Genomic DNA, 110,825 nt, shown 5'->3' with positions numbered 1-110,825 from the left:
ATATACATATATATATATATACACACATATACATATATATATATATATATATATATATATAAACACACACACAAATATAAATCTATATGTGTGTGTGTGTATATATATATATTTATAAACACACACACAAATATCTACATATATATATATAAAATATTTTACGTGCTTTTACAGGCCGGGTTTAGCGGGCTTTTGGCGGGCCGGCCCATTACCCACAGAGGTGGGCTTTTGCAGGCTTTTTAATTGGCTGGGCCGGGCCTCCATCGACCCACTTGATCCGCGGGCTTTTTGATGAGGCCTAAGATCGACGACGGTGGTTTGGGTGAGGAGGCAGTTTTGAGAGAGAGAGAGAGAGATGAGTTTTAGGTGAATTGATAGGGCAAAATTGTCAATAGATGTTAGATTGGGTAAGTGAGGTTAAAAAACTCTTAGTGGAGTAAGTGAACAATTTTATTGTTGAAATTGGGTAAGTGGTCATGACCCCATATGTTCCACATCAGTGTTCATTGGTTCAATTATTGACGAATGGTTTCTTCAATTTTCATCTGGATGCATCGATCTAAGATTACAAATATTTTAAGTTTTTTTAAGCACACCCAATTATTGTTTGTTTTTATTAATATTGGATCAATACCATGTGACATATTGGAGGAAACTAATTGAGAAGAAAAATATTCATATGATAAGGATTTCATGGAGTGTTTTTGTTTCTAGATAGAGGATGGAGGTGGTGGCCGAGCATGGTGAGAAGCATTTGGTGTAATTTTGGGATTGTTTATTCTTTTCACTTGTTTTTCCTTACTAGTCTGTGGTTTGTTTATGATTACAAATCATGTTCTTTCTAGCTAAAACGACATTTTCATAACAAATCTCTTATTCTCTTTTTATTTTTTATTTTTTTGATTAATTAATGTGTATATCACAAAATTAGTTAATATATGTTAGAGATGACAAATATTTCATATATCTAAGAATGTATAAGTGTAGGCGTGTGCTTGGAGTATGAAGTATAAAGTCACAATATATCGATCAAACAAGTGCATAAATGTTCTTTCTTCTTCTTCTTTTTTTGGCAAAGAACAAGTGCATGTTTTTGATTTTGGTGGTTTTGATTCTAACTCCTGGTTTAGGTATATTATTGGATTTATATATAGGAGATTTATGAGTTCCGTTTTCACAACTTGGAAAGTCACACATGCATGAGTTACGAGCAGAGGTTTTCTTGTAATACAAATGCATTTTAGGGCCCAAATCTGACAAGTACTTGTTGCCAAAGTACTCGCAGAAAAAGCACATGCGCTAGTAAAGTATAACAGAGTAACAGACTCAACTGATGTGCATTGATGCTTTGTAGGTGCTTTTTGTATGCAACTTGTCATACTGTCCCAAGCTTCTATTTTTATTTTTCTGCATTCTATGAAGGTGGCTTCATCACCTTCATGCCTGTGTACTGTATTCAGTTACTGCATTTTATGGAACAGAAAAGCCTTTTGCATTTCAGTTTGGGAAAATGAATAAAGCGGAGTTTTTCCTTTTCTTCTTACTTTGAAATATTGATGAAGACCATTTAAAGTTTTAAACTAATTTCCAAAAAAAGTTTTAAACTAGGCAACCGCCATATGGTATTGTTCTTAGGTTTGGATTAATTCGACCCCCAAGGTATTTTTTCTTTTGGAGAGTTCGAATCATTTAAAGACCTACTAGGTAACTTTTTTTTTTAATTTATTTATTTTTAATGAGGGACTTACTAGATATCTAATCTCTAGAGTCGATTGCCTTATAAGTGGCTTTGATGCAAAATGGGATCCGAATTAACAGATATTAACAAGGAATGGAGGATTATTAACACTATTTTTTCTGTTGTCGGTACAAATGTAAATCGAATGTCTAATTTTTCTACAATATATCAATCATTATATTATAATATTATAAGAAAAACTTTAAACTCTCATGTACATTTTAGTTGAACGATAGATCATTATCTATTAATGGGTAGTGTATTAGATAGACAATTATGTTTTCCTATCATACTATGTATTTATAAACCTAGGAGAGAGTATTCTCAAAAAAAAAAAAAAAAAAAGCCCTAGAAGAGGGTTACAGCTAGTTCAACGGTATATGCAGTAGAAGTTAATGTGCTATGGTATATCACACAGTTCTTCTCAGTTTTGTAGTTCGAAATTAAATGGATTCATAAATACCAGCTCCCAACTCTAACTTATTGACCAACCAACTCTCTCTCTCTCTCTCCGCTTCTACATACTCTATTACCTGTAGAGTCCGCGCCATCGCCGGGCCTGCAAGTTATGTCCCAACTGGAATTGGTCATGTCAGATAGCGTGCAACATTTGCACTTCTCCCCTCGAACATAAATTCATAGAGACGGAGACTGTTGCAGACAAATATATGCAATGGTTATGGTCGAGACTGGTCCGTACTTTTACCCGCCCAGTGCATGCTTTGTTTTGCAAAGTAATCAAGTGTCATTGACTCGTCATTTTCTTCTAGCAGCTTGCTAGCTGCAAATGTTATCATTGATGCCGCTTCTATGCTTCTACCTATGTGAAAAGTGCTTTTTGGCAAGTACTTCACACCTAGCTAGGGTTCCATCACTTATAACGTGAAAACTGAAAAGTGCTTTCGACAGCGTACTGCTTCGTATAAATAGCTTCTTGCCTTCTGCATAGTATTCAACTATTCATTCACAAGGTTCAAAACGTATGAGATGAGGTTGGGGACTTGCTTATATAATAAATAATAAGACAATGGAATTCAAGTTCCCAGGCCAAGTGAAAAATAAGTAAGCTTTGATCTGTCTCTTACACTTTTACTTAGAACAGATGATCGATAGTTTACTGTTTGGACTATTTAGTGAGATGAAATCCCTTTGGGGGGAATGTTGTCAAATAATTTATTCTGTTAATTTTTGTGTACTATTCCTCAATTCCCTCTTTCCGTGTGTGTGAATCTCTTAAGTTATAATTAAGTGGTGCATGTGTTAGAAACTAAATTTCTGAATTTCTAATTATACAAGTAAATTATATTAAAATCATTGTTATCCTTAAATTTAGTTATTTAATAAACATATTACTTACGATACCATCCATTTAAGTGATTTAACGTACATGTAACAAAAAAAGGAGCCATGTTACAAATATTGACGGACCATGTTTTTGTTTATATTATGGTGCAGTGTTTACATAAACTAAATGACCGGCCGTAGATAATGAGGCCGAAAAATATGAGAATACAAGAGAGTAAAACTTTCCATTCAATTTGTATTACCGGAGCAAAAGAAACAATAAAACTTTCACCGTAGGCTGTAATCCTTACTCGACCTCAAGTAGTCTTGTCAATGGTAACTTCCGTCACCAATCTGATCACAAGAAACAAATGAAATAACGTCTTACTAATCAACCCTTCGTAAAAACATTATACATCGAGAAAATTTTTTTCCTTTGTTTCTTCATCATCACCGTCTTTTTGGTCGAGTAATGAACAATGTTCTGAATCAACACCAATTTCCACGTGATCCGGTAGTTTTGACGCCAATTTCCCTCCCACCAGACATACGTTACGGACACGCGTCTACCATTAGATACGATTCGGCAATTTTCCCGGGCCAACATTAACTGAAACCCGCCAGAGTAACAAAGTTACCAAACTACCCCTCAAGCTCGTTCTCCGAGACACACTCTCAGTCAGTCAGTCCTACTCTACTACCTGCTCAGAAACTCTGCAACTAGAACAAAACCATTTCTGACCCAAAACACATTCACCTCTGTTGCCCCTCCCCCTCTCTCCTCCCTCCACGTCAATCACAACCAATGGCATTGCCCTCTCTCCAACCACCCCTCGCATTCCCCCCATATTTACAACTCCGCCACTCCCCGCTTCTCTATCTGTCTATTACTCTTCTTCTCTGCGACCACGGAGCTCGACCACCGAGGTTCTAGGGTTGTTAGGGTTTTTTTTTTAATTCTAATCCGCTTTCTCCGCTACCCCCAGTTTCAAATTTCAAAGGTTTGGACTTTTTGGGGCTTTGTCGTTTCGACCTGTTTTGTTTGCGTTTTGGGTACTCTTTTTTTTATAACTTTTTGTGGTTTTGTGAATTCAAGATTCTGTCTTTGACTCTAAACAGTGTGGTGTCGAGGTGTGTGTGATGGAGTTTTTGGGAGTATTAATAGGACCTATGCTTTGCTTGGGTTGGTGGGTTTTGAAATTTTGATTTTTTTTTTTTTATTATTGGGAATGGCTTTCTGGGTTTACTTATCCAGAGGTGGGAAGAAAGGTGAGTTTTATGAATTCTATGGTGTTGTTCTGTAGCAAAAAGGTACTGCATTGTTGTTTGGTTTATGTAAATATTCAAAGTTTTGATTTTTATTTTGGCTGAAATGGTGAAGCAGTAATGGCTGTGATGAGAAGCCAGAGTGTTCCATGTTTGGGGTTTTAGTAAATCTTAGAGACTGAAGCTAGTTTTGAGTTTGTGACTGGATTTCTTGTTCAGTTTTTGAATTTTGTGATTTTGGGTTCTATAGAAAATGAATGCCGCTATGATTGATTCTTCATCAATTTTTGACAGAGATGTTTACTCTGTGTCTGTACTGCTTGACTCTTTCAGGTCGGGAATGCAAAGCTTTGGGTTGTGAAATTTGAACTTGAAGGCTAGGTTCTGGTATTTGGTTGGAGAACAATGATGGATGGGCGGCGTCATTCTGTTGATATACCTATCTCTAAAGCTCTGGTGGCTCTGCGGAGGGTGAGGTCTCTAAGGGATCCATCAACTAATTCTATGAGCAAATTCTCTTCTCCGGTTGAGAATGTTAACTGGGAAACGAATTCGGGTAATGATATCTCTATGCTATTCTTGAATACTTTCCAAGAAGGTGGTTCTGACAACCGTAGTTGTTTGAGGCCAAGGAATTCGGATTTGTACGGACAAAGAGAGGATTGCTTAGATGATTTTGAACTAAACTTGGGTTTAGAAAAGTCTAGATTGATCCTGCCTGAGAATTCAGAGTGGGTTGGAAGCACAGGGAGTCCTAGGAGCAATCAGGGTGATGAGTTTGATCTTTCAGGGTCAGATAAGGAAGAGGTTTTTAGAAATAAATCACTGAGTCAGAGATATAAGAGCAGTCATATGGATAAAGGATTGGCCATGACATGCGTCAAGCCTTTGGAGGATGTGGATTATGAAGAAGCCGTCAGATCATCATGTTTAGAAAGAGTAGATCAGATTGCATCAAAACGAAAATCACACTGTAAAAATCGTGTTGATTTGTCTGGGGCAATTGGTGATCGTAGGAGTCGAACTGGCAGTCCATGCCCTTCAGCAGGTGATGCTCTTTCAAGCCATGGTACACCCATTTTTGCAAACGAAGAGGTTGGTATTGGAGATCATGATCATCCTGGTGGTGGAATAAGCTGCTGCTGGTCAAGAACCCCTAGATTCAGAGAAGCTAACATTTCCTTTGATGCTGATGACCATCCTTTGTTATACAAGAATGTAGATGATATTTCACTTTATGACCACAGAAGCTTGAAACGCATAGGAAATGAAACCAATTCACAGTTAGAAAAGCCCAGGAGTCTGAGTCAGAAATTCAGGCCAGAGTCTTTCATCGACTTGGTGGGACAAAATGTTGTTGCAAGGTCTCTTTTGGGTGCTATCTCTAGAGGAAGAATAACCTCATTCTATCTTTTCCATGGTCCACAAGGTACAGGAAAGACATCAGCCTCAAGAATTTTTGCTGCAGCACTTAATTGTCTTTCATTGGAGGAGTATAGGCCGTGTGGTCTCTGCTGCGAGTGTAATGTGTACTTTTCTGGAAACAGCAGAGATATCAAGGAAATAGATTCTGTGAGAATCAACCGGAGAGACCGCGTTAGGTCTCTTATTAAGAATGCAGCTATGCCTCCAGTTTCTTCACGGTTTAAGGTTTTCATCATTGATGAGTGCCACTTGATGCGTGGGGAAACATGGGCGACTATTTTGAGTAGCATCGATAACCTTTCTCAACATGTTGTCTTTGTGATGATCACTCCTGATCTGGATAAGCTGCCGCGGAATGCAGTATCACGGTCCCAGAGATATCACTTTCCAAAGATTAAGGATGGTGATATTGCAAGCAAGTTGGGAAAAATCTGTGTTGTAGAGGGTCTTGAATTTGATCAGGTTGCTTTGAACTTCATTGCTGCCAAATCAAATGGTTCACTTAGGGATGCAGAGATGATGCTTGATCAGCTAAGTTTGCTTGGTAAAAGAATCACAATGGGCCTGGCATACGAGCTTGTGAGTGCTTGGCAGTTTATCATCGATTCTTTATTTTATTTTTTTTCATCTATAACCCACCTCTATTTGTCTCAGATTTTATAGAAATCTAATTGTTTATATTGTTTTGCAGATTGGAGCTGTTTCTGATGATGAATTGCTTGATTTGCTAGATCTGGCATTGTCATCCGACACTTCTAATACAGTTATAAGGGCCAGGGAGTTGATGAGATCAAGGATTGATCCCATGCAACTTATATCGCAGTTGGCAAATCTTATTATGGACATCCTTGCTGGTGAGGAAGGTGGTTCTGAAGTCCAGAAAAAGTTCTCTCGTAGGCATACCTGTAAGTAGTTCAAAATATCATATATAATATGGTTGCACCATAATATATTCCAGTAAATGTAAGTGCTTTAAGCATGCTGTCTTAGACCATAAATTTTGTTAGATGTCGGTCATAAGTTCATAACTTACTGTTGCTAAAATGACGTTAATGGAGAATTAGGTTTCAATGATTTGTCAAGTACTTGAACAATTATTTGATAAATCATAAACTATAAATTATCATTACGACTCCATCTTCTCTTTGCTTCAGTGTGCATATTTTCTTTCCTTTCTTCTTGGATGAACAAAATTCTACTTTAAACTTGTTATACTTGTCCTGTTATAGTTCTTCGCATATGCTTATTGTTTTTCTAATATATGCAGTTCCTTACTCTGTGTCATCTTCTCTTCCTTACTCTGTCTCATTTTCTCTTTACTACGGTGTTGTTTCAATTTTCCTTGTCACAGCTGAAATGGACTTCCAGAAACTGAGTCATGCATTGAAAGTATTCTCTGAAACTGAGAAGCAATTAAGGGTATCCAAGAATCAAACAACATGGCTTACTGCAGCTCTATTGCAGCTAAGCTCTGCAGAATCCTCCTCCTCATTGGATGCTAGTGATACAAAGAGTTTGAGAAATACACAAGAGAGAGGTGAGAATGTAATCCTATTATATGAAAATCATTTTTCTTTTCCTAAATTAGTTTTCTATGAATTGCACATTGAAGTTTGTTTCTATTTGCATTCATCTGACATATTTTCTTTTGTGTACATCATGTACAGGGCAGAGCTTCAAGAATCTTGACCCTACTTCATGCAGTGTCAACACATCAGACAAGTTGGGAATGCAGAAGGACATTGATGAACAGTTGGAATCCATATGGAAGAGAGCTATATATTTATGCCAATCCAGGTCATTCAAGAACTTTTTGAGGAAACAAGGAAGATTGTCGTCTCTATTTGTGAATCAAGGTACTTCCACCTAGTAGTTGCAATTTGGTGAAATCAAGGTCATGTATATCATCAATATGTTCTTTGTTTTACAATTGTTAGATGATTTTTCATGACATGCGGTCTGTTATCATCCATATAATCTTGAATATGTGTAACATTACAAGTGAGTTTTCTTTGACTCATGAGAGTATTACTGAGTGGCCGTTAATTTTAGGTCTCGCTATAGCTGAATTGGAATTCTGCCACCCTGATTATGTATCCAAGGCTGAGAAGTCATGGAAAATCATTGCAAGTGCACTTCAATCTCTATTCGGTTGTAATGTGGAGATCAGGATCAATCTTGTACGTGTTTCCGAGTCAAAGTATGCAAACGTGAAGAAGCCATCTTTCAGGTTGTTCAGCTGTTCCCGCAGAATGCAACAAAAGTCACCATCTTTCTGTGAGCGCGGAAGTGGTTCAGACTACTCTGAGTACACATTGGAAAAGCCTATATTAAGTGATAGACCTATTTTACCTTGTTCTTGTGATTGTGCTTCTCAACTGCCACATAACCGCTGTGACAAAATGGTGGTTGTAAGTACATTGAGAAATAGTGACGGAAACATACTGAGCACAAGAGCGGCATCATCCCGCCGATCATTTGAAGATGATACACCAAAGGCACCTGGATTAATGGTTGATTCTTCAAAGGAAGAGGGAAGCAACCAGGACTGCCAGGTTTTATCTTTTCATCAACCTGAACATCAACCAAGGTGTTTCCCGAGAACTCTGAGGATTCAAAAGAAGTTGTGTTCGGCAGATGCTACTCAGGTGACCTGTTGCACTAAAATACATAACAAGTTTGCAATCCCAAGTAGGACATCTTTTGAAGCTTGTCTTTTGGGAAGTGATTCATATGCTTTCTGCAGCGGCTCTGACAATGGCAACAACACTAACAACTATAAAGAAGAGTAAGTGTCACTCCCTGATCTTCTTTCTTGTGTTGGCGATCAATATATTTTGGTGCAAATATTTTAGGAATTTAAAATATTTTGTTTGCAGGTTGAAGGAAAATTCAGGTGTGCTTTGTTGGAAAACCCCCACACTTCCCTCAGGAAAGGTAGCTTTATGAATACATATGTATGTCCTTTTTAGTTATATACAGTACTGACTATTGAGAAGAGGAAAAAGTATGGAAAAAGTTAATAGAAGAAAATGAAAAGAGAGAAGAACCAAAAATTAAGTGGCCTCCCTAATCTCCTAGTTCTGTTATGTGATGCTCCTTGCAAGGGTTTGGGACATAAATTTCACTCTCATTTTTGAGCAATCTACTCTTCTTCCCTAACATATTAATTTAAAGGCATAAGATCTGGCTACTGTTTGAAATTACTTTTTTTTAAATGTTTATGTAAATGCTTGCAAGGAGATTGCTTTCGAATCCAACATCAATATAAAGCTCTGACCAAGTTGCGTGTTAATGCTGCAGGATTGGCAGCTGAGGCACCAACAGCAAAATTCGAAACTAGTTGGGTGGGTTCTTCCTTGTGCAACTGCTTAGGCTTTTATTAGTTATGCTGAAAAAAGTAGCTTATATGCTATAGGACCTTCAAAGGAATTCATACTCAGGAGCATTTGTCTACTGATATATTGCGCATTTGTCTACTGATATATTGCAACAGTCATTGATGTTATAGATATATATTTTGGGAACCCAGACTAAGGGTTAAATTAATATAAGTACTGTCTTCATGCGATCCACTACTGCATATCTCTTTTATTTTGTAAATCATGCATGATATTATAGGGAATTCAATTGTCAGTTAAAGGTTTGGGTCATGTTCAAGAACTTGCATGTTCCGCCATTTCATGCAGTTGAGGGTTATATAGATATCTTACATGTTCCTCCATTTCATGCAAAGCTCCTTGTGCGTTCCATTGGTATGTCTTCATGCGATCCACTACTGCATTAATTTTGTTTCATATTGATGTATAGAGAGAAGATTATATATAGGAACATCAGAACATCCATTACTACATTAACACTTTGAAATATGTACCACGTGTCAAACTTTTTTCTCTTTTGTATTTTTTCCACCTTGACTGGAGAGGTTATAACGTATCTAATATACGAAAGAACCTTTTCAATAATGAGTTCCAGTGAATAAACTCTAGTAGGAAGCTAGCTCCCCAAGCCAAACCAGGAAACAAAATGTTCGAAACTATTTTCATCATCAAACAAAGACTAGGTACGTAGCTAGCAAATTAAATGAACTGCTTACACATATAACGTGATTATTACAATATGATTGTTCCCTATATTGTATTGGAAAACAATAGTGGTTGTACATAGGATGATGGACTTGTACCTTGAACTTCATAAGATCTTGTATCCCAAGCTTCTGTTATTTCATGAGTTGGAACATAACCAACCTCTGCAAGTTCTTCTTGAACATGACCCAGACCTTTAACTGACAATTGAATTCCCTCCAGCTCCATGGCTACTTCTTTCATAGTAGGGCGTCTCCTTCCATTCAAATTTAAGCAACGTTTTGCAAGGTTGGCAACTGCCACAATCTCTTCTTTCCTACCATCTTTCACAACTTGAGCATCAAGAATATCAGAAAGATGACTGTGCTCCTTTGACTCAAGGAAATAAGTTGCAAGACTCGTGGGTTCTTGTGGCGTCCTCTGAAAAATTGGTTTTCGCCCGGTCAAGAGCTCAGCAAGAACCACTCCGAAACTATAAACGTCACTCTTATCTGTAAACTGGCTAGATTGGAAGTACTCTGGATCCAAATAACCAAATGTTCCTTGTACGTTTGTCATGGTACGATGTGTTTTGTCTATGGCTACTGATCTTGATGTTCCAAAGTCCGCAACTTTAGCTCTAAACTTACCATCCAAGAGTATGTTTGAAGACTTAATGTCTCGATGGTAAATGGGAGAGGAAGCTGATGAGTGCAAGTATGAAATAGCTCCTGCAACTTCGATGGCAACTCGTAAGCGTACTTCCCACGTAAGAGGAAACTCCTCATTTTGATGCTGAATATAGTGAGAAAGTGTTCCATTGGGTATGAACTCATAAACTAAGAGTGGAACTTTGGTTTCTAAACAGCAACCTAATAGCTTAACCACATTTCTGTGGCTAACTTGTGAAAGGATGACAATTTCATTAATGAATTGTCCAACTTCGCCTTCATTAACTATGTTAGACTTCTTCACAGCAACGATTCTTCCATCTGCTAACATTCCTTTGTACACGGTACCCTGACCTCCCTGACCGAGAATTCTATCCATACTGTAATTGTCTGTGGACTTCTCTAACTCCTTCGAGTCAAACACCTTGATTTTCTCAACATTAACATCACCAGACAACAATTGTTGTTCCAACAATAATCCCCCATGCCGTTCGAAATTCTTTCGCCTGTAGTTACGGTCACTCCATTTTTTCCACTTTCTGTACCCCAAAAATCCAACGAGAAGTAGCAACAATGTATCAAAACAAGCGGAAAGACCTGCATACACATCAATCGCATCAAGTTAAACTTGGTAAAAAGTAACAAGATTACTCTAGTGTACGTGTTATGGATCGATGGTCATACCTATTCGGACATATATTTTGACTTTGCTCACTTTTTTACAGCGGTATCTCCCTCCATGTTTGACACATTTTGAGCCGGCAGAACAATGGTTTTTAGCATGATCTGTGCATTCATCAATATCTGAAACATTCATGCAATTAAAAACAAGAAAACAGATTGTAGTTAAAGCTGATTAACGTTTAATGTGCATATATACTTTCAATACAGTGAAGGTTGCAGAGGGATTACATTGACAGAAATGGTTCCCAAGATAGGGATTTCCTTCGTAGCCTACCCTGCAGCTACAGATAAACGTGCTCTGTTTGTATGCCGAAACCTTCTGGCAAATAGATGAATTAGTAGAGGGATAATTAGATTCGTTAAACCGTATGAATGAATCATTTATGGCCCATTCTAGCACCAAAGGAACCTTTTCCAAATCCTTTTTGTCGATTCTTCCAGCCCATGAACTAGAAAAGTTCTGAAACCAAACTTGGTCAACCAGAAATGCATGTTTATGCCGCTGTGAACTGTAATTAACGGAGCAATCTACATCGTCTCCAGCTGTGGTTAGCAAGCCAAAATACAAAGTCTTCCGGTTTGGGGGAAGGTTAGTCTGGCAACAGTTGGTACTATTCTTACACTCCGAATAGTTTGTACTATTAGAATTAGTCTCATCACCACAAACAGAGCTGCACCCACCAAGGATGCCTGGGTTGTAAGATGAGTTGTACACCACGGCCAGGAGGTCGCAACTCGCCGAAACAAATGTATTGTGACTCTGAGAGTAAGTGAAAGGTGTCCCGGACAAATCTGGCGGTTGCGGACTAGTATAACCATCACCCTGGCAGTACTTAGCAGCAGAGTTGTTTACACGAATCGTGCGGTCTTCAATAGAAATTTTCAGCACCTGCACCTCTAGTTCCTTGAGCCTCAACACGGCAGTCTCATTCGGGTAGCAGTATATTGCAAACCCTTCGTCTAAGTAACAGCCAGCTCCTTTGGATTCAGATGATTCAACTCCAAAAGGGTATGGAATCCCCGCAATGGTCTGAGCAATCAGGATTTGCTATTTGTGGTGGGTTTGATCCTGATACGAGCTCAGTGATACAAGAACACAATAAGAACAGGATGGTCATGTGAACTAGCAATTGCATTGTCATTTCTCACCTGTGTTGGTGCTAACTTAAAACTAAGAATGATGGATTTCTTTCTCTTTTCTCTGATGAAATCATTGAAATGTAGGATGGACTTTGCGTCAATTATAACCTGATCGACTCACATATGAACATACATAGCAAGTAATTTAAATAACTAGCACGCCATACTTGACTGACGAAAAGTAGGAACGTACAAGTAGAAGTTTTATATCCATACTAGACTAAAACAGCAACATGCTATCCCATCGAAAGGCAAATATCCATAGCTTCTAAAACTAATAGCGCAATTTTAAATAGGAGGATTTTTTTAGCTCGACGGCTGTTTGTACGACTCACAAATCATAAACACTAAGCAATGGTTCAGCGGTTCCAGATGCATGAGTCGTCTTCCAAAACTCGATCCACTTGCGCATGTGCTGATGTGCACTTGAGCAAGTTGAGTACTGACGAAGAAATTTCATTATTTGATTCATGCATTTACCCATTTCAGTTCCATTCCAACGATACATATCCAGCAGCAATAGGTAAAACCGTAAAAGCTGGTACCATTCATATTTGGCCTTCGGTGTCTAATTATAGATTATTATAACTAAAAGTCCTTGGTAACACCATGGCGCCAAAAACTGATCGAATATAACTAAAAAGTATTTCGGTGTGTAATGTAGTTTCTACATCTATAAGTTGTAATTTTTCTAATTATTATCTTTAATAAAGTGGCCGACTATTACACTAAAAAAAATAAAATCGAAGAGAGAACACTTCTAATTAAAAGAATAGAAAATTACTCATAAGTGTCATTCTGAAACTTTAATATATCTATACTATTATTAAGAGAAGAGAGTTTGTTAGCCAAAACAAAATTTTTTTACCAAAATATCCCTTAAATATTAAAAAACATTTGAACTGAAATATTTGAGAAAGACAAAATGGTCAATTCGAAAATAAAATAAAAATAAATTTAACAAAAAATTTAAAAATCAAAAACAAAATATGTACAGTAATTTTCTTCACATTATGTGGAATAAGTTCTCACGTAATTATCCACACTCCACACCATAGGGTGTGTTTGGAGTCTAGTATATATATATATATATCAAAACAAAAATAGAAGAGATTTAGACATCAAGTTTCAGATAGATATTTAATTATTTATTTGTTATATTTTATGTTTCGATGGAAATTTATTTGTTATATTTGAAAAGTAAATGTTATAGTGTTAAGTAAATTAATGTAGCAAATCTGTGAACGTTTTAAATGAAGTAAAAGCTGACAATTCTCTCAGGACTATCGTCACTGTAGTGGTATTGTCATTTGTATTGAGAGCCCGTTTGCTCGAGCCGTCGTGGGAACACAATAGTAAATAATTCAGGAATGGAGGGAAAAAGTCAAATAACCCTTGGAGGCTTGTACTGGGAGAGTTCTATTCTTCGCTGTTTTCGTACTAGCCAGCAGCTTAGTCTCGGCCTGCAAAATCACAGAGATGAAATGTCCAATTTTTATTCACAAGCTAGCCAATAAATGGCTACATATATACAACCTAAAAGTCCATAGAAATAGACTGTAACTTTATAAATATAAATAAAAATAAAAATAAAATAAAAATAATAAAAAATAAAAAACTTATTCCAAAGGTAATTTGTGTGGCGAGACTATTGCAAATACATATTAGACTTGAGTTGCAGAATATTTCAAATGACTCATTGTTTACTGTTAGTTGAAATTAATTTCAAATATATGGCATCTACTCATGGCACAACCATTCTATCCAATTTTGAACTCAGAGGTCAGTGCCTCTGGCTTTGCAGGCTGATTTATGACTGCAAAACAATAAAACTACAAGATTTTCAGGAACACTATAACTGAACTCATACTAATTTGTTTCAGAAACAAAACAAACACTTGATTAAACTACATTTATTTACACTTGGTATTGTTGTTTGGCTATCTCAAATACTTGGAGGTAATAGTGTTCTTGGAGGTAAATAAATGTACTGTTAAGATAGCCAAACAACAATACCAATCTTTTAAGAATAATAAATGTACGTACTGTTAAGAAGCATAAACCCGGTACAAAATCTTTTAAGAACTTGAAAACAGAACACAAATCAGAGAATCAATGGGCTAAGATACTATTTTGTATTGAGAATTTCAGCTCTTCTTCATGCCAACCTTTGTTTTGCAATGATCGTTGCTTGGGTTATATTGGATTCAAATCATCATTTTACGTCCTGTGTTTTCTACATTATTGTTGGAGGTAACTGGTATACCCTAATTTATGCTTCTTCCGTCTTTCATTGCAGGATTTGAAATGTGGTGTGAGCGTTTCCTAGGAAATTTCATCCTTGCTTTTCACCTTTTATCCTCTCTTGTTTCTTGGAATATGATTAGTTTTTGCTATGATGCAGTTACAGAAAGCACTATAAAATCCTTGCATGTAAATCCACCACAAAATTGATGCGGTCATAGAAGTTCCCTTGGAATGAAAGGCCGTTCAATGTAGCAAGGAACTGTTGTCTTGCACTATATATAACAAGATTCTGCTATTGTTATTCATATCAACTTCGCATAATCCACATTACATGCCAAAAAGAAGGGAGCTAGATAGCTAATAAAAAAACGATAAGTTATTCTATGTGTACCTACTTTTGATGAAATTGCTAAATGCTGATACTCTCACACTTGGCTTCGCTTCAATAATCTACACACCAGCATAGCAGTTAATATACCACCCGCAGATGCTGTGAGCAGAATAGGCCAATGCAGATGCCGCCATGATGCTTCAATAGCCTGTTCCACAACTGACATCACCTGTTCCACAACCGGCATCTCCTGTTCAACAAGCAGCATCGCCTGTTCCACAACTGACATTGAGCATCGGCATATGGGACAGAACTGACTATTCGCAAGCCATTGGGCAATGCAATCTTCGTGATAAAGATGTGAGCAGGACAAGCGAATAATCATCAGCTGACCACGATCAATCCCTTCATCTAAACCCTCAAAGTGATCAAGGCTCTCCTTACAAATGACACATTGTTGCTGTCTAACAATATCTTCCAAACTATCAATTCTCACTTTCTCAAAACACTCTAATTGATAGGCCGTGCACCTATCACTGATCATTTGATGAAATAAGGTGACGTCCATTATGTGGCAAGCAATAATAGGCCAGTCGGGGTTGTCAGCCAGTTCAACCGCCGTAAATAGTTTATCAATGATAGGTGGTTGCTCAAATTCTGGGACTCTCATTTCAGTAAGAACTTTAGCCAGCTTCTCTGTATACTTTTGCCTTTCGGATAGGAATTCAGGGAGTCCGACAACAATTTCTTCGTCCCCTAGAGTACATATATCATGAATGCCAACGTCTGTAGTGGCATCACCCCAGTAGGTTCCCGTCATCATGGCGTGCGTTATTCTGATCACGCGCCAGTTGCTTTGGACTGCAGAGTCGAGGGATACATCTTTTCTTTGAAACACATTGCTACAAAAATACATCTCGGTGGACATGCTTGAAAAACTGGTATTAATGGGGAGCATCAGTAACTTGTAGTAGTTGCATGCATCAAAGGTGTTCATAAATCATAAATAAAGGACGGTTCTATTTTAGATATACCCAATATAATTCACATACTTATACATGATTACTGATTGTAGTCTTAGTTCTAAATCTATAAACAAGTGGCTGATAAGAATTTGATCAGTTTTGCACAGACACAGACAGGATACCGTTCTTGGTCATACTTTATCCCAGATGCATGATTTTACCCCTGCCTTTTGTACTTCGATCCTAGAGGATAGTTTTTCTAATTAATACTAGTGGTTTCAATCGAACAGAAAGAAAAAGTAGGCTCAGGAGACATACATGATACTTACTTGAAACTTTTGTTCGTCTAGGGTGGTAACACAAAAGATCGGAGAGAGCAGCCGGCGACATCTGCGGTTTGAGAATTAGGGGAACGTGATTTTTTCTTTTCTTTTTGGGGTCGATTAATGTGGAGGCAAAACTCTTTTAAACTAGAATGGGGTCGGGCACCCGAACATTTCTCAAATTACAATTCTGGGCCGGAGACAGGCCCGACAAGTGAATAAAAGATTATGTATAAAAGCCTTAAAAGAATTCAGATTTTGCTTCCAATTAGGAAAAGGATTGGATTAGTATAAAAGGGACTCAAACATTCAGAAAATATAACTAATTGTTACAGTTGAAAATAATCCTAAATACTACTCGTGCGCTATTATTGCTTCTCCTTTATCCTCGATCGTTAAGATGTCGCAGATTAACGACTCTGTAAGTATTGTTTGGCTCTTTTCTTTAGTACCATTACTTCCAATTCATCCATGTTTGTTGAAACTCTATTCTAAACTCCGAGGTTGAAAACCCAGAATCTGAGGCTGCTGCATGTTTTTTGCAAAGCCATAGAGTTTCTCTGCAAACTCTTTTAATTGATCTTGAGCCGCTTAATTTTTTTTTTGTTTTGTTATAGGAGGAAGTGAAGCATGATATTAGTTTGGCAAACGCTTACGATCCATGGTGTAATACTTGCTTCAGATATAAGGTTTATTTCATTGGCTCCTCCTCAGAATAAATGTTTATGCATAAAAATATTAAGAGACTCTATTCTATTTAGACCAAAAATATAAAAAAACTGAAGCTGGAAATTTTTCTTTGATTGCCTTTATATATGTATATAGGAAGCTGGAGAAACAGGATGTCTGAACCTTGGTGATGGCCGACAACTTTGCTCAGATTGTTCTTCTATAGCGGTCACGAATTTAGAGGAATGCAATTTCATAATCCAAAATGTGTTTGAATTCTACAGAATCTTAAATCTCAAAGTGGATGAAAAAATTCCCATCTTCTTCGTCGACAAGATTCAAATGAGCAGAATATCTCAAGGTGACGTGACTGAACTCTAGAATTATACATGATTCATCGCTTTACTCTACATGCACAAGAAAAGAGATCAATTTCTATGGTTCCTACAACTGCAAGATATCAATCAAATTCAAAATTGTTTAGCCATCTAAATTTTGCAAAAGATAGATAGTTTATCCTGTAAAAACGAGTTCATTAAGATGCATGATTTAGCTAATTATATTACTAAACAGTTGATGCATGATATTTGACTGATCTTTACCGGTGTCGTCCTTCAAGGAAGGCCAAAAGAATGGATGTTTCTCACTAGTGTTTAATAACACAAGTGCTTAATTACAAGCTTAATTTGTTTTAACCTTTTGGTTTTTGTTATTATAATGGTACAGATGGTACAGTTGCTATTTTCATTCCAAGAATATCGGCTTACTTTACACCGTCAACGGCTTGCATACCATTACGAGTTAAAATGATGCTTATTTTAGCTAGATTTATTATACGCAGTATTCAAACGGTAAGAGTTTCATCTCGATAAATATTGAATTTTTATAAGCCCTGTCTCCAATAGATTAGTTTCTTTTTTTCTTTTGTGGGGATTGCACAAGGGACACGTTACGGAATTCTATCTAGACGATCCAAAAGTTCTTCAATTTTTCTCGGTCTCCATTCATCATGAAGAAATAATTGCATTTCAAACGTTTAAGGTATCTAGTTGAAAACAAATTAACAGTCTAGAATGATGTGTCCAATACTATGCGTTCACCACTATGATGATACTGAAATTTTAAATGATTTCTCATTAGTTAATTTTATATATGATTTACTAGAGGGTGAAATATCAAACGGTTCCAGCCGTTAGGGTTTGGATTGCATATCGAGTCTCACATGCAATATGTTTAATCGAATGAAAAGGAAGATGACCCTACATATGTATATGTCATATTGAGTTATATATGTGGAGGAAAATGGTAATACAAATGTTTTTTTTTTCCTTCGTAACAGATAGAAAAATATTCGGGAAGTGGAGGTGGAATTAAAAAGGTTGTGAAGCTCCCACTAGGAGAGGCAATTGTACTTTTGTTTGGAACACCAGGGTATGTATATGTGTTCTTTGTCAAATACCTTGATATAGTTTACAAATTCTATAACAACATACTCCCCTTTATAAAATAGGTCAAGTATTTTTCTAAAATTTCTGTACAATTTTTTTTTCTTTGCAATTCACCTATTTCAAGTTATTTGTACTTGCATACAGTATAGAAATGGGAGCAACCTTGGCACATGAGATGATGCATGGATGGTTCCGCCTTCAAGGTTTGAATATGAAATTTTATATTTTCGGTTTATCAACTTATGTACTTAACTGATTGTATCTGTTAGTGATCATCCATAAACATGTGTTCCTATTTGTATTTAATTGATAGGTATGCCATTGGGATGTGAAAATAGGACTGAAGAAGGTATTTGCGAAGTAATGTCTTACAAATGGTTGCAGTGGTTTTCTTCCAGTGGTCTTGATACCTCGCACAAAACCATACAGCAAGTTCAATATACAAGAAAGCTGAAAGAGTTCTTAGTAGAAGAAATTCGGTGTCGAGAAGACGAAGTTTATGGCCAAGGATTCAGAGATGCTATGCATGCTGTTGAAACATTTGGCTTTAAAACCACACTAGACCATGCCGTTAAAAATGGAACTCTACCACTACCTATGATGGATAGTACACGCTCCACTGCCACAGCTGCCGCCGTCACCACTACCACCAAGAAGTTAATAAGAAAGAATACCAGTGCCACCCCAATAACTCGGTTATTATGGAAGGCGACCAGCAATACAACCAAATCATTATGGAAGGCCACAGCTGCCGCAATAACTGACTTATTATGGAAGGCGGCCACCACCTACGAAACGCCGCGGTTTATTATTATGGAAGGTCACTGCCACAACCAATATCATCAAGGGCAAAGCCATAAAAACTTACAAGAAGGCATGTCCTTGTCCCCTATGCTCCTTGTATTTATTGGTATACTAATTGAACACAGGTGACAATTATAAGCAAACTAGCTAACAAGTTCAATTTTTTAAAAGAAGATTTGTTTATTATCTTTTCTATAGTGAGGAAGATTTTATAGAAATCTTTTAAAGCAACCAGGACTGCCAGGTTTTATCTTTTCATCAACCTGAACATCAACCAAGGTGTTTCCCGAGAACTCTGAGGATTCAAAAGAAGTTGTGTTCGGCAGATGCTACTCAGGTGACCTGTTGCACTAAACTACAAAACAAGTTTGCAATCCCAAGTAGGACATCTTTTGAAGCTTGTCTTTTGGGAAGTGATTCATATGCTTTCTGCAGCGGCTTTGACAATGGAAACAACACTGACAACTATAAAGAAGAGTAAGTGTCACTCCCTGATCTTCTTTCTTGTGTTGGTGATCAATATATTTTGGTGTGTTGAAGGATGTCGACATAGTGTGCTTCTACAAACTAGGGTTTAGAGTTGTAATAGGAATGTGTTTTAGGTATCCAATTGTAATCGGATTCTATTACCTTTTGGGTACCTTGTAACTCCCTATTTAAAGGGCTCCTATTATCAATAATACACACAATTCTATTCTCCTACAACACGTTATCAGCACGAGTTCTAACGCTAGCTTCAGAAAAGAAAAAAACCCTAGAACTTCTTCTCTGCCGCCAACCCAAAACAAAAAAAAAAAAAAAAAAAAAAATCTCCATTCCAGCCTGCCTCAGCCTCAGCCTCACCTCATCTCACCTCACCGGCCGAACCTGCAAACCCAGCAGCCCGGCCCGGCCAGCCTCCTCCCCAGCGCCCCCGAGCCCAGACGCCGCCACCCGCTACTGCTTTTGCGCACCCGCCTGCGTACCAGCCCGCCTGCTCGCTCCCTGCAGCCGCCTGTACACCTGCCTACCATGCCACAGCCGCCGTAGCGTCCCTGCCCGAAGCTGTTGCCTATCTTGCAGTTTTTCTGCCCCGCCACCTGCAGATTAGGAGAGGAAGACCAGAAGAAAGGAAGACCATAAGAAAGAAAAGAGAGGAAGACCAGAAGAAAGAAAAGAGAAGAAGACCCGAAAAGAAAGAAAAAAAAGAGAAAAAAGAGGAGGGACCCGGCCCAAAAAAAGAAAAGAATAAAAAAAACAGAAAGAAAAGGGAGGGACCCGGCCCAGAAAAGGAAAAAGGAAGAAAGCCCAGAAAAATAAAGAAAAAAAACTGCTGCTGCCCTAACACGCCTGCTCCAACACGCGCGTGTCTTCAAACCAAGAACAATCACGTAAGTTTTTATAATTAAGGTTGCTGCTTTCTTGTATTTAAATTCCTTTTTATTTTCTGCAAATATTGGAATATATGTTGCCAAATGATTTTGATATTTAACAAAGCGGAATTGTGGGGATTCACGCTTAACGAACTAAGAGTGTTCATAATTAAACGAACTAAGAGTGTTCGTGTGAACTAAGAGCATTCACAATGCTTGGACTAAGAGCGTCCGTAAGCATCAAATTGTGACCATATTAAAACATTATTGTTTGGTCTAATCCAAAAGAGATTCTTGGAAATTGATTTCTTGGTAGCATAGCTCGGAAATCTTATTATTTTAGTTTTCGTGGAAGTTTAACTCCGAAACTAATATATTTTCTCTTCTTATTTTCAGGATGTCGAATGAACCTAGACTCGACTTTCTCATGCTTGACTCAACAGGCTCGGATTACCACAGTTGGGTAACCGATGTTGAGAATCTTCTCACTTCCAAGGGAATATTACCCATAATCCAGGCACTTAACCCGGATTTTGTGTTCAACCGAACATCTACAAAGCATGCTCAAGCAGTTATCTTGATGCGACGCCATATGGACCAGACACTCAGATTGGAGTATATGTCGATCAAGGATGCAAGAGAGCTATGGGTAGCGCTAGAAGAGCGCTTTGGCAATGTCCAAGATTCCCTCCTCCCTGACTTGAAGGTTCAATGGAACAATCTGCGCTTTGCTAACTTCAAGTCTGTTGCTGAATATAATTCAGAGGCTCTTCGCTTACAATCCATGTTGCGATTCTGTGGACAACCTGTCACAAATCAAGAGCTAATTGAGAAAACTCTCTCCACCTTACTGAAGTCAATGTTGGACGGATCACGAGGTTTCATCAGCTTATCAATATCATATCTGTAGCTGAGAAACATGATAACACCCTCTTGAGGAATTATAATTCAAGGCCCATTGGAACTAAGAGCGTTCATGAGGCGAATTATAATGCACCCAAAAAAAGGCGCAAGGAGCGGAACCCTAGGAATAAGGGACACGAGGGACGTATGGGTCCATATAACCGCCCTAATCAGGAAGGAAACCGCAAGTTTAGAGCAGATACACGTGGTGGCAATGCCACACGTGGGAGAGGGGGTCGTGGCAACCCTATCCATGGTAATGGAGCCATAGCTCGTGGTGGAGGCACAAATCCTCCTAGGGAATGCCCATAACGTGCACAACGTGCACCTCAATTGAAGGGAGGCAACCACAATGATATGTGTCATCGATGTGGATCTAGTGAGCATTGGTTCAAGCAATGCAAGGCAAGCGAGCAACTAGCTTCAAGATACAGGGCATACAGGGACCTGAGGGAGCAAGAAGTGTACCTTGCAGAAGAAGAAGAAGAAGAAAATGGTAGAGACGTTAATCTCACCATGGAGGACTTCAAAGCTGAAGATAAAGTGCACAAGGATGCTGCAGACTTTGATTAGAAATAGTCCTCTTTATTTTTCAAGAATCATGTAATTGTCAATAAATGACAATTGTATTAACTCTTTCTTATGTGGCATACCCAATAAAATATGATGTCTAGGAAAGTCATTGAGATAATTGGTACTTAAGCGAGCCTCGCTCCACCAACCTCTCTCTCTACTTTCCTGGTCATATTCGATTGAAGTTGCCAAACGAATAGAGTGACTACAATGTGTCTCAGTTTGATTTTCTTTATTTTGGATTAGACCTTTTTGGACCATTTGATGTAATCATTGGCTACATTTATTAATAAAGTATCGTATTATTCAATGTCATGGACATGTTTTTAATTTCGAACTTTATTATTTCTCAGTATGTTTCCTGGAGAGTTGGAGTGCCTTGTTGATAGTGGCACCACACATACTATATTGCGACATACGCAACTATTTCTATGCATGACGCTTAGTCGATCTTCTGTGACTACGATGGCTGGACCATCACAATTGATTCATGGTCGAGGACCAGCTCAATTTATGTTGCCAAATGGCACAAGTATTAATGTCACCGAAGCTTTATATGCTCCTAAGGCTGGAAGGACCCTATTGAGTTTTAAAGATATAAGAGCCAATGATTTTCATGTGGAAACACATTGTGAGAATGGACAAAAGTTCATTTGCATCACCTCTAATGACTACAGACATAAACGAGTATTAGAGAAACTTATGTGTCGCTCTAGTGGGTTGTATGCAACCACTATTCGAGTCATTGAATCCAACCATATCATGAGAGATGACTTATGGGATTCCGACACATATAGGCTTTGGCACGATCGTCTGGGACACCCAGGTCGTGATATGATAATCCGAATACTAAAGACTTCACACGGACATCCATTTTTCAAAACGAAAAGAAGTCAGAACAAAAATTCTGTCCAAGGTAGGGCCAGAGCCGCCTACCCCCTGCGGCCCAAAAGTGGTATTGACACCACTAATGCCTCATTGGTTCCTTTCTCTACTTCTAAAGTCAATTGTGACTTCGTGGCTCAACCGGATTCTTCCATGGTTGCTTCTAAAGCCCATCTTTCATTTTGCAAAGCCTGCTCTTTAGCAACATTAGGATCGAGACCATCCTATGCAAAAGACACTAAACAAAATATTCCATTCTTGCAACAAATCCAAGGTGATATTTGTGGACCTGTCCAACGAACTTTCGGACCATTTAGATATTTTATGGTGTTGGTTGATGCATCGACACGTTGGTCACATATCATGCTTTTGTCCACCAGAAATGCTGCATTTGCTAAACTCCTAGCACAAATCATTAAGTTAAGGGCTCACCACCCTGATCATCCCATTAAGTCAATTCGTCTTGACAATGCTGGAGAGTTTACGTCAAAAACTTTTGATGACTATTGCATGTCCATTGGGATTGAGGTTGAACACCCTGTTCCTCACATTCACACCCAAAATGGTCTCGCAGAAGCCACCATTAAAAGACTTCAAATGGTTGCTAGAGCATTGGTTATGCGCACCAATCTCCCTGTTTCTGCTTGGGGCTATGCAATATTGCATGCAGCTGTGCTTATTCATCTGAGGCCTACTGCCACTCAACCCTTTTCTGCATCCCAGATGGTTACTGGGTATGAGCCTAATGTCTCACACTTACGCATATTTGGGTGTGCATTTTATGTGCCAATTGCGCCGCCACAGCGCACCAAAATGGGTCCTCAAAGACGATTGGGCATTTATGTTGGATATGACTCTCCAACCATTATCCGCTATTTGGAACCCTTGACAGGAGATCAATTTACCGCAAGATTTGCGGATTGTCACTTTGATGAGACGGTCTTCCCGTCGTTAGGGGGAGATAAGAACAATAATGTTCAACAGGAACGACAGGAATTGTCGTGGTCTGTCCCCACTTTGTCTCATCTTGATCCCCGAACCGCACAGTCCGAAATTGAAGTGCGGAGAATTCTCGATCTTCAGAACGTAGCAGACTCTATGCCTGACGCGTTTTCTGATATCGCTAAAGTGACAAGATCACATATACCTGCTGCAAACGTGCCTACAAGGATTGATGTCCCTAAAAATAGTGGACATGGCGCCACCTCTAGGGGTATTGAGCATGGCGCCACCATTACTAATGGTGATGGCAATGTGGCTCAGGCCGGGCTCCCAGCAAGGAAACGTGGGAGGCCCAAAGGTTCGATGGATTCTCGCCCGAGAAAGAAAGTGAGTTTGGTACAAAAAGATCCATTAATCATCGACATAAATAACCCGTCTCATAAAGATATTCCAGATTATGGTTATGTCCAAGAGACATCATTGGGGGACGCTCCAATGACAGAACCAATTCCAGATAATAGAGAGATCTCCATGAATTACACTAGTGTACATGAGACGTTGAGTCGAGACTCTATTATCCTTGATGACGCGTTTGCATATTCTATCGCTCAAGGAATTATAGAACATGATGATATTGAACCTCGCTCCGTTGAAGAATGTCAACGAAGAGCAGACTAGCCTAAATGGAAAAAAGCGATCCATGTTGAATTGGATTCACTAACAAAGAGACAGGTATTTGGGCCTATAACACTGACACCCCCAAGTATAAAGCCTGTTGGCCATAAATGGGTCTTTGTTAGAAAGCGTAATGAGAAAAATGAGGTTGTTAGATACAAAGCCCGCCTTGTGGCGCAAGGTTTCTCACAACGCCCTAGAATCGACTACGAGGAGACATAATCTCCCGTAATGGACGTTATAAAGTTCCGCTACCTTATCAGTTTGGTAGTTTCCGAAAAACTTGACATGCAGCTTACGGATGTGGTTACAGCATATCTCTATGGGGATCTAGATTCAGAGATATATATGAAGGTTCCAGATGGACTTCACTTACCCAAGTCAAGTGGCTCTAAACCACGGAGCGCGTTTTCAATAAGATTGAGACGCTCACTATATGGATTGAAATAATCCGGACGGATGTGGTATAACCGTCTAAGTGTTTATAAAAAGGACAAGTTCCAGATTTGCAATTGTAGCAGTTTATGTCGATGACATGAACCTAATTGGAACTCTAGATGAGTTAAAGGAAACTGCTAAGTACTTGAAATCTGAATTTGAGATGAAAGATCTGGGGAAAACACGGTTTTGCATCGGATTAGAACTCGAGCACCGTAGTGATGGGATTATGATCCATCAGTCAGCATATACTCAAAAGTTATTAAGGCGCTTTAATGAAGATAAAGCAAAGCTTGTGAGTACTCCCATGATCGGTCGTAGTCTTGAGCCTGAAAAAGATCCGTTTCGTCCAAGGGATGAGGACAAAGACCTATTAGAGGCTGAAGTGCCCTATCTATGTGCAATTGGCGCATTATTGTACTTAGCTCAATGCACAAGACCGGATATCTCATTCGCAGTGAACTTGTTAGCTCGACATAGTCCTGCGCCAACACGCCGCCATTGGATTGGCATAAAGACAATCTTTCGATACCTGAGAGGTACGATTGATATGGGCTTGTTTTATCCCTACAGAGAGAAGAGAAACAACGGAAGTGTAGGATCGGACTCCACAAGGAAAAATGCCACCTTCCGTGCTCCTCCTCCCCTCCATCAAAATGACAATGATGTTTTGATGGGTTTTGCTGATGCAGGGTATCTCTCTGACCCTCACAAAGGTCGCTCCCAAAAGGGTTATGTCTTTACCATGGGAAGCACTGCGATATCTTGGAGGTCTACAAAGCAGACCCTTGTTGCCACTTCCTCAAATCATGCAGAGATTATTGCTCTACATGAAGCTGTGCGAGAATGCATATGGCTAAGGTCTGTAGTTAGACACATTCGAGAAACATGTGGTTTGAAGTCTACCACAGATGAACCTACATGCATTTATGAAGATAATGCAGCTTGTATTGAGCAAATGAAGTTAGGTTTCATCAAGGGTGACAACACCAAGCATATATCGCCAAAGTTCTTTTACAATCAGCAACAACAGGCACTTCTAAATATTGAAGTGAACCAAATCCGATCAGAGGATAATGTAGCAGACTTATTTACTAAGTCGTTACCAAAATCCACCTTCGAGAAACATGTGAAGAGCATCGGATTGAGAAAGTTATCCGAACTCCCATGATTGTAGCAATCAGGAGGAGATATTGACATCAGGGGGAGACATGATGTCTACATGTTCGATCTCGAAGACTGAAGGACGTGTTGTGCTCTTTTTGTCCTTCGACCATGGTTATTTTTGTCCCACAGGGTTTTTGTTACCTGGCAAGGTTTTTAACGAGGCAACAATCAAAGCGTCATCACCAAGTTTTAGCGGCACAAGGGGGAGTGTTGAAGGATGTCAATATAGTGTGCCTCTACAAACTAGGGTTTAGAGTTGTAATAGGAATGTGTTTTAGGTATTCAATTATAATTGGATTCTATTACCTTTTGGGTACCTTGTAACTCCCTATTTAAAGGGCTCCTATTATCAATAATACACACAATTCTATTCTCCTACAACATGGTGCAAATATTTTAGGAATTTAAAATATTTTGTTTGCAGGTTGAAGGAAAATTCAGGTGTGCTTTGTTGGAAAACCCCCGCACTTCCCTCAGGAAAGGTAGCTTTATGAATACATATGTATGTCCTTTTTAGTTTTATACAGTATTGAGTATTGACTATTGAGAAGGACATAACCTATTCCAAGAGTATTGACTATTAACAACTATCCAATTTCCTATTCCAAGAGATATAAGGACATAACCCACAAAAGCCGAGTATTGATGAACATGGAAGCAATTACATCAATCTTCCTTTCACCATTCATTCAACAGGTCAATAACTTACAAAGCAACTGATAAGAATTAAATTGTTTAAGCAAATGCTATATATACAGATACACTAATTAGACTTTTGGAAAGCTGAAACCTTTACACGTTCTTAACCAAAAAGATGAAAATCTACATGTTCTTTTCACTTTCTTATGTTAAATAAGTCTTTGTAAAACCTGCTTTTATATCTTTTGAACAAATCAAGTTTTATGGATCTGCAGATCTATGAAATTTTGCAACACATATCAGCTACAATATTGTCAAGACCCATAAGATAAAAAACAACTTAGTATCTAGACTGCAGAAAATGCTAATATAGGCATATAGCTACTCAGTGTCTTCGTTGTCATATACCTTTATTAACATCTGCCTGCACCACCGAGTATATCCAAACAACCGTCGGCGTCGGAGAATGATACAACAAATCCAGATACGCCACTCCACCGCTAACAGACCACCAAAGCCTCCTTGATCTCAACAGACCGCCAGTCTGATTCGAAAAAAAATATCTTCAAACCAAGAACAGGGAAATTAAGAGGAAAAGCATGAAGAGAGGGCTTGGTCATCGATGGATCCAGAACAAATGGTTTGAGGTTTCATAAGGCAGAGAGGGTGAAACCCCACTTTGAATCTTTGTTGAAAGGGGAAGAAGAGAGCATGAAGAGGAAGAGCATGAAGAGAAAAAATATCTTCAAACCAAGAACAGGGAAATCGAAGAGGAAGAGCATGAAGAGAAGGCTTGGTCATCGATGGATCCAGAACAAATGGTTTGAGGTTTCATAAGGCAGAGAGGGTGAAACCCCAGTTTGAATCTTTGTTGAAAGGGGAAGAAGAGAGCCTTGCCAAAAAAGAAAAAACGGAGAGGAGTGAGAGACGAATTGTGTGGTTGCTCTCATCCAAGAGGAAGCCTTTGGAAGCCTTATCTTCTTTCTCAAAAAAAAAAAAAAAAAAAAGGATAAGGCTGTGACACTTTGTGGCGTGCTGCCAGCCTTTGGAAGCCTTATCTTCTTGTCTTTGTTGGTTAAACAATTGATTCTCATCAGGGGCTCTTTCGGACATTTTTGTAGTAGTATTGCAAATCACACCATTAACAGTGACATATGGATTAAACAAGTAATTATTTGTATATACTGTACACAATTACACACTGATGATCAGTGAGAGGGAAAAAAAACTCACTGATGTTTTATATCAGTGTTATACTATTTATTTTGGGACTGATGACTTTTTGGTGGCTAAAAAAAGGTGCTAATGGGGAAATTTGTAGTAGTGAGAGCTCAGCAAGAACCACTCCGAAACTATAAACGTCACTCTTATCTGTAAACTGGCTAGATTTTTTTTTTTTTTTTGTTGAGGAAAATAGATAATTTCATTCATTTATCCATGGCCAGAATGCACGTACATCAAATGCTGTCTTACACCAGAGTCAAAAATGGTATAACCAATCAAGCAAAGGACAGGTGACCCTCACTGCTAACACATTCGCTCACTTATTGAGCCTAACAACAAGAAACAAAATCCTCCCTACCAACTTCCCATGAAGTAGTAACCTAGCCGCCTAGAGACCTCAATTGGTGTACAACTAGAGAAACTAAGATGAAAGTAGTAGAAGACTCAACTTCTAGTATTAGGCAAGGAAACCTGGAAAAGCCTGAATCTTTCCCTTGCCCTTGTCACTAGGGCTGGGATCAATACCAGTAATTGTAGGGTAAGAGTGTCGCAAAGTAGCGACATTCGACTTCTTGCTAGGGCGATGATTCTTGTTCCTACTCCCAAATAGCTTGCCCGATTTCTTCTTCAACATCACCAAAGTGACATCCATCCAGGTACGGAGGAATTGAGCCTTGAAGGCAGCAGGGTTGACCGGTGGGCGGGTCAGAGGCTTTCCAATCAGAAAAGATTTGAAAGACCGACGAACAAGGCCGCCACCAATTCTCCCTAGATCAGGAGCACTACCTCCATTTGAAAGCGCAACCAATTCTCCCTAGATCAGGAGCACTACCTCCATTTGAAAGCGCAAGGGAGACAACACAGCTAGCAGTGACAGCATCAATGGAGGCCATGTGGTTGAGTGAGGGTTAAGGGTGAGAGTCGTACAGAAGAAATCTAGGAGAAGAGGAGGCGAGGGCGCCGTAGAGAGCTAGGGTGAGACATGAGAGAGAAATCTCTCCTAGGTTTTTTTTTTTTGATGGGGGTTGATATATCAAATCATTAACTGTATGGAGGATTGATGGCAGCGCATACTTCTAATGATCCTTCTGTTTGGTTTTTCTCGTAAACTGGCTAGATTGGAAGTACTCTGGATCCAAATAACCAAATGTTCCTTGTACGTTTGTCATGGTACGATGTGTTTTATCTATGGCTACTGATCTTGATGTTCCAAAGTCCTTAACTTTAGCTCTAAACTTACCATCCAAGAGTATGTTTGAAGACTTAATGTCTCGATGGTAAATGGGAGAGGAAGCTGATGAGTGCAAGTATGAAATAGCTCCTGCAACTTCGATGGCAACTCGTAAGCGTACTTCCCACGTAAGAGGAAACTCCTCATTTTGATGCTGAATATAGTGAGAAAGTGTTCCATTGGGTATGAACTCATAAATCAAGAGTGGAACTTTGGTTTCCATACAGCAACCTAATAGCTTAACCAGATTTCTGTGGCTAACTTGTGAAAGGATGACAATTTCATTAATAAATTTTCCAACTTCGCCTTCATTAAATATGTTAGACTTCTTCACAGAAACGATTCTTCCAGCTGCTAACATTCCTTTGTACACGGTACCCTGACCTCCCTGACCGAGAATTCTATCCATATTGTAATTGTCTGTGGACTTCTCTAACTCCTTCGAGTCAAACACCTTGATTTTCTCAACATTAACATCACCAGACAATTAACAATTGTTGTTCCAACAATAATCCCCTATGCCGTTCAAAATTCTTTCGCCTGTGCTTACGGTCACTCCATTTTTTCCACTTTCTGGTCCCCAAAAATCCAACGAGAAGTAGCAACAATGTCGCAAAACAAGCGGCAAGACCTGCATACACATCAATCGCATCAAGTTAAGCTTAGTTGGTAAAAAGTGTTATTATACTTCTCTAGTGTACGTGTTATGGATCGATGGTCATACCTATTAGGACATATATTTTGACTTTGCTCTCCTTTTTACAGCGGTAGCTCCCTTCAAGGTTGACACATTTTTCGCCGGCAGAACAATAGTTTTTAGCCTGATCTGTGCATTCATCAATATCTGAATGACTGAAACATTCATGTAATTAAAAACAAGAAAACAGATTATAGTTGAAGCTGATGAACGTTTAATGTGCATATATACTTTCAATACAGTGAAGGTTTGCAGAGGGATTACCTAGACAGAATTGGCTCCCAAGATAGGGATTTCCTTCATAGCCTACCGAGCAGCTACAGATAAACGTGCTCTGTTTGTATGCCGAAACCTTCTGGCAAATAGATGAATCAGTAGAGGGATAATTAGATTCGTTAAACCGTATGAATGAATCATTTATGGCCCATTCTAGCACCAAAGGAACCTTCTCCAAATCCTTTTTGTCGACTCTTCCAGCCCATGAACTAGAAAAGTTCTGATAGGAGCATTTTAATGCGACGTTTTAACTGCATTTTCCTACATTTCTTACGTTATTTCCTTATTAAAATCCTGTTTAGGAAAGTTTCCATTCTTTGACTGGGAAAGTTCCTATTTGTAGAAAGTTTATATTTTTGTAGTTTCTATTTATCATTTTTAGTAAGTTGCCATTTTTCATTTTAGGAAAGTTTCTATTTTTCTTATTAGTTTCTATTTTTAGGACCTCCAAGCAAGTGGAAAATCTTGAGGAGGAAAATCAAAGTTGCAACCAAGTGGAAAATCTTGAGGAGGAAAATCAAAGTTGCAACCAAGTGGAAAATCTTGAGGAGGAAAATCAAAGTTGCAACCAAGTGGAAAATCTTGAGGAGGAAAATCAAAGTTGCAACTAAGTGGAAAATCTTGAGGAGGAAAATCAAAGTTGCAACCAAGTGGAAAATCTTGAGGAGGAAAATCAATTCAAGTTGAACAAGTGATAAACAAGTGGGAAGATATTTTTTACAAATTTGTCTAACATATCTAGCCCTTCATTTATGTTCATCTCCACCCTCCATTCATCATTTTTTGGGCTATAAATACACTTCTCCTCTCACTCTCAAAATACCAATTCCTTCATCCATCTCATCTTCTTTATCTCTCCATTTCCTTTCCATTTTCCTTTTCCATTCTCTAGTTGCAAAGTTCTGCATTTTCAAGCAAGGAGAGGAAGAAGAAGAAGGAGCCGTGAAGATCATATCCACCATCATCCACCTTGAAGGCTTGCTTCCAAGATTCAAGATCCAACCATCTAGCTCTCCATCTCCATCTCCACTCACGGTGTAATTCGTTCCTTTTCCTTGTAACCTTTTTGGTTTCCTTGTTTGATTTCGTATGAACTTGTTTCTTGTTAACCTAACGTTTAGGGCAAAGTTTAAGCCTAATTTCTATGTTTAAATAAAGTTTTCGAATTCTATAATTGTGATTCTAAGTTGCTTATGTGAGTTTGTTCGATTAAATTTGCTTTACAGAAAACTTTTATATGTTTATCTTATTTGGGTCGACACTTATAGGATTTGCATGTAATTGGTGCTAGGTTTAAGAACATGAAATCGACTTTTCGTTTTGTGTAACTTGAATCAAAAGTAGTAAAGGTTCTGGACAAGAATCGAATTTAATTGAAGAGGATTGCAATTAGGTGGACTTTTCCATAACTAAGTTGTACACTTGAGTTGATAGCCTTTCTCTATGTCTAATGCGTTGAACATGTCATGATTGACTAGCTTTCTAGGGCTTGATTGCATGTTTGATAGGATTAATCTAGGTGCTTTCGCTTAGGTTAATTAGCATTGAAAAGTAAAATATGGGAAATCATTTGCTTTCGAATGTTTCACATGATCAACTCCTCTCTCATGACTTGGAAGAACAATTATAGGGTTTGAATCGAATTTGATTACATGGAATTGATTTTGATCTTTGTTCCTTGCGATCCACCCATGTATATATGTTTTTACATTTCCTTTATTTTATTTATCTTAATTTTCAATTCTATAATTCTTAACCCCCCCCCCCTTTTTATTTTGTTACTTGTATATATTTCTATTCTTTATTTTATTTTTGTAAATAATACTTTATTATTTTAATTCTTTATTTGTTTATACAATTGTATATATTTATATTCTTTATTTTATTTTTGTAAATAATACTTTTCTTTATTTGTTTCACAATGACAGGTGTACCCTCAATCCCCGGAATAGAACGATCCCTATTTGCTTATACTACTAACGATATTTCAGGGTTAAATTGTGCGCTTGCTCCAAGCGACGTCAATTTTTGGCGCCGTTGCCGGGGATTGAAAAATCACTTGCTAAATTATATCATTTATTGTATATATTTGTTGTATATAAATTGTTTGAAACTTAGTTTAAATTAACTAGGATGTTATTTATATTATTGAACACGAATTTTAATTGTAGGTTGTAAATTGAGAGGAACAGGTGAAGTCTCTTTTGTTAATATTGGCCTAAACCCCTTACTGGTACCTAGCTCAGGTCCCTTAAGGTTGAGGGCGGCCTTTATTAACACTTGTTGAACTGTCTTCACACTTATGACATTTCTCATCTTAGTAAGAAAGCCTATGTGAAATGGTGTCTAGGAAGGGGACAACGTTCATGACGGGTTTTTGAATCCAGAAGTGCTTGCAAATGGGCATAAACCACAATGTGGGAGTAGCTCATGCCAAAATGGATTTTTCCTCTCGTGTTCGTCCTCCCCCACCTGGCCATTTCAGTAAGGTTGCCCAAACGATTTGAAAGGGAGTTTGTGTCTAGGCGACTATACTTGGGCCGCACGTCCACTTGATTTACCGCTTGGAATTTGATTCGATATCAATAATGTTTATAATAAAAGAAATACTTGTGAATACTCTATACGTGTAAATTATTTTGTTGTTTCACACTTTAAACTTGTAAAAATACTTTTCACGTTTTATATTCACTTGAGTACTTAACTTGTGTCTTATGTACAATATACTTGTTAATTATACTTGTAGTTTGTAATTAATAATTATACTTGTTTTTATTTTGTATTTCTTTGTTAAATATAGTTACTAACTTTATTTAATGTAGGTACCGTCTGGCTGCAAGACGTAAAATACAAGCGCTACTTGGGAGGCAACCCATGCAAATCAGATTTGCTTTCTTTATCCTTATCTTTTATTTTTCGTTTTTGCTTATTTGTTTTAGTAGTTATTTTCGTAAATTTCATCCATATATGCTTAAGTGTTTCATTGCATGCTTATTCTTGATTACATTGAGGACAATGCAATATTTAAGTGTGGGGGAAGGGATTTACACTTTTATCTTGAGTCATATATATTGAAAAAATACAAAAAAATTCAAAAAATGTCAAAAATTTAAAAAAAAAAAATTGTTACTTTTGTTTTTGTTTTTGAGTCTTAGAATGCCCTTTCAACTGTCTAGGATGATTCTATATCTCTGAAATCATGATTAAAAGAGGATCACAAAATTGAGATGATTTTTAAAATGGTATTCTTTGGTAAATTGAGATATATGAAAAATGCATGCATGTGTAGTGGATATGGATTTCGTAACCTTGGTACAGAATATGAGCATGTTAGGATGAGTTTTGATTCATAAAAGCCCCTGTGAGATATTTGAGCCATGTCCCTTTTTCTTGGAGTGATAATTGAAAAATATATTCTTAATTTCTTGGCGATGTTTTGATGATCTCATTATTCTTTCATTTGATTGATTGCTTGCCATAGATTAAGTTTGATGGACTAGAAAATGCTAGAATTCGCTCTTGTGCTTGTTGAGACGTTTGTCAATATATGGCCCTGATTCTGGAAAGGATAGAGGCAACCTAGGAATTACCACCATTACTAAATAAGCATGTGTCCCTATTTGTGCCCGTCGTGGGACTCCCTTAGATAAACCCCTTTGAGCTTACATTAAGCATTTTCTTTCATCACTCTTAAATCCTTAACCCAGAACCTTAGTATAGCTACACTCCTACCCTTTGTTCTAAAAACTTAGCGGAGCTATCTTTTGAGACATATATACTACGTGGGTTTGGTGCTAAAGATGAAAAATTGAGAAGAGGTGAAAGTTCAAGTGTGGGGGTAGACTTGTCCATAAAGAAAACAAATATGTGAAAGCCGTAAAAAATGAAAAGAAAAAAATTGTGTACGGCTAGAAAAGAAAAGAAAGAAAAATGTTTATGGATTTTAGTCCCCCATACTTAGTGATTTTGGAGTTTACTTTGAACTGAATGCCCACTACAGAAAAATTTGGCCTTTGTCCATTCCACTATAGTTCTAGGGAAGTTTACAATGAAGATTTGGCCCAACATGAAGACATTAGGCCCTTTTATGTTACCTCTAGGGAAAGTGACGTTTTTGCAATGCCTTGGTGGATTTCTTGAGGTCTCTACATCTACATGTGCTCTGCTAGGTTTTTAGGACACTTTGATAAATCCTTACCCTTCATTTCTTAAAACCGTGAGCCTTGGCCCCATTACAACCTTTGAGAAGACTTTCTTGATCCTTAAGATGGGACAGCCCTTGATGTGGAGATGAGTTACAAGAGTTGAACCTATGGCTTGGGTCCATCCGTGCAAGTAGTTGATATCCTTCATGAGATCTTTTCAAAAAAAATTATATTCACAAAGTGCTTTTCGTTTCTTATATATGTGAGCTATTTGATTGCCTCAAAATATTTTCTCTCACATATAATTGAGTGATTATAAGCTTTTAAGCATTGTCTTGAATTCTGAGAGAAGAAAGAGTGGATATACCTTGTGAGGATATGAATCATACTTGTTCGAAGCATGCTTAACAGAAACCATCACCATTGTCACAACCAAGTCCTACTTGTGTATGTGTGGATTATATGTTTTAATTAACTCTTGAATATCATTGATACTTGGTTGAGTGCTAATCTTGATGTTGTGAAAGTAGGAGATTTCTGAGACAAAAAGTTGAAGGGCAATAGAGTCATTGTTTTTGTAGAGTCTTTAATTTTCGTTGAGTCTTAGTGTGTGTCTTAGTGTGATTTTGCTAAGGGACTAGCAAATGCTAAGTGTGGGGGAATTTGATAGGAGCATTTTAATGCGACGTTTTAACTGCATTTTCCTACATTTCTTACGTTATTTCCTTATTAAAATCCTGTTTAGGAAAGTTTCCATTCTTTGACTGGGAAAGTTCCTATTTGTAGAAAGTTTATATTTTGTAGTTTCTATTTATCATTTTTAGTAAGTTGCCATTTTTCATTTTAGGAAAGTTTCTATTTTTCTTATTAGTTTCTATTTTTAGGACCTCCAAGCAAGTGGAAAATCTTGAGGAGGAAAATCAAAGTTGCAACCAAGTGGAAAATCTTGAGGAGGAAAATCAAAGTTGCAACCAAGTGGAAAATCTTGAGGAGGAAAATCAAAGTTGCAACTAAGTGGAAAATCTTGAGGAGGAAAATCAAAGTTGCAACCAAGTGGAAAATCTTGAGGAGGAAAATCAATTCAAGTTGAACAAGTGATAAACAAGTGGGAAGATATTTTTTACAAATTTGTCTAACATATCTAGCCCTTCATTTATGTTCATCTCCACCCTCCATTCATCATTTTTTGGGCTATAAATACACTTCTCCTCTCACTCTCAAAATACCAATTCCTTCATCCATCTCATCTTCTTTATCTCTCCATTTCCTTTCCATTTTCCTTTTCCATTCTCTAGTTGCAAAGTTCTGCATTTTCAAGCAAGGAGAGGAAGAAGAAGAAGGAGCCGTGAAGATCATATCCACCATCATCCACCTTGAAGGCTTGCTTCCAAGATTCAAGATCCAACCATCTAGCTCTCCATCTCCATCTCCACTCACGGTGTAATTCGTTCCTTTTCCTTGTAACCTTTTTGGTTTCCTTGTTTGATTTCGTATGAACTTGTTTCTTGTTAACCTAACGTTTAGGGCAAAGTTTAAGCCCAATTTCTATGTTTAAATAAAGTTTTCGAATTCTATAATTGTGATTCTAAGTTGCTTATGTGAGTTTGTTCGATTAAATTTGCTTTACAGAAAACTTTTATATGTTTATCTTATTTGGGTCGACACTTATAGGATTTGCATGTAATTGGTGCTAGGTTTAAGAACATGAAATCGACTTTTCGTTTTGTGTAACTTGAATCAAAAGTAGTAAAGGTTCTGGACAAGAATCGAATTTAATTGAAGAGGATTGCAATTAGGTGGACTTTTCCATAACTAAGTTGTACACTTGAGTTGATAGCCTTTCTCTATGTCTAATGCGTTGAACATGTCATGATTGACTAGCTTTCTAGGGCTTGATTGCATGTTTGATAGGATTAATCTAGGTGCTTTCGCTTAGGTTAATTAGCATTGAAAAGTAAAATATGGGAAATCATTTGCTTTCGAATGTTTCACATGATCAACTCCTCTCTCATGACTTGGAAGAACAATTATAGGGTTTGAATCGAATTTGATTACATGGAATTGATTTTGATCTTTGTTCCTTGCGATCCACCCATGTATATATGTTTTTACATTTCCTTTATTTTATTTATCTTAATTTTCAATTCTATAATTCTTAAACCCCCCCCTTTTTATTTTGTTACTTGTATATATTTCTATTCTTTATTTTATTTTTGTAAATAATACTTTATTATTTTAATTCTTTATTTGTTTATACAATTGTATATATTTATATTCTTTATTTTATTTTTGTAAATAATACTTTTCTTTATTTGTTTCACAATGACAGGTGTACCCTCAATCCCCGGAATAGAACGATCCCTATTTGCTTATACTACTAACGATATTTCAGGGTTAAATTGCGCGCTTGCTTTCAGGCGCATCAAGTTCTGAAACCAAACTTGGTCAACCAGAAACGCATGTTTATGCCTCTGTGAACTGTAATTAATGGAGCAATCTACACCCTCTCCAGCTGTGGTTAGCAAGCCAAAAAACAAAGTCATCCGGTTTGGGGGAAGGTTAGTCTGGCAACAGTTGGTACTATTCTTACACTCCGAATAGCTTGTACTATTAGAATTAGTCTCATCACCACAAACTGAGCTGCACCCACCAAGGATGCCTGGGTTGTAACTTGTAAGATGAGTTGTACACCACGGCCAGGAGGTCGTAACTCGCCGAAACAAATGTATTGTGACTCTGAGAGTAAGTGAAAGGTGTGCCGGACAAATCTGGCGGTTGCCTACTAGTATAACCATCACCCTGGCAGTACTTAGCAGCAGAGTTGTTTCACGAATCGTGCGGTCTTCAATAGAAATTTCCAGCACCTGCACCTCTAGTTCCTTGAGCCTCAACACGGCTGTCTCATTCGGGTAGCAATATATTGCAAACCCTTCGTCTAAGTAACAGCCAGCTCCTTTGGATTCAGATGATTCAACTACAAAAGGGTATGGAATACTAACATTTCCGCAATGGTCTGAGCAATCAGGTTTTGCTATTTGTGGTGGGTTTGATCCTGATGCGAGCTCAGTGATATACAAGAACACAATAAGAACAGGATGGTCATGTGAACTAGCAATTGCATTGTCATTTCTTACCTGTGTTGGTGCCAACTTAAAACTAAGAATGATGGATTTCTTTGTCATTTCTTACCTGTGTTGGTGCTAACTTTAAACTAAGAAAGATGGATTTCTTTCTCTTTTCTCTGATGAAATCATTAAAAGTTAGGATGGACTTTGCGTCAATATATAACCTGACTTACATATGAACATACATAGCAAGTAATTTAAATCAATGTTTTAAAAGGCTGAGGCGTAGTCGAGGCGCAGCCGGGAGAGCCTCAGCAAGGCGTTTGCCTTGAGGCGTAAGGCGTAAGCCTTACGTATAAATTTGCTGTATTTACGTATAGAACTAGTCCTATATATAGAACATGTATTGTAACCAAAAAAACATTATAAATTGTCATTCATTCATAATAAGCAAGTACTAAAACCATATGATTCAACAAAATCACCAAACCTATAATAAATCAAAAGATATAAAGTTGAAAAACCAAAGAACAAGAACAATAGTGAAACAGAGCACGGTGCTAGAAGTAAAGCCAGCAACTTTGGCCATAAGTGTTTCAATAGTCTATTGGTAAAATGAGGTAACTTAAATTAACAGACAGTGATTTCATTATGGTACTACAATGACAACCGAACCATCACAGATGCACGCTGATCAAATTAGTCTGCTTTTGTCACTACTAATACCCAGACGTTGACACTACAATCACCATACCACCATGGTACATAACCCCAAATGTCTGAGTTTCTCTTACACCTGACCAACCGAGAATATGCACTAATTCACCAAGTATTCCATCCTCTACATGACAGCAAATTAGATTCTGCAAAGCTCTTCGTTTTCTACGTCTGTGCAAGTGTGCATGATAGAATTATGATCAATCAATTTTTGAAGATGCATATAGGTGAAACACCACTCCTTCGTTCTGCTTTCCCTTGATGATTACCATAAACACAATTCCACAAAAACTATAAAACCACACTCGTCATCTGTAACTTGCTAACATTTATCCAATTAAATAGAGATGGGGAACAGCAGCAAACAATTACAAGGTATCCAAATTCCAATAACAACGAAACACAAAACCATCCAAAGAAAGCAAGGAAAGTTGAGAGAAAAGCAAGATCATACCTTAAACTCCTTTTCTTCAAAATTCAAATCGAACTACAAGTCTACAACTCTCCAACTCTCTTCAAATCGAACTTATTTCTTGCTCAAATTCTGCAAATAGCCTCCTTCAGCTCCAAATTCTTGAAAAAACTTATGGGCTCTTCATGATTTTATCAACTTTTCAAGTAAGGGATTGGGATTGGCTGCTCTTGAGAGTGAAGAGTTGGGGAGGAGGCTGTTTGAGTGATTTGGGGCTTGGGTCGGGTATAATACACGACCTAAATGAATTTTTGACACCAAAACGACGTCGTTTTGGTGTGTAAAAAAAAAAAAAAAAAATTCCTCAGGCGTACGCTCAGGACGCCTTAAGGTGCGTTTTCGCCACCTTCAACGCCTCCATCTCCGCCTCCTGCGCCTCTGCGCCTCATCTGCAAAACAGAGGCAATTTTCTTCACGCCTCACGCCTTTTACGCTTGAAGGCGCGCCTGACGCGCTCTTTTTAAAACATTGATTTAAATAACTAGCACGCCATACATGACTGACGAAAAGTAGGAACTGTAGGAATGATCAAACCAGTGTTGAAGTCAAAGTCCACGTGTAGGGCTAAGATTGTTTAGCAAGAAACAAATGTTAGAAAAGTTAGCTGAGCTTGATAGAAATTAGTTACAATTAGCTACAGTCCCTTCTATATAAATGTATGGATGTAATTAGCTGAGCATTATCTCAAGCCTTATCAAAGAAAGAATAGCATCGTCTTCATCTCTCTTCCTCTGCTACTTCTTCTTCTTCCTTCTCCTTTCTTTACAGCCCTAGATTTTCAGCATGGTATCAAGAGCCATGGAATTTCTCTTCTAGCATCTCTGCAATTACTCCAATCCTTTCTTCCTCAATCTTCTTCCTTGATCCCTCAGTCCTTTCTTCTTCGATCTCTCCTGTTTCTTCAAGATTCAAGTGTTCTTCCTCAAAATTCAAGAGCAATGGAATTTCTTTTCTGATTCTTCAAATCTTCTTCTTCGATCTCTCAGTCTTTTCTTCTTCGATCCTTCCAATTTCATCTTCAAGATTCAAGCTTTCTTTCTGCAACAATGGTGGCTACAGCGATTTCTCCTCTTGCTACTCTGTCTAGTATAATCTCTGTGAAGCTCGATGACAACAACTATCCTACATGGCACTTTCAGATGTACTCTCTGCTTCGTGGCCATGGTCTCCTCAAGTTTGTGGATGGCTCTCACTCTTTCCCATCTCAGTTCTCCATTTCTGATGATGGTCATCTCACACCAAATCCCTCTGAGGATCTTGTAGAATGGCTTGAACAAGATTGCAATCTCATCTCTCTGATTACTGCTACTCTCTCCCCTGAAGCACTCCCTCATGTTGTTGGCTGCAACTCGGCCTTGGAGGTATGGACCACTCTCAAAGATAGATATGCAACTGTGTCTAGATCTAATGTGCTCCAATTGAAATCCAATTTGCAATCTATTGAGAAAGGTTCAGATAGTGTTGACAAGTATCTACTTAGGGTCAAGAATGCTAGGGATCAGCTTTCAGCTATAGGTGTTAAGATTGCAGATGAAGATATTATGATACTCATACTTAAGGGATTACCATCTGAGTTTAGTACTGTGAGAATGATGATTAAGGCCAAGCATACTCCGATTTCTATGTCTGAGCTTAGATCTTTGCTTCTTGCTGCTGAATCTGAAATTGAATGTGAGTCAAAGTTACAGTCACTTTCTTTGGGTTCTATGAATGCTATGGTTGCCAAGAATCAATTTTCATCTGAGTCCTCCGAGTCTAAAGGTCTTTTGCCTACACCTGTTGGAACTGGATGTCAAAGTGGATATAATGGGTTTGCTGCTTTTAACAATGGCTATAATGGTGGCTACAATGGGTATAATGGTGGTTTTAGGCCTAGAATCATCTGTCAGATCTGTGACAAGCCAGGACATTCTGCTCAAACTTGTTGGCATCTTGGAAAGGTCCAAGGCTCTGGCTCTTCTTTTGTTCTTGAGTGCCAACTATGTGGTCTCACTGGTCATTCTGCAGCTGATTGCAACCAGAGACAGTCATTTGCTAGCCTTCAAGGTCAACAGACAGCCATGACAGCTTTTATCCAACACACTCCTACTACTCCCACACATGAAGTCTGGATCACTGATTCTGGAGCCTCTTCACACTTGACATCAGATATTTTTCAGCTCAACAATGTGACTACTTACTCTGATGGTAACCAAGTCAATATTGGCAATGCTGCACGACAAGGTGACTGGGAGGATGCTGTTCCTAGGTCTCAGTGATAACGGCCTTCATCCCATGCAACTTTCCTATCCACTTCCAAACATCTTTTCAATCTTTATACAGCTTCACCTACAGCTTTTCTTTGGTTCCAAGATATCTCCATCTCTGTGGCATAAACGACTAGGTCTCTTCAAGTGTAATCACTTCAACACCTTGCTGAAATTCTTACTAGAGGTCTGGATTCTCCTCAGTTCAGATATCTTTGTGGCAACCTCATGGTTGGTCCCAACCATTCGGTTGAGGGGGGATGTAGGAATGATCAAACCAGTGTTGAAGTCAAAGTCCACGTGTAGGGCTAAGATTGTTTAGCAAGAAACAAATGTTAGAAAAGTTAGCTGAGCTTGATAGAAATTAGTTACAATTAGCTACAGTCCCTTTTATATAAATGTATGGATGTAATTAGCTGAGCATTATCTCAAGCCTTATCAAAGAAAGAATAGCATCGTCTTCATCTCTCTTCCTCTGCTACTTCTTTTTCTTCCTTCTCCTTTCTTTACAGCCCTAGATTTTCAGCAGGAACAAGTAGAAGTTTTATATCCATACTAGACTAAAACAGCAACATGCTATCCTATCGAAAGGGAAATATCCATAGCTTAAAAAACTAATAGCGCAATTTTAAATAGGAGGATTTGTTTAGCTCGACGACTCTTTGTAGGACTCACAAGTCATAAACACTAATCAATGGTTCAGTGGTTCCATGATGCATGTGTCGTCTTCCAAAACTCCATCCACTTGCGCATGTGCACTTGAGCAAGTTGAGTACTGACGAAGAAATTTCATTATTTGATTCATGCATTTACCCATATCAGTTCCATTCAAACGATACATATCCAGCAGCAATAGGTAAAACCGTAAAAGCTGGTACCATTCATATTTGGCCTTCGGTGTCTAATTATAGATTATTATAACTAAAAGTCCTTGGTAACACCACGGCGCCAAAAATTGATCGAATATAACTAAACGAAATACTTGTGTCTAATATTGTAGTTTCTACATCTATAAGTTATAATTTTTTTAATTATTATCTTTAATAAAGTGGCAGACTATTACACTAAAAAAAATAAAATAGAAGAGCGAACACTTCTAATTAAAAGAATAGAAAATTACTCATAAGTGTCATTCTGAAACTTTAATATATCTATACTATTATTAAGAGAAGAGAGTTTGTCAGCCAAAACAGAAAAATTTTACCAAAATATCCCTTAAATATTAAAAAACATTTGAACTGAAATATTTGAGAAAGACAAAATGGTCAATTCACAAATAAAAGAAAAAGAAAAAGAAAATAAATTTAACAAATAAAAATCAGAAACAAAATATGTACATGTTTTAGGGAATCTGAAATTAAGAGAAATTCGCTGTGTATTCTCATTGATAATAGGGGTCTCTTTATATAGAGGATTACAATGCATAGAATCTCAATCATATAAGGAAAGTAATTCTACATTGATTATGATTCTAGATCCTTCTAATTAAATCCTATTACCACTAGGCCAAGTAACCTAAAGTTTGGGTTAAACACAAATTAGGTTTTCCTTGAACACTCCCCCTTGTGTTGCCCAAACGCGGTGCTTCTCTCGTTGCCTCATTAAAAACCTTGCCGAGTAACAAAAACCCAGTCGGACAAAAATAACCTCGGTCGAATGGGAAAAAGAGCACAACACACCCTTCACGTTTCGAGTAACAAAGACATCTCCCCTTGATGTCTGCGCCTCCCCCTGATGACTACGATCATGAGAGTTCAGATAATTTCCGCAAGCCAATTCTTGCCACATGTTTCTCGAACGTGGATTTGGGTAATGACTTAGTAAACAAGTCTGCCTCACTGTCCTCATATCGAACCTAATTCACTTTGATCTCGAGGAGTGTCTGTTGTTGCTGATTATACTTGGTGTTATCGCTTTTGATGTAGCCTTGCCTCATTTGTTCAAAACAAGCAGCATTATCATAAATGCTCGTAGGCTCATCTGTGGTAGACTTCAAACCACAATTATTCAAACATGCGTAATTATGAATCCAATCCATAATCATTCACGAACCACTTCATGAAGAGCAATGATCTTTGCATTGTTCGAAGATATAGCGACGGTCTATTCTGTAGACCTCCAAGATATCATGGTATTTTCCCATGGTGAACACTTAACCAGTTTAGGAGTGACCATTGTGTGGGTTAGAGAGATACCCAACATCAGCAAAACCTTCCAAAACACATGTCGTTTTGGGATGGGGATAATGGATGCAGGCCAGTGTTGGCGGCGTTCTTGGTGTGTGATGGGTCCGAATCCATCATCTCTTTGTAGGGATAGAAGAAGCCCATATCACTCATACATCTCAAGTATCGAAAGATATCTTTTACACCAATCCAATTGTGTCGCGTTGGCGCAGAGCTATATCTAGCTAACAAGTTCACAACATATGAGATGTCCGGTCTTGTGCATTGGGATAAGTACAATAATGCGTCTATTGTACTAAGTAAGGCACTTCTGCCTCTAGCATATCTTCGTCATCATCCTTTCGACGAATAGGATCATTTTCAGGATCAAGACTACGGACGATCATGGGGGTGCTTGAAGGCTTGACCTTGTCAAAAATGCCTAAGCATCTATCGACACGATACTCAAGTTCCAAACCGAGACATAATCGTGTTCTCCCAAAATCCTTCATCTCAAACTCGGATTTCAAGTGTTCAGCGGTTTCCCTTAACTCTTTAAGGGCTTCTAATGAAGATCATGTCCAACATGAACCGCGATAGAATCCGAAATTTGTTATAGAAACGCGTGGGCATATCCCTTCCCAATCAAGTAGTCACTTTAGTGAGCGTTTCAACCTTATTGTAAACGTGCTCCGTGGTCTAGAACCTCTTGACTTGGGTAAATGAAGTTCGCCATGAACCTTCATGTATATTCCGTATCTAGATCCCTATAGAGATACGTAGTGACCACATTTGTAAGCTGCATGTTCAGTTATTCGGAAACTACCAAACTGACAGGGTAGTGGAGTGCAATGACATCCATTACGAGAGAATATGTCTCATCGTAGTCGATTCCAGGACGTTTTGTGAGAAGCCTTGCTCCGTAAGGCGAGATTACCATCTCTTTTTCTCACTACGCTTTATAACGAAGACCCATTAGTGAACAAGTTTTATGTTAGGAGGTGTTGGCATCTCTAGCTCGAAAACCTTCCTCTTCGTTAGAGAATTCATCTTAACCTGGATCACATCTTTCCATTTATGCCAAAAACTCTCTACGTTGGCATTTATTCATCAACGGAGCGTGGTTCGGTATCATCGGACTCAACAAACTCATGCTCAACTATATCATAAATTATGATGGAGTTTCTATCTCACATCTCATGTACACTAGTGTAATTTTCATAGAGCTCTATATTCTCAGGAATAGGTTCTGACGTTGAGGCATCCCCCAACGATAACCATAACCCGGAAGATACTCATGAGACAGATTTTTGAGTGTCGATGATCGATGATTGGTTTGTGCCAATGTATCCTTCGAACCCACGGGCCTCCCACGCATCCTAGCTGGGGCCATGGCCTGTAATGCTAGAGTGCCACTCTCTTTGGCATTGGCGCCATGCCTACCTCCATGTAGGGTGGCACTACATCCTCTCGTAGGGATGTCCTTCCTTGCAGGCATGTTTGCAGCATATTTGTGTGATCTCGTCACTTTAATAGGGATCGAGATGAGACATAGTGGGGACAGACCACGACAATTCCTGTCGTTCCGGTTGAACATCTGTGTTCTTATCTCCCCTGAACGACGGGAAGACTGTCTCATCAAAGTGACAACCCGCAAATCTAGCGGTAAAGAGATCGCCTTGCAAGGGCATTATGTGGCGGACGATTGATGGAATCTCAAATCCAACGTAGTGGCTCATTCGTCTGTAAGGACCCATCATAGGGCGCTGTGGCGGCGCAATTGGCACATAAATGGCTCACTCAAATGTGCGTAAGTACAAAATATGTGTACCCAGTCACTAGCTGTAACGCAGAGGACATTGAGTGGCGGTAGGTCGTAGACGAATTAGCATAGCTGCATGCGATACTGCATCACCCCAAGCGGATGTAAGGAGATTGGTGCGCATTACCAATGTTCGGACGACCATCGTAGTCGTTTCCGCGAGACCATTTGGGTGTGTACGAGGGAATATGATGTCCAACATCAGTCCCATTGTAATATCCATCGAAAGTCTTTCGATGTAAACTCTCTAGCAATGTCAAATCCAATTGACTGAATAGGATGATTCTGGGGAGTGAGCCCGTTGTCATATGATATGTGCTAGGAGTGTAGCGTAAGAAGCATTTATAGGTGGACAATGGCACAACACGTGACCAGCGTGTTTGCGTGTCAACCAATATCATGAAATATTTAAGCGTCCGCAAGTTGGTTGAATCAATCCACAAAATCCCTACGGATTCTTTGTAAGAACAGAATGAGTAATGTCATATCCTTTGCATAGGACGGTCTCAGTCCTCATTTCCCTAAGGAACAGGCTTTGTAAAATGAGCGAGGGACCTTAGAAGCAACCATTGAGTATTTTGGTTAGGCATGGGTGTCTAAAACGCTATTTGAAGTAAGTTGGTGATTGCAGCATCACCTGGGGCGCCATCACCATGATGGACGCCATCCATGGCGTCATGGATAGGGATTGCGCCAACCCTAGGCTGGTGGTGGATGGAGGCAGTGCCCTAGGCAGCAGCGTCGGTCACACGTAGTCTAGGAATCAACTTTTGATTCATGCTTCATTTCGCTCGAGAGAAAGGATGTCCATATGAAGTTTTTTGTAGACGGACCATCATATCGTGACCAGGATGACCTATCTTGTCGTGACAAAGCCAATATGTGTCTAAATCCAAAAGATCTTCTCTCGTAACTTTATTGGATTAATAGCTCGAATAGTGACATAGAATCCACTAGAGAGACACATAAACTTCTCTAAGATGCTCTTTTGTTCGCAATCTTTAGAGGTAATGCAAAGGAACTCATTTCCGTTCTCTACATGTCTTTTCGTATGGAATTCCTTGACTATTCATAGGGTACGATTTGCCCTAAGAGCGTAGAGAGTTTATGTGACAGCTGTAATCAAGGTGCCATTTGGCAAGTGGAACTTGGGCTATTCCATGTCCTTGAATTAATACTAGTGGCCCAGCCATCATAGTCACCAAGTCATAAGTTCAGAATCAAAATTGAGTCATAATGAAAAGAACTCGAAATTTTATTCATAAGCCAACGGAGTACATCATTGTTTCCTTGATCAAAGAAAATCTAATCCAATAAAAAGTAATATGGCAATCTCCTACATCTCTTGGAAAATAAAGACTTAAACAGAATTGGCGATCTATTGATCCCAGCCAGATTTGTAGTCTTCAACCCTTCACTCTAGATCATCTTCATGGTCTTCTTGTTCCATATAGTGAGCTTCTCGTGCTTCACAATATGCTTTGTAGGCGGTGACAAGTTCTTCACGAGCTCTACAAATGTGTGGGCAATACTCAGACACTCCACATCAAGAACATACATCTCTTTGCTCGAACTCCATTGATTGAGGCGCCTTGAAAGCGTCATTTAGATGGCTCTTAATGTTGGTGGCGCCACCAACATGGCCAGAGGCGTTGCCTCCCTCTCTCTTTCCACGTTTACTTCTTCGGTTCCGTGTTCGCCTATTTTGGCGGTTACCTTCCCAAGTAGATCCATTATATGGATCAGAATGTCCAGAAGTATACCTAAGATTTGGGTTTCGCTTTTGGCGCCCTCTCTTAGAGGTGCGACTATAATTGGATTCCGGAATATGTTCTGTTTCCACGAATCTCGAATTATAGTTCTTCACAAGGATATTGTCATGCTTTTCAGCGACATTCATAGCTCCAATGAGCTCATGAAACCTTGTGATCCGTCTTGCATTAACATCGATTCAATAGTTCTTAGCAACCATCAATGCAGAGACAGGGAAGGTAGAGAGAGTCTTCTCAATCAACATCGCATCTGTGATCTCTTCACCACAGAATTCCATTAAGGATTTAATGCGAAGTGCTTCCGAGTTATAGTCAAGAACTGACTTGAAATCACAGAAGCGGAGGCTATGCCATCTCACTTCTAGGTCAGGAAGCAAGGAGTCACGGACGTTGCCAAATCTTTCTTCGAGTGAGACCCACAGCCTTCTGGGGTCTTCTTCATTCATATACTCGTACTGGAGCGAATCATCCATATGACGAGTCATTAGGATGATGGCTTTCGCCTTATTTGCCTCTAAGGCTGCTCTATTTGCTTCCAAAGCTTGAGCTTGCTCAACAGTTATCACGTCCTGTTTAGGCTCGAGAATCATATCCAAGATTCCTATAGCCTTGAGATGCTGGCGGATATCACGAACCCACCTGTGATATCCAGAGCCGGTTGTTCCCAATGGAGCAAAGTCCAATTTGTCCAGGTTACTCATCCTAAAAGAGAACAAGAAATTAGGGTTAGTTTCGGAGCGAAGTAGGCTACCACGAAAACATATGAAATTTCTAAGCGTAATCGCTTCCAAGAAATTAAGAATTTCCAAGCGCAGTCACTTCCAAGAAATTCGATTCCAAGAGATATTGGATTAGATCGAAACAATGATGTAAGTGGTCGATCATAAATTCTCTACAAACTCTAAGTTTGGAGATCTCAACAAACTCTAAGCTTGGAGTGAGCACGAACCCCCACAGTTCGGCTTAATTTGGTCTCCCCTATAATGAAGAAAGGGGGGTAGAAAAATGGAGGTTGCAAGTCCCCGAAAAAGAAGAGAAATTGAATTTTAAAACTCTAAAAACTGGAACGTTTAATAAAAAAATACCTCGAAATAGGTCGCCGGAAAATTTGTTCTGAAATTTGCCGAAAATGTGGCGTTGACCTGTGCTGACGTGGCAGGTGATGTGGCAGAGTTGCTGATATGGCAGTTCTGATGTCAGTGGGCTTTGACTCCTTCTGGGCCGTTGACCTTTGGGCTTTGATTTGATGTGTGTTCTTACTGGGACTCACATTTCAGTAAGAACTTTAGCCAGCTTCTCTGTATACTTTTGCCTTTCGGATAGGAATTCAGGGAGTCCGACAACAATTTCTTCGTCCCCTAGAGTACATATATCATGAATGGCAACGTCTGTACGTAGTAGCATCACCCCAGTAGGTTCCCGTCATCATGGCGTGCGTTATTCTGATCACGAGCCAGTTGCTTTGGACTGCAAAGTCGAGGGATACATCTTTTCTTTGAAACACATTGCTACAAAAATACATCTCGGTGGACATGCTTGAAAAACTGGTATTAATGGGGAGCATCAGTAACTTGTAGTAGTTGCATGCATCAAAGGTGTTCATAAATCATAAATAAAGGACGGTTCTATTTTAGATATACCCAATATAATTCACATACTTATACATGATTACTGATTGTAGTCTTAGTTCTAAATCTATAAACAAGTGGCTGATAAGAATTTGATCAGTTTTGCATAGACACAGACAGGATACCGTTCTTGGTCATACTTTATCCCAGATGCATGATTTTACCCCTGCCTTTTGTACTTCGATCCTAGAGGATAGTTTTTCTAATTAATACTAGTGGTTTCAATCGAACAGAAAGAAAAAGCAGGCTCAGGAGACATACATAATACTTACTTGAAACTTTTGTTCGTCTAGGGTGGTAACACAAAAGATCGGAGAGAGCAGCCGGCGACGTCTGCGGTTTGAGAATTAGGGGAACGTGATTTTTTCTTTTCTTTTTGGGGTCGATTAATGTGGAGGCAAAACTCTTTTAAACTAGAATGGGGTCGGGCACCCGAACATTTCTCAAATTACAATTCTGGGCCGGAGACAGGCCCGACAAGTGAATAAAAGATTAAAAGATTATGTATAAAAGCCTTAAAAGAATTCAGATTTTGCTTCCAATTAGGAAAAGGATTGGATTAGTATAAAAGGGACTCAAACATTTAGAAAATATAACTAATTGTTACAGTTGAAAATAATCCTAAATACTACTCGTGCGCTATTATTGCTTCTCCTTTATCCTCGATCGTTAAGATGTCGCAGATTAACGACTCTGTAAGTATTGTTTGGCTCTTTTCTTTATTACCATTACTTCCAATTCATCCATGTTTGTTGAAACTCTATTCCAAACTCCGAGGTTGAAAACCCAGAATCTGAGGCTGCTGCATGTTTTTTGCAAAGCCATAGAGTTTCTCTGCAAACTCTTTTAATTGATCTTTGAGCCGCTTAATTTTTTTTTTGTTTTGTTATAGGAGGAAGTGAAGCATGATATTAGTTTGGCAAACGCTTACGATCCATGGTGTAATACTTGCTTCAGATATAAGGTTTATTTCATTGGCTCCTCCTCAGAATAAATGTTTATGCATAAAAATATTAAGAGACTCTACTCTATTTAGACCAAAAATATAAAAAAACTGAAGCTGGAAATTTTTCTTTGATTGCCTTTATATATGTATATAGGAAGCTGGAGAAACAGGATGTCTGAACCTTGGTGACGGCCGACAACTTTGCTCAGATTGTTCTTCTATAGCGGTCACAAATTTAGAGGAATGCAATTTCATAATCCAAAATGTGTTTGAATTCTACAGAATCTTAAATCTCAAAGTGGATGAAAAAATTCCCATCTTCTTCGTCGACAAGATTCAAATGAGCAGAATATCTCAAGGTGACGTGACTGAACTCTAGAATTATACATGATTCATCGCTTTACTCTACATGCACAAGAAAAGAGATCAATTTCTATGGTTCCTACAACTGCAAGATATCAATCAAATTCAAAATTGTTTAGTCATCTAAATTTTGCAAAAGATAGATAGTTTATCCTGTAAAAACGAGTTCATTAAGATGCATGATTTAGCTAATTATATTACTATACAGTTGATGCATGATATTTGACTGATCTTTACCATTGTCGTCCTTCAAGGAAGACCAAAAGAATGGATGTTTCTCAAAAGTGTTTAATAACACAAGTGCTTAATTACAAGCTTAATTTGTTTTAACCTTTTGGTTTTTGTTATTATAATGGTACAGATCGTTTTGTTGCTATGTTCATTCCAAGAATATCGGCTTACTTTACACCGTCAACGGCTGGCATACCATTACGAGTTAAAATGATGCTTATTTTAGCCAGATTTATTATACGCAGTATTCAAACGGTAAGAGTTTCATCTCGGTAAATATTGAATTTTTATAAGTCCTATTACCAATAGATTAGTTTCTTTTTTCTTTTGTGGGGATTGCACGAGGGACACGTTATGGAATTCTATCTAGACGATCCAAAAGTTCTTCAATTTTTCTCGGTCTCCATTCATCATGAAGAAATAATTGCATTTCAAACGTTTAACGTATCTAGTTGAAAACAAATTAACAATCTAGAATGATGTGTCCAATACTATGTGTTCACCACTATGATGATACTGAAATTTTAAATGATTTCTCATTACTTAATTTTATATATGATTTACTAGAGGGTGAAATATCAAACGGTTCCAACCGTTAGGGTTTAGATTGCAAATCGAGTCTCACATGCAATATGTTTAATCGAATGAAAAGGAAGATGACCCTACATATGTGCATATCATATTGAGTTATATATGTGGAGTAAAATGGTAATACAAATGTTTTTTTTTTTCCTTCGTAACAGATAGAAAAATATTCGGGAAGTGGAGGTGGTATTAAAAAGGTTGTGAAGCTCCCACTAGGAGAGGCAATTGTACTTTTGTTTGGAACACCAGGGTATGTATATGTGTTCTTTGTCAAATACCTTGATATAGTTTACAAATTCTATAACAACATATTCCCCTTTATAAAATAGGTCAAGTATTTTTCTAAAATTTCTGTACAATTTTTTTTCTTTGCAATTCACCTATTTCAAGTTATTTGTACTTGCATACAGTATAGAAATGGGAGCAACCTTGGCACATGAGATGATGCATGGATGGTTCCGCCTTCAAGGTTTGAATATGAAATTTTATATTTTCGGTTTATCAACTTATGTACTTAACTGATTGTATCTGTTAGTGATCATCCATAAACATGTGTTCCTATTTGTATTTAATTGATAGGTATGCCATGGGGATGTGAAAATAGGACTGAAGAAGGTATTTGCCAAGTAATGTCTTACAAATGGTTGCAGTGGTTTTCTTCCAGTGGTCTTGATACCTCGCACAAAACCATACAGCAAGTTCAATATACAAGAAAGCTGAAAGAGTTCTTAGTAGAAGAAATTCGGTGTCGAGAAGACGAAGTTTATGGCCAAGGATTCAGAGATGCTATGCATGCTGTTGAAACATTTGGCTTTAAAACCACACTAGACCATGCCGTTAAAAATGGAACTCTACCACTACCTATGATGGATAGTACACGCTCCACCGCCACAGCTACCGCCGTCACCACTACCACCAAGAAGTTAATAAGAAAGAATACTGGTGCCACCCCAATAACTCGGTTATTATGGAAGGCGACCAGCAATACAACCAAATCATTATGGAAGGCCACAGCTGCCGCAATAACTGACTTATTATGGAAGGCGGCCACCACCTACGAAACGCCGCGGTTTATTATTATGGAAGGTCACTGCCACAACCAATATCATCAAGGGCAAAGCCATAAAAACTTACAAGAAGGCATGTCCTTGTCCCCTATGCTCCTTGTATTTATTGGTATACTAATTGAACACAGGTGACAATTATATGCAAACTAACAAGTTCAATTTTTTAAAAGAAGATTTGTTTATTATCTTTTATACAGTGAGGAAGATTTTTCCCCTGCACTCTTTGTATTTAGTTGTATTTTTTATACTATCAAATTACAAAGTGTAACGATGATAAAACAATTTATCGATGTCTTTGAATTTTAGTAAAAGACATTGTTTATTAGCTGATTTTGCTTCAATTCCCCATATAGAAATGAAAAAAACAAAGGTTTAGTCCTTTCCTCATGCTCATTCAATAAAACGAAATTATGTTTTGAAGTTTCATAATCTAGATTTTTCAATTTATAATTGAATCTTGGAATTTATATTCTTCCACAAGAAAACCCTAGTTGGTTGTCCATTCATAATGTTTTGTTTGGCAAGTATATGACTATATTCAAAAGTGATCATGACATACATATCGTGGAGATTCTCGAAATTAAGAACAATTATACGCAAACAATTAATGAAAACTGAGTACAATAATGAAAGAAAAGAAGAAAACCATAGTCGTTACTCATTACCTATTTGACTAATTAAAAATGAGATTTTGCCTACAGTCACCACTCACCAGACCAGACCACCACCTCAAAGACAGAGAGAGAGGACTCATGAGGGACGTTGTTAAAGAGTCTGAGTCACTCGGAGAACGAGCTTGAGAGGTAACGTGACATTGTTACTCTGGCAGTAGGCCTCACCATCATTACTTAAAAATTAATTGCTTATGTTTTTGCTTAATGTCAACGTAACACACGACAACTCTATAAACTTGGATATATACTTTTCCTTGTGTGATTTCCACGCTCACCTTTACACCGTTAAAAGTCTTTGTAAATGATTTTTAGATACTTGAGGAAGGGGAAAAGTAAAGTGCCTTAAAACTGCCTTGAAGCTGTAAGTACTTGAAATACTGAAGACTTCAGTGTCAGAAAGTATGACAAAATTTCCTTTAATGTCACAAAATAAGTACCTTTTTTTTTTTATAACAAAGCATCAAAAGTACTTGATGCATGCATTTTGAAAAATATTCTCGCCCATTGAATTTAGTTGTTTCAAGATTTTTTTCTAGGTTGCAATTTGGGATGCAGGTGTTTGATGGGATACGCGGTAGGACAACGACTCTCATTTAGGAGGTCACATATTCGAGTCCTATAAAAGGATGAGAGATGGGATTTAAAAATAAATAAATTAAAAGAATATTGTGATAATGATATGTTTAAGATCACACATTTTATTAATGTCTCTCATTTCTATAAATATTGAAATTGTTGTTTACTTTGTTCTGTATTAAATCATAGCATAGAAATATCGAATTATTTTGTATTCATGATTGGTATGGTTATTTTTTATGTGTTCTTGGGTGGTTTGTTTGAGTATGATCACATTTGATGTTTTTATTTTGGGTAATTTGAGAACTTTGGCTTTCAGGTTTTTGGATTTTTTTTTTTGGGTGTTTTTTTTTTTTTTGGCATTGTTTTATGTTTGATTCCAAATGCAACATTTTGCTGTTTCTTCCCTGCAGGGATATATATTTTCACACAATAGCTGGCCTTTAAAAGATTAGATAATCAAGATACTCTTTTTCGTTTTTATGCTTTAAAGTTTGGCTTCCTATATATGATGTAATAAACTCAAAAGCTGTTTTTGGCATTTCAATTTTGCGATTTCTGTCAGGTACTTCCAGTAAAATAACACCATTGCAGCTGGAAGGCTTGCTGACCGAAGGGAGCACATCAAGACTTTGGTTGGTAAATGTTTCCCTTGATATATTTAATGAATGACATGATCAGGTTGAATTTTGTGCTGCATATCCACCTTCTTGCCTTTGCAATAGTTTACATTATTCTTTGGCTATACAAAATAAGTACTTCACATGATGTCCAATTGTCCATCACTCCATTGTCCAATTAATCCAATTCAACAATCAATCAAAAAATAAAGTTCTGACATAAGAATGAAAAAAAATGCACCAAACAATCAAACAACTTCCACAGTTCAACTTCCAAGTTACATTCTTCCACAGTTCAACTTCCAAGTTACATTCATCCACAGTTCTAATTTCCAAACCCAACCTGCTGCAACAAAAAGAATAAAAATAAAAAACCAGTAAACTGACCAAAGTATATAAGTGAATCAAGTGAGTTACAGAAATAATTCAACTAATGAAGTAATGAACACCTAACTGACCTAAGTGACTAGACGGACCTTTAGGGGGCATTCCCTTGCACCAAATCATGGTCAATGGCAGCAAAACCAACAAGACCACCATAGGCAACAGCTAGTGCAACAGGATTAGGAGGAGGCGGTGTCCGAAGAGGTGTAGGAGGAGGGAGGACAAAAGGTGATGGCACATGTTTCGATTTTAGACTGTATGCGGCCCAATCATTGTAATAATACCCTTTTTATTATTAATTGCGGGACTGAAATGTTTTTGACCACCTATAATTAATACCTTGACCGTTTGATTCACGTTAATGCATCGTGATTGGAGCCCTTTGTTAGCTTTTGTTGACTATTTACAATGGGAATTGGATAATTTTCATTTTGTTCAAGTAAATCCTAATTTGTGTTTGGCCTAAACTCTAGATTACTTGACCTAGTGGTAATATGGTTAAATTAGAAGGATCTAGATTCCTATTCAATGTACTATTACTTTCCTTGTATGATTGAGATTATATACATTGTAATCCTCTATATAAAGAGGCTCCTATTATCAATGAAAATACACAGCGATTTCCTCTCAATTTCAGTTTCTCTACAACACGTTATCAGCACGAAGCCCTAACCCTGAAACAAATAGCCAAATCCTGATTCAAGAAGCTAAAAACCTTGAATCCGAATACAAAACCTTGAAGCCTTTTCTGCCTCCACCTCACACATTGAAGAACTCGATTCCAGAAATCCAGAACCGGCGGCGGCATCCCAAGAACCTGACGGAAACCTACCGAACCGGCCACCGGAAGTTCCATATATCTCATAGTAAATATTCCACCGGTTCACCATCTTCCGGACCTCCAATTTCCACCAAATTTTGATAGCAGAAGCCCATTGATATGAAGTTTCAGGAACCGGAAGAAAAAGTTAAAAAACCGGCCTAAAAATACGTGAACTGGCCATCTGTGTCTTGAACTGGCAGAAAAGAAGAAGAGAAGAAAAGAAAGAAAGAAAAAAAAAAGGAAAGGAAAAGAAGCCCAAAAGCCCAAGATAGAGGCCCACTAACGCAAGCCCACTGCCACATCAGCACAGGGACCCACAACCACGTCAGCACAGGGACCCACTGCCACATCAGCATTGCCACGTCAGCCCTCCGGTCAACGACTTTTCCGGCGACTTTTTCTTCTTTTTTCGGGGACTTGCAACCTCCCTTCTTCTACCCCATTTCTTTATCATAGGGGAGACCAACTTATGCCGAACTGTGGGGGTTCGTGCTCACTCCAAGCTTGGAGCTTGTAGAGTTCTCCAAACTTGGAGCTTGTAGAGTTCTCCAAACTTAGAGTTTGTTGAAATAAAACGATCGACCGCAAACATCATTGTTTCGATCTAATCCAACCCCTCTTGGAATCGAGTTTATTGGAAGCGACTACGCTCAGAAATTTTATTTGTTTTCATGGTAGCTTTTTTTCGCTTCGAAACTAACCCTAATTTCTTGTTCTATTTTCAGGATGACTAACCTGAACAAATTGGACTTTGCTCCATTGGGAACAACTGGCTCTGAATATCACAGGTGGGTTCATGATATCCGCCAGCATCTCAAGGTCGATGGAATCTTGGATACGATTCTCGAGTCTAGCCATGACATGCTAACTGTTGAGCAAGCTCAAGCTTTGGAAGCAAATAGAGCAGCCTTAGAGGCAAATCAGGCGAAAGCCATCATCCTAATGACTCATCATATGGATGATTCGCTCCAGTACCAGTGTATGAATGAAGAAAACCCCAGAAGGCTGTGGGTCTCACTCGAAGATAGATTTGGCAAGGTCCGTGACTCCCTGCTTCTTGACTTAGAAGTGAGATGACATAGCCTCCGCTTCTGTGATTTCAAGTCAGTTCTTGACTACAACTCGGAAGCACCTCACATTAAATCCTTAATGGAATTCTATGGTAAAGAGATCACAAATGCGATGTTGATTGAGAAGACTCTCTCTACTTTCCCGTCTCTGCATTGATGGTTGGTAAGAACTATCGAATCGATGTTATTGCAAGACGAATCACAAGGTTTCATGAGCTCATTGGAGCTATGAATGTCACTGAAAAACATGACAACATCCTTGTGAAGAACTATAATTCGAGATCCGTGGGAATAGAGCATATTCCGGAATCCAATTATATTCGCGCCCCAAAGAGAGGGCGCCAAGAGCGAAACCCTAATCTTAGGAATACATTTGGACGTTCTGGTCCATATAATCGCTCTACTTGGGAAGGTAATCGCCAAAATAGGCGAACACGGAACCGAAGAGGTAAACGTGGAAAGAGAGAGGGATGCAACGCCCGCTACTAGAATTTTGCTCTTAGACATCACAACAATTACATTGGTGAGGAATTCACTCTATGTAAAAAAATGTCATTAACATTGATTCCTCAAATTTCGATTTGTATGTATATAACTGACATCATTTTTTACTGTTGACTGATGTCTATATTTTGATTCCAAAATGTTTGAAAATGCGGAAAGACTAAGTTAAAAATTTCGTATAGGTGGGGAACAAAATTTTCGCACTTACTTCACTCACTCTCTCTCGCCCTTCCCGAAACGCTCTCACTCTCTTCCTTACCCTCCTCCTCCTCCTCTCTCTCTGTCTCATCTCGGAGGTGCAACCTGGTATTGACTCGTCGGAGGAAGGCGAAGAAGATGGTGGCTACGGTGAGCCCACTCCGGTGGTTGGAGATCGTGACGGAGGAGAGAGTCCTCTAGATCCATTTTCTCTCTCCTCCAAATATTCCTATGGGTGTGGATAATTACATGAGAAGTTATTATACAAAATGTGGAGAAAATTGCTGCAAATATTTTGTTTTTGATTTATAATTTTTTTTGTTAAATTATTTTTCTTTTATTTGTGAATTGACCATTTTGTTTTTCTCAAATATTTTTTAATATTTTGGTAAAAAAATTCAGTTTTGGAAAGCAAGCTCTATTTTCTTAATAATAGTACTAGCAGGGCTCACCCACTATGTGTGTGGAGAGAAGTTAAATGTAGTGGAAAAATTTTCCGTACAACTACCACATTTTCTGCTTTTAATTTTTTTTTTCTATCTTACAATTTATCATATTATCCTTATTGATTAATTATATTTAATAGTTTTTTAATATATAAATGTTAAATTAGTAAAAAAATTTAATTTTGGAGAGTAAGCACTATTATCTTAATAATAGTATAGATGATTAATTATATTTAATATATAAAGGTTAAATTAATAAAAAATTCCAGTTTTAGATAATAAGGTCTTTTCTCTTAATAATAGTATAGATATACACTATTTTTGAAAAACAATATTCGCACGCCTACTACATTTAACAGTTCATTCTCAACCAAAAAAAAAAAAAAGAACTGTCCAAACTATGTTTGGGCCCATAACCCCTCTAACTGGTTCCGGACCACAGCGGTGGAATCGCGAAGACGGGCAGCTCTACTGGCTGAAGCTCTCACAGTTCAAAAAAAAAAAAAATGGAGAAGGCAAGCGTTCGAGTTCTATGTCCTAAGCTTTTCCTCTACAAGAACGAACCAGCTGGCCTCCAATGGCTGATCGGATCCCCATTCTTCCCGCCACTCACCGTCGTCTCCACACTAAAATGCATCCACACCGATTCCTCCTCCTCATCTCCAGACTACACCAGAGAATCAGGTACCGTTTTTTTTTTCTTTCTTCGAGAATTCGAAACAAAATTTCAATTACTTCAGTCTCTTCATGTCAAATTTTTGATTAGCTTCGTAATCTGAGCAGAAGAGCTTCGGACGTTACTGTTAAAAGGATTTCACGTCATCGGAGCTTTAGTTGTGGCCAATTCCGACGAAGAGAAGCACGCCGGCGAGGCCATTGCTGCGGCGAGAAGGTTACGAAAGCTTGTGTGTGGTGGAAGTGAGAAATTGGATGAGCAGGAAGTAATTGGAGCTGTTGCAGAGTTTAAAGGTGGAGGCATTCGGTTTTTCGTGTCGAAATCGGAGAGTTCTAGGAGCTTTGAGTGTGTTGATGTGGTGTATGAAGATGATCCTGAGAAGTTTGTTTGGGAGAGGGGTTGTTTGATTCGATGTGAGCTTCCTTTGAAGCTGCCGATTTACTATCCAGTAAACAAGCCTTCTGGTAAGTTGTTTACATTATGCAATTTGCTAATTTTCATTGAAAGTTTGATTACTATGGCTTTTTCGGATGGTTAGTATGTTTAAGAGGTAGATGCACAGAGTTTATTTGTACAGTTAATTTAATTGATGAACAATATGCTGGAAAGTTGAGGCTTTTTCGAGTGTTAGCCAACGAAACTATGATCTGGAACTCGTTTTGTTCATTTCTACTTTCATATTTGCAATTTGGCACTGTTCACTCTTATTTTTAGATGCATGGATCACTGTGATGCATCAGAACTTATCTGAATGTTCAATTCTCGTTTATGATTATATCAGATTCCGAACGGATCTTGCAGCGTGCAATTGAAGCAGTTGTTGCCAAGTTCATAGACCCAAAGGCTGCATTCCTGGTAGAAACTCTGAGCAAAACTTCATCTGAAGTACCTCAGCCTGTCATCATTCGTGGTGGAGATTTGGATTTTGACATGGATCTCTCAAATGTCAAACTTTTGGGTGAAAGCGGCCATGATTCTGATGCTAAGTTGCCATGTTCTCATTTTTGTTTGGAGAGTAAAAAAGGCTCCTGCGAGTATTCTGCTGAGGTAAGAGAAGTGTAAGAGATTCGCTGGGGCATGTACTTAGCTTATACATGTACTTAGCTTATATTAGATCTTTGGAATTCATTTTTGTCTTCTTTTACCATAGAAGTTGATATTGAAATCCAATTTTTGAAAACTTTTTCCTGCTTAGCATGCAGATAGAATCCAAGTAAATATTCTGCTGAATAGTTCAGAGAAATCTCAAAAATCTACTGCACCTGTAGCAGAATATTTTCCAGGTATTGATTACAATCATGATTAAATGGTTGTATATATATTCTTCTAAAATGAAGCTTTCATTGTGGAAGTTTACCTCTACTATGTTAATGAAATCTAAATGTATGGTTTCAGCTCTGGAAGAAGTTAGAATTTTGGTTGTAGATTTCAAGCTAGAAGTGCTCTGTTACGCAGCCAAAGGTCTCCCACTGGTGCATGCAGTTTCAAAGTTAGTCATCCCAGGGTTAGTTGATCAGTTAAATAGCGTAGGAAAGACTGTCCTGCCCAACCTCTTAGAGCAACGTCCTCAGGTAAGGGAAATCCGTCTGATATGATATTGGATGTTATCTCGATATTATAACCATGTGCATGCTGCCTGATATTGTGAATCTGTGATACATAAGGATATTCTGTGGCCTAATTGTAAAACACAAAAACCCCTTAGCATTCACACTTTGTAGTTCAGGTTTACCTCAACATTTTCCATTGAATGCCTCTTTTTCCTTACCCCTTCCATATACATCCAAAGAACTGCTGTTATTGGCATTAACATATATTACCCTTCTCACCAGTGCTAAAGCTTATTCATTTCATTACGGGACTAGCACATATGTGCTCACATTAGAATGCCTCAACCTAGAAACTCTATGTAGGACCTCCCCTGAGTATCTTATGCCAATTCAAAGAAATGTTAAATAAAAAAGCTTGTAAACTGATTCATGATTATCTGGACAATCAAACATAATGTCAAATAAGGTTATTGTTACTCCAACTACTGTTTTTATATTTCTCTAGATCTCTTATTGAAATTCTTCAAGTAACTACTTTGTTTTGTGTTTGCAGCTACATCCCTATCACTTTAATCCTCCTGGTTTTCTGCATCCGATTACTGTTATTTATGAACTCAACTATGGCGAAACAGAGATGAAGCAGGGTAGGCAGTTGTAATTAACCTTTTTTTTTTTTGGCATAATTTCTTTATTGAAAAGGAACTTCATATATCTGAAATGCTAGAATAATTTGAAGTTGCTCCTCTCCTGATGTCTTCATTGCATTTGTGTCGGGTTTCTAGACCCCTATGCGAATAGTTTGATTATAATTCTGTAACTAAACTTTATTTGGGGAGCGAGATTTGAATTAGAGATTTATAGAAAAGCAAGAATATGGGCTAGTGTGAGTAGGAAACAATAAATATCTATTCTAGTTCCTGCTTCTTTCCTTCAACTAATATCTGTGCTAACCTGATTCCCAAAATGTTTGACCTTATTGCTGAATTGAAAGGTGAATCCTTTTCACTGTTAAGGTTATTATTTTTAACTTTGAATTTCAGAGAGGGAGCTTGTGCTAAATAATTTTGGAAAATCATGTTAGGATTAGTCCATTTTTAATCTTCTCTTTGCTTTCTGCAGTTGAAGTTAGGAAATCCCTACACTTAAGGCTGGGTTTACCTTGTGATCGTCCGCTTTTAAGAATTGCTAATGCTCTGGATTTCTCTGGCGTAAGGAGCGACCCAACACGAAAAGGTAACTACATTGGTTCATGTCTTTCGTTCCTGAAAGAAAATTTTCTTTCCTGGTAGTAAACTATGTGGGCCCATGTCTTATCAGGTACTACTTTGCTTAAAGATGTACACATTGGGATTCCAAGCAGTGGAGGTTGGTGGATGCTCCTGTTTTCTTCTTTTTAATATCTTTTAAATTGCTTTTCCCGCTTTCTCTTAGTGGAATTATAGTTGCAACCATCTTGGCTTAATGCAGTTTCAGGGGGCAGTGTGTCTCTGGTGCAAGGCTCTTATGAGTACTACCATTATCTACAAGATGGATTTAATGACTCGGTAATGAACAATCTCATTTACCACAAGTTAAGCGGCTACTTATTTTGAACTTCGTAATAAGCTGTCAAACAAGTTATTTCTATGATTCCATCCCTCTTCTGATGAAATTAAAATTTAGTTTCCCTCATTGGATTCTGGCGCCTTCTTGTTCGAATGGTGAAGTATCTCTAGAAGACCATCTCTTTGCATGATTTCATTTAATTTCTACTTATGTTTATGTCAACTTCTCTGTTTTCTCATGGAGAGTTGTGAGATATAAGTGTGTGTTTCTATAGATGATTATTTGCAGCTGCAGTTCTCTTAAGTGTCATTTTCTTTCATTTTCTAGGGCTGGGGTTGTGCTTACCGTTCTCTTCAAACGATCATTTCATGGTTCAGACTTCAACACTATACATCTATAGATGTTCCCTTGCATAGGTATGAGATGCGGGTCTTTAAAATTTATTCTAGTGTTTGGTTTTAAATTATTTGGTTCTTTTTTTGAATCCCTTCTCCTCAGATATTATTAGATATTCAATATCCTCATGACTCAGTTACCCTGTTTTCAAAGTTTGGTTTTGTAAATAGTTGAGGTTATTACAGTTTTGAATCTGTTACTTGCTGTTTTGTGGATCCAAGAAGACATTCACAATGTTATAAGATCCTTGTTTGACCTGTCAACGTCTTTATTATTTGGTTCTTTTTTTTGAATCCCTTCTCAGATATTATTAGATATTCAATATCCTCGTGACTCAGTTACCCTGTTTTCAAAGTTTGGTTTTGTAAATAGTTGAGGTTATTACAGTTTTGAATCTGTTACTTGCTGTTTTGTGGATCCAAGAAGACATTCACAATGTTACAAAGATCCTTGTTTGACCTGTCAACGTCTTTGTTCTTACTCTTCCATTTTTTGGTGCAATTATCAATGTTATACGATCTAATCTAACAAGCAAGTTGATTTTAGGGAAATACAACAGTCACTTGTAGAGATTGGCGATAAGGATCCTTCTTTCATTGGGTCACGCGAATGGATTGGTGCCATTGAGTTGAGCTTTGTTCTGGACAAGCTTTTGGGAGTAAGTATGATCAATGAGGTTTACTGATAATTTCTGAAGTCAAATGCACACAAGTTTAAAACGATCAATTTTGATATTGAACAGGTTAGTTGCAAAGTCATGAATTTTAGATCTGGAGCTGAGCTTCCCGAAAAATGTCGAGAGCTGGCTTTGCACTTTGAGAATCAAGGAACACCTATTATGATTGGTATGGAATATAATTCCTCTTTTCCGATGAATTTGGCACTTTCTTACAGATTTTCTCAAAAGCTTTAAAGAAACAACAAAAGTGAAAGAGTTATAATAGTTTGATTTGTGACTGCAGGTGGTGGAGTTCTTGCATATACCCTCTTGGGAGTTGATTACAATGACGCAAGCGGAGACTGTGCATTTCTTATACTTGATCCTCACTATACAGGCAACGATGAACACAAGAAAATAGTAAACGGTGGATGGTGTGGGTGGAAAAAGGCTGTTGATAGCAAGGGAAAGAGTTTCTTTTTGCATGATAAGTTCTACAATCTTCTGCTTCCACAGAGGCCTGATATGGTTTGAACTGCAAAATATCTTCAGAATCACACAGCTGTACCAGGAATGACTTTCAACAAATTTGAAGGCAGTTTATAGCTAGTTACGAACTTTAGGTTAAGTGAATGTATTCAGTGCCAGTATATTGGTATTCATTCTGTAATTTGGACCGTGATTACAGCTGGGTACTTGTTCATCGCCATAGTTTTACTGATGCTTATCTTTTGGGTCCAAATAAATGAGTCTTTACCCCACCCCACAGGTTTACACACAGGATTTGCTTTGCTATTGGTTACCTAAAATGGCTTTAGAGGGAGGATGGAGAAGATAGGTTGTAAGTTGTAACTGCATGGCAAAGGACCCAACTGTGAGTCTGTGAGATGTAGATGGGCAATTGATCATCAATGGACATTTTCATCTCAAAATTAAACTTCAATAATGCCAATAGTACCAGAGAAATAATATTTAGAACATTAATCATTGTTAATGGAAATCTGAGACCTGTTAAGGAGTGATTTTAACTAGAAGACAACACTATGATCAAGGCTACAGAGATGCTCTAATGTCATTTGAAAATAGAACTGACATCAGTATTGAACTCATTACAAACTTTGCACAAAACTCATGAAGCATTAAGTATCTACGGCTGGTCCCTTCTCAATTCACAGCAGCGGCGGCAGCCTCAGGTGCCTGGTGTGCAACTTCATCATATGCCCCAGTCTCCTCATTGTACGAGTACCACAACCCCGAAGCAGCTGAGCAATACAACCCTGTAGTTGGATCATAATAGTACCCCAAGCTGTGGCTATAATAGTACCCAGAAGCATCATCAAACACATAATCATTCCCCAATCCTCCACCATTATTCTCCAAACCGGGCGCAGCAGCATTCGCCACAACTGCAGGCTCATCATCATCCCCAAACATATCGAATGCATCATCATCAGCCACACCACCACCGCCACCACCACCAATGGATGCAATCGAATTCGACGTCCCAGCATCAGTTTCGAGCTCCTCCAATATCGACTTCCCTCCCCCCATTCTCGCCTTAGCCAAACTCTCATACCCCTGCGCCTCCCTCTCGAAAACCTCCTTCTCCTCATCATACACATTATTCTCCCCATTCTTCATCATCAACACCATAGCATCCTCAGTCAACTGATCAAACACCGCCTTCGTCTCAGCCGACATCTTCTCCTTCTTGTTCCCCTTCAGCCTCCTCAGAGCCTGCAAAACAGTCTCCTCCGGCTCCAGCACATCCGCAATCCGCCTCTTGATCTTCCCAATCTCATCGGAACTCAAATCCTGACCAACTTCATCATCACCTTCACCTTCACCCCCACCACCGTTTTTCTCAGCGAATTTCTTCGTCGTTTCTGGATCAACAGCTTTGGTGATGCTATCAAGCCAAGCATCCTTCACTTGATTCTTCTCCACATACTCCACAAAATTCCCATCCGCATCAAAATAGCCTTCTTCTCTCTCCTTCTCCAAGTTAAACGGCTCAAACTGAACGCCGTCCTCGACGAAGTTCTCGTAGTCCAGTCCCCGGTAACTGACCTCCGCGGCGGAGGCGTCGTCGTCCTTGCAGAGCTCGGAGATTTGGCTGCTGCGGCGCTTCGCGCGCTCTTTCGCAGCGAGGCTAGCGTCCGTCTGCGGCGTCGGACCGATCGCATCGCCACCGCCACCGACTCTGGCTTGTTCGTCTTCCGGCTTCACCTTCTTCCCCTTCGGAAATCTAACCTTCTTCGCCGGCGGAGGCTTTCCGGCCATGTCGTCGTCTTCGAAGGAGCGTTTCAGATTGGAGCGTGACATTGAAATTCAAAGCAGCTGAGATTTTGTTTCAGATTGAGAGACGACTAGGGTTCATCGTAATTTTCTTCCTATTTTCCTATTTATATCTAATTGTTTTAATCCTTCACGACAAGGTTTGGGTTTCTCCGTTATCCAAAGCCCAATCCACAACTTCTAGGCCCAAATCTAAGCAGTCCATTTTTTCACAACCGAAACGCACCGTTTTGAAGGACTACTACTACTCGTACTCATAGTAGCGGCAAAGTTATCCAAAAACCAAAGACCATGGCTCTTCTACGCCAACAGCTCCGCCCTCCTCTGCCGCTTCCCTTAATTCACAGTCACACTTCAACCCACCATTTCCCAAAGCCCTGCCTCTTTGTGCTCTCCAAAACCCTAAGACGTTTCTCTCTCTACTCAGCTCCTCCTACTCCCACTTCCAGCTCCTCACCCTCCATTTTCCTTCCATTTCTCCAAGACGAAGAAGAAGCAGAAGAAGAAGAAGAGGACCATGAAGTTGAAGATGAAGCTGAAGAAGAAGAGGACCCAGATGACCCAATTGTCAGATTCTTCAAGTCTCGGACTTCAACCCAAGACCCACAACGAGAAGGCAAGCTGTCTCTGCAGAAGAACCGCCGCTCTTCTTGGCACTTGGCTGACGATTTAGACCATTCCGCAAGCGATTCCGGCGTCAACCCAGTGCTGGAAGCACAAAAACAACAACTGGGTCCGGATTCCGATTCTAATCCATTATCAGATGGAATTGTTGGACAGATTTTGCAGAAAGCTAGGAACTTGCCGCAGAATATGACACTGGGAGAGGAACTGGGAGGTTTTGAAGGGAAGGTTGGGGAGAAGGAGTGTGTGGAGGTTTTGGAGTTGATGGGTGAGGAAGGATTGCTATTGGGTTGCTTGTATTTCTTTGAGTGGATGGGTTTGCAGGAGCCTTCTCTGGTTACTCCTAGGGCTTGTTCAGTTTTGTTTCCTATTTTGGGGAGAGCTGGAATGGGAGAAAAGCTGGTGGTTCTGTTTAACAACTTACCAGCCAAGAAGGAGTTCAGGGATGTGCATGTTTATAATGCTGCAATTTCTGGCCTCATGTGCTCTAAAAGGTATGGCATTCCCATACTGTACTCTAGTTTGCTTTTCAGTAGTTTCCGATGTTTTGTTTTTGCTCAATTTATAGTGATATCTAGTAATTGTAGGGTATGAGTAAACTCAGTAACTTAAGCATGGTAGTGTTGTTATATAATGAATTACTGAAGTCTGGATCATCAGCTTTGTGTATGTCTAAGTAAATCCAAAGCAATGTTACTTGCGTAATGTAAACTTGTGTTCATATTACCTGTTTACTGTTAGCTGGAAGAAACAACATGTTGGCAAACCTGTAGCTACTGATGCAACTCGGATAGGCAATGCTTGCAAATGGTAAGGCAACTTGCTAGAATTCATTGCTGATACGTACTGACTCATTTCAGGTATGAAGATGCTTGGAAGGTATATGAGACGATGGAAGCAAATAATACCCTTCCGGATCATGTGACGTGTTCGATAATGATTACTATCATGAGGAAAATTGGTCGCAGTGCAAAAGATGCATGGGACTTCTTTGAAAAAATGAACAGGAAAGGTGTCAATTGGAGTCAGGAAGTTTTGGGTGCTCTTATAAAATCGTTCTGTGATGAGGGGCTGAAGAGTGAAGCCCTTATCATTCAAATTGAAATGGAGAAGAAAGGGATCTCATCAAACGCCATTGTGTATAATACTTTAATGAACGCGTTTTGTAATTCTAACCAAGTTGAAGAAGCTGAAGGTCTTTTTGCTGAGATGAAATCAAAGGGGATTAAACCCACATCTCCCACCTTTAATATTCTGATGGATGCATACAGTAGAAGAATGCAGCCTGAGATTGTTGAGAAGCTTTTGGTAGAAATGCAGGATGTGGGATTGGAGCCAAATGTCAAATCCTATACATGTCTTGTTAGTGCGTATGGGAGGCAGAAGAATATGAGTGACATGGCTGCAGATGCATTTCTGAGGATGAAGAAAGTTGGTATTAGTCCCACTTCACATTCGTATACAGCTCTTATCCATGCATATTCAGTCGGTGGCTGGCATGAGAAAGCTTACATCGCATTTGAGAACATGCAAAGGGAAGGATTAAAACCCTCCATAGAAACATATACTGCTTTGCTGGATGCATTTAGGCGTGCTGGCGACACTGAGATGTTGATGAGAATTTGGAAATTGATGATTAAAGAGAAGGTTCAAGGGACTAAGGTGACATTCAACACTCTTCTTGATGGATTTGCCAAGCAAGGTCATTATCTTGAAGCAAGAGATGTGGTTTCTGAATTTGGCAATATCGGTTTGCAGCCAACAGTGATGACATATAATATGCTGATGAATGCATATGCACGTGGAGGGCAACACTCAAAGTTGCCACAGCTGTTGAAAGAGATGGAAGTTCTCAATTTGAAACCTGACTCTGTAACTTACTCAACTATGATCTATGCCTACATCCGCGTGCGTGATTTCTCAAGAGCATTTTTCTATCACAAGAAGATGGTAAAAAGTGGTCAAGTGCCAGATGCCAGGTCTTATGAGAAGCTTAGGGCAATTTTGGATGTAAAACTTGCAAGAAAGAACAAGAAGGATAAGAGTGCTATTCTGGGTATAATTAATAGCAAGATGGGTATGTTGAAAATTAAGAAGAAGGGAAAGAAAGATGAGTTCTGGAAGAACAAGAAGAAGCGTTATGTGAGAGCAGATAATGCAGTTAACAATACCAACAACTAAATTCTGGCTTGAGACCTATCTCCAGCTCATCATTTTCTGGCCTTCAAACTTTCAGAATGTTTACGAGATAGATGTTGCATTTCAGGACAGAGTCTGTAGTCTGATTTTATTGTGGTGAAAGTCTGTAGTCTGAACAAATTTTGTATGATTCTTTGCCAGAACAAGAATAATGGCTACAGCTGATGCATGCCAGTCTCCATTGAAGCAACTAGGTAAGCTTGCATCTGTTCGTATGTTGTTGTAAAATGAATTTTTCTTTTGCTTCCTCAGTCCCTTACGATAACCATCACTCGTTAAGTAAAAATATTATGGTTAGCAAGTCTTGTTGCTGGAGTGTGTAGCTAGATATATGAGCTTCTTGGTTTTGCATTTTTGAGAACTTTGTCACAATTTCAACCAATCTTTTCCACTCTGTGTAGCTTTGAGTCAGCTGTCTGGCAATGGATAAGTTCGCTTACATATTTTCTTGTTCTTCCTGGCAGGTGATTTCTACTCCAACACCACCTCTTTGCTTGGGTTGGCTGATAAATCCCGACCTCTTCAGAATCTTCAAGAGGATAAAATGACCAACGTAGACCCTGTGGCTGGTAATCTGTAACACCAACCAGACACCATCATTCCAAAACTAGGAAATGCTTGGGAATTCATCTTTGTCTGCTTGTTCAAGGAGACTTTCCTGCGCATTTATATCTGATGAATGCTTTATAGAGTGTCATAATTGGAGGCGCAGGATGTACACACTATTCATCATTCTTACCCAAAGGCTTGTTAACCCTGTTATAGTTTTCAGTTTAATGAAAGTTCAGCCTTCTCCTTTAGCCTGTCAGATTGAATGATGAAAATCATTGGCTAAAAATCATGGCCAAAGCTAAAGCAAGTTCATTCCATACTCCTTACCTTGCTTACTATTACTGTGAGATTATACGCGGTGTTTGCCACACAGCTGACCCAACTACCCATATTTGTTGGGTTTTCTCAAGTATATGAGTGAAATATGATGATGTAATTACCCGGGTGAATTTCTTTTGTCATTGCCTTATTTGGGATATTTGTGTTCGGAACCATATAATAATTTTCCATCAATTGATGCCTCTACACCAATTCTTTGCCACTCACATTACATGATTCCCCAATACAGTAAACCATCAATAATAGTAATTATGCCATAGACATTAATTAATCACTTCAATGCTTCAACCTAGATAGAGATTAAAGATTCCTTTAACAAAAATCTCTTTTGGATTTGTTTTTGGATCGAGTGAGGACATAAGGACAAAAGAGGGGTGATTTGGTAAAACCGTCAATCGCAAAACCCTAAACCGGCTAGAGCGGAACCGGGTGGCAGCAAAATAGAGGGGAGAGGGTCCTGGCTTTAGCGTCAATGCCACGTGGACCCAAAACCACCACCGATGACGTGTCACCCAGTAACCGTAGCCTCCCTATAAAAACCTTTCCCTCAATTTCATTCTCATCCATTTCATCTCTCTCTCTCTCTCTCTTAAACCGATTGAGACACTCACACAGATTCGGATCCATCCCAACCGGACCTTTCCGCCTGATCTATTCCGATCGATTCGCCGCCGTTATTCTCGTCGCTGCTACTCTTCGGCGCCGCTGGACTTCCCGGAGCTCCGATTTGGATAGCCAAATCACTCTCCTGTCTTGGCTCGAGATCCGGGCCAAGCACAGAAGAAACGGATTCTGGTTTCGGATTCAGCATTCTTCGATTCTCACCGATATAGGTACACTTTCTCTGTGCTTGTTTGGTTACGTTTCTTGTAGTATTAGCTGTTTGCTTGCGCAGAAAATAGTGATTCAAAACGATGCGTTTGGTCTCTCATTGTGGAAATATGACTACATGTGCTTCGCTCCGATGGTTCTGTTATGTATCGCTTTCGTTTCGTGTAGTTTTTTAGTAGCCAAACAGCTTGTAGTGGATTCGCTTTGTAGTAAATATTAGGAGGTTTATTTCTCATCAGCTGTATTCTTTTTTGGACTTTTGATTAACGGAGGAGCAGTGGAGAGTTGGAATGGTTAATTTTCTGAATTGAAAGTAATTTTTCTTGTGCTAATATGATATTAGAGCATATATAAGCGAAAACTAATGCCTTGATTAGCTTTATTATTATTATTATTATTATTATTTTTCACTGATTGAATAGTTGCTTAGCTGTTTGAGATGCACTTCGGGATTTAAGAGTGTAGTATAACTTATTATGTGATTTTCTTTTAGCGTAGATGGCATCGAGTGAGGGATTTTTGACGAATGAGCAGAGGGAAACATTAAAAGTTGCCTGCCAAAATGTGGAGGTTCTGTCATCGTCGCCAAAGTCCCCTACATCTTTCCTGTCTGAACATCATGTTAAAGCCCCTGCTGGTGGTAAGGCTCCAACAGCTGGGATAGCTGTGAGGCATGTGCGTCGGACACACTCAGGGAAGCTTGTGCGGGTTAAAAAGGGTAAGTTCAGTGGCACTTGTTTGAATGGTGTTGAATTTAAACTACCTTGGGCAATTTTGAAAGGATTGGTATTTTATACTAGATGGCTTTTGATTGAAGATTATTTTGCATGCAATGTTGTGTTGTGTTTTGCTTAGCACTGCTTTTACCATGTCTCTTAAGATTATTGTCTCCAATTGATATTGTCCTATGGACCTATGTTTGAACATTGATTTCTATGCAATCATGGTTACCTACATATGTCCTGGGACTGCTTTAGCCATTCTACTATACTATAGTCCTCCACCTGCTCTTAAGAAATTCTGTTGCAGATAAATCAAATTTATTGTTTTAGTCAAATGATTGTTGCGTTCTATCTTTCTTGGGATTAATCTCTCTTTTCTCTGTATGATGTAGAAGGAGGAGGTGGCAAGGGCACATGGGGAAAGCTGCTTGATACTGATGGTGAATCCCATATTGATCGTAATGACCCTAACTATGACAGTGGGGAGGTACTATTTTTTTATGACACTATTTCCCTGCAATTTTTTATTTACTATTCTGATTGGGTAGTGGAAATTTCTTGTTTTCATTATCTTCCTTGTTACCAGGACGCACTCTTTTGTGTGTTTTTATATGTGTTTTGATTTTATATTATATTAGGTCTTTAGTATTATGCCACCTCTTATTATGTAATAATCTACGGCTCCCGTTGTCTCAATAGGAACCATACCAACTTGTTGGGGCAACTGTAGCGGATCCGTTGGATGAATACAAGAAAACTGTCGCTTCCATCATTGAGGAATACTTCAGCACTGATGATGTGGGACAGGCAGCATCTGACCTCAGAGAACTAAGCTCAAGTCAGTATCATCCTTACTTCATTAAGCGCCTTGTTTCCATGGCAATGGACAGGCATGATAAGGAGAAAGAGATGGCCTCAGTTTTGCTCTCAGCTTTGTATGCTGATGTCATCAGCCCTGCACAGATTCAAGATGGATTTTATATACTTCTTGATTCTGCTGATGACCTTGCAGTGGACATACTGGATGCAGTAGACATTCTTGCCTTGTTTCTTGCTCGTGCAGTGGTTGATGACATCCTTCCTCCGGCCTTCCTAACAAGGGCAAAGAAAGCACTCCCTGAATCGTCCAAGGGAGTTCAGGTAATTCAGACTGCAGAGAAGAGCTATCTTTCAGCTCCACACCATGCAGAACTTGTGGAGAGGAGGTGGGGCGGTAGTACTCACATAACTGTTGAAGAGGTGAAGAAAAAGATTTCTGATTTGTTGAGAGAATATGTGGAAAGTGGAGACACTCTTGAGGCCTGTAGGTGCATTAGGGAGTTGGGAGTTTCGTTCTATCATCATGAGGTTGTGAAAAGAGCTTTGATTATTGGCATGGAGACTCGGACAACTGAACCACTAATAACGAAGCTATTAAAGGAGGCAGCTGAGGAAGGCATTATTAGTTCCAGTCAGATGGCAAAGGGCTTTTCTCGTTTGGCAGAGAGCCTCGATGACCTTTCTCTTGACATTCCATCAGCAAAAACCTTGTTCCAGTCACTGGTCCCCAAGGCAATATCTGAAGGTTGGCTTGATGATTCATTTGTGGAATCCTTAGGTGAGGACGGTGAGGTGCAAGATGGAGATGAAAGGGTGAGGCAGTACAAGAAAGAGATTGTGTCCATAATTCACGAATACTTTCTCTCGGATGATATTCCCGAGCTCATTCAAAGCCTTGAAGATCTTGCGGTACCTGAGTATAATCCCATATTCTTGAAGAAGCTGATCACACTTGCAATGGATAGAAAGAACCGTGAAAAGGAAATGGCATCTGTTCTGCTTTCTGCCCTTCATATTGAGATCTTCTCAACTGAGGACATAGTTAATGGATTTGTCTTGCTTCTGGAATCTGCAGAGGACACAGAATTGGACATCTTGGATGCTTCAAATGAGCTTGCTCTCTTTCTGGCCAGGGCTGTGATTGATGATGTGTTGGCTCCGCTGAATTTGGAAGAAATTGGCAGCAGGTTGCCACCGAATTGCAGCGCAACTGAGACTGTGCGAATGGCTCAGTCACTGGTTTCTGCTCGTCATGCTGGTGAGAGGCTCCTGAGATGTTGGGGAGGTGGGACTGGCTGGATTGTGGAGGATGCAAAGGACAAGATCACAAAGCTCTTAGAGGAGTATGAAAGTGGGGGTGTCGTGGCTGAAGCCTGCCAGTGCATTCGTGATATCGGAATGCCTTTCTTTAACCATGAGGTGGTGAAGAAGGCGCTGGTTATGGCAATGGAGAAGAAGAATGACAGTATGCTGGATCTGCTTCAGGAGTGCTTCAGCGAAGGACTCATCACAATCAACCAGCTGACCAAAGGCTTCACCCGGATCAAGGAAGGGCTAGATGACTTGGCTCTCGACATTCCAAATGCAAGGGAGAAGTTCAGCTTCTACGTGGAGCACGCACAGGAGAAGGGTTGGCTTTTGCCGACCTTTGGTTCATCTGCCGCGGATGGTTCTCACTGACCATAGGCTGCAAACTCTTGAGGAGAACATGTATTTTCAATTGCTTCTCTCATGTATGTTGTTGCCCATCTATATTTGTACTGTTTAAATGTTGCTCTTGCACACCCTTAAAAAGGTGGATCAATAGTTATTATGGGTATGGGATATTTAGATTGATTTTATTCTGATGCTTCCTTTTTCTTAGTGGTAGTGGTACAATCTGATCGATTTATAGCATGATCCCCATCTCATGAAAATCTTGGTTATTTTTGTTTTGCTTTTGTACTCTCCGTCTCGGGTAAAATACTGAAGCGTGTTGCTGTGGGGGTAGTGAATGCTGCTGTTTTTATTCTAAACTGCTACTCTCTTTTTTCTGGTTGAACAATCGTGAATGCTTATGTTTTCTCCATTCCCGCGCCCCCAACCTAGAGCCTCCATTCCCCATATGGGGAGATTTTCAAATAACGAATGTCCTCTCCCCGCTCCCTCCAAATTTATTGTCCTTCCTTAGTTTCTTTGGGAGCACGCACATTTTTTTTGTTTTTTTTGTTATTTTCCGCTTTGGTGATTTGATATGTTCTTGTATATGCCCAAATGACATTTTTTTTTTGGTAGCTCGTAATATAATTACAGAACCCCCTGTTGGTTTTTTTTTTTCTTTAAATCAATCATTCATAATTAGTTGGCACAAAATTAGTGGCATGCTAAGATTAGGGCATAAGGCTCTTTGAAAGTTGGTGATCCAAAGAAAATAGAGAGTTATAAGAAACTACTTTACTTCTGGTCATATAAGATAGTTATAAATCCTACATAAATTTATCAATTATTCATTGAAATTCTACATTAATCAAGAATTGCCTGTTCTTCCAATGAATCATAAAGAGTGATGTTCTCCTTCATGGCCTCGGCCAAGTCAAAATCCTTATCAAATGTGCAATCTCCCCTGAGAACGGCTAGATTAATTATACTCTAATCAAACGAGATATGAGTCACTTAAGATGCTCATTTGAGTCACTGTCCTAGCTCTTAACATGGTATAGTAAATGATTTGGTCATGAGGTGATTTGCCCTCAATCTACATGCCGCAAATTTGAGTAATAGCGCAAGGACTAGGCGTAAAGCTGCATAAACTGTATATCCGAAAATAGAATGATCATTTGAGTAATCATTTCTTTCGTGCAGAACTTTCCTGCATATATTTCATATAATAAATAAATTTTCATCTGATACTGTAGTTAGGGTAAAGTGGTATAACTCTGCAAATGAAATATTACTCACAGATAAATATATGTCACAGCAACAGAGCTGAAGCCAAACCAGAAAAATCTAAATACAAGTCTTGAGATAGCCATGCCTCCGGCTGTGGTATAAGCCCCAAACATGACCAACACATCCAAACTACCTGCACATCATCCAATGCATTAAAGCAAAACCAGAATTGAGTTTTTGCGACTTCATTTCAAGTAACTTGCAACTAGCAGTCCAAAGACTATGGAACACAGAAAAAAAAACAAAAATAATAAAAGAGTTTACAAAGTTCATGATAGCAAATGCTGGCCCAATCCCGAGTATACTTTTCAACGCAACCGAATTGATCTTCCCATCATTAAAGGCAATAACAAAAGAGATCTACATGTCAAAAACATCAAGACGAATTGAGCCGTCACCGTGAAAGTTTTAGATTTTTATCATCTAAAGAAGGATACAGAATAAAGAATGGAGAGATCATAGAGAAGTAGGATTATAATATTTATTTTTGAGAAACAATAAGATTGAAATTCGTAGGTATGAGGGTCAAATTTATTTTATTTTCAAGAAGAAACAATGATTTTATTTATTAAAAGTTTAAAACCTAGGCTAAAAACCATAAGAGACAAAGGTAAGAAACTGTAGTGGACGAGGTCATCTATCCCTTTAAAGTTTCAAATGACTCTTAGTCCACTGCACTAGTTTCATACTCTGTGCGAAAATACTCGCAAGACTTTTTTACGACAAAAAGGAAGATTGAACCCCTGACCTAGCTTGATCCTAACCCAATCCCCCACCCTCCCTAACCACTTGAGCAAACAAAAAATCTGAACTTTCAAATCCAAGAAACACTTTAGATGGATAAAAAATACAATGTGTATTAATTCTGCGAGAAATGATCAAAACAACTAACCCTTTTCCTCTTTTAAGGCTTCAGCAAAAAAGCTGAATCCCTCCTCATAGGTCAGCTCAACTAAACAAGCAGGTGATCTGCATATTCCACAGATGCTTCACACACCAAAAAGAAGGAATCACATTGTTCATCCATAATTGAATGACAAGCAAACAAAGCAAAAGTATTCATTGAAGTCGTCATAATTCCGCCATGCTGAATGTGCAGCTTTCCCATTATTGTTTCTAGCAGCTTCCTACATATGCAAGGTTAAAGAAAAGCAGAATTTATTCTCAAGATCAAATGGAGTACACATCAGGTAGACTATGCGACAAGATAGCTTTCTCAAAAATGAAAGAAGCATCAGAAAGAAGCCACCATATTAGTAATGCCCACAAAGCAACCACCTTTACTCCCTTTCCCACATTGGAGTATATATCAGCCAGACTATGCGACTATGTGACTACTTAACAATAAGAAGTGATACCATAATGCCGAAAATACCACCCATGTGTTCAACATTTCAGATCTATACTGCACAAATAGACACTCCTAATATTTCCAGCAATGTTCAACAGCAAAGGACCACAGAAGTTGAGATATTGAATTGTTACCTTGATGACTTGAAGGGCAATCTAAAAAAGTAAGACTTACTTTCTTGTTTCTTCTTTTTCTTTTATTTATTTTGGGTGAAAATGAAAATCATGCTGATTTGATCAGGAAGCCATAAATTCATATAATCTCCAGAACCAGTCAACTTAAGATAACCAAGGTGTAGTAGAATCTTATGCAATGACACCACTATGATCTCCAGAATTGCACCATAAAAAAAATATAAATAAACAAAGCAAGATCTAGTAAGCTTTTATCACACCTTTTCAGAGAAGTGATATCTTGTTCAAGATGTAAAATAAAAAAGTAAAAGACCAAACAATACCACTGAGAAGGCATCCAAGAAAGTTGGCACACTTGAAAATTTAGTTTATACTAGGACAGAAAGTACAACTAGATGCATAAAATGTGCAAACACTAAAAATAAAATGGAGATACACTGACCGCTGCCAATGTTTCATATATAGGATAAACAATCTGCTTGAGAAAGGACACAGAATCATTTTCTATTGTGCTGCTAGCAGCTGGAATAGCATCTAACTCCTTCACCATCTGCAGAACCATCAGTGTTAAATCTCATGAGTAATGATATGAAAAGTTTGAATATATGTACTGCTAATATCTCTCAGAAAATTCTCTACACAATAAAAAAATACAAACAATTGACAGTAAAGAAGCAACAGTATCATGATGCATATCCAGCAATTTCCCACTTGCTGTAAAAAAATCTAAACAAATCATGTAGATATCATCCTCAACAGCGAAATGTTGTTAAATATTGACAAAATAGAGTTTTCTAAGAGTACCATCTTCAGTGCAAAGATCATTCCACTATAACTTGCAAAATTACTTTGGATATAAACCAAAAATCCTATATTTAAATTTCTTCAATGTTGCAGACAAATGATTTTGTGATGAAGTTGGATTTATGATCCCAGGCATTTGTTAGTATAGAAGAACAATAAAAAATTACAAGGAGCTAGTTTGCAGTAAGCTCAGTTCAGTCTCCATAACAGAAAATGTTAATGAGGCTATTTAGCAGACAAATAAATAACCAGATATTTAAAGCTACTATGAAAGAACTGAACAGATCAAACTGCAAGCAAAGTTAACTAGAAATGTCAGAGCCTTACATGGTCAAACATGTAGCAAATGCATTCAGGAAGAAAGTGGACATTTGCAGCCTCACCCCATATCAGAAAGTACAATGACACCAGAAAAACTTTATGTCCCGATTAATTGCTTGTGCTGTGGAAATACATATCAATTAGCAGGGTGCAAAGGCATTTAGGCATCAATTAATTTAGGAAATCGTTAGGTTACTGAAATGACATATTCCATACAAGCCAGATCCGCAGGTATTTGCACCATTTGATCTAATTATCCAGGACTTTCAGAAATACCTCATAGATTGCCTTCTCGTCTATTTTCTGAGAATGCAAAAATATATAGCGTATCAGTGAGCTTCATAGCTAGAATTTCCTTGTCTATGCCAAGGAGTGCATGATGAAACCATGCAAAGAAAGAATAATGAGCCACATCTTAAAATCACATACATGATGTTACAAGACAAAAGAGAGAATAACAAGCACAACTCACACAGACAGCTCAATATGCATGGGAATCCAGCCATTGCAGAGCCTAGAGACTGTTGACCCCATCTGGGAGAGGCTATCTCCCCCTTCAAACCTGGGACCTTCAGGTTGCAATGAAGCAACCTACCAAAGTGCCAAGCTTACACTTCAGACCATTGTATGGTCTGCAAAGGATTAAGCATCTACAACACAAATAGTTGAACCACTTGTTCAATGATATTTTCCTTCATATATGCTTTTATTTTGGTAGCTATCAAAAATGCTTGATATTAAATTTTCAAATTTCTAGAAGCACAACAAGAAATCTAACAGGTTAATTTTTACTCAAAGACAACAAAGCAAAACAACTTGAATTTTATCAACATTAACTTCAATAAAAATAGCAAGGTAACATGCTTCAGAAACTCAACAAGTTAATAATGCTTCATGGTTTGAAATGACCTTTTTTTATAAGAAAAGAATACAAAGACCTTGAAAGAGCTACTCTGCTTTAGCTAAATAAAATTTAAAAAGAAAAACAGCAAAGACAGCACTAGAACCAAACTAAAACATTACTTTCTTTAGAAATAATTATGTCATAAGCAATATAGAACAAGTGGTAAACGCCTTGTAGGCGGAAAATTTTTCACTTGGCCTCTTGATTAAATTTTTTTTTTTTTCCTTTTCTTTCGCAGAAATATAACATTTTCAGACAATGAACAAATGCAACTTCATAATTGTGCTTCTATGGTAGAAAGGTCCATTGCAAAAATTTAGATACAAATCAAATAGGAAGATGAATCAGCATATAAAATAGGAATAATAGTTTCCATTCACATGAACAGGAGGAGGACAACTAGTTAGGCCAATGAAGCACTCACTGGATCAGCCTAAGCAGGTATACCAAGGCGAGATTGTGCATTTGCAATTGTAAGGACAAAATTCTTTCTCTGGTTCCTTACATTGTCTTTCTGAAGATTATATATTACAGATACATAAGAACAGAACTTGACATTGAAATTCTGTGCATAGTAGAACTTCAAGAAATTTACTAAAGCAGCAAAATGATGGTCATACCCTCCAAAGTTAGCAGTAAAAGTCCCAGATTCACGCATTCTCTGCTCCTCCCTCTGGATATCCTCCGGGCGATGTCGTCACTTGTAGCGCCAGTAAAATTCCCAGAGGTGCTCAATATCACGATTGCGATCTATTTGACCCCCATCCCTTCTCGCAAGTTTTTGCTGAAATAAAAAGTCACATGCAGACAGCTAAATTAATCTTAGAGTTGAAGGACACAAACTGAAGATACTATAGAAAAATCCTATGTTTGAGCAATCTTAAATCACAGAGTTGTCATAGCACAAGTGAAACCAACAAGAATTACGAAGTAGTGTTATTCAAAAAGCATCTGACACTAATCTGAGATTAGATGATACCTTAATTACAGACATCAAACCAGTCTTAAACTGAAGAACTCTTGTGCATACATCAACATTATCAATCCCAATCCCAATTTAGGAAGCTCAAATTGATTAAGTTACTGAACGTGGCCGAGTAATTGTATCACTAAAATGCAAAAGAATTGGGATATTTTTTCAAGCTCAATTAAGCTCAGCTCAGATTTTTACAAGTAAACAGCACAAAGTACATTTGCAAATCCAGACTAAGTAAACAATTGCACAGGCCCCTAAATTCAATACATCACCATCAACTTGCACAAAACTCATAAGAATGAAGAAAAAACCTTACGAATTCTGGAGACGTTTGCATCCTCGATCGGCTTGAATTGCATCGGCAGCCTGCAAGATCAAATCCATTTTTTTGCAGGTGAGCGTGCGCCTTACGAAAACTACCCGTCCGTATTTAAACGAGAAAGAAAGCCTTAAAGTTAAACCCCCTTTCATTTCTTTTTGAAAATTTACCATCTTAGATTTGGCGAAAATTGTCCATTTACATTAAAATTAAAAATTATTATTAACACCAAAAATTATTTTTTTAAGTTAACATTTATGATCTTCCACCTACATATTAGCATACACATAATTTTTTTTTAAAATAAATTACACTATTATCTCAATAAGGAAAAAAAGTTAATAATTAACGGCTTGATGTTTTCATTCACCAATCCGGTTATGGTTTAATTTTTCTTCTTATTTGGAAAATATAATGTAATTCAATAAAAGTGCGGAATATGTGGATTAATAGGTATAAGGAGCAAGGCCATATATTTCCACTCTAAAAGAAAGTAATAATAATACAATATAAAATGACTATACTTCCCGTCATGTGTCTTGCCTCACATTTGAAATGAAAAAATTACATATAATGAACAGAGTGTAAATTGCACTTTCTATCAAGGTCAAGAAGCAAATTTCTAGTATTGCAAATTTAGGTTGTGTTTGTTACATGTGATTGGACATCCTTATGTAGTCTAATCTCAGTTATCCCATGTTTGGCAGCAATGAGGACTATTTTTAATGAAACTCCACAATCCCAACAGTAGCCCCAACACCTTCGACCACAAACCCACCAAAATCAATGGGATTGTGCAAGACTCCTTCTACTCTTCGCAGAGGAGCTCTCTATGGTGGCCAAGGCTCTCTCCGAGTCGCATTTCTTGAAGTCGGCGAGAGTGTTGATCAGCATCTCCGGTGCTCCGGCCGACACGACTTTCTTACGCATTTGCTTCACCAAGCACAACACGAACAAGGCTTTGATTCCGATTTTCAAAGCCCGCGGATGAGCGATTGGGTTCTGGAGAATTTCGATCACACCCCGGCCAGGAGGTTCTAGATCAATACATCGCTGTCGGACTCTACGAGGGGGAAAATTACCATAAGCATGAGCGCCTCGCTGTTCAGTTCTGGTCGGGTCGACGAGTCGTTTCGGCGTCGGAATTTGAACCACGCCGAAAGAGCGGTTGGCGACGTACCACTCCTGAATGAGCCGGCGGAGAGTGTGGTTGGGGATGAGGGTGAAGTCGGCAAGTTGGGTTCGGGTGACTGGGCAGGTGGTGTTGCTGGGGGCGACCCAGGACTCGATGTTGGGTCCACGGCGGCTACTTGGAGTTGGAGGCCATCGTTCGGGGTGGTGCTGGTCTGCTCCTTAGTCCTTGTCAGCACCAAACATGAGTCATGTACTAATCTAGCTTAAGCCAAGTTATGGTAGTCCTGGACTCCTATAGAAATTAAGGTTGGGCATCAGAGTCCTATGAAATAAACACAACCTTAGAGTGCAAATTTGGCCAATTGTGCATTTTTCTTTAGATCCATTATGTTGGTACAGTTTAGCCATCTCCAATCGTCAATGTCTAAAATAGACCATGGTTAAATTTTTAAAGTCTTCGAAATATATTATTAATCTAAATAGTAAGGTCCATAATTTCTTCAACTCTAATAATATGATGTCTATAATTATATACTCTAATACAAATCATCCATGTGAGCCAACTGTTAGTCTTCATGGTCTAAACCAAGGTCTATAATTAGGACCAACTAATAGACTTTAGACTCCCATATTTAATTTTTGAAATAGACCCACCTCTTATAGAAGATAAATTTTGGAAATCAAAAGTTTATAATTTAGACTATAAACTCAACATTGGAGAAGACTTTAAGGTAGTGATTAGATATGCAGCCTGAGAGATAGAGAAGAATACAAAAGCAAAACAACAACCACCAATGAAGGTGGGAATGTGTGATCATGCAAACCTCAATCCCAGGTTTTACCACTAAGAAAAGAAAACATCAGAATAAAACAAATTTAAAATTCCCTTGCCCAAAGAAACAAATTATTAGCCCTCTTAAAAGTGCATGAAAAACCATTTAAACATTAGGTAGGCAACAACATACATGAGGGAAGCAATTTGACTGAACACCTTGTGCCAGCACAGAGAAACATCAACAACAAATGAAGAAAAGGTAGGCAAGAACCATCTAAAATTCTAAATATCCCATACCATAGTAATATAAATCCACCTTTTTTAACAGTGCAAACAACAAATTAAACAGTACAAAACATGGGCAACAGCATATATGAGAGAAGCAATTGAAAATACATTTGCAGCCTATGGTCAGTGAGAACAATCCGCAGCAGAGATGAACCAAGAGTAGGCAAGACCCAACCCTTCTCCTGTGCGTGCTCCACATAGAAGCTGAATTTCTCACTTGTAGTTGGAATGTCGGGAGCCAAGTCATCTAGCTTGTCCTTAATCCGGCTAAAGCCTTTTGTCATCTGGTTGACTGTTAATCAGTCCTTCGCTGAAGCACTCCTGAAGCAGATCCAGCATAGTGCCATTCTTCTCCATGGCCAAAACCAGTGCCTTCTTCACCACCTCGTGATTGAAGAAAGGCATTCCAATATCACGAATGCACTGGCAGGCTTCAGCCACGACACCCCCACTCTCATACCAATCTAAGAGCTTTGTAATCTTGTCCTTCGTATCCTCCACAGCCCAGCCAGTCCCAACTCACCAACAATTCAAAAGCCTGTCACCAGCATGACGCGCAGAAACCAGTGACTGAGCCATTCGCAGTCACAGTTGCACTGCAATTCGGTGGCAACCTGCTGCCAATTTCTTCCAACTTCAGCGGAGACAATACATCATCAACCACAGCCCGGGCCAGATAGGGAGCACTCATTTGAAGCATCCAAGATGCCCAATTCTGAATCCTCGGCATATTCCAGAAGCAAGACAAATCCATTAACTATATGTCCTCAGTCGAGAAGATCTCAATATGAAGGGAAGAAAGTAGAACGGAAGCCATTTCCTTTTCACGGTTCTTTCCATCCATTGCAAGTATGACCAGCTTCTTCACAAAAATGGGATTATGCTCGGGTACCGCAAGATCTTTAAGGCTTTGAATGAGCACAGGAATATCATCCGAGAAAAAGTATTCCTGAATTATGGACTTGTACTGCCTCGCATATTCACCAGCATGATGCACAGAAACCAGTGACTGAGCCATTTGCACAGTCTCAGTTGAGCTACAATTTGGTGGCAACCTGCTGCCAATTTCTTCCAAATTCAGCGGAGCCAACACATCATCAATCACGGCCCTGGCCAGAAAGAAAGCAAGCTCATTTGAAGCATCCAAGATGTCCAATTCTGTATCCTGTGCAGATTCTAGAAGCAAGACAAATCCATTAACTATGTCCTCAGTCGAGAAGATCTCAATATGAAGTGCAGAAAGCAGAACAGATGCCATTTCCTTTCCAAGGTTCCTTCATTCTACTGCAAGTGTGATTAGTTTCTTCAAAAATATGGGATTATACTCAGGTACCGCAAGATCTTCAAGGCTTTGAATAAGCTTGAGAATACCATCCGAGAGTAAGTATTTGTGTATAATGGACACAATCTCATTCTGGTACTGCCTCAGCTTTTCATCTACATCTGATACCTTAACAGCTTCAAGTTGAACCTCACCACCATGTGCACCAGGAGGTATTTCTCCTATTGAGACAACAGGATACCTACTTAGTGGTGCACATGGTGGTGAGGTTCAACTTGAACCTGTTAAGGGTGCATAGGGTAATGAGGGCGAACATGGAAATCAGGGCGCGCCACATGGTAAAACAAGGAAGTCGTGTCAATCAAAACACAAAAAAGTAATACAGAAAATGGTGTTAAAAAAAAAAGGTACCTCTCCACTGTGATGGTTAGGGTCATTACGATCAATATGGGATTCACAATGAAAATAGCCCTGATTTCCATGTTTGCCCTCATTACCCTATGCACCCTGATTTCCCAGTTTGTAACCAAAACAAAAAGAAGATGATACCGAAGTTTCAGTGGACACTTGTTGCTCCTACTATTGTCTCCAGAAGAACAGTGATTGTTACCTTTCTTTTTATATTTCCTTGGTGTTAGATTTTCTGATCTTTGGAAGATTTTCTGATATTTCATTGTTCAATTGCAATGGACATCTTCTACATTGTTTCACTTCCGAATTCCCAAATGGATCCCGGTTCCGTCCGTTCTACCAATTCTGGTACTGTTCGCACTCGGAGTCGCACTCGTGATCCGATAGCTTCTCGCTGGCCAGGACTGTTACAATTACTCGCGCCGTCTGAAACTCTCAATTTCCCTGGATTTGTTTTAGGGTAAACCCTAATTTTGTTTTTTCTTTTATGTTTTTAGGAAGTTACACCGGCGTTTCTTTTATGTTTTTAGGGAGTTACACCCGGTGAAGATGATAGGCAAACAGGGACTTTTTTTTTTGGTTACAAACAGGGAAATCAGGGTGCAGGGTAATAAGGGGATATCATCTTCACCGGGGATATCATCTTCACCGGGTGTAACTCCCTAAAAACAGAAAAGAAACACCGGTGTAACTCCCTAAAAACATAAAAGAAAAAACAAAATTAGGGTTTACCCTAAAACAAATCCAGGAAAATTGAGAGTTTCAGACGGCGCGAGTAATTGTAACAATCCTGGCCAGCGAGAAGCTATCGGATCACGAGTGCGACTCCGATCACGAGTGCGACTCCGAGTGCGAGCGGCACAAGAATTGGTAGAACGAACGGAACCAGGATCCATTTGAGAATTCGGAAGTGAAACAATGTAGAAGAAAATGTGAGTGTGGGTATTTAATTGGAAGCAGATTCGTACCACCCGCCCGGTCCGATCATAAAAAGATCAGACCGAAAAGAAAAGAAAAATCAATAAACCAGAATACACATATTGCTATTAATATGAAGAAAATAATAATAATAATCTCTCCGAAAGATGATGACTCACCGGTTCTACTTCTCCTCATGTTCCCTTTCATCGGTGCTAAAAAGGCCATATGGATAAGTGAAAATTCACATCTTTCCGAGAGATTTAGGGCTTGTCCGGTAACGTTTTTAAAAATGATTTTTCAAAAACCAATTTTGAAAATAAAAAAGAGAAAACAAGATTGGATTTTTGAGATCCAAAAATGTGTCCGGTAGCTTATTCCGAAAACAATTTTCAAAAACGAGAGAAGATGGCGACTAGAGATGAGAGAGAGACCTGAGAAGAAGAGTGTGACGTGAGAATATGGAAGAAGAGAGCACGTTCTTTTTTTTCTTTGTTTTGGAAAATATATCTCCGTGTTTTCTAAAATATGAGAATGAAAAGGTGAAAACGTCTATTTGTCGTTTTCTTGTTTTACGAGTAAATTAAAAAATTATTTTCAAAAATTATTTTCTACATTTTTGAAAACAGACCAACGAACGCATTTTCAAGCCATTTTTATTTTATAAAATGAAAAAGATGACTTGAAAACGTTATCAAACGCCACCTTACAATCTCTATTGGGAAAAGAGGTTCCGCCAGTTGTAATTCTCTGCTCATAGCCATCGATACCTATCCCTGAAAAAGGATAGAAAGAGGTGGTGGAGGCAAATCTAGATCTGAAGATTGAGAAGACAATAACTAGTTAAAGAGACACGGATGAGAGGTTTCAGCCTTTTGAGGCTGCCTTAAGTTTATGTGGAAAAGAAGACTCACAAATAGGGTTTGGCGAGTTACGATACCCTTTTTATTATTAATTGCGGAGCTGAAATGTTTTTATAGTTTAGCTACACTATCAAGCCACAACCATCTTCTGTTGTCTGTTATCCTCGACCGTCCATTCACGCAAATGCGTTCGGTGAATCGGACTTTTTGTAAAGTTATTGTTGACCGATTACAAATTTTGAGGCCTTGACCCAATGCACAAATTAGGTTAAGGTACTCTCACTTACTTCACTAAAATCAAATTTGGTTTGCGAAAAATAAACATTAGGAAAATAAATTTGTTCATTTCTTGCGTTTGGGATACAAAATAAAATGAAATATTTTCCTAAAGGAATGGAAAATAAAGGTTCATTCTAAACACCAAATGAACAATTTCTCTAATATTTTCTTGCATTTATTACTCACAAAACATTATTTTATTGCATTAATTACAACTTTTAAAATAATTTTTCTAATAACTTTCCTAATGTTACCAAATATTAGAACTGAAGGTTCTTGTGAAATTTCAATTCTCTTCCCATAAGAAAGACAAATGAACTACTTTCTTTTTTGTGAATCAAACGAGGGCTGCGTGGGCGTGATGTTGTGGCAGGCGATGGTCCAATTAGCTCAATAGGGAACTTTTGGAATATGTATAGCCTCTTCTTTTTACTTATGATTAAGAAACTTTTGGAATTCGGATAATATAGCTCAACATCGGAGATAGGGACCATAATATTTTCTCTATCAGCAACAAATTTATTTTCTTTCTTAATGTCTATTGGGTGATGAATCAAATTGTGGCGTCCATTTTGCTTGAATATGAATAAGCATCTCTATTGGTTGCTAATCTTGCTACTAAAAATATGGACTTGTATATAGTTTAGGTGTATCGGAAACCGTTGGGGTCAAGCTATCCCTTAACTAATCAACGAGGAAGAGAAGTCTTTGTCCTACAACTACAAGGTTTAGTACAATGTGTATCCTTGCTCTAAATAGACAAAGACAATAAGGTCTCATTTTTATTTAGGTGATTCTAGTCAGACCTCTAAATCTAATAAATGGACCTCCATTCACATTTTTCTTTCTCATACTTCATATTTTACCCTCCTTTTTATTTATTTCTCTTTAGACTTCTCTTTTTCCACCTTCAGCCACCACACGCCCTATCGTTACCGACCACCACAAAACCACCATGGATCATCATCGCAGACCCAACGACCCACAATGCAACAGAAAATGACCAAGTCTTGATTGAGAAGCCCAACACCAAGCCCATTCCCATAGCATAGTTTGGCGGCCTGTGCCTCCACAAAGCTGTGTCAATGGCGCCATTACTATATATTTCTTTCTGCTGCAACCACAGAGAAACCAGTTGCACCAATTGAAAGCCCCAGCCAAAATTCTTGAGCATTGAATCTGGTTGGAACTAGATTGACGATGATAAGCTTGGGTAGAAAATTGCGGCCCTTCATCACTAGAATCCCAATTGATGGTTGGACAACAAGTAGATGACGCTGCATCAAAGCCATCCAAGAGTGGTTAGTTCTGGCACCCACAGTAGAGAGATAATCAAGATCGTCTTTGAATCCCTTGCACATCTTGAATCCGTGGGAAGGGATACCATCAGGGGCCAAGGTTGGGGTGATCAACTGGAGCCGACGTTGAAACTAGAATATAGAGAGAGCAGCGACACTCTCATTCTAGGGTTTTATTATGTATTGTAATGTATTGAATTAAAGTATGATTGACTTATTAAATACTAAACTCCAAACACACCCTATGTGTGTGGATAATTACATGGGAAGTTATTCCACAAAATGTGGAGAAAATTTCTGCATATATTATGTTTTTGATTTTTGATTTTTTTGTTAAATTTCTTTTGTTTTTCTTTTAGTTGTGAATTGACCATTTTATCTTTCTCAAATATTTCAGTTCAAATGTTTTTTAATATTTGAGGTATATTTTGGTAAAATTTTTCTGTTTTGGCTAACAAACTCTCTTTTCTTAATAATAATATAGATATTAATAAAGTCGTTCATAATCTTGCCAATTTCAATGCAGTGTTTGTATCGTTTCCAAATTCGTACGATTAATGAATATTATTTGATTTGATTTACAAACATAAAGAACATTGTAACTCTCCAAATATAAAATGAATGTTATCAAATTCACCTTGTAATTATGTACCAAAAAACAAAGGGAAAATATCCAAATATCTTAAATTTTGCAAAATTTTTCCCTCTTGCCCAACCCAACTTATGGATTTCCCAATTACCCATAAGATAAGTAATTTTGTTCACTAATACCCAAATATGTTCTCTCTTTTTTTGGGGACCATTTTACCCTCTCTCTCTCTCTCTCTCTCTCTATTACATCAAGAGAGGGAAGTCATTGGAGACTTCGTCAGAGGTCCCTGATCGCGGGAATCTAGAATCCCATCACAGGACTTCGGTACCCAAATAATTATTTTTATTATAATAATTTTTTTGGGACCATTTTACTCTCTCTCTTTGTCACATAAAGAGAGAGAAAATCATCGGAGACTTCGCCAAAAGTCGTCAGATATTCCCAAAGAAATCATCTGAGATCTAATAGGTCACCATAGATGTTGTAGGATACCATCATTGGCTCCCCCAATAAAAACCCAATAAACTTCTATTGTCTTCCAATAAAAAGATCTTTTATTTGGGGGGGGGGGGGGGGTGGTCACACCCATTCTATTCTATCCAATTTTGATGATCAGTGCCTCTAGCTTTGCAGGCTGATTTATGACTGCAAAACAATAAAACTACTAGATTTTCATGAACACTATAACTGAACTCATACTAATTTCTTTCAGAAACAAAACAAACACTTCATAGAACTACAGTTACTTAAACTTGGTGTTGTTGCCTGGCTCTCTCGAATACTTCACCTGCTAAACCTGGTACAAAATCTTATAAGAACTTGAAAACAGAACACAAATCAGAGAATCAATGAGCTAAGATTTTTTCTGCATGCCAACCTTTGATTTGCAATGATCGTTGCTTGGGTTATATTGGATTCAAATAATCATTTCACGTCCTGTTTTTTTATATATTAGACATAATTACAGGATTTGAATTGTGGTGTGAGCGTTTGCTAGGAAATTTCATCCTTGCTTTTCCCTTTTATTCCTCTCTTGTTTCTTGGAATATGATTACTTGATTAGTGTTTGCTATGAATCTAAGATGCAGTTTCATAACATTACAAAACAGAAATACATCACAAAATTGATGCGGTGATAGAAGTTCCCTTGAAATAAAGGGCCGTCCAATGTAGCAAGGAACTGTTGTCTTGCACTATATATAACAAGATTTTGCTATTGTTATTCATATCAACTTCGCATAATCCACATTACATGCCAAAAAGAAGGGAGCTAATATAAAAACAATAAGTTATTCTATGTGCATTGTTGCTAATATGCTGATAACGTCACACTTGGCGTTGCTTCAATAATCTAAATACCAGCACAGCAGTTAACATACCACCCGCAGATGCTGTGAGCAGCATAGGCCAATGCAGATGCCCCCATGATGTTTTTGATGGCTCAGCTACCTGTTCCACAACTGGCATCGCCTCTTCCACCACAGGCATCGCCTGTTCAACAATTGGCATCATCTGTTTCACAACTGGCATTGAGTATCGGCATATGGGACACAACTGACTCTTCGCAAGCCATTGGACAATGCAATCTTCGTGATAAAGATGTGAGCAGGACAAGCTAATAATTATCAACTGATCACGATCAATCCCTTCTTTTACACCCTCAAAGTGCTCAAGGCTCTCCTTACAAATGACACATTGTTGCTGTCTAACAGTATCTTCCAAACTATCAATTCTCACTTTCTCTACCTCATAGGCCAGGTTGATCGTTTGATGAAATAAGGTGATATCCTTTATAAGGCAAAAGATAGGCCACTCGGGGCTGTCAGCCAATTCAACCGCCATAAATATTTTATCAATAATAGGTGGTTGCTCAAATTCTGGGACCCTCAATTCGGTAAGAATTTCAGCCATCCTCTCTGTATTATATTGCCTTTCGGATAGAAGAAAGAATTCAGGGACTGAGACAATAAAGTGATGGTCTACTAGAGTACATAGGCATGATAGGCAACGTCTAAAGGGTCATCACCCCAGCACGTTCCGGTCATCTTGGCGTGTGCTATTCTGATCACACGCTCGTTGCTTCAGAGTGCAAATTCAACAGATAAATCTTTACTTTGATAAACATTGCTAAAAAAAAAAAATTTGCTGGGTGGACATGCTTGAAAAACTGGAATTAACAGGCTCCCTCAGTAACTTGTAGTAGTTGCAAGCATCAAAGGAGTTCATAAATAAAGGAAAATGCTAATATAATTTACATACTTACACATGATTAATGATTGTAGTCTTAGTTCTAAATCTATGATCAAGCGGAAGTAGGTCTAATTTTTAGAACTCAAAGACAAGGTTACGAAAATTGCCCCATCTGATAAGAATTTGATCAGTTTTGCAGAGACACAGACAGGATACCAAGTGGTGATACGGTGAAACTAGGATAGGGAATGATGGTGAGTTTTTTGCAACGTTGCATTAATACAAACCAGGACCACAAACCCAGAAAAAGTGGGCTGATGGAACAAACGCAAACAGAAGGGAGGGAAAACGGAGGATTGACCAAAACAAGAAACCTAGTCACAGAAACAGAAAGATAACAAAGACGACAACCCCAATCCGGCCAAGAGAATGACGCTGATAGCGTCACCGCTAAGTCGCACCAAGTCTCAAGAACATCATCAGGCAAAAGCCGACAAGAACTCAAACGAGAGCACCGGAAGGTGGAAGATCTGACTCTCTCACGAGATGAGAGAGGAGAAGTGGTTTTCTAGCAAGATATATTTTATTTTCTATACCGAAAAGAGAAATTACGATAAGCAGTTATTGGTCATACTTCATCCCAGACGCAGGCTTTGTAATTCTCAGGCTGTTTTGTCTGAGGAATCATACCTAATTAAGATCCTGGCTAGAGGATAGTTTTTCTAAGGGTCCTTGACCAAAAGCCCGAAAATGAGCTAAAGTTATCATACTTAACCCACCAACAGATTTTTACTCTCACTAACTCAATTTAAATTAAAATGACAACTTTACCATCCCCTTAATTAATAAACTACAGAATGCCACTCTATTTTATCTTTCATCTCTCTCTCCAGCACGATGCCCATGACGTCGGCCCCCTCCCTCCCCGTCGCTACTGGCTATGCCGCCATCGCCGTGGAGCAAGAAGGAGTGGGTCCTCCCGAAAATCGACGAAAACGACATCGTCAGCGCCTCCCAGAGATCGAACTCGCTCCTCCGCCGCCTTCACCACACCTCGGAAAACGCTGTCTCTGCCGGAGATCATGGCGCTGGGGATGAGTTTATTCTGATCAACGATGGATTCAGCGGCCTTGTTCTTCCTTTGGCTCTGAGGCTCGAGAAGGAGAAGACGGAGGAGATGTTGAGGACGACGAGGATCTCAGCTTCCTCGAAGAGTCGACCATGATCTTGATCCGGATCAATCGGTCAGAGAAGTTATTGTCGTTGAAAGCGAAGGCGAAATTGGCGTCCGTCGACGTCGTCACCGCACCGGCGAACTCTGACCCAATCATTCTACTATCTGCTATTTCCGATGCTCACAGTGGAGGAGATGCTCATGTTTTTCGACGCACTCTTCACATCCGATCCAGATTCAATTGAGCCACTCTTCACATCCGATTCAGATTCAATTGCACTCTTCACACGTGAGTCAACCCGTCATGACCCATTTAATAAATGGGTCAGCCACGGGTCAACCCGCTAACATGAAGTGAATCCGTATAACCCGATTATGCTATACTTCTTCTTGAAATTTTAGACGTTTGGAGTATTTGATCATAGGATTAGACAATTTGAAATATTTTGCTTTATAATTATTGGATTTAATATTTTGTTCAAAATTGAGTTGAAATGAAGCCGAACCACCCGTTGCACAGTTCAATTAAAACATTTAACACTTTAATTTACAAGTTAATGCTTTGCCATTTCATTGGTGGTTTGATTAGCCAAGGGAGGGATATATATATATATATATATATATATATATATATATATATGAGACAAGAGATAGAATAATTTCCAATGAGACAAAAAATGTGCTCATGATGTGGAAGTATTTTATTTCATTCTTAACTAGCCCTTTAACATGTGCTCCGCACATGTCAATTGATTTTTATTTTTATTTTTTAATTTTAAAAAGATATCTCTCCTGATATTGGAGAAGTTTTTCCTTTTTTAATGGAAAGTATTGTAAATTTTTGAAATATGACATAGTCAATTGACTATCTTATCTTATTAATATCTATATTATGTGAGGACAAATATGGTAGTTCAAAAATTTAACCATTCCTTTGAGAATTGGCTTAATTATATAAGATATATTCACAAAATTGTAAAGAGAAGTTAGTCTCTAACAATGACAGAGAGACACATACATATTTTATTAACTGTTGCACTTTTTCACTTGCTCTTCTAAAAGTGTGGCATTTTACCTACACAAGATCTTCTCCAGTAAAGAACATCTGCCAAATTTTTTCTAATTAATTTGATATTGATTCTAACAATGTCCACTGCAGTTGGTACAGACGATTAGGGTCTGGATTCTGGAATGACGAACTTCTTCTGTCGTAAGTGAAAAGTGCGCTGGAACGAAAACCTCTGGAGTGCATTGTATGACCAGGAACTTCAGGATGCTTGCCAAAAGCTGGCAAAGGTTAGTTGATGTTAGATGCTATCCCTAGCCCATACAAATTCTGCATAGTTTCATTCTCAATCCTGTTGACTAGTGTTATTTGTATAGTTAGTTGTTGTAAACACTTGGTACAAATGGATGAAGAAGGCCCTTACTCTTTTGTTGTGCTTGGTTCTTGTTATTATATTGCATGAGGAGATAAATACGCATGGTGTGAGACCTGTGCAGAAAACTAGATTGAAAGTTCTATTGTTATCCTATAGTGGGCAAGGAAAATTCTAGTATACGTTGATGTATGGCATACATCAACTTTTTTGAATATTTTAGACCGTCGGATATAATTAAACTGAGAATATATCTAACGGTTCAGAATATTCAATGATGGTGACCAGCTCACCTGGTAGCCTCTTTTTTTTTGTTGTTGCAAAATTCTGAATTCCATATCAACCATAAAATTTGAGATTTTCTCAGAAAACCCTAAATTGAAAGGGCACGTAAGAACTCGTTCAATTTCTTCAGTACAAATTTTTCTTTTGCTCTGATAAAACCCTAAGTTGAAAAGGAGAAGACCGGAGGAATGAAGAATTGCATTGAGGAATGATAGATTTCCCAATACTCGTAAGTTTTCTAGTACCCAAATCTCTCTCTCTCTCCAACCATGCCTTCAGAGCTTTGACGAGGTCATGATTTATTGTTTATGATTCTCACAATGAGTTCTTGCAGGTTGGACCATCTTGGACTCTTGGTTACTTCCAAAGGACTTTTCTTTTCGTGTGTCATCACATACTTTTGAAGTAAGATTCTTGTTGTTCTTGAATCTTGATTCTGTCATATGCAATTACCTTTGTTTGTTTCTTTCATGTCGATGAATTGGTGTAGATATGGTGAACGGTGTGGCAAGAAAAGAGAATATTCACTTAAATTGTGATTAGTTTTGCTTCATTGCACAAATTAACTTTTTTAAAAAGCTGGATATGCATAGGCAAGAGCCAATATTAAGATTGATTTCACTTTATCTATATGTTGAGTTAGTCTCTAAAATTTAGAACATAAGTATTTTCTTATCGTGTGAAACATGGGTATGAGACCGGTATTTCATTAGGTCAACAATTACCAAAAGCACGCAGTTTGTTTTCAGAGAGATACTGGAATTGGATTGGTAATTAGTCTAACAGCTAGGGTCAAGGAACTGAGTGGATTCTGTTTAATATAAGCTCGAAATAAACTAGGCAAAACGAACGATGTTGAGGATGGATTGGATCGTAACTTAACTCCTAAATTTCTATATGAGGTATTTGTTAGTAACAAAACATGAAAACTCCCCATAATGCAGTAATTGGATATGAGGTTTAGGGCTTGGACATGACAAGGGAAATTCTCATGCAATTCATGCATTGCGTGCGTTTGTTCAGTTTCAGCCAAGTTAATAGTGCTTTGTTTTTTTGTTCTTTTGTTTTTTGTACTTCATCTTCAAATCGTTTTGAGTGAACATTATTTCTTCTGTTCATACTAAGCTTCTGATATTGATTGGTTTGCAATTCTCCTTTCTTATCCTTAAGGTCACAGATTCTAGGGTTGGTGTACGTATTTCATCACAAAACATAACTTTGACCCATGCGAAATCGACATCAGCTAAAATTTAACCTATTAAGGACCCATTTCATAACGTGCTCTCAAATCCAAGCTATAGTTCTTGGTTTAGAAATAGAAAACTCATTAGGGCATAAAAAAATTACTAGTTTTTCTGGTATTCTATTCGAGGATTGGACAAAAGGGTGGTTCTGCTTTTTTACATAAAAAGTAACTGTTACGATGAATGTGAGCATGTATTGTAGTCCAATCTGAAGGTAAAAATTCTTTTGGATATTGAAGATTAAATATGATATCTGGGTGCACCTTATTTGTTTGCTTGCAGGTGGAAACTGAGGCATCTTATTTGTTATTCTCAAATGCATCTCATCCCACTTTAGTTGAACCAATGTAAATATTATTGAAAAGGAAAAAAAAAAAAGGCCTAGCTACTGATTCATTTATTGTCATGTAAGAGATAATAAACTAAAATCTTTTTACTTTGATCTTTCATATAAACCAGGCACTAGCTTTCGTTTCACCATCATCTACTTCACAATCCAAAACTTTTTTTTTTTTCTTTTCTTTAAAAGAGGATAAAAGGATTTCACTCCTACCCCCATGGTGACTCGAACTCATGACTTCGTACATAAGTAGTGGGTGCTCTAACCACTGAGCTAACACCAATAAGTAGTGGGTCTTTTCTTTTCACAATCCAAAACACCCAAAAGACTCTATTTTACAAATCCCAAACCCTGTTTCTTCCTTAAATTGGTCTACTATGTATGTACATATTGTTCCCAGTACAGTAATTTTGTTTTAATAATCCTACAGGTTTCAATTTGATATAGATAATCCATCTAATTATATGTTGCATATTAGTTTGTAATCTCAATCTCTGTAACTTTTTTTTTTCTATTTTAGGTATGGATGGATCATATGAATCTTCAATGTGTAATGGAAGTGACTGTAATGAAATGCAATATAAGGGAGCTCGGTATGATAAGTTGTCTACAGAAGATCTTAAAGGACAGGAGTTTAAGACTGTGGAGGAAGCTGAATCATTTTAAAATGCTTATGCAAAGGCTATGAGTTTTGGTGTTAGAAACGACTACAAGAGATTAAGTATACGCATAACAGGGAGAGTCACTTCATTGCGGTTGGTTTGTTCTGCTCAAGGGAAAAGTAGTAGATGAGTAACAAGAAAAGAGTTCGCAAGCCAAAGAAAGAAACAAGATTCAATTCCAAGTGCTGGAGATTACTTAAAAAAGACAAGGAAGGTGATTGAATATCAATACCACTCAAGTTCATACAGAGTTCCATCAAAGAATGGCAATGAAAGATGCAAGATGGTAACACAACTATATTCAAGTTGTTTTGAGTGAATTCAAGGTGAAGCACTTTAAGATTACACCTTACTGCAATTTGGATCCACGTGGTGATTCGAAAAAAGTCATCACTTATCTCTGCATTGACTGTGGCATTGAAAGACCAGCAAATGCCAAAGCACTCTATCTTATTATCACCACGATGAAACAAGTACATTGTTGTGTCAACATTGTTGGAATATATGAATTGAGGCTAGCTTTGTTCTTACTGTGATAAGAGTCTGGTTGGTTAGCTAATCATTTTGCTTGTTTCAATGACATACTAATGTGGTGGGAGTTAGTTGCATATCCATGCCTTGTCTACAAGTTATTTTGTAAATTATAATTGCTGGCAAAGTGACTATGATAAATGCAGATCTGATGAGGAGCTCAATATGAGTCATGTAATTAAATTAACATATTAGAAAAGAGATCTGATTTGTTATTATAAATCTTACCTGTCCTAAATTTCAAATCTTTAAGGAATATATGGTTATTAAAGAAGGGATGTTTCATGTTAATACTAATGGAGATGAAAGCAGTTTATCAGAGTATTCATATACAATCTCTAAGGAGTTGAGCATCAAAGCAGAGGATATCTAACATTGAAAGAAAGGAAATTGATCAGATTCAGGATATATGGAACTACCAACGAATCCTTTTGCATAAATCTGTCATTCATTAATAAAATTAGTTTCATCAAACACAAGAGAAACAAAGGATGGAGAGAATTGCAGCGGAGGAGTGATAGCCAAGCGATGGTCAGGCCACCATGACTCTGATACGCTAGAATTTCAACCAAGAAGGAAGAAGGAAGAAGGAAGAAACATAGGAAAAGAAAGGAGATAGAGAAGGTCAGAATGAGGGCCGTCCTCAGTCTCGAGATGAAAAAAAAAAATTAACCATATTCTCTTTTGATTTTATGATAATAGAGGTCAATAGTAGTAATTAAGGTTGTAATTTTGATAATACTTCGATATTCCAACCCCAAGTCACAAAATTGATGATAGAACAAATGATTGTAAAAAATGGTAGTCAAGTTGTAATTAGTGTTAATATCTCACTATAACAAGTTTGAGAAACGTTTTATCAATAAAAAAACGAATTGTGGTAAAAAGTGGTAATTTAGTTGTAATAAGTGTTAATACTTCACTATTACAAGTTTTCAGAACCACATTACTAATAAAACAACAAATGTGTTGCTATAATGGCAAAACGTCATATATTTAAGTGAATTTGCGGTGAGTCCTTTATAGCGCAATAAGGTTGTCTATTTTGTAACTACTATCGTTTAAGAGTTATTTACTTATTTGACAATGTTTTTTTCTAGATTTTACGGCAATTGAGGTCCAAAGTAATAACCAAGGTTGTATTTGTGGTAATTATTTAATATTACAAGTTTGAGAACTATTTGACCAATGAGACAACGAATTATTGTAGAAGTAGTAATCAAGCTCTTATTTATGGTAATTAATTTTTTATATTACAGGTCTTAGAACCATTTTACTAATGTGACAACGAATTGCTGTCAAAGTGGTAAAACTTTATGTATATATTGTAAATGAGGCGTGAGTCCTTAATTGTGTATTAAAGTTCTATATTTTGTAACTTAATACTTTTCTTATGCAAATCTCATCATCCATGAGATAATTACTTATTTGACAATGCATTTTATTATAAATTACAACAATTGAGGTATAACGTTGTAATTATGGTTGTTTTTATGATAATTACTTGAAATATGATTCTATTTACAAAAAAAATGATCACTTTACCACTGCTACAACAAATGCTTTGTGTATATGGTAAACAATCATATTAGACCTAAAACTTTCAAGTCCTTATTCTTGTAATCCAATTATTCTTTTTGTAACTAGAGTTCTTTCTTTTGTAAATTATATCATCGATGAGACATTTTACAACAAACAAGTGAAACAACCACATTGAACGTATTTAGTGATAATTATAGCTGTAATCAAAGTAATTACTACATTTACGATCATCATTACAAGTTTTGGAATGATTTACGTATAAAACAATAAATGAGTACTTACTATGATATTTTTTATTTTTTTAAGTACACATGTGTCAAATTATAAGTGGTTAACCTGTTGACCTGGATAACAGGTTTTACCAATTAATTTAATTTAATATATATTTATTAAAAAGTTCATGTATGACAAACATCAACATACCTTAAACTTCCCCAGTTGGCAAAGTATATATTTATATATCTAATGTGGTCGGACTGTTGGAAGTACAGATGATGTGTAGCTGTTCTTTTTTATTTTATTTTTTTTCCAGTCAACATGTGTAGCTAATTATTAGAATGATCTAGTGTTAGCAGTTATTTGGGTTTTATAGGCGGAAAGAAATAGGAATATCTCTCAAGGTTATACTTGGTTGTGGATGAGTTATGGTAGAGTCGACAGAAACTCAGAATTGTTCTCTCTTTCGCCTTAGTTTTGAATAGAATACAGGGATCTATTGTTTTCAGGTTTATATTTACATTGGATGGCAGCTGTGAGTGGGTGTGCGTTTTACTTTTTTTTCTAATTTTTGATTTTTGTTGGAAGATAGCAGTTTCAATTTTTATTGCAGGTTTCCTTGTTGTTATGTTGTGGTAGACGGCTTGTTTTGATAGATGCCTTCACACTAATTATTTTCTCAAATATATATATTATATGTCCAAAATCGTCTATGTTAAAAGATACTTAAGGCCGACCTTATTTCTCAACCTGTATACATGTCATCCTGGTCCAAGTAAGAGATGCTAGAACTAGGGTTTCTGAAATGTCAACGAGGATGTATAATAGTGTACTGGATGCCCATGAAAAGTCCTAGGACTTGGAAAGACCTTGAAGGATCTGACAAAAGAGCTTCACGCTTTAAATAAAGAGAAAGAAGCAATAGAAAAACGAGAAATTCTAGTGTAGTGGTGGGTATCTCATACCCACATTTACAAAAGTGAGAACAAATTTTGTTGTCAAAGTTGTAATTTGAGTCATAATTTGTGTAATTTTAGTTCTAATAATGGTAATTACACCTCTTACGACATTTTACAAGTTTTTGAACAAATTCGTTGTCAATGTTGTAATCTTAGTTCTAATAATGGTAATTACACCTCTTACGACATTTTTACAAGTTTTTGAACAAATTCATTGTCAATGTTGTAATTTTTGTTTAACTATATGTAAATAGTGTAAATGAATATGGTAACTTTTGTTCTGAATGTTGTAATTTTGGTTCAAATACTTGTAAATTTTTGTTCAAATAGTTGTAAATGAGGGTATCTCATACCCACCAGTACACTAGCTTGTCTCTAGAAAAACAAAGAATAGAACTAATAACGAAACAGACAAAGAGCTTGATATCAGAGATTTATAGGAAAAGATATCCGGAAACTTCTGAGCCAAAGTAATATTCTAGTTATGTCTTTGGCAGTAACATTTTTATTTTATATTTTTTTGTCATCCTTTGCTAATGTTAAATGTTGGGAGGGACATGAATGCTGCATATGTTGATTTTCTAGGAAGATGCTGTAAAACAACTGCAAAGTCTGCGGAAAGAGATTCTGGATTCAGTGGATGAAAATCGTCTGTATGATAATCAAGTCATGATAGAAAAGGAGATAATAAAGGGGTATGTCTAAAGATATTTGAAATCATATATCAGCTTGTCAATTTTCTGCGGTATCGCATTGAAATGTGATTCCGTGTACAATAAGTCGTGTCATTTTCGTACCATTCCTGTGTAGGCTACAATTAAGTTTGTTCATCTAGTCTTCTGTTCTAGACAGATACCATGTTTATTTGTACACTATTTCCAGTTTCCTACTCTCCTGCACTCTCCCTATACTGGCTACACTTGCAATTATAGGAATTAAGTAGGCGTTGGTAATGACTAATGGATATAGCAAATTACCCATAAGCGTCTTTCCAAAACAGATCTTGTAATTTTTTTTTTGACTGAATACATATTTTATAACTGAGAAGCAGAAAATTGATGCTAAGCGGGCCCATGACATATCAGAACTGGAGCTGTTTAAGTAGGACATTGCAAACATCAATAAACAGAAAAGTTCACTTGGGAATAAGGTATTTTTGGATTTGAGATGAATTCACGTAGGTATCCTTATAGAGCCTTCAATAGTCTGTTGTTTTCATTCATTTTATGCAGTTGTTCTTATCACATCTCTATTCTGCTTGCTAAATTTCCTCCTGTGTGCTTTTATTTTTATTTTTTGTATAGGAAAAACCACTTGCTGATGCACAGACTCAAATCGATCAGCTTAGAGCCAGTATGGCCTTGAAATGGGCTGAAATCAGTGCCTATCTCATTGATCGTTTATAACAAAGCCATACTGGCTCTAAGCTGTATATGGTTAATGCCTCATGGTGATATTTATTCGTGTGCTCACAAGTCTCTCCATAAACATGATTCATTCAAGATTGTAACTTGCCCGGAACAAATAATGAGAGACGCTATATCAATTTTAATTTGGGTCTGGATGCAGATTATTGCACATATTTATGGAGGCTAAATGTTCCTGTATGAACAAAGGCCCGCACGGTTGGCAGGCTCTTGTATTCTGATGAGATGCAGAACACCTAGGTTTATTTTAGGAAACTTCTTGTTTGGGGGAAGAAACCTGAATCCGAAGAAGTCAAATGTTTGAGTAACAGATTCTAACGACCATTGTCTGTAGGTGATTGACACAGTGACTGTTAAATCTGGTAATGTATTTCTGTATATTCTAGCACTCTTACACTGAATTACAATCGTGCTCTTATAGAGCTTATACCATGATTACACTGTGTGTATTACAGCTAGAAAGCTTACTGATTATACTAATTTATATGCGTGTAATTATATCTAAAACACTAGAAATAAGTTAATCCTCAAGTCAATTATTATGTAATTAATCCATTTTTATTTATTTTGTAGTAAATAAGCGGAGTTGTGGATTTCAGAAGAAGTTGTACCAAAGTGGAGTAAATTGGAGTTTCCGACAAAAGGACGAAATAGTAAAGCTTGGTCAACCGTGGTCAATGTCATCGAAGGAGTGGGATCCAATTGCTTCAGATAATATATGCGTAAATGCATGGAGACGTGTGAGAAGAAAATGGAAGAAAAATGAGGAAAGAAAAATAGAAAAGAAGAAGAAGAAAATTGGTTTTAGTTAATCAATTATTTGATTAATTAATCAAACCTTTGATTAATCAATCAAAGTCAGCCATCATCCTTCAATCATGCACGTGCTGTGCAGCTAGCAAAGCAAAGAGAGAAAGAAAAAAAAAAAAAAAAAAAATCCTTTTCTTCTAACCAATGACACACTGCCACCTATCCCCCTCTTATCTCATTTCTCTCCCAACCACATGCCTTTTTGCCATCCTGATTCTATTCTCTCTCTCGGCTTACACATACCATGACCTAATATATATAGACATATATACATTCCTACGGTAGGAGCTGCACACCGAATTCTCCCTCACCTCAAATCCCAAAACAGCCGCAACCTCACCCCAGACCCATTTCAAACCCTATTCCCCTTCTTCCTCTTCTCCCAACAGAGAGTGCCGCACCACCACTCCACCAAAATCCATCAGACCCAACCTCCAACTCTCTCTCTCTCACAATTTCTTCCTTCTCATCTTTTTCATCCCACCTCACCAAGATTTTATTTCCTCCTCACCAAGAAATTCTCCTCACCAAGATCTACCTCACTAAGATTCAATCTTCTCATCAATTCCAAAAATTTCAAAGGGGGAGCCCAAACATCGAGAAATTCATCACCATTAAATTTGGGTAAAAGTGGGGAGCCATAAATCAAGTCTAGCCATAATTGCTTTATAGCAATTTGTGGCTTATTCTTGTTACTCCTACTTCTCTTCACTTTGTTCCTCTTTAAATTTTGTATATTGATGTTTATTTAATGATGGGTAGTGAGTAGATTTGTTGTTGGGGGCTAGGGTTGTGTGCCCTAGTCCAAATTTTATGTAAAGGATGCCTATTTTAATGTCATGATGCAATTTAATTTGTTGGATGCTTATATCAATTTTTGTTGGGTTAAAATGCATGTCTAGGAGCCTAGTCAACTCTAGGGTGTGTATTTTGAGCATGTCTAGGATGGAGTTAGAGGCTTGACCCCCTCTAATTCCTAAGCTAGAAACCTTCAATTTCGTATTCGAGGGGTTATAAGCATGGTGATTTACACCCGTTGCGTGAATGCGCGGGCGGGTCGCTTAGTAGTCTAATTCCTCGATCTTTAGGCCTCTTGATGTGAATTAGAGACCCTTGAACCGGCTCTAATTCATGCCAAGTGAGTTCCTACGACCCTTGAACCGGAGTAGGAATACCATGAAAGGGAATTTCGGTCCTTGAGCCTTGAACCGCCTTGGATACGACTACCGCCAAAGTATGAAATTTGCATCTACATTAGATTAGATTCCGATACATGAGATTTGGGTGAAGGAACCTCCCTAGCACCCGACATTCCCATTATATTGTTCACACTTTTCTAGTTTAATTTCCTTGCATTTTTATTAATCACTTTACATTTTATTACTTTTTGTTAAGTTTAAATCCACTCTCAAACATTAAATTCCATCGACTCATTTGTGTATACCCATCTTGAGGCTACAAGTTAGTGGCTTTGAATAGGCTTGGTGTGAGCTAAGCCGAGCATTGCCAAGGCTTGGTGCCTTGATTGTTTATAGTCTTATTTTACTCTTTATTTTTTTCTTGTGTGCTTTTAGTATCCTACCGCCAATTATCTTGGTTAGGTCTAACACCTAATCCCCGAGGTACGATAAACTAAGGTCCAATTACTTCCCTTACTTGACAACGATTCGTACGCTTGCGAAGAGTTTTATGAACCAAGTCACTTACATATACACCTCTGTCAATATGAGTATATTCCAGCTGCAGCATTGCTGGAAAGCATAGTGTGCTACAGCTCACTTAACACCCCCCCTCAAGTTGGGGAATAGATGTCTCGCATACCCAACTTGTCTAGTGAGCTGTGGAATACTTTTCCAGAAACTGCTTTGGTCAGGATATCTGCAAGTTGATCTTCAGTACACACATGTGGCATGTTAATGGTTTCTGACTCCAACTTCTCTTTGATGAAATGTCGATCCACTTCAACATGTTTTGTTCTATCATGTTGAACTAGATTGTGTGCTATATCAATGGCTGCTTTATTGTCACAATACAAATTCATAGCATGCTTGGGTTTGAACCCCAAGTCTTTCATCAAATGACGAAGCCATAGCATTTCGCATACTCCATGAGCCATTCCTCTGTACTCAGCTTCTGCACTGGATCTAGCAACCACTTTTTGCTTCTTGCTTCTCCACGTGACCAAGTTACCTCCCACAAAAGTAAAGTAACCTGAAGTAGACCTTCTATCAGTGATAGAACCAGCCCAATCTGCATCTGTGTATCCAGCTATGTCTGTGTGGTTATTCTTGGAAAACATGATCCCTTTACCGGGATTTGTTTTTAAATACCTCAGAATTCTATGTACCGCGTGCATGTGATCTTCACTTGGTGCATGCATGAATTGACTTACAACGCTTACAGCATATGCAATATCAGGTCGTGTATGTGAGAGATAAATGAGCTTGCCTACTAACCTTTGATATCTCTCTTTGTTAGTAGGCACTTGGTCTGGATATTTTGCTAATTTGTGATTTTGCTCCATCGGTGTATCTGCTGGTTGACATGCTAGTAAACCGGTCTCTATGAGTAAGTCAACCACATATTTCCTTTGAGATAGGGAAATGCCTTCTTTTGATCTAGCCACCTCAATGCCCAAGAAGTATTTCAATCCTCCAAGATCTTTCATCTCAAAAACAGATGATAGATGTGCTTCTAGTTTCTTGACTTCTTCTGGGTCATTACCTGTCACAATCATATCATCAACATAAATGATAAGTGTAGTAAGTTTATCTTTCCTGTGCTTCAGAAACAGTGTATGGTCAGAGTTGCTTTGTTTATAACCAAACTGTTTCATAGATTAGCTGAATCTTCCAAACCATGCCCTGGGGGACTGTTTTAGTCCATAAAGGGACTTTTTCAACTTGCACACCATTCCTGCTTGTAACGGTAGAGAATAGCCAGGAGGTAGATCCATATAGACTTCTTCCTTCAAGTCTCCATGTAGGAAGGCATTCTTTACATCAAATTGCTTCAGAGGCCAGTCAAGGTTAGCTGCTAATGACAGTAGTACTCGAACAGTATTCATCTTGGCCACTGGTGCAAAAGTCTCTTGATAGTCAATACCATATGTCTGAGTATACCCTTTAGCAACCAACCTGGCTTTATATCTATCCAATGTACCATCAGCTGCATACTTCAATGTATAGATCCATCTGCATCCTACTATTCTTTTCCCTGCTGGTTTTGGCACTAGTTCCCATGTGTGACTCTTTTGCAAGGCTTCCATTTCATCTTCCATAGCTTTAGTCCACTTACTATCTGCTAGAGCATCCTGTACTTTATTTGGAATGATAATAGCAGATAAATGAAATACAAAGGACGCATATGACTTGGATAGCCTATGGGATGACATGTAATTGCTTATGGGATATTTGGCCTTGGCTTTAGGATCTGGTTCATATTGAGCCTTTGGTTGACCTCTATTTTTTCGAAATGGTAATTTATGACCCCTTATAATGTTACTTGGTTCCGTTTCAGTGTTAGGCTCAGAATTTATATTATCATGAAATTCAAACACAGGGTTATTAATTACCTCTGGATCATCCTCAGGGAGCATTGGTGTTGATGGGGTAGTAGAAGGGGAAGAAATCTCTCTTACTGGTGATTCTGGAATTGGCAGCTGATTTCCATTTTCAACGATTCTTGAGTTTGCTTTTGATGTCGGTAACTGGTTGCTCCTTTCAGTATTTCCATGCTCAATTCTTGTTTCTCTAGTATTTCCGTCCATGGGTTCCAAGGGTGGACACAAGCAATCCCCCGAAGACTGCTCTTCCTCTATATCATTCGCCCCCTGAATAGTAGGCTTCGGGGAAAAATGTAGATCATGTTTATGGAATGTAACATCCATTGAAACATAGGTACGCTTAGTGGTTGGACTATAGCACCGATATCCCTTTTGAGTGGAAGCATAGCCAATAAAGATACACTTTTCAGCACAAGCATACAATTTAGTCCTCTGGTTTCGATGGATATGTACATAAGCTACACAACCAAAAATCTTTGGATCAAGGGCATGGGTAGGTGGTAAAGGTAAATGACTGGCGAGAGCTTGAATTGGTGTTTGTGGTGGTGGACTGGTTTCCTTAGCTGTAGACTGAAGGGCTTGCGTAGGGAGTCTATTTATGAGGTAAGCAGTAGTTAGGATGGCATCACCCCAAAAAGATTCTGGCATATGAGCTCCGATTAACATGGAGCGAGCAACTTCTAGAATGTGGCGGTTCTTTCTTTCTGCCACACCATTTTGTTGAGGAGTTTGAGGACATGTGGTCTGATGAATGATGCCATGGGTAGCTAGATACTGGTGAAAGGGATGGTTCACATATTCTCCACCATTATCGGAACGAAGGACTTTAATAGGTGTTTGGAATTGAGTTTGGATCATGGCATGAAAAGTCTGAAAAACTGGGAAAACATCACTTTTATTTCGCAGCAAGTAGATCCAACTCATCCGGGTGCAATCATCGACAAATAAAACAAACCATTTCATTCCAGAGGGCGTTGCCGGACAAGGTCCCCAGACATCAGAGTGAACAAGATCAAAAGGGGAAATACTTTTATTCGAGCTCAACAGAAAGGTTACATGATGACTCTTGCCTAAAATGCAAGTGTTGCATTTAAAGTCTGATGGTCTATTATGCTGAAACAGTAAGGGGAAGAGAGTTTGGAGATATCCAAATGATGGATGTCCCAATCTTTTATGCCATAACCAGATCTGTTCTTCATCGGTGGAAGGTTTTTTCTGAATATGATGCACCTCACTTATGCGATGATTGCCAGCAGTGGTCATCTCCATGTAGTATAACCCCCCCCCCCCTTCTCAATACCCCGCCCAATGATTTCCCCTGTTAGGATGTCCTAAAATATACAACACCACGGGTAAAGAATTACACAACAATAAAATTGTTTTGTTATCTGTTTGACAGACAAGAGATTATGAGATAGGGAAGGAACAAGTAAAACTATATCAAGGGTAATGGATTTTGTAAGAGTAACAGATCCAGCTCCAGTAATGGGATAAGAATCGCCATTGGCATTAGTTACGCCAGACCGGCGAACTGCGGTTAAATGGTGAATATTGCTAGGGTTATTAGTCATATGGTCCGTTGCACCTGAATCAATTATCCACATATTCTTCCAATTAAAGTCAGAGTTACTCGATAGCAAAGAACAAGGTGCACTTGAAGTTGTCATGAAGGCAAAAGTGGAGTTACCAGAGTGAACACTATGAGGAGGTTCATCAGAAGCTGTACTCGAACTCAGTTCTGGGGAAGCAATTTGGAGGGAGACTTGAGGTTTGCCTTTGGATCGATAATTCTTTGGGTTGTTGTTGCTAGATGGTTTAAATGATCTTGCTTTCCCTTGTACTTCTTTTGCTTGTGCTTCCTTTCTGGAAATGTGCTCCCCCCACCATTCCGGGAAGCCATGTAAGTGGAAACAAGTCTCTACCAGATGCCCGGTTGATTTGCAATGAGTGCATTTCATGGATCCTGGAGAGGATGCTTTCCAAGATGATGATGATGGAGGGGGCTGGGAGCTACGGAGATGCGGTGGTTGGCATTGAGCAACCATGGCAGAGCCTTCGTACTTTGTATCAGACATCATTTTTTTGAGTCTATTATGCTCAGCACTGACTTGAGAATAAGTCTCTTCTATGGAAGCCAGTGGCTTGCTGTTTAGGATTCTACTCCGGACTCCATCAAGGTGAGGGTCTAGCCCTGCTAAGAAGAAATAAACACGATGCTTAGTGACTCTATTAGCCATGTAGGTGATAGAGTCTGCATCCTTAAGCTTGAGGGGGTCCAATATGTCAAGCTCCTGCCATATTTTCTTCATATTGCTGTAATAGTCATGAAGAGGAGCCCCATTCTGTTTAGTGGAAACAGAAGCAATTTGTAGCTCATAGTTTCTTGTATCATCCTGAGCTACTGAAAAAGTAGTTTTGACAGCATCCCAAATTTCTTTAGCCGTCTCCAAACTTTCATAATTTCCTCTGACATCCGTGTGCATGGAGTTGAAGAGCCATGCTTGAATAAGACTGTCTTCTTCGACCCAAATTTCATACCCCTCTTCATCTTCTTCAGATGGTGCTTTCTTCTTGCCGGTGAGGTAGCCAAGTTTACCTCGGCCGGTGATGTTCAACTTTGCATGTTTAGACCAGGAAATAAAATTGGTGCTGTCCAATTTTTCTGGAGCAATAGGACCATGATCATTGGATGATGATCGCCCTTTATGTTGAGAAGAGTGAGTTGCTGATTTGGGGGTTGAAGCAGAAGATACTTCCTCGAGAACCATGGTTCAATACTTACTAAGTAAAGAGAAGAGAAATCGGATCCTTGGGTGTTGCCTATCGCGCAACCTTTTAGTAACTCCTTTTAATGTGGCCAGGTAGTAGAGGAACGATTTTGGCGGAGCTCAGCTCACTTGTTTAGCAGGGGACGAGACCCTTTGCTAGCACTTCTCGTATCCAATCAGCCTAGACACCACATTAATTGGATGAACCTATGTGGTTGAGCGAGTAAGCTCGACGTTACAAGGATAAAATTTCTATTCTAATTTACCTTTTATTTTTTTCTATGCAGTTTTTTTTTTCTCTCCTCCTTTTTCGAGAAAGCTTCTCCTTTTTTTTTCTTTGCTTTTCTTTTCTTTTCACAAGTCCACCAAACAGAGAGAACCTCCGAGAAAAAGCAAATCCCAGTCTCCTCCGTCTCTAAGCCAAAATGTCACAGTTCAAGGCCAATCTCGGCTTCCCAAATTCGCCGTGCCGAAACGCTACGACGTAAGGCTCAGACCCGACCTTATCGCCTGCCAATTCGTCAGCTCCGTCGCCATTGACCTCGACATCGTCTCCGATACCCGCTTCATCGTCCTCAACGCCGCCGAGCTCTCCGTCAACCCCCCTGCCGGTCCTTTTCTTTTCTCTCTTTGAAACTCACTCCTCTCTTTTTGCAGATCAGGCTTCGTTGGTGGGAATGGAGGTGGTGCAGTACGGCCTGGGTCGAAGGAGGATCCGAGCGGCGGAGAGGGTCGAAGTTGACCGGACGGGAATCGGAAGGTACTTCGACTTGGCAGCTATTCAAGCAGAAGGGAAGCTTCAGCCAACTTGACAAGCATGAAGAAGCTATGGAGGTCGATAATTGCAGGATTGAGAACTCGGATTCCGAAGATGTATGGTCAGAAAGGTGAGTTTCTGGTGCTGGTATTTTTGTTGGGTAAAGCTTCTGCTCAATTGGTATGGATATATTTTCTGGGTAAAAAGATGAAGAACAGAATTGGTTCTTGGTATTTTTGTGAGCAAAAAACTTGGTTATGGGTAATGGGTAAGATGAAGAAACAAGGTTCTTCTTTTGATATTTTTGGCAGTGGAATATGGGTATGGGTAATCTAGATTTCTAGAGGTGGGTATCAGTCTCAAGAGCAAAACTGCTCTGATACCATGTTAAATCTGGTAATGTATTTCTGTATATTCTAGCACTCTTACACTGAATTACAATCGTGCTCTTATAGAGCTTATACCATGATTACACTGTGTGTATTACAGCTAGAAAGCTTACATATACACCTCTGTCAATATGAGTATATTCCAGCTGCAGCATTGCTGGAAATCATAGTGTGCTACAGCTCACTTAACAGTGACTGTTGGTTTTCTAGTGTAATTCTAACATGTGTATGGCCATGGACGTTCCTTAATTACCTGTTGTAGATATGATGCTAAGAGCTTGTCAAAGTTATTGACAAGATGCATATAAGAACTTGGTTTTGGTTTTTTAGCCCTTGGCGACATCTCCAAGGTGAGCCTTTGCCCGTATTTCTTTTATCGAGATCAGGGAATAGTTCACTGCTGCCATGATGCCTTCATTCCTTGGGATCAAAGGTTAGTTTTTGTTTTTGGGCCCCCTTTATACTGGTATGGTCGGGCTCAACATCTTGAATTACAATTGTGGGCCGGGGGCAGGCCCGACAAGCGAATAAAAGTCTATATATAGTCCCCCCACGGGGACGGGTTAATCTAGGCCTGGGATCGATTTGGCTCGGCTCGGTAACATGCCTATACCGATACCGATACCGATTTTATAGTCGGCTCGGTTCGGTTCGGGACACTGGAAACTCAGCTGCCATACCGATTAGGCCAGAATCCAATCGGTTCGGTACCAATCGGTACTAATCGGTACCACCTGCTTTGCATAGCAAAATTTCCAGAAACCTGATAAAATGCAGCATTGTAAATTTGCAAACATCTCTAATTAATTCTCCAATGAACTTCATGCACATTTCTGTCCAAAATGCAAATCAAAGCAGAACTTGGAACTACAAGTTAAACCACAGTAGCAAGTTCTGCTTAATATAGAACTTAATATTACATGTTCTAAGCCTATCAGCTTAATATTACATGGAAATGTTCAGAAACCAATTAACCACAGTAGCAAACTAGCAATTGAAATAAGTTCATGAAAATATGAAAGAGTCCATCCTTGCAGCATAAACCAAAAAGTCAGAAACTGATCACATCAAGGCATCAACTGTTTTCTGAATCATCAGACACCATTTCATCCTCGGAGTCATCTTCACTGAGTTGAACAACTTCATCATTAGTTCCAATACCATTCTTTCCCTTAGCTTTTGGAGGAGGACAAGAGGTTGAAGAGGCTGAGGTTACATGATCTACATACCAAAGTACAAAACACAAGAAACTATAGTCAGAATGTAAATAATAAATGCAGAAACTGAAATGTAAAAACTAAAAAGCTAAAACTGAAAACTAAAAAAACAAACACACAAAGTTAAAAATCTACACCTTTCTCACACTTTTCATAGAACTCATAATCTTTGATGCATGGTTCATCTTCTATGCAGCTAATATCATTCCCCCTCAACCAACTTTGTAGACAAATCAATGCTTCGACAGATTTAGGAGTCAATGAACTCCTAAAATTGTCGATTACTCTCCCTCTGGTGCTAAAAGCGGACTCCGATGCAACTGTGGGAGGCTTGAAGAATCGAGTTGAAGAAACGAGTTGAAGAATCGATTCCTCGATGGAGGGCAGAGAGGGGTGAGAGCCTTCGAATCTTCGAGGAGGGCAGAGAGGAGTGAGAGAAGAGCGACAGCTTCCGATCTTCGATGGAGTAGAGGAGTGAGAGAAGAGCGAGAGCCTTCGAGTCTTCGAGTCTTCGATGGAGGAGACTTGGATCGAGTAGGTTGAGCTGTTGTTTCGGTCTCGGTTCTTCGAGAGGCTGAGAGTCTTCGATGGAGGAGAGCAGAGAGGAGTGCGAGGTTGAGAGGCTGGGGCCTGGGAGTCTTCGATGGAGGAGGAGAGAGGCTCGATTTAGGGTTTGGGAATTGGGAGTGTTCAATGGAGGAGAACTGGAGAAGAGAGGCTCGAATGGCAGAACGCGGTGTTTAGGGCTGAAATCAACGACAAGTCGTATGCAATATTAGAACATCGGGTCGGGTCGGTCAAAACGATATGTATTTGACCCATACCGAGGCCGACCCGTTTTCATGCTATTCGGTTCGGTATTGTGAGGAGTTGAAGTTTCAGACCGACCCGATCGGTATCGGGTCAGATCGGTCGGATTCGGTTTCAATTTTTAGGTAAGCAATTCCCAGGCCTAGGTTAATCTATCTGTCCCAAAAGATAAAAAGAAAAAGAAAAATCCCGTTCCCCTAATCCTCAGAACAAATCTAGACGCAGACGTCGCCGGCGGCAAGCCTCTATTTCTGTCCGATGTTGTCTGTTCTTTTATGTAAGTATTAGTTTGTTATTTTTATGTCTCCTGAGCCTGCTATGCTTTCTGTTCGATTGAATCTACTAGTATTAATTAGAAAAACTATCCTGTAGGATCTTAGGTATAATCGTCAGACAAAACAGCCTGAAAACTTCAAATCATGCATCTGGGATAAAGTATGACCAAGAACTGCTAATCGTATTATAATTATATCACCACTTGGTATCCTGTCTGTGTCTCTGGGAAACTAATCAAATTCTTATCAGATGGGGCAATTTTCGAAACTTTGTCTTTGAATTCTAAATATTAGACCTGCTGCGACTTGATCATACATTTAGAACTTAATATTACAATCTGTAATCATTTTAAGTATGTAAATTATATTGGGTAAATCTGGATAAAATTGGGGAGGCGGGGCAGGGAGGGTTTGGTTTGCAAAATGGGGCAATAACACCCCCCCCCCCCCCCCCCCCCCCCCCCTCTCTCCCTCTCTCTCCTTCTCTCCCCGGCTGTATCACCATTTGTTATCTGTCTCTGCAAAATTGATCAAATGGGCAATTTTTGAAACCTTGTCTTTGAATTCTAAAACTTAGACGTACAGCCAGTTGGTCGTAGATTACAGTCATTAATCATGTATGAGTATGTAAATTATATTTGGTAAACTGGGGGTTGTGGTGGTTCATGTGACATTTAATCATTATAAGGTGCAGATGATGTTGGTCAATTATCAACTTAACTGCTAGATCATGACATCATGTGTTTTAGATGTGGTACACCAAAATGTGTTTCTGTAGCAGTGTCCTTTATTTATGAACACCTTTGATGCATGCAACTACTACAAGTTACTGATGCTTCCTATTATTACTAGTTTCTCAAGCATGTCCACCAAGCACTTTTTTCATAGCAGTGTGCGTCAAAGAACAAGTATACCCCTTAGCTCTCCAGTCCCAAGCAACATGCGTGAGATCCTAATAAGGCACGCCATGATGACCGGAACCCGCGGGGTTTATCTGTCTATAAAGATTACCGTTCATGATATACTAGTCTTAGCGGAATAAGTTTTTCTTGTCCGAGTCCCTGATTTCCTGCTTTTATCCAAAAGGCAAATGTATACAAAGGAGCATGGGCGGATCCAAGTAGAAGCCTGGGCGGGCTGGAGCCCGTCTGAGATTTTTAGGCTTAAAAAAAAAATTAGATGTATACTTTAATTGATGTGAGTTTAAATGTTTAATTGACGTGGGTAAGTGGGTTTAATTGATTTCAAAACTTATTAAGGTCGATCAATGGGTCTTCTTTCTGCTGTGCAATTGTTGTGGGTTTAATTGATTTCAATACTTATCATTTTATCAATTGTTGTGCTATCTCAATATCTCAGCCAGGAGCTTGGCCTCATTCGAATGTCGAGTAATCAATTCAAGTTTATAGAGTTAACTTTGCAGATTGGGCTTGGGTTTATTTGCTAACTATTTTGTCCTATCCATGGCTTTATATTCAGAACAAACTTTTGGGTTGAAAAAAAAACTATATATATGATGTATATTTTTTGTTTATATGTATGTTTGTTTAACGAAGCCACCCGAGCTCTCAAATTATCGAAGTTAAACTCCTCTCTGGCTCTTCCATTCTCTCCGTCCATCACAAATTCTTATTCTTCTTCTTTGCAAAAATGCCTAAATTACGGACTAAATTCAATCTTTGAACACTTGAACTCTCAAGTTCTTATCTCCCCACTCTTGCATTCGCACACCTGTGCATTATTGTACTAAAAAAAAAATTTTGGGCTTCGCCCAAAGAGACACATAAATATGTAGTCCCTATTTTCAAATCCTAGATCCGCCACTGCAAAGGAGTTCGCTGAAATTCTAACCAAAATGAGGGTCCCTAGATTTGAGCAACCACCTATCATTGATAAACTATTTTTGGGGGTTGAACTGGCTGACAACCTCGAGTTGCCTATTGCTTGCTTCATAATGGATGTCACCGTATTTCATCGTCCGCATACCCTTCAATTAGATTGTTTCGAGAAAGTGAGAATTGATACATTGGAAGATATTGATAGACTGGAACAGTGTGTCATTTGTAAGGAAAGCCTTGATCGCTTTGAGGATGCAGAAGAAGGGATTGATCAGGGTCATCGGATGATTATTCGCTTGTCCTGCTCACATCTTTATCACGAAGATTGCATTTTTCAATGGCTGGTGATGACTCCTTTATGTCCCGTGTGCCGACACTTGGTGCCAGTTGTGGAAGAGGTAATGCCAGATGTGGAACAGGCAATGCCAATTGTGGAACGGGCTATGGAAGAGGCAGTGGAGCCATCGGAATCATCATGGCGGCAGCTGCATTGGCCTATGCTGCTCACAGCGTCTGCGGGTGGTATATTTACTGCTTTGCTAGTATGTAGATTATTGAAGCAAAGGCAAGTGTGAAAATATCAGCATATTAGCAATTTCATCAATAAGTGCACTGACTAACTTATTGTTTTTATATCAGCTTCGTTCTTTTTTGCCTGTAATGTGGATTATGCAATGTTGATATGAATAATTGTATAGTTCAAGACAACAGTTCCCTGCTACATCAGACGGCCCTTCATTTCGAGGGAGCTTTTGTTACCGCATCAATTTTCTGATGTAATTCTGTTAGAAGTCGACTTGTTCATACATGGAAGGATTTTATAGTGTTTTACTTGAATGCATCGTAGCGAATGCAAGTCATATTCCAAGAAACAAGAGAGGAATAGAAGCGAAAAGCAAGGATGAAATTTCATAGCAAATACTCACACCACGATCGTAAATCCTGCAATGAAAGACGGAAAAAAAAGAAGAAGCATAAATTCAAATTTAGGGTATACCAGTTAGCTTCAACAATAATGTGAAAAACACAGGACGTGAAATGATGATTTGAATACCAGAAGTGATTTTCAAAAACTCTCTCT

The 110,825-nt window shown here is 38.5% G+C and overlaps 10 protein-coding genes, 2 long non-coding RNA genes and 1 pseudogene across 24 annotated transcripts; 8 read left to right on the top strand and 5 right to left on the bottom strand.

Annotated features, from left to right (window-relative positions):
• Positions 1 to 3,720: 3,720 nt before the first annotated feature.
• On the top strand, positions 3,721 to 27,192 carry LOC112179706 (protein STICHEL-like 2). Of its 5 annotated transcripts, none has more exons than XM_040511687.1 (8): positions 3,721 to 4,023; positions 4,622 to 6,292; positions 6,405 to 6,618; positions 7,065 to 7,250; positions 7,381 to 7,569; positions 7,766 to 8,501; positions 8,593 to 8,650; positions 9,017 to 9,284. In XM_040511687.1, the coding sequence occupies exons 2-8, from the start codon at positions 4,694 to 4,696 to the stop codon at positions 9,086 to 9,088; spliced, it is 3,054 nt and encodes a 1,017-aa protein (XP_040367621.1). In that variant the 5' UTR covers positions 3,721 to 4,023; positions 4,622 to 4,693; the 3' UTR covers positions 9,089 to 9,284. The 5 variants fall into 5 exon arrangements, with proteins under 5 accessions (XP_040367621.1, XP_040367624.1, XP_024173936.1 ...); XM_040511690.1 differs by lacking the exons at positions 3,721 to 4,023; positions 8,593 to 8,650; positions 9,017 to 9,284 and adding exons at positions 4,135 to 4,291; positions 19,304 to 19,536; positions 26,419 to 27,192 and having other exon boundaries at positions 7,766 to 8,268; XM_024318168.2 differs by lacking the exon at positions 3,721 to 4,023 and adding an exon at positions 4,143 to 4,291.
• On the bottom strand, positions 9,810 to 12,166 carry LOC112179707 (wall-associated receptor kinase-like 22). Its single transcript, XM_024318170.2, has 3 exons — positions 11,361 to 12,166; positions 11,133 to 11,252; positions 9,810 to 11,045 (listed from the first exon to the last, which is right to left on the bottom strand). Exon 3 carries the CDS (start codon positions 10,825 to 10,827, stop codon positions 9,844 to 9,846), a length of 984 nt encoding a protein of 327 aa, XP_024173938.1. The 5' UTR covers positions 10,828 to 11,045; positions 11,133 to 11,252; positions 11,361 to 12,166; the 3' UTR covers positions 9,810 to 9,843.
• Positions 16,419 to 19,291, top strand: LOC121050722 (protein DA1-like). Its single transcript, XM_040511691.1, has 7 exons — positions 16,419 to 16,559; positions 16,756 to 16,827; positions 16,964 to 17,168; positions 17,534 to 17,658; positions 18,147 to 18,238; positions 18,400 to 18,458; positions 18,569 to 19,291. Exons 1-7 carry the CDS (start codon positions 16,539 to 16,541, stop codon positions 19,186 to 19,188), a joined length of 1,194 nt encoding a protein of 397 aa, XP_040367625.1. The 5' UTR covers positions 16,419 to 16,538; the 3' UTR covers positions 19,189 to 19,291.
• A 1,741-nt stretch (positions 27,193 to 28,933) lies between the features above and the next one.
• Positions 28,934 to 29,497, bottom strand: LOC112177389 (wall-associated receptor kinase-like 6). The gene has a single exon (XM_024315683.2). It carries the CDS (start codon positions 29,495 to 29,497, stop codon positions 28,934 to 28,936), a length of 564 nt encoding a protein of 187 aa, XP_024171451.1.
• A 19,200-nt stretch (positions 29,498 to 48,697) lies between these two features.
• On the top strand, positions 48,698 to 49,423 carry LOC121050515 (protein DA1-related 1-like). The gene is made up of 3 exons (XM_040510699.1): positions 48,698 to 48,788; positions 48,986 to 49,057; positions 49,194 to 49,423. The coding sequence occupies exons 1-3, from the start codon at positions 48,768 to 48,770 to the stop codon at positions 49,416 to 49,418; spliced, it is 318 nt and encodes a 105-aa protein (XP_040366633.1). The 5' UTR covers positions 48,698 to 48,767; the 3' UTR covers positions 49,419 to 49,423.
• Positions 49,424 to 49,797: 374 nt separating this feature from the next.
• On the top strand, positions 49,798 to 51,678 carry LOC112177385 (protein DA1). 2 transcript variants are annotated; one of them, XM_040510199.1, is made up of 4 exons: positions 49,798 to 49,888; positions 50,377 to 50,468; positions 50,629 to 50,687; positions 50,798 to 51,678. In XM_040510199.1, exons 1-4 carry the CDS (start codon positions 49,844 to 49,846, stop codon positions 51,415 to 51,417), a joined length of 816 nt encoding a protein of 271 aa, XP_040366133.1. In that variant the 5' UTR covers positions 49,798 to 49,843; the 3' UTR covers positions 51,418 to 51,678. The 2 variants fall into 2 exon arrangements, with proteins under 2 accessions (XP_040366133.1, XP_040366132.1); XM_040510198.1 differs by lacking the exon at positions 49,798 to 49,888 and adding an exon at positions 49,985 to 50,077.
• A 5,328-nt stretch (positions 51,679 to 57,006) lies between these two features.
• Positions 57,007 to 62,166, top strand: LOC112176270 (probable Ufm1-specific protease). Its single transcript, XM_024314112.2, has 13 exons — positions 57,007 to 57,264; positions 57,364 to 57,720; positions 58,038 to 58,303; positions 58,452 to 58,539; positions 58,652 to 58,827; positions 59,360 to 59,450; positions 59,926 to 60,039; positions 60,124 to 60,171; positions 60,274 to 60,350; positions 60,679 to 60,767; positions 61,294 to 61,405; positions 61,490 to 61,592; positions 61,710 to 62,166. Exons 1-13 carry the CDS (start codon positions 57,087 to 57,089, stop codon positions 61,937 to 61,939), a joined length of 1,929 nt encoding a protein of 642 aa, XP_024169880.1. The 5' UTR covers positions 57,007 to 57,086; the 3' UTR covers positions 61,940 to 62,166.
• A 194-nt stretch (positions 62,167 to 62,360) lies between these two features.
• Positions 62,361 to 63,784, bottom strand: LOC112176271 (CD2 antigen cytoplasmic tail-binding protein 2). Its single transcript, XM_024314113.2, has one exon. The coding sequence runs from the start codon at positions 63,728 to 63,730 to the stop codon at positions 62,570 to 62,572; it is 1,161 nt and encodes a 386-aa protein (XP_024169881.1). The 5' UTR covers positions 63,731 to 63,784; the 3' UTR covers positions 62,361 to 62,569.
• On the top strand, positions 63,645 to 67,326 carry LOC112176268 (pentatricopeptide repeat-containing protein At5g50280, chloroplastic). The gene is made up of 3 exons (XM_024314108.2): positions 63,645 to 64,821; positions 65,188 to 66,720; positions 66,991 to 67,326. Exons 1-2 carry the CDS (start codon positions 63,995 to 63,997, stop codon positions 66,506 to 66,508), a joined length of 2,148 nt encoding a protein of 715 aa, XP_024169876.1. The 5' UTR covers positions 63,645 to 63,994; the 3' UTR covers positions 66,509 to 66,720; positions 66,991 to 67,326.
• A 648-nt stretch (positions 67,327 to 67,974) lies between these two features.
• LOC112176269 (MA3 DOMAIN-CONTAINING TRANSLATION REGULATORY FACTOR 1) lies at positions 67,975 to 71,652 on the top strand. Of its 2 annotated transcripts, none has more exons than XM_024314110.2 (4): positions 67,975 to 68,250; positions 68,747 to 68,966; positions 69,363 to 69,457; positions 69,670 to 71,652. In XM_024314110.2, exons 2-4 carry the CDS (start codon positions 68,747 to 68,749, stop codon positions 71,467 to 71,469), a joined length of 2,115 nt encoding a protein of 704 aa, XP_024169878.1. In that variant the 5' UTR covers positions 67,975 to 68,250; the 3' UTR covers positions 71,470 to 71,652. The 2 variants fall into 2 exon arrangements, with proteins under 2 accessions (XP_024169878.1, XP_024169879.1); XM_024314111.2 differs by having other exon boundaries at positions 68,742 to 68,966.
• Positions 71,653 to 72,231: 579 nt separating this feature from the next.
• On the bottom strand, positions 72,232 to 77,643 carry LOC112176272. 7 transcript variants are annotated; one of them, XR_002926880.2, is made up of 10 exons: positions 77,524 to 77,635; positions 76,656 to 77,015; positions 75,800 to 75,977; positions 75,544 to 75,630; positions 75,334 to 75,448; positions 74,645 to 74,752; positions 73,610 to 73,844; positions 72,982 to 73,077; positions 72,727 to 72,850; positions 72,232 to 72,637 (listed from the first exon to the last, which is right to left on the bottom strand). It is a non-coding gene; the product is annotated as an uncharacterized LOC112176272 (long non-coding RNA). The 7 variants fall into 7 exon arrangements; XR_005803079.1 differs by having other exon boundaries at positions 72,727 to 73,077; positions 76,656 to 76,745; positions 76,852 to 77,015; XR_005803081.1 differs by having other exon boundaries at positions 72,727 to 73,077; positions 77,519 to 77,643.
• A 2,103-nt stretch (positions 77,644 to 79,746) lies between these two features.
• Positions 79,747 to 81,207, bottom strand: LOC112177384 (annotated as a pseudogene).
• Positions 81,208 to 90,467: 9,260 nt separating this feature from the next.
• LOC121050477 lies at positions 90,468 to 92,825 on the top strand. Its single transcript, XR_005803102.1, has 3 exons — positions 90,468 to 90,623; positions 90,729 to 90,799; positions 92,499 to 92,825. It is a non-coding gene; the product is annotated as an uncharacterized LOC121050477 (long non-coding RNA).
• Positions 92,826 to 110,825: the final 18,000 nt, after the last annotated feature.

The sequence above is a fragment of the Rosa chinensis genome, chromosome 7, assembly GCF_002994745.2.
Source record: "Rosa chinensis cultivar Old Blush chromosome 7, RchiOBHm-V2, whole genome shotgun sequence".
Lineage (NCBI taxonomy): Eukaryota > Viridiplantae > Streptophyta > Magnoliopsida > Rosales > Rosaceae > Rosa > Rosa chinensis.
The sequence above is the reverse complement of the archived record's forward strand: the minus strand, read 5'-3'. Positions and strand labels throughout refer to the sequence as shown.

What these genes read in the sequence shown, in the direction of transcription:
- LOC112179706 (XM_040511687.1), top strand. Translation starts at nt 4,694, where the DNA reads ATGATGGATGGGCGGCGTCATTCTGTTGATATACCTATCTCTAAAGCT. An exon ending in TGGGCCTGGCATACGAGCTT is followed by an intron (nt 6,293 to 6,404) that starts GTGAGTGCTTGG and finishes ATTGTTTTGCAG; the next exon opens with ATTGGAGCTGTTTCTGATGA. An exon ending in CCACACTTCCCTCAGGAAAG is followed by an intron (nt 8,651 to 9,016) that starts GTAGCTTTATGA and finishes TTAATGCTGCAG; the next exon opens with GATTGGCAGCTGAGGCACCA.
- LOC112179707 (XM_024318170.2), bottom strand. Translation starts at nt 10,827, where the DNA reads ATGGATAGAATTCTCGGTCAGGGAGGTCAGGGTACCGTGTACAAAGGA.
- LOC121050722 (XM_040511691.1), top strand. Translation starts at nt 16,539, where the DNA reads ATGTCGCAGATTAACGACTCT. An exon ending in ATACTTGCTTCAGATATAAG is followed by an intron (nt 16,828 to 16,963) that starts GTTTATTTCATT and finishes ATATGTATATAG; the next exon opens with GAAGCTGGAGAAACAGGATG. An exon ending in CTTTTGTTTGGAACACCAGG is followed by an intron (nt 18,239 to 18,399) that starts GTATGTATATGT and finishes ACTTGCATACAG; the next exon opens with TATAGAAATGGGAGCAACCT.
- LOC112177389 (XM_024315683.2), bottom strand. Translation starts at nt 29,497, where the DNA reads ATGGATAGAATTCTCGGTCAGGGAGGTCAGGGTACCGTGTACAAAGGA.
- LOC121050515 (XM_040510699.1), top strand. Translation starts at nt 48,768, where the DNA reads ATGTCGCAGATTAACGACTCT. An exon ending in TGTCGCAGATTAACGACTCT is followed by an intron (nt 48,789 to 48,985) that starts GTAAGTATTGTT and finishes GTTTTGTTATAG; the next exon opens with GAGGAAGTGAAGCATGATAT. An exon ending in ATACTTGCTTCAGATATAAG is followed by an intron (nt 49,058 to 49,193) that starts GTTTATTTCATT and finishes ATATGTATATAG; the next exon opens with GAAGCTGGAGAAACAGGATG.
- LOC112177385 (XM_040510198.1), top strand. Translation starts at nt 49,988, where the DNA reads ATGGAATTCTATCTAGACGATCCAAAAGTTCTTCAATTTTTCTCGGTC. An exon ending in TTGCATTTCAAACGTTTAAC is followed by an intron (nt 50,078 to 50,376) that starts GTATCTAGTTGA and finishes CCTTCGTAACAG; the next exon opens with ATAGAAAAATATTCGGGAAG. An exon ending in TGGATGGTTCCGCCTTCAAG is followed by an intron (nt 50,688 to 50,797) that starts GTTTGAATATGA and finishes TTTAATTGATAG; the next exon opens with GTATGCCATGGGGATGTGAA.
- LOC112176270 (XM_024314112.2), top strand. Translation starts at nt 57,087, where the DNA reads ATGGAGAAGGCAAGCGTTCGAGTTCTATGTCCTAAGCTTTTCCTCTAC. An exon ending in CGAAACAGAGATGAAGCAGG is followed by an intron (nt 59,451 to 59,925) that starts GTAGGCAGTTGT and finishes TGCTTTCTGCAG; the next exon opens with TTGAAGTTAGGAAATCCCTA. An exon ending in GAGCGACCCAACACGAAAAG is followed by an intron (nt 60,040 to 60,123) that starts GTAACTACATTG and finishes ATGTCTTATCAG; the next exon opens with GTACTACTTTGCTTAAAGAT.
- LOC112176271 (XM_024314113.2), bottom strand. Translation starts at nt 63,730, where the DNA reads ATGTCACGCTCCAATCTGAAACGCTCCTTCGAAGACGACGACATGGCC.
- LOC112176268 (XM_024314108.2), top strand. Translation starts at nt 63,995, where the DNA reads ATGGCTCTTCTACGCCAACAGCTCCGCCCTCCTCTGCCGCTTCCCTTA. An exon ending in GGCCTCATGTGCTCTAAAAG is followed by an intron (nt 64,822 to 65,187) that starts GTATGGCATTCC and finishes GACTCATTTCAG; the next exon opens with GTATGAAGATGCTTGGAAGG.
- LOC112176269 (XM_024314110.2), top strand. Translation starts at nt 68,747, where the DNA reads ATGGCATCGAGTGAGGGATTTTTGACGAATGAGCAGAGGGAAACATTA. An exon ending in GCTTGTGCGGGTTAAAAAGG is followed by an intron (nt 68,967 to 69,362) that starts GTAAGTTCAGTG and finishes TGTATGATGTAG; the next exon opens with AAGGAGGAGGTGGCAAGGGC. An exon ending in CTAACTATGACAGTGGGGAG is followed by an intron (nt 69,458 to 69,669) that starts GTACTATTTTTT and finishes TTGTCTCAATAG; the next exon opens with GAACCATACCAACTTGTTGG.